The 119,294-nt window shown below is 44.2% G+C and overlaps 3 protein-coding genes and 1 long non-coding RNA gene across 7 annotated transcripts; 1 reads left to right on the top strand and 3 right to left on the bottom strand.

The window, feature by feature from the left end:
* Positions 1 to 8,258: 8,258 nt before the first annotated feature.
* On the bottom strand, positions 8,259 to 16,094 carry C2H6orf62 (chromosome 2 C6orf62 homolog). The gene is made up of 5 exons (XM_065667856.1): positions 13,843 to 16,094; positions 11,725 to 11,901; positions 11,017 to 11,139; positions 10,057 to 10,191; positions 8,259 to 9,551 (listed from the first exon to the last, which is right to left on the bottom strand). The coding sequence occupies exons 1-5, from the start codon at positions 13,969 to 13,971 to the stop codon at positions 9,426 to 9,428; spliced, it is 690 nt and encodes a 229-aa protein (XP_065523928.1). The 5' UTR covers positions 13,972 to 16,094; the 3' UTR covers positions 8,259 to 9,425.
* A 3,287-nt stretch (positions 16,095 to 19,381) lies between these two features.
* LOC136008496 (uncharacterized) lies at positions 19,382 to 36,275 on the bottom strand. The gene is made up of 3 exons (XR_010610104.1): positions 36,153 to 36,275; positions 35,733 to 35,867; positions 19,382 to 19,843 (listed from the first exon to the last, which is right to left on the bottom strand). It is a non-coding gene; the product is annotated as an uncharacterized LOC136008496 (long non-coding RNA).
* Positions 36,276 to 36,375: 100 nt separating this feature from the next.
* Positions 36,376 to 42,454, top strand: GMNN (geminin DNA replication inhibitor). 4 transcript variants are annotated; one of them, XM_065667855.1, is made up of 7 exons: positions 36,376 to 36,455; positions 36,992 to 37,046; positions 38,831 to 38,929; positions 39,305 to 39,434; positions 40,099 to 40,181; positions 40,256 to 40,366; positions 41,963 to 42,454. In XM_065667855.1, exons 2-7 carry the CDS (start codon positions 36,999 to 37,001, stop codon positions 42,164 to 42,166), a joined length of 675 nt encoding a protein of 224 aa, XP_065523927.1. In that variant the 5' UTR covers positions 36,376 to 36,455; positions 36,992 to 36,998; the 3' UTR covers positions 42,167 to 42,454. The 4 variants fall into 4 exon arrangements, with proteins under 4 accessions (XP_065523927.1, XP_065523925.1, XP_065523924.1 ...); XM_065667853.1 differs by lacking the exon at positions 36,376 to 36,455 and adding an exon at positions 36,470 to 36,490; XM_065667852.1 differs by lacking the exon at positions 36,376 to 36,455 and adding an exon at positions 36,703 to 36,801.
* A 6,046-nt stretch (positions 42,455 to 48,500) lies between these two features.
* Positions 48,501 to 113,620, bottom strand: RIPOR2 (RHO family interacting cell polarization regulator 2). The gene is given in 23 exon segments (XM_065667851.1): positions 48,501 to 50,093; positions 51,530 to 51,620; positions 51,855 to 51,938; positions 53,421 to 53,623; positions 54,626 to 54,683; positions 54,685 to 54,785; positions 55,799 to 55,960; positions 56,886 to 57,021; positions 58,645 to 58,813; positions 60,602 to 60,786; positions 63,393 to 64,082; positions 66,131 to 66,260; positions 67,263 to 67,411; positions 68,110 to 68,235; positions 69,487 to 69,530; positions 73,493 to 73,556; positions 74,464 to 74,613; positions 77,282 to 77,335; positions 78,368 to 78,391; positions 78,660 to 78,738; positions 79,430 to 79,585; positions 80,829 to 80,955; positions 113,401 to 113,620. Coding segments are annotated over 23 exon segments (3,144 nt in total). The 5' UTR covers positions 113,462 to 113,620; the 3' UTR covers positions 48,501 to 49,992.
* Positions 113,621 to 119,294: the final 5,674 nt, after the last annotated feature.

Here is a 119,294-nt window from a genome sequence, read left to right as displayed (position 1 = left end):
AGAATGATAGGCTTCACTCTATTAAATTGTCTCTCACTTTACAGCTTCCTCTGCCTGGAGCTCTATTATGAGTCTTAAACATCTCCAGCTCCTCTACAATTACTAGGATAAGCAGACAGAGAAGATCTGTCATAGCATGTGGACACACCAAGTGGTTTAGCCATTGCTGTTCTAGTTGTTTTCCTGTTAACATGTTCTGCCATCTCCAGTCATCTTTTTCTCATTCTTGAATTTACTGACCTCCTTCTTCCATAGGTTACCCATGTAGCAGAGTGCAAGGAAATGGAAGTGAGGATTAAAACTGCTCCCCCAGCTACTACAAACCGCACTGGGACACAAGAGGGATTTTGTCTAATATCTGAAACAAAAGGCAGAGGGTGAGAACAGTGGAGGTGACAAATTAAATATGTTCCAAAAGATTGAACGCTCTCAGCTCCGTGTGCTGGGGCTGCTCTGTCCTTGTGTGACTGTCCCACTGCAACTTCACACGACTTCCCTCAATCAAAGCTGGCTGCCTTGGGAGCCTACCATAGTTAAGTGGTCCCATTCTATCACTGAGCATTCATCATATCTACATAATTACAATTGAAAAGTGTTCAGGCAAATTAAGAGCAGCAAACCTCAACAGGGAAACAACAGTATCCTCCTGTTCCCTTTCAAGCCTGGCAAGGATTGTTGCAGGCTGAGAGGAAACAGAGAACAGCCCCTTCCTGAAGTAACAAGTGAATTCTCTTTTCCCTTGTAACAGACTATTCATCACAGTGTTTTAGTGCTGCGTAATTAATAAGAGGGACATCATTATTATTCAGGCCGGTTATTTTAAAATGGTTCATTGAACCGATTATTTTAAGACAACCTTGTCTGTTACTCCTCCACCAGCAGCAGCATGTTGACCTAATTTATTTCCCAACGTAACTTAAGCTTGGAGATGATCTTAGAAGGAATTGTTGCCACTGAGCTTGCATAGCTTTGGGAAACTGTCAATCATCAAGCTTAATGTTTGGAATTATTCTTTACTGATTTCACCCTAACCTACATGTTGAAAAATCTGTATCTTACCTTAGCTGAGTCTCGAAGTAAGGGAAGAAAATACTGTTCTAAGGACAAATGGTACATAGCTCCACCTGGCATCAGAACAAATAATCTCCTGTGGAGCTGACCTGGTTCTATCACTGCAGATTGAGGCATAATTCCCTTACAAGCAAGCAAATAAAGTGGCTTGATGAGACAATCTTGTGCGTCTTACACCAGGTTATATATCCAATAACTGACAGACATCTGTAAGCTCCATATCTTACAGCTGCAAATGACACAGTCCCTTCTATATTGTGCTCTGTTTTTTTCTCCTAGTATTTTTATTTTTTTAACATACTGTCCTGGATTCACCAGTAGCCGTTTTTCTCCTTAGTAGCTGGTGCAGCGCTGTGTTCTGACTTTCAGCCTGGGAACAGAGCTGATAACATCAATGGTTTTAGTTGTTGCTCAGTAATGTTTACTGTGACCAAGGACTTTGTGAGCCTCATGCTCTGCCAGGGAGGAGGGGAGGCCGGGAGGAAGCAGAGACAGGACACCTGACCCAAACTAGCCAAAGGGATATTCCATACCACAGCACGTCATGCCCAGGGAGGTAACTGGGAGTTACCCGGAAGAGCACGGGCTCTCTTCTGGGGGGTCGGACTTGTTCGGCGGTGGTATCGTATTCTCTTCCCTTGTTATTTCCCTTATCATTATTGTCATTAGTGGTAGCAGCAGTGGTTTGTGTTATACCTTAGTTACTGGGCTGTTCTTATCTCAACCTGTGGGAGTTACATTCTCTCGATTCTCCTCCCCAGCCCTCCGGGAGCAGGGGGGGTGGGATTAGGGGAAGGAAAGAAAGAGGGAGAAGGGGGTGGGGGGGGATTGAGTGAGCAAGCTGTGTAGCTGGCTTTAAACCACGACAGTTCTTTTTGGCGCCCAATGTGGGATAACGTTGAGATAACGACAGATCTGACCGGAGTGTGTCTAATCGTATTTGTGATAAGCATCTGTTGTTTTAGATTAATAGTCAGTCGTCACAATGCTGATTTATTGGCTCTCAAAGTTGTTCTTCTTGATCTCACAGTCTCAGTATATCGTACCTTACTTAGAGCCGGTATTTGCTGTGGTAGTGTTTTTCAAGTGTGGGGCTTGGGCTGAGATTCTTGTCTCATTGTACTTTATGGTAATGACTTGTAATACAATAGAATCATTGATCATGAAACTGATCTGGCTTATGTTCCCAGTGTGGTCACCACCTTTATACTTTGGGAGGTATATAATAAAAGTGCTTAGCAATTACACATCTTTTTTCTCCTTCTCGGGTGGTCAACCTGTGAAGGAGATATTCTTTTACCCTCCCAGCCCCCCTCCCAGACCATTTACAGCATCATTTGAGAGTTTTGAATGGCCTTTTAATACTGTTGAGACCTGTTTGCTGATTGTGATGGGGATCACCATGCTGGCACGCATACAGAGTGTGTTTTGCCCACGACTGTTTCGTCTGATTTCAAGAGTTAAGCAGAGTCAGGTTTGGGCCTTGTCTGGGGTTAAACAACGATATAGGAGGACCAAGAGATTTTCCCCGAGGCTGGACAGCCATGAGTGGCAGGTTGTGTGGGATAGTATGGGCAAGTATCTAGGTCAGTGGGCTCCTCCAGTACTTCGGAATTTCACCACCGAACAAGTGCAAAATCCAGAAGAATTGGTAAAACACTTAAATGAGGTGTGTGGTCAGTCTGGCCGTACCAGAGACGGACAAATCATGGCAACATGCTGGGGCTTGGCCTATGCTTACAGGGCCTTGTTCAACACTGTCCTGGGCCTTGAGAAACAGATTTTGTGGCGACACGGCACCCCAGAGAGAATCGAGTCAGACAATGGGACTCATTTCCAGAATAACCTTATAGACACTTGGGCCAAAGAGCATGGCATTGAGTGGGTATATCACATCCCCTACCGTGCACCAGCCTCTGGGAAAACCGAACTGTACAATGGGCTGTTAAAAACCACACTGAGAGCAATGGGTGGGGGAACTTTCAAGCATTGGGATACACGCTTACCAAAGGCCACCTGGTTGGTTAACACCAGAGGATCGGCCAATAGAGCTGGCCCAGCCCAGTCAGAACTTTTACATATTGTAGAGGGGGACAAAGTTCCTGTGGTGCACATGAAGAATTTGCTGGGGAAGACAGTCTGGGTTATTCCTGCTTCAGGTAAAGGCAAACCAACTCGTGGGATTGCCTTTGCTCAGGGGCCCGGATATACTTGGTGGGTAATGTGGGAAGATGGGGAAGTCCGATGTATACCTCAACCGGATTTGATTTTAGGGGAAAACAGCCAATGAGCTTAATTGTATGCTGTCGAATGCTGTGTAATACTTTTATAGCCCATCAACTAGATGTCTTCAGGTCACCAGCGACCGGGCCTGACTTTCCTCCAACCATCATCCCAACAGAGAATAAATTCTGATAAAACCAGATGAGTTCTGCAGTGAAGGAACAATCAGCATCAGCAGGCAACGATCCAACACTGCACACAGCCTTTTCTGCCCTGAAAGACTGTTACAAGGGATGGAACCTGACATCATGGACCGAATGGTCTCGACAGCATTAAAGGGATTGGTCCATGCACTAAGAAATTATTTCTTTCTCTCTGTGTGTGTATGTGGATGTATATATATGTAAGAGAGATGGTATATTGAAAATGTGGGATCTGAGCATGACGTGAATGATATGGAATAAGGGGTGGATACTGTCCTGGGTTCAGCAGTAGCAGTCATTTTTCTCCTTAGTAGCTGGTGCAGCACTATGTTTTGACTTTCAGCCTGGGAACAGCGCTGATAACACCGATGGTTTTAGTTGTTGCTCAGTAATGTTTACTGTGACCAAGGACTTTGTGAGCCTCATGCTCTGCCAGGGAGGGTGGGAGTCTGGGAGGAAGCAGAGACAGGACACCTGACCCAAGCTAGCCAAAGAGGTATTCCATACCACAGCACGTCATGCCCAGGGTGGTAACTGGGAGTTACCCAGAAGGGCACAGGTTCTCTTCTGGGGGTTCAGGCTCGTTCGGCAGGTGGTATTGTATTCTCTTCCCTTGTTATTTCCCTTATCATCATTGTTATTGGTGGTAGCAGTAGTGATTTGTGTTATACTTTAGTTACTGGGCAAAGTAAGAGGGCGGAAGGCGGGTGGGGGGAGTGAGTGAGTGAATGAACTGTGTGGCTGGGTTTAAACCACAACACATACCAAACACCTGCACTGTACTCCTTGATGCCTAGAGTTCTGTCTTTATGGAGGCCCACACTTTTCACATAGGGTGATCTGGTGGCACAGTTTGGGTCTCTGTGAAAGTAACTGTAGCTTCTCCCTTCATGCAACATACGGGTCAGCCAGGCGTTCCATGCTGATTTCACTATTGCACAAGTGCATTCAGACAAACACCCAGATACTTGCACCAGAGTACAACTGTGCAATACAGAGCCCTTGAGACAATGAGGAATTGGGACAGAGTTGTTCCCACTGGAATTTAAAACCAAGAGTCCAGATACAGGACAAACACACATCACAGATTAAGGTGCTGTGAGGAGGGATTTAGTCACTAAGAATTCCAGCTCTCAGGAAGAAGCAACTAGGGAGAACCAGGCTGTTAAGTAACTGTTCTGAATAGCAGTTTAATTCTGTTCAGCTTCATTGACTGGCTCTGAGCCACTTCCAGGGCATACGGAAGAATTTCCAACTGTATTTTATCACCAACGCTTTTAGAACTCTCTATCTGCAGAATCCATTTGAACAGCAGAGAGACTCCCAAAACCACTCCCTTACCTCAGTGGCCATGGGAATGAAGAAAAACATTACTTTGATTCCTATTTTGTTACTCAAGCACTCAGGGACAAGGTGATGACAGTTACTACTTTGTGATTCTGTAAAACGTGCACTGAATGACTGCTGTTGCCAGATCCCCTGGTTTCAAGCTGTCTCAGTTGTGGGACACTGCAGCATATGCAGTTCTCACTTAAACCAGAGTGAGTAAATTACCTGCAAGCTCTAATCAAACAAGACACATTGGCTATCCTCCAGAAAACAAACCAACCAACTAACTTTTGTTCACCACACCAGTGCCTCGGGGCTGTGCCATTGTAGTGGCATCCAATCTTTGATTTGTTTTGCTTGGAAGCGGTAGCTGCTTGGGTAGATTTCCAGAGTGCAGAAAAGCAGCTAGTAGAGTGGGTGCTCTAGCATGAAGTAATTGTGCTCAAATTAAGAGACCTTTCCATATGTAAATCTTTTCCAAGCAGAAGTAGGTCATAGATATCTTCAGCCCTAAAAAGCATTTCAGTCAGCCATGCAGAAGAGGAATTATGCTCACCACTTCGCTTGCCTCAGCTAACATGTAGAGCTGGTGCACCCTTCCACCACATCCATATTGTCTCACAGCGTCATGATGAACGGCAGTGCATCCGTCAGGAAGCAGCACCTACTGCTATAGATGGAACTGCCATTTCTTTCTCAGCATTCCTGACAATAAGAATGAAAGCCAAATCCTAGACAGAAGTATCCTTTCTGTGTGCTAGCAATACTAAGGGGCAAGTAGTAACACTGGCTTTATGGTTAGGGAAAGAGTGGCTTACATGTAGAGATTATCCAAATGAAAAATTCCACTAATGGACTTCCAGAATAAACACCACTCAGGCTAGTACCATTCTTCAAACACCCATGCTAAACTGTTCCCCTTTTGTAAGATGGTATTAAAACCCTTTATCTCACTGCTTCATTTCAGAAAGCTGTTCCAGAATCTGTAAGCTTATGCAGCTTCCAAATTTGCTGCTGCAGTAAGTGCAAAACTAAAAAGGGAGAAGCTTTTCAAGGCTAATAAAAGAAAATGGCAGTTAAATGAACTCACAGCATGTATCTGCTTAATGCATGTAAATGTAGTCTAGTAATTCTTGGCTCTAACAGCTACCGTGCTAGCGGCAGGAATCTTAATGTAGTCTCTAATGAAGCCTGTAACAGCGCATTAGAGCAATCTCACACTTAAGGAGCAAAAAAAACCCTTAAGTGACCATTCTCAGCCCCTAGAGATCCAGATGTAACAGGACATGGTGTTCATTAACTGTGAGTAACTGAACGACTTTGCATGTGAGGAGCACCAGAAAACACCATGTTCTCCCAGCAGCAAAACAGACACAGGCAGGGACAGATGCCTGCAGAGCTCTCAAGCCAGGAGTATGCACAAGTGACAAGAATCTATGGCACTTATAGGAGGTTTGAAAGTAATTTTAAAGCTAATATATTATGCCTTAACACATAAACAGAGATGCGGTCACTCACAAGGACCAGAGCACCTACCTGTAGTGAAGACTGATCCATATTTACAAACAACAAAAAAAGCAGAGGATCAAGTATGTCTTTCATAGGTACGTTTTTAGAAGTCTGGAAAATTGAAACTGACAAAAGTACCATCTTTCCACCAGCTTTGTTTCCAATAGGCTTAACATTCTGATATGAAAAAAGAAACTAATAATCAACTTGTAGCAAGGGATCAGTACCTTCATCTAAAGCTTTCAGTGCTCAAAGGTCAGTAGAAGTTTTGAGTAACTGATTTCTTTTTGCAAGAGAAACACTGATATCCCCGATGTGTTTCTAGTGCCTGATCTATCAACAAAGCAATTTTAGTGTAACAAAATAGCTTTTGAGAAGCTATTTGTGCTGTGAGACATATGACAAAGGGCATAAACTGCAAACTAGCTACAGACCTATTATACTTGGGCAATGCTTGTACAAGCAGTTCTATCCATCCTGCTGTATTTTTGATGCCACTTGTGCAGCTTAAGAGGTCTGACAAAGGGAAACTATACAGCCATGTACAGACTATGACATTTAAGAAGTTTCTCCTCATTATCTGGAAAGCACCTGACACAAGCTTCCCATCAACCGACACTTTTTTCAATGCAAGGTTTAATGGACCTCTGCCTACTTCATTTTGCTGCACCCAAGCTTATCCCATTGGCACTTGCCAAGTTGACATGACAAACCCTTAAGCAGTAGCCTGGCAAAACTCCCATATTCGGGTGAGATAGAGCATATTTCAATTCTTGCTATTAGCATATCCAAAGGAGCCACAACAGAACATAGTAACCAAAATTGTCTTATAAAAGAGCTCTTTTTCTTTACCAATGGCTCCACCGAACCAACTAATCTGGTTTAGAGTCACAAACTGCTTTGTGAACATTAGTTTCATGAGATAAAACCTAGGCTCTGGAGAAAGCCTACCAAAAAGCCACTAAGCTGATACCAAGAGGGCCTGAAACCAAAAGCTAGGTATTGTGAACTGCTCCCATTCACTTCTGAAGGGCATTTTGCTGAGTATCTGAATAGAAGAATATTCTGAGATTGAACTAGAAGCTCCAGTAAGAAAGAGTGGAACAATTTCAGGCTTAATCTTTTCCTTCAGAAGTCATCCTGCTTACGCACAGAAAAAGATACCTTTCAGAGATGCCAAATCTTACCATTGCCAACACATAAAAAGCATTTGTGTGCAGCCATTCAGGCCAACACCTCAAGGCTGCTAAGAGAAACCAGAATGAAGAAAATTCCTAATGCAAGAACTATTGAAATTTCCTTTGCTAACCAAGATGACTACAGCCATATTCTCACTGCTGTGAGATGATGTCCAAAATGACACATTAAGAAACAGAGGGATTGTACTTGGAAAGCAAAATCCAAACTCACGAAACCTGCACATACAGGACCTTACAAAACCCATCTTGAGTTTCATGTGAACACTTGGTATTATGCCTTACAGGCCGTTCAAAGAAGGGAAACTGTAAGTACTATTATAGCAGGTATGTTGATTACTAAATATTCCAGAAAGTCTCCACATTCTGTGAAGCAGCATTTTCAAGATATTTCTTTGTGACTTAAGGCATTTAAAGTGAAGTTGCAGCTTTCAGGTGGTGTTTTTTCTAGCATGCTCCAGTTTAACCTGGAGGACTTTATGACTAAAGAACTAGAAATATCCACAATAACATGGCAGTGATATGTTTGACATAGTACACTAGTGATAGGTTTCACAGCTACTTTTCAAAGCAAACATTTCACTCACATATGCAGGAACACCTCTGCCACTAATCTTTGCTAATACCATTTTGAAGTCTGTATATCTTCAGTGTTCATAGTGGGTGATACTGTCAAAATGCAAGACTACTAAAATTCAGTTCATCGGATTTGCATAAATACAACCAGTCATCTTTCATCTAATTTATTTAAGTTCCAATTTTTTTCCAATTCCAAATAAAAGCTAAATACAAGTTTTAAACAGGTAAGCACTAGTTTTATCCAAAGGGAGCAGGCTTATGCAGTTTTACTCCAGTAAAGTACTCAACCCTTAAGCAGAGCCTTCTTTGTCATCATAACTATACAGTAGTCTTCCTTTTATCATTGCACAATCTTAAAATGTTCTGTCAGAACCAACTTTTGACACTCCAAACACTATTTTACATTGTTTTATAACATCTATTCGAAAAGAAAAAAAAGAAAAAAACCCAAAACAAAAACCTCAATGGGTTTTCCATAAGAAATGTTTTAGAAACCAGTATTTCCTGCACAGTTCACCTGCACGTTTACAAGTCTCAACTCTCAAGAAAAAATAATCCTCTACCAACATTGTTTCTGCAGCTATTATTTATTTTTAGCTGCTTTAGCAACTTCAGACTCCAGGTCTGCCTCATCCATACAAATGCACTCAACTTGAAAGAATACTTCATACAGTTATACAGCAACTTGGGGAAAGAGATCCAAAACAAAAGTGCCAGTAAACTTAAGACATGGCGCAGCAAAATAAAAGAGGCAAGAAATGCCTACACATTAAATGAGATGCCTTTTTTTTAAAGGACAGATTTCTTTCCCACATTTACTTCCTATTGTAATAGCCACTTTTCTGTTCATTAAAATGATTGATAGTGCTCTTTGATACAATCATTAACAGCAAAGCTGTAAGGCTTTTATACCCGTTACATTCACTTCTCACCCTCCGAATACTGATGGTTAACATTACAGATGTTAGGGGGCATGACCAGCACAAATGGGAACACCACCACAAATGATCACCTTGTGCTTTCAGATACATTTGTTTCAGTGTACAGTCCCTTCACATTTTAGCAAGATGCTGATGCAGTGCAGAAGGTGCAGAGCATCCTCTCTTTCACAAGGTCCATGCAGAAAACATCTAAAAAAAATTGTAAAGTTCTGAGATACAAATGATAAAAATAATCCAGGATGATCAAGGTTCACAATGCATAGTGTTCTGAACATGAGTCCATTTTCTTCTGAATTCTGAAAGAATAAAGTGGTGAGGAAAGTGAAAATCCACTGTTGCATTCTGTGATCTTCCCCATTTTGCTGGCCAGAACCTCACTCTGGCATGTAAGGACGGAGGTGATCCTCTATGGTACCAACTGTCCAGTGAGTGAGCTGCTCCTGTGGCAGGTACAGGCAGATGCTGCATAACTTGAAGATTGTAGCTTTGTTTTTTGGAGTCTAAAGACAAAGAAAAAAAGAAAAACTATTAAACACAAAAGTTAACTCAAGATTAATAGGCAGATGCCCAGCAAACCCAATCCTTAGCTTGCCTCTGGTTGTAGAAGAACAATACAGACATTTAGAAGCCACTGTTTCATTTATATGAACAGCCTGAACTCACTATTAGGCTGACATCTAATACCTAAAGTATTTTCACTATTCTGTTAATTCTTCACTTGAATCATTTCTATAGTATCACCCAAGTTAAGCCAATTTTTATTTTTTCCAAACCACTGTTAAACCTATTTTAGGCCTTAATTTTTAATACAAACCCCTTAAATTAATTGTGTGAACACATCTGTGGCTCACAGCTCGTTTTTGTAGGTATTAAGCCTATTTATAGCACAAGTTTTCTCTGAGACTGTTGAAATTCAAGCATGAATACATAAGCAACTTTTCTACCTCAGTTATTTTGCAGCAAGATCACTGATGTTCCCCAGAAGAAAAAGCATTTTATGATTACCTGCAAGTGCTGTCTGTCAATGAAGAGAAACACTGACTGGTTAGGGTTGTTGACAACAATTCCAGTCTTGTCCTTTCGGCTCAGAACATGCAGAAACTGTTTTTCATAGTCACCATGATGAAATTCAAACTTGGCCTGCATTGTGTGAATGAGGGAAATAAAATATTTAAGAAACTAAAGCTCACATTTTACTAACTGATTTCCTCCCATCTGGAGCTTTACAACCACTTTTGTTTCTTTCCTTCTCTCGTCTATGAAAAGCAGAAATTGGGGACCACAGAGACGACAGCACACTTGACTCTTGGCACAATTTAAAGAATTCCCAAGTTTCATTCTGTCAACGCTGACATCAGTCATTGCAATGATGTACTAACAATTCAAAGGTACAACTTCAACTGCTTGTTGTGGCAGAACATCCTGGTGCATCAATGATACAGCACATTGCTTCAAACTACTACTGCAGAACTGGCACAGAAAATACATGTAACACTGTTCAAAAATCTGAATGCAAACAGCTATATTTAGCTACTAAAAAAAAAATTATTCTAAAACGTTTGAAATTTATTTCAAGGTAAAAATCATACTGCAAGAATTCCATCCATCTCAGACTCTCTTTAATAAAATACAGCAACTTACCATACTCTGAAAACCTTAATGGCACCATCATATTTAGACAAAGATTCAAGTGTACTAAAAGCCACATACTAGCATGATTCATGCACCTGCAAACACCATTTGCAAAGGTCCTTCACTCACATAAACTTTGGAAGTGCTAAAAAAACAGTGCATAAAGACAGGAAACAGAATTTGGCATTCAAAACACTGACTGCTTTATAAACAGAGAGCACACTTTAGCACCTACAGAAGACACTTAACTTGCCAACGAATTGGTCAAGAAGAGAGTACTTATTCTCCCCTCCAAGTGCAAGATGCTGAATGAAGTTAAACAAAAATAATTACCTGAACAGGCCTAAAGGGTTCATCAGATCCCTTCCACCGAGAAAACAGGAGACAGACTATCTTCTCAATATCATTACGAGGCCAAAGAATGAAGTCCATCTCCTGGGTACAGCCAATCACATCCTGTAAGTAGCAGAGTTTTGTACTTAGACTCCCTCCTTTAGTAAAAAATACAGATCAGCAACTTACCTACACAAGCACACAACTGAAAGGTGGTATTTATTACCATATTTGTGTAATGCTCCAGCTGTAATGCTCCAGCCCAACTAAAAGTCTTCCTTACCTTCCACTGAATTTTACTATCAGTATCCAGTTAACATAAATTCCCCCTTAAGGAACTTTTAAGAAAACATTACCAAAGACTATCTTCCAATATTTGTAATGAAAAACCATTTAGCTCTGCAGCAAGACCCGTTGCAAGAATTAACACTACACCCACAGAACAAGGATGGCAAGAAGATACAATTTCCTAGGCATAGCTGAATGAGATACATGAAGGGTAAAGCTTGAGCAGTATGTATTTAAACAGACTTTAAGAATGCATATGCTGTTACCCTTCAAAACAGACCCCATAAACACAAGCCCATGAAATCCTCATGCAGCAAAAGAGAATAAAAAAAATAAAAAAAAGGCAGGATTAGCCTTAAGAGCCACAAAGAGCAGCACAATATTGAAAACTAACTCAGCAAGTGTAAAGAGGAACTTTACCCTGCGCATAGACTGGTAGCGGGGTGCATGAAGCTGTACTACATCCTTCTGCAGAAGCTCTAAGGAACTTTCCAAAGAATAGCTGGAATCCCGCACACCTTTCAGGATATTTTCTTCATAATTATTGGTCATGACTGGTATTACTTCAGACACTTCAAAAAGCGCTGACTTTTTCTTCTGAAAAAAGCACAGGTTACATGAAGATTATAATCCTTTCTATGCAACTATAGGTAACAGTTTGTCAGGATTTGTGATTTTCTGTTAGCATTCACATCTGAAGTGCACATCATGTCAATGAGGACTTTGACACAAACACTAAAACGTACATGCAAAATCTTAGAAATTAAACAGAATCAGTGCAACAACTTTTATAAAAAAATTAACATGGTTTTTGTAGTCTCCAAAGATGCAGATTTATGTGACAATCTTGCATACAGTAAAGCTGTATCTAAACATGAACAGAACTGCCCTTTTCTCATGTAAATACGTTACTTCAGACTGACCAAGACTCCTCTGCAAATCAAGCCACACTTTTTTCCCCCTTTGCAATACTTTAAAGCTGGCCTTTTATGAAAAGAAGTCTTTCAAAGCCACATCTGGTAACTGCGTGATCAAGGTCCAATCTGAAGTTAGCTGTAAGTCATAACCTTAGGAGGACTATTTTGATTTGCTAATTAACTTTTATAGTCACTACAAATATCTCAGTCTCTGTCAAGCAAAGCCAAAACATTATGAGGGAATTTGGAAGAACAGTTTCTGCTGCATTCAGAATTGCTTAAAGTCATATATCTGCTTCTAACAGATATACAGTATCTGTTAACAGCTTACAGCTCATGAGAAGCCTTGACCTATTTAGGAACTACATGACAGGCAAAGTATATTTTACCAAATAACCCCTAAAGCCCCTGGCCAGAACATACATAACTGGGCAACTATGTGACAACCAAGCTAGGCTGAGCTAAACTACTTTAAGCAAACTGGCACTGATGGACATCTTCAGTTCACTATAAGCAAATTCTGTAGGATTTAAAACAGGCATCTGCAACTAATCTCTACAAAGCAACCAGAAAGTACTATTAATTCTCCAGCTGAAGCCATTACAGTCATATCACCTAAGAAAACCTAATTGTTACTACTGCTTAAACATTCACATTTCTATTTGTGTGACTATACCAGGAAATTACATCCCACTACATCCATCTGTTTGCAGTAGAACTGAAGAACAAAAGCAAACTGAAGAATTCAGTAAACTTTTCAATTAAAGTTCAGAGAACAATCATCACTAAAAAGCACACAGCTATTAAAGCAAATGCAAAAACGATACATTTGAGGGGATTAAACAGTTTCAGTGCTCATCTACATGCACTCTGCGCATTATGAACTCTGCTACCATTTGCTTCTATCTTCACTTCCTCATCATTTGTTCAGCACATTCTCTTACTACAAGCACCTACTTTTCTTCACCATCTGTGGACAGAAACTCCCCTAAAACTGTGGGTCTATAGTTAGCTTTAGAAATATCACCAGGCTCCCCACTCTGGCCCACACACACAGCATTCAGCTGCAGCAAAAGCAGCCAAGCAAGGACTTCCTCTTTTGCTTCCTCTCTCCGTTTCAAAATGGTAGCAGCAGCTTCACATATGCCTGCACATTTGGGCCATTTCAATATTGCATTTCCCAGCCCTTCCCTTCAACTGCCAGGTCTTCCTTTCTGCTTTAACCAGATAAATACAGTTACTTTAGCAATTGAACTAAGCAGATCACCCTTTTCAACTCAACTGTTCACAGCCAGCAATTACACAATTCAGACTCCAATTAGGCTCAATACATTACAATATTAACCTTGAAAAAGCTTTACCCAATTCAGAAGTTATCAAGTAATCATTTAACAGGGCACTGGCACCTCTACATTACAAACCCACAAATATGTGAAAAGCCAAAATGACAAACATAAGATAAATAAATATGGTGATTAAAAAAGAAATGATGAAAATAAAATGAACTCTATTAAGGATAAACCATAAGACGCAATCGGACAGCAAGACTTTACACAGCATAGTTAATATCCATCACAACAGACAAGACAGCATGAAAGACAAAAGATTAAAACTAAGTTACCTTGTCTTTGAACACAAAGGCAATGTACATCTTGAAGTCAAACTGGTCAGCTAAAGATTCTTTTTTCTTTCTAAGCTGAGCACGAAGTCTGTTCAGAGCTTGTTTCTTCCGGGAGTTTGGGTCCCCCATTTTGTAACACAGGTGGTACTAAAGCCTTTGGAAACTGTCGCTAAACTATGGGCACCTTTTCGTAAGACTCAAGTACAACAGAAACAAGTCGTTTGATTCCTGCTAATATGACTAAACAGATAAAACACTAATGTAACCCAAAACCGCACCTCAGGCACTATTTTACGAAAATGGCCTTTCGGAGGGGTCAAGGAACAAAGTAAGCAGTTGTCCAGCCATGGCTGGAAAAGGGATTTTACAATAAACCAAGAAGAAAACCCCCTAAAAATTTTGAAGACAAAGAATTTTACCAGTTTAGCTGCAGGAATAAGTGGGCAAGAAAAAAAAAAAGAACCAACAAACAAATGTTATCACAATTTATGTGTACAATAAAAAGCAACTGGCACAAACCCAATCCATGGGGAGGGGGGTACTTTTGTACTTTTGCTCTGCTTACAAAAGAAAAAAAAAGTGAAGCTGAAATTACAAATTGCGTTTTACCCCAGCCAGATCCATGACTCTGATTATTATTATTCTCAGCCTTCCACTACTGCTATGTTGCCCGCCTTTTTTTTCCCCCTTCAGAATTATTACACTTGGTGGAGAGCAGAGCAAAGGGTGCAAAGGACGAGTGCACATCCTAGGAGGTACATTTCTCTGCCAACAACAAAATCAACTACAGACGACACAGTGATGGCTTGCAGGGGGGCAAAGAGAAAAAACAGCGGACTCATTTCTAACTTCATCCTGCTCATCATCAGGCACATCACTGACCTGCGGCTACTGATGCCAAAGAGAAGAGGGATCATGATGGCCAAAGATGAGGGGCGGGCAGGGGTTTAAGGAACAGTATTATCTCACCTAGAGACTAAAACTCAAATTAGTGCCCCAAACCCAGGCTCCTAACCAGTGGGAGAACCCTATATCCCCCCAGCACCTCACACACTTCCTGGGCTGCTGACCCCGCGCGGATCCTTCTCTCTCAGCTGCTGCTGCGCTCAACAGCAAGCACGGTTAGCCGAGGCTGTGCATGGCCAACACTTCTCGCTTCTCCTTAGGCCTCTCCTTACGCAGAGTGGCAGAGGCTGCAGCAAGCAGGCCGGTGGCCTGTGCCCAGGGCGGCGGGACACCCCGCAGGAGGACGGTGTCTCTCCTCTCACTTCATGGTCACGACTTGGGAAACATGGGAGAGTTTTGCCCCTGCTTTTCTCGCAACACAGGTTTTTGGTGTCAAATTTTTGAGAGGTTTAAAAAATAAAAACCTGCAACTCTAGGTTGCAATTTTAAACCTCTAAGACACCCTCCCCCCAAAAAGTAGAACCCCAGTTATCAAGTTATTTTCCTCCTCTCTCCAGACATTTTTCCCCCACCCCTGGTGTTTGATTAGTCGGGGTTAATAAGTTTTTAGGTTAGGAAATTCGTCGGACCAAGTTAAGAAAAGGGAGGAAAAAGTATTTCCCCCCTCCTCCTCTCGTGAGGAAAGGAAAAAAGGAAAACAAAACCAAAAAAGCAACCCCTCCCAAAACTTCTCCCCCCCCCACTTAGGCAAGAGACTGAGAGACTCAGACAAGAGACCGAGCCCGTGGCCCGCTCGCTACCCGCAGCCGGCGGGCGCAGGAGGAGCAGTGGAGGCGGCGGCGCTGCTAGCAGCACGGAGAGGAGCCATGTCAAGATAAAGCCACGAAGCCGTGGAGCCCCCCCATGCCTGCTGCAGTAGACACGGTGACCGGGCCGCCCGCTCTGCCGCTGCGCAACCCCAATCTGGTCCCCATAGTCTAGCTCGGAGCCCCGGTGCCGGGGAGTAGGAAAATGGTGGCGGAAAGAGGAAAAGGAGGAGAAAGAGAAGGCGGCGGCGGCAACAGCAGCTGAAAGAGGAGGAGACGGCGACGGGTCCCTGCGCTAGTGGCTCCTACGGAGGGCGGCGGGCGTAGAGATCCCGGAGCGACGGATGGGGACGGCGGAAGACGGATGAAAGAGTTAAGGCGAGCTTCTCTTCTCCCAGGCGGCCCCAGGACGTCCTCGAAGGCGGCCGGCAGGAGCGAGTGTCAGCGCCGCGGTGTGCGCCGGTAGCTCGGCACGGGAGCGAGCGCGGAGCTGAACTGCGCTGCGCGGCGGCACCGACCACTCAAAATGGCAGCGCCTGAGTCACACAGGCACCGCCCTGCCCGCACAGCGCAGGCGCGTTCTTCCGGCGCGTACCAAGAGCTCCAGTCCCCGGGGTTGGGAGACCACACGATGGACTCCCGTGCTTCGGGCAGTAAGGCTCAGCGGTAGCCTAGCTAGCCACGGGCACGCCTTTAGGGCCAAGCAGAGAGCACATCCAGTGGCAGAGGATCCCCGAGCCATCTTCACAGTACGAGTTCGGGTCGCACCTCCGTGCTCCTTCCCCCCCGCCACTGTCACGCCGCGTGTCATCGCCCTCGTGCCCCACGTGACGCCGGGCGGACAAGGGCTGGGATGGAGTTGCACAACAGCAGGTCTGTGAGGCAAGGGGTGGGGGTAGTAGCGTTATCACCGCGGCGAGCGCCCGCTCCGCGAATCTAGTCGTTCTGTCCTCTGCCGGTGCTCAGCGGGGAGGGAATGCTTAAGCGTATTTCCACCTTAAACGTTGTGATTTGTATTGGTAAACACAGCTTTTAAGTCTGGTAGCAGCACGGTTCAGTTCTTTTCAGCCCATCGTAAGTGTGTGAAGTAAACTAAAGAATGTAAATCAGCGTTTACTAAAAGTTTACATGGCGATGGCCTGGCTCCAGTACTGACCTCGCATGTTCTTAAGGTCCTTTCCAACCCTAACTATTCTATGATTCTGTATGTAATATGCTTACAACAGGCTGTGTTCCTCTGTGGTGGTGGTTGCAGTGCTTCCAAGGAGGTGGGCTAATTGTTGTAAAGCAATACTCTTATTCCAGAGACCCAAACCTAATCCTCGGAGGAAAGTAAAAAGAGAAAAGTGCAAAAAGTAAGCAGGTTTATCTCTGTACTATGAGGAAAGGCTTGTTCCACCCTCCCTGCAATGGGAGTGCAGTGAGGACAAACCTCACTTTTACCCGGGGTCTTTCCCAGGGTGAGAAGGAAGAATTACTATCTTCAGCACTGGGCACAGGCGTTTGGTGCCCACCCCTTCTTGTATCCCCGCTGGGAAAGTCTCACCACCCAAAATAACCCAGACTCCATAGGTTTCAGTCTTTTTCCCCTCCCTTTTACTTGCCCTGCTACTTTCCCTTGTTCTCTCCTGAGAACTATTTCCCTCTAGTATTCCTTTCCTTTACACACTTTCCCTTGGACACCTTTCTGTTGGATTTTCCTTCTGCCTTCCTTGCGAGCAGCTGCCATGTTGTAGCCCTTAGGCCTTGTTGTCCTCACACAGCATGAGTCAGGCCCTCTGATGCAAACACTCCATCTCGCCTTCCCCTTCACAGGCGTTACCCAGGAGCTCCTCTCTTGTTTGAACAGGAACAGAGCAGAAAGGGAGTAATTTTTACCCACTTACAGGCTGTTGTTCACTCCTAGTGGCAGTGCCTGTTGGAAATGACCCTTTGTTTGGAGGTAAAAAACAAAACCTCTACACAGGAATACTCTACTGGTGGGACTATTTAAAAATACCATCCTTTTTAAACTATATTATCAGTCTGGCCTTAATGAGAGCTGTGCTTAGATACCCTTTTTTTTCCAGTCATAGCGCTTTTGTTTGCCGTGCTGCCCCACACGGCATTTTGTGCTGCAGTCTTGTGCCTGCTGCTATTTTAAGCCGTGACTCACACTTGGCCTGTGACCCTCTTTGTGCTGGCACCGCCGATGCAAGGACGGGCGGGTGCAGCAGCACTGCAGGACACAGGGATTACCCGGCACAGAAGACCCTCTGAGAGAACTGGCGCCTTTCCTGCCTGCAGAGGAGAAGGGAAGGAGTTTTCTTCCAGCCCAGTAACTCCAGCTGCCCTCTCGAGTGAAGGGATGTGGCTGCAGCTACTGCTCTTTGTCACAAGGCATTGGGCAGCTGCCCAGCCCCGGGTTGAGGAATACAGCCAAAAATATCTGTCAGATGTAGTGCTGGCACTACAGTTTTTCTTCTGGAGGACTTTCTAGAAGAGCTATGAAGACTAGACGTACTTAGAGGAAATATATATATATACACACAGATACATGCAGAGGAAACAGGAGATCGAGTACATAGTATTACCTGTTAAGCAGCTGCCAGCTGTCTCCTGCAAACCCTGGCTGCTCGAATCTTTCCACAACATTTCAGGAGAAGGGGAATTGAAATCACTCCGGGTTCCTTGTGTATAGATTGCTGCTTCTCCTTATATAGGAGAACCAAACACAGAGAAGACTTTTTTTTCCTTTCACTCATGGGCTAGTAAAGATATCCTGACAGTGGTTACACGAATGAGTACATCAACCAACCGAAGTATGTTTATTATACATATATGTGCAGAAATGTCTGCACTATTAAAGCCATGAGTAGTAGCTGAGTCCCTACATTTATAGTTTGCTGCTTTTCCTCCATCATGCACAATGATGAAGCTCATACAGTAGGAAAATACCAGCATCTTGGTTAAAATACGTATTTTTAAGAAACATCACTGAATGGAGAGTTAAGAATTATCAAATATTTATATACAACTGACACATAATTCTCTTGAGCCAATAATTGTATAGCATTGTTATGCTTCTTACTGGTTATGCAATGTTGTACCATTTGTAAGAGAGGCTTTGTGACTGAAAGCTGGTGTGTGTCTCTGCAGCAGAGAAGGTAGACACTGTTCAGCTGTCATCCTGAAAAAACAGGATCAGGCACCATGGGCAGTAAATCGTGTGGAGGTAGGAGAGACCTGGCCACAAAATTACATTCCCTGGCAGAGAAGGTGTCTGAGTAATGTAGTTTTGAGAAGTGCTGTGAATTTGGAATATCTGGTTGCTTGTATATTTTTATATTTTCTGCTCTGAAAAACGTCACTTTTCACCATTTTATTGTTTCCATGCTGTTTTCAGTGAAACCAGGCACTGTTGTTTTCTTCACATTGCAGTTGCATAATAACTTGTGGAGTTTTCTCCTGTAAGTTTAAAAAGGATTGGTAACTTTATAGAAAGACCTTGTTGTCTTTTTTCCCCCAAATTATGTGATTTCACAGTCTAATTCCTGTTTTCATAATTAAATGTTTACTCATAAGCACATGGGCAGAATTGTATGCTAATGCCTCTGTTCTTAATTTCCAGCTCAATAATTAATTAAAAGCTAACAATTTCTAGTTAATAATTAGTTTGTAACAGATTGTACCAAATTGATGTATATGTTATAGATATAGTTAGGAAGAGATGAGCAGGATTCTGTTATCTTTCTGGTTATGCTTTCCATACATACTGTACTGGCTGTGTATGTTAGAAGTAGTATCAGCCCTGAAGCTACTTGCTTTGAAAACAGAACTACGATTAATTCGGTGCCAAATTTTAATGCATGAGACAAAAGTAAATTAGTATTCTTTATAAATTCAAACACCACAAATTAGATGGCAATTAAAACTCTTTGATAGACTTTGGAATATAGGATGATTCACTGTTTTCTGCCTTTAGAGAAAACATTTGTTTCTAAGATGTAACAGGAGTGCTGTAGTGCACAGAAGTGGCAATGTTTAGTGCATAAAACATTCCTTATATCATGCTGTGGATGACTGTATATCTGCTGCACAGCTACTGATACATAATTAAGCTTCATTCATCACTTCCTTATGCCCTGCCTTCTAGTCGTAGGGCTGTGGTCACAAAAGCGGCCGTATGTTGTTGGGCACGTGAGGTATTGATTCTAAACTTCTATCTACTGTCGTTGGGTTTATTTCATCTAAATTAGTATAATCATTCCTTTGGACAGAGTTTCATGCAGCCTTCCGTCCTGGTTAACCTACGGAAAAGAAGACAAATCATGAACTTGTCAGTAACACACGGAACACTCCTCTATACGATGTAATACCCCAGAAACAACGCTGAGGGACTGGAAGCGTTAGGCACTGTGATGCCACGCTGCCACCTGCTGTCACCCAGCAAATTGCGGGGAGCCCTTTTATCCCTCAAGTAAATAGCCATTTAATTGGGCAGAAAGGCCAAAAAAACAACAGCAAGAGATCCGAGAGCCACAATTGCTATTATTGATTCAGCGATCTCGGGGCTTCCTTTCCTGCAGCCCTCTGCAGGGCTTGCACCCAGAGGAGGACTGAGACACACATAAATGTCACCATTCTATGATTTATGTGCTTTAGAGGCACAACGCTGCAGTGACTCCCTTGGCTCTTTCCACAGTAGTTTTCTGCATCTAAAATAGTTCCAGTAGTAGTTTATGTTAAATACAAGAAAAAATTTATGATATTTACTTAATAGTGTCATTTATGAAACACAAAATTACAATGTAGTTTACCTGCACTTAATGTAGCAGGTAGAAATAGAGTCCTTAAGCACCCTAGAACTGAATAATTATCTGTGGGTTACAGAGCCTTGACAAAAGGCCTTGACAAAAAGTACAATGTGACTGTCAAGTAGAAACACCATTTTGCCAGTACTTGATTCAGATAGCCAGGTCTCCCTGTGTAATGCTGAGGAAGTTTGCACACACCGGAAGCTAAGTAAGACTGGACCCCAGAGGTAGTAGAGACCATGTAGTACCTTCCCACCTATTACCATGTTCCCACATTCCTGGAGTCATAGAAGCAGCTAGGTTGGAAAAGACCTTGAAGATCATCAAGTCCAGTCTTTACCCCAGGACTGCCAAGTCCACCACTAAGCCATGTTGCTAAATACATGAAGAACTCCCAAGCAGCTTTTTTTCAGCTGCCATTTGCTATAAAGACTGATGACATTTATTAGTAGCAATGGAGTACAAAAGCTCTAAAAATTACACATACCGCCATGAATAATCTAACAAATTGGCTAGGGTGTATGGGAAACCTCACTGTGTTTACTTAGGCTCATCTGAAGTGCAAATAGTTCTAAGTATTCATGACAGTGGGTTTTTTTTATGAAACAAACAAGCTAAAATGCATTATATTGCACTCAGTCTGAATAAATATATATTTTCCTAGCATTGGGTTGACAGAATTTTGCATTTAAAATGGCATAACCCCTACTTAAAGTTAACCTTCAGTCATAAAACAGGAATTATTACAATAAAGTATCTGAGTTTGTAGTTATCAAGGAAATTGTATTGGCTGTGATTTTCAAAGTGGAAATTAAGTGTGTGCAGTTCTGGTGTCCTCAACATAAAAAGGAGAGGGAACTGCTGGAACAAGTCCAAAGGAGGGCCCCGAGGATGATCAGGGGCTGGAGCAGCTCCCATATGAAGACAGGCTGAGGAAGTTGGGGCTGTTCAGCTTGGAGAAGAGAAGGCTGCGTGGAGACCTCACAGCAGCCTTCCAGTATCTGAAGGGGGCTTATAAGGATGCTTATAAGGGACTTTAGTGATAGGACAAGGGGTAATGGGTTAAAACTTAAACAGGGGAAGTTTAGATTGGATATAAGGAGGAAGTTCTTTACTGTAAGGGTGGTGAGGCACTGGAATGGGTTGCCCAGGGAAGTTGTGAATGCGCCATCCCTGGCAGTGTTTGAGGGCAGGTTGCAGAGCCTTGGGTGACATTTTTGAGAGCGAGGCGTCCCTGCCCACAGTAAGGGGTTGGAACTTGATGATCTTAAGGTCCTTTCCAACCCTAACTATTCTATGATTCCTTTTTGTGAGATTTTTGTATAATAATACTAGTTTCCCCCCCCCCCCCAAACAAAACAAAACAATAGGAGGTTCTTTAGACAACTCTAGAAGTTACTTTCTAAAGGATATTGTGGGCAATGAAAGTTTAATGGGTCAGTGGGAAACTGAACAAATTTATGCAAGAGAGATTAGCTTTATTTCCTTATCCTTGTTCACAGATTTCCTAATTCATCCTTATTTATATTCTGCCCTTCTTTCTTTCATCAGACCATCACATTGCCCTTAAGACATGCTCCTAAGTACTATACAGTTTCTTCACAAACAGAATGACAGAGTGGCATGCTAAATAGATGATCCCAGTTCCTAATAGCTCCATCAAGTTACTTGGAAAAAGTGTTTGGTAGCTGCTCTAAACTAGCTACAAGACCTTCACTGCGAGGAATGTGTCCTTAACTGTGCAACCATTTACTCACAAGTCAGCAGAAGATTCTATTATCATAAATAAAAGATAAAACCGCAAATATTTGCAAGAACATAATCATAAAGTGGCTTCTAACAACCTTAACAACATACCTTATGCATAATTAATGGCGACTTGTAGCCTATATCATATGCAAAATTATTGTTTATCAGTTGCTGTGGCTTACCCATGTTAATTTTCTCCCTTTTGCAAATTGTACTGTATTTAGATAGGAGTGATGACAATGAAATGGATACATGGTTCAATTTGGTTTGGTACAATATCTTTATAAAATACAGTGATTTGGGGGAGTGTCAAAGCAGTCAGACAGACTTTGCATCTGTTTTCAAGCTACAAGATTTTGAATATGGAACCAATAGACCTTCTATGCAACCTTTCAATAGCTAAGATGAGCACCAGGCAGTGCTTGTATGTTTCATTTCCTACAGCTTTACTCAGTCCAGGTGACTCCAGCCTTGTTACCTAAAGTTTGGTGCAAAAGAAATACTCTCTAAGACTCGTTTTGGAGTTTTAGAAAGCAGGTATTCTTTATTCAGTGCTGGGAACACATGGGATTGCTCCACCTAGCGTGTCCACTGAGCATACAAAATTCATTCCTTTCATTGTACAAAATATGCATATACAACACATTTCTTGGAAAGAGGCAGTCTCTCCCAAGAACTAATTAAAATATTTACATTCACATTCTGCATGTACCATTAATTAAGTCTGGGGTCCTTTGAGGGGCTCTGGTGGCCTTTTAGGGTATGTACACTGTGTCCTTCAGTTAAACTCTGATGATGAGCATGTGCTGTTCAGACATGTTGCATAACTCGTCAAGGTAGTTGCTTGCAGACTACCAGTCTGAATTGGTTACAGTTCCTTCTGTGGAAACCAGGTTCTTCTGATCTTTCCTGTTTTGTCCTTCAGAATGTTGACTTGTCATTGTTTATTGCAGATGTTTCGAAACAAGACCTTGCCTCCAGGTTGATTATTTATAGAAGCTACATTCTCAGAATCAAGTATTTTACACATAATTCAAGGGAGCCAGTCTGCCCTTTTCTCATGAGATTTTTGATGGATCGTCATCAGAGACCCTCATACTAAACCTTTGTACCTAATTTTAAAACATATTTAATTATAACGACTACAACATTGTATCACCATACAGGCAAGGATACAAATTAGGATAATCAAGATTATTCCAATAAAAAAAATTTTTAACCAGGACAAGTTTGGCAGGCAAGAGGTAAGTTTATCCCGTATTTCTTGGAATCCCCAAGAAGTGTAATCTGTGGTAACGTTATGTAAAATTTTCGTGCGATCCCAGATCTCTTCAAAATCCATAGTAATTCTGCCACTTTGATCAATATACATGCAACAGCTGTATTTATGATTGTACAGTCACTGCCTTGTGAAGCCATTAACAAATTAAGGGCCATCCTGTGTTGGATCACTACTTTTGACAGGCTATATACTTCAATCTGCAAAGCCTATATGGTACAAATGTGTTGGAGTCGCGGAAGACAAGCCTCATGCTCTCATGGTCAGCAAGTCTCATTTATTTAGCAAGATACAACCATTTTTATAGCCTGCAGTGTCAGATACATTTTCTGTTAAGATACAGCAAAATCATTGGTTAGTCCGTGCTGACGCAGGGGTCTCTAGGCAACCGTGACCACTTCTTGTTTCAACATGTTTCGACATGTCCCAGCTTGCTCAAGCATTACCCTTGCGCTATCTCAGCAAGATGTACATCCTGTTCCTTAAGCAACTCAGGGTGAACATTAATCACAAGATTACCGTGCTCTTGAGGCCTATACTTCCACCAGCTGCACGGTATCATGCCCTCTGTTACTTAGCCATTCCGTTGTTAAGCTCTCTACACAAATGGTTTTATTTTCAATGTTTTCTATTACTGTTGAAATGTTTACTATGGTTTTCTATAATTCACTTACCCCAGGCTATGGGAAGAACCATCTCATAAAACCATGAAACCCATAGGGTCTGTCAGCTGTAGCACTATGAGCCCCTTTTTTACTCAATCATATGGTGTATGCAAATCCCAAGAAATTCCCAATATTTTACTTATTTGTTGAACTTCTGCTATAAAATGCGAGCCCCTATCTGACGACATTCCCAAAGTAATTTCAAATAATGGAATAATTTCTTTTAATAGCATTTTAGCATTTCTCTCACTCTTTTAGTGTGCATGCGAAGGCTTCTGGCCAGCCAATAAATGTGTCTATTAGAAGAAGCAGATATTTCCATCCCCCTTTTCTTGGCAGTTCAGTAAAATCTATTTTCCAAAACTCTCTGGGTAAATTATCTTATTTATTGGTCCCTAATAACATTTATTGGTCCCTAATAACATTTTATTCTGAGTGTTAGGATTATTTTTACTACAAATTTCATCTCTCTCTGTAACAGATCTCACAACTTCTATTGTATTTCAGCTAATAACAGTTTTCCGTAGGTGTTTCAATCAATTTTTAAATTCCCAATGTACTCTAACGTGTTCCTCTTTCATGATTTTTCTCATCAGAAAGTAAGGTATTACTATTTGTCCATTAGGGGTCACCACCTATCCCTTTTCCTGGTTTTGTGCTAGTGAAGTGTCAATTAGTTTTTTGTTTTGCAGGTCATGTTTAGAGTTTTCAGTTAAAATAAGTCTAATACATGGCAAAAGCAAAACTGCTAATAATATTACAACCACTACCATAACAATTTTCTCTATTAGGGTAATAAGCCAGGGAGATAGTCCGAAAGATGCTAACCAATTCGTAAAAGGATCACTTGTTTCTTGTAACTTTCGCATATTGTCTCTCAATTGTGCTAATTGTTTGTGAATGGAGTTAGAATGGTCCGAAAGATTCATGCAGCACATACCTTCAAACTCATCACACCCATGACCTTGTGCGAGGAGTAAAAAATCTATGGCGGCTCGATTTTGGAGAACTGCATGCCGGACTCCTTCTAAGTCCATGGCTAGATTTGACAAGATATTTGTTGTGATGTTTATTTGTTTTCCTGTCCAACAAGCTAATTTTCTTAATTGAGTGAGAGCTTGAGCGGATGCTACACCAGGAGCAAAAATGCTGGCTAAAATAACTTCGGGAGGATCCCAGAGCGTAACAGTATCAGAGCACTCTGAGTCTAATTGTGTGGTTGTTCTTTTACGGCGTGTATGGGTATTGTTGGCCTTAAGAACTGTCATGATATCGGGTGCAAACATTGTTAAATGGCCTATATAGCAGGGTCCTCCTACCGGGCTTCTAGGGATTCCCTGCCATGCCCTATCACCACAGATCAAAAAATATCCATTAGGTAAATAGCCTGTACGGGACGTTATAACAGTTTTGTGTGTGGTGTCTTGGCAATAAGCAGTCTCATTATAGGGCCTATATGAGGAAACATTTACTGGGTTATCTTGAGACCTATGAGAGTCAAACTGAAAACAGTATTGTGCAGGTGCAGAGCCGAGCAGGTTAAACTCTTGGATTTCAGAAACATTTTTAGCACAAGTTTTGGTAACACAACTAACAAAGGAGCTACTGAGGTTAAAGGTAAGATTGGCTGGAACTCCTACTAAACAGGTTCTAAAGGGATCAGAAGCTTTAGCAAGAGCAAGGCATAAACTACTCTGGTTAACTTTTTCAGCCCAAGTGACCCACATGTTTTTTCGTTCTTCTATTTTGTTTAGAGTGTCCCAAGTTCCTGTGTTGAGGCCGAAAACGGCGACAAGTACGATCCCAATCTTCAGGTTTAACTTGCCACAGAAGCGGAATACCCACATCTTTGCCGCACTTAATCTCTAGAGACACTGTGGCTAGTGCAGTTTGAATCTGGGAGAGAATCTCCTGAACCCTATATTTCAAGTATCGTTATTCCAGATCTTCCCGGTTCTCAACTAATGGATACGTTAATGGGGGATTTGCGGGAGGAGTTATACCTGCTTCCGCCAACAGTGCTCTATAAGGATTGTTATTACGATGGGGATTCCAGGTACAGTTTACGCAAGCACCATGTGCCTGTGATTGGCTTTGGGACACCCAAACTTTTTGATGACAACCTCCACACTTAATTTTGATCCAAGCCTTATGATGATCTTGTAAACACGCTAAACAATAAAGAGTAGGAGACAGAATCCGATCAAATATTCTAAAAAGCTCCCGAAACAAATGGAGTTCTGCCTCTTCTTGAGTCGAATAGGATAAGCGAATTCCAAAACGGCTTTCAAGTGGTTCCAGCAACGGGCGTAGGATCAGCTGCAGACGATGACGACGACGGAGTTCTGGGCTGTTCATTCGTTTGAGCAGCTCGAGTCCAGCGAGCAGGGATCCACTTGGGTCCTGTTGGGGCAGAAACACAAACATAGCCCCTCCCCCAATAAAGTACTTGTGCTGGAGGCTGCCATAAACCTGTTGTTGGATCTTTATATCGTACATAAATAGGCGGTATAGGGGTTGGTTCCTTTTGAAAATGCTTAATAACTGGGGGTAATTTTTCTTCCCCAAAGATACAGAGATGATTTAACACAAATAAAGCTCGTAATAGCTTTTCCGAGGGGGTTGTAAGATCTGAATATTTAGTAACATATGTCTTGAGAGTGTTGTTTGCCCCTTCTATCACTGCTTGGCCAGTTGGGTTATGGGGGATACCCTTAATATGTTTAATTCCCCAAAATAGCATATATTTTCGTATGCGTTCACTGATATATGCTGGGCCATTGTCTGTTTTAATTTCTTTAGGAACTCCCATTATAGCTATACAGCTATTCAAATGTTTTTCTACTTGTGCTGCCTTTTCGCCTGTTTGAGCAGTTGCCCAAATGTAATGACTATACGTATCAATAGTGACATGAACATATTTTAGCTTTCCAAAATGGGGTATATGAGTAACATCCATTTGCCATATTTGATTTGAATCTAATCCTTTGGGGTTAACTCCCATACTTAAGCCTACTCCCCCTTGAGGATAGCTACAGACAGAACACGTTTTAATGATAGCACGAGCCTCCTGTATGGGGATATCAAATTCTTTGGCTAATCCTTTAGCATTTTGATGAAAAATATTATGACTTTCCCTGGCAGCAATACTGCAGGGGATAATTGCTGGTTGTTGTATAGCTACCAGCTTATCGGCCCTCATATTTCCTTCCCCTAATCCCGTTTCCCACTTGTGACTTCTGATATGAAATACTGCATAGGGACAAGTTCTTGCGCGTATCACTCGTTTAAGGGACAAAAAGAGTTCTCCGAGTCTAGGATTAGTAACATCCTTAATGGCAGCGTCTTCGATACGAGAGGCAACCGTCACCACGTATAGGGAATCAGAGATCACATTAAGGGGCTGTTGAAATGTGTGAAGGGCCCAAATGACAGCCAAGAGTTCAAGAGTTTGAAGATTGTCCTCAGGTGTGGCTTCGAGAATATGATGACACCAAGTATTTCCTTGCTTCCATATAGCTGCTGCCCTTCGGGATCTTTTTCCTGCGTCAGTAAAAACTGTAACGGCTTCCGGAATGGGTAACTCGCTTCTGAGGGGTTTGACAATCCATTGCCAGTGACCAAGCCATGTTAAAGTGTTGGGTTTAATTTTGGACGTAAGTACTTTACAAGGGGCATTCAATAAGGCAAGAGCTAGGTCATTATCATTTAGGAGAAACCAATCTAAATCAGAACGGTCCATGGGTAAATAAATAGTTTCGGGCTCTTTTCCACTGATTTCAATAGTCCGTAGTCGGCCTTTATGTATCAGGGCAGCTAGTCGTTCCAATTTCTTAGTAATTGATTTTCGCTGTTGTAGTTGTGGGGTTAACCATTCAATAACTAAAGTTTCCTGAGTCTTATCCCCCGATTTTAGCTGAACAATCGCTGCTAGGAGATGATCTTCCGAGTTCCATACAGCTAGATCTAATGGGAGGACAGGATCACGACGAGAGACAAAACCAGTTATAACACAATGCATAATTTCTTGAAAGGCTTGTAACTGTACTGTGGACAGTGTGACGGGTGTAGCCGGGTCAGTGCCTTTGAGTAGTGGACATAAAACGTCGAGGAGGTCATTAGGGATACCTGTCACTGGTTTGAGCCATTGTAGATCACCCATCAGTTTCTGAGCTTCATGAAGATTGGTTGGAATGTTAGTGGCCAATAATTTTTGTGGACGTATGACTCTATCAGTAATAATCCATCCTAAATATTTCCAAGGAGCGGTAAGCTGGAGTTTCTCTTCAGATACTTTCAAGCCTTGGCGGTGTAATAAAGTTGTAATCATTTGGAGTTGCTCAAGAGAAAAGGGGCGTTCCTGAGCAAAAAGTAAATCGTCCATATAATGATAAATGATGACTTTAGGTAGGTTTCTCCGTATTGGTTGTAAAGCAGTGTCCACAAATAATTGGCAAAGGGTAGGGGAGTTTCGCATGCCTTGTGGGAGAACCTTCCACTCAAACCGTTTATCAGGTTCTCCTCTGTTTTGAGCTGGTAGAGTAAATGCAAAGCGTTTTGTGTCCTGAGGATGTAAGGGAATAGTAAAAAAGCAGTCCTTTAAGTCAATAACTAAAAGAGACCAGTCTTGTGGTATCATGGCTGGGTTCAGGAGACCCGGTTGTAAAGCTCCCATGGGTTCCATTTGAGAATTGATTGCGCGTAGGTCATGTAATAAACGATAGGATCCAGATTTTTTCCTTATCACAAAAATGGGGGTATTCCATGGGCTAACAGATGGCGTCAAGTGGCCGAGTTGTAACTGTTCCGCCACTAATTGGTGTGCCTGTAAGAGGCTTTCCCCCTTCAATGGCCATTGCTTAACGACCACGGGTGTATTAGTGGTCCATGTGAGGGGTATGGGGAAAGCCCAATCAATGGCCGTTATGCTAAAGGGGAGTCCGTGAGTTTGAATCCCAATTGTGCTAACACATCACGGCCCAAAATGCAGTCAACTTCATCAGGGAGTAGAGTAAGAGAGAAGGGGGCAGAGGCCTGTTTCCCTTCCAAAAGAACGGTTAGTACTGGTGTTTGCCGTGCAAGCCGAACCCCTCCTATCCCCGTTATTGCATTATTAACTGAAATTGTAGGCCACGACTCAGGGTATAATTTAGAGTCTATAATGCAGGAATCAGCACCTGTATCAAGGAGAGCTTTTGTCAGGGACAGGATATGGCCTTGCCATAGAATTTTACAACAACGTCTTGGTCTTTCAAAAAGATTAAGGCTTAACATAGTAATTTTTCCTGTAGATCCTAATTGCCCTTGTCGTTGAGGTAAATCGCGTGGTGGAACTTGTATGGCAGGGAAGAGGGGAATAAATTGAGCGATCTTCTCTCCTTTCGGAACAGTCAATGGAGGGAAATTGGTGCGAGCAAGAATAAAAATTTCTCCAGTGGAATCAGGATCTATCACACCGGGGTCAATGTGGAGGCCGTGTAAGGTGGCTGAAGAACGGCCCAATATTATACCTCCTACCGGCTGATTATTAATCAAAATGGGACTTTGAATGCCTGTAGGGACGGCGTGGGTATCTGTGTTATAAAAGGTAACATCTACAGCTGTTGCCAGGTCATATCCGAGGCTACCGCTTGTTGCAGGGACGAGGTTGTTGTAGGTTGGGCGGCTATTTGTGTCTTGGCGCGGCTCATCCTCGCGCTGGCTGGGAAGTTTCCCTGGTTTTGTCGTCTACGGCAGGCATTGGTATTATGAGTGGATGACTGACACGGTCCGCACCAAACACCAGGGGCCTGACAGTCGCGACGAATGTGGCCTAATTTGCCGCATCGAAAACACTTCATTCGGGTGGCTGGGGCTGCTGGACGAGTCTGCGCAACTGCCGCCTGAAGAGGTGCAAGGGCTGCCAAAACTTGGCTTTGAACTTTAGATTGGGTGTTAAGGCCTTCACCAATTTTGTTAAGGGCTTCCACTACAAAAATCTGACTGCTCGAGGGGAGAGTATTTGCTTTATCTAAGAGGTCTTGAATTACCCAGTTGCCAGGAGCAGTAGCGATAAGGGAGCGTGTGACTTGATTACCATTTTGTATAATACACTGTTTTAGGAGGGCATCCTGCATGTGCTCCGCAACACCAGCTTTAGAAAGGGCTTGCATCAATTTGTCAACAAATGACCCAAGGGGTTCCTCTCGGCCTTGTTTAATGTTCATATACATAGGGGGCCCCCCCGGCTCCCGGATTTTGTCCACTGCCCTTTTTGCCACCCGCATAACTTCTCTTAGTTTTTCTGCTCCTATACCAGCCTGGGCATCTGTGCGAGTATAATCACCGTTTCCTAGTAATTCATTCATTGTAATTCCAAAAAGGGGATCTCCTTGGCCACGAGGTAATGCTACTGAAGCAGCAGCTTCTTCCCCCCATCTCGCATCAAATGTAAGTTTTTGGTGAGGGGTATAAATTAAACGAGCGATACCCTTGATGTCTACAGGCAGGAGAATCATTGAATTAAATAAGTAATCAAGCATCTGCTTGGCCGGTTCACTGGTAACCCCAAATTGAGCAACTGTGGCTCGAAGTTGTGCCAATAACTTCCAATCAATTTGAGTGATATCTGCCCTATAACCGCCGCCTGGTCATGGGTGAAAAATAACAGGAAAGGCCATAGAAGTAGCAACATGGTCTTGTGCCGCGTCGGCAAGGACCCTATCTCCGTTTTCGACTCCGTGGCGTGCCAGAGCAGCCCAAACTTCCCGTCTCTGACTTGCCATAGCCTCCGCGAGGTCCGAAAGGGCTCCGGGGAACGGCTCCGTGGCATTAGGAGACGAAGGAAGGGAGTTTTGAGGAGACTCAGATGGTCCGTTTTCCAGAATAGGGGCAGACGGGGGAGATGGAAGAGGGGGAGGAGGGGGGGGGGTATCTCGACTGTCGAAATGGTTGGCGGATTAGGGGCAGAAGGATCATAGTGACGATTTTGATCTTGTGCCAAACGGGCACTTTCGGCCGCACGTTTCTCTGCCTGTACCATCAAGAGTTCGTTATGTATCAAGCGCCACAATTTGCATAATTTTTTAGCAGTTTTATCATCATCTAATGTAAGATCCCATAATCTATCGCCGTAGCGACGCCATTCCGACAATTGGTGAATAGAGTGGGGATCACTAAAAATACCGAGAGACCGAGCATGAGAAAGAAGAGCAGGGAGGTCCTTATCAAAATCTAAGCCTTTTACCCCCCGACGACGGAGGAAGGCAGTGAAAAGATCATACGCTGCTTGCCTGTCCATATTTACCGGATCCGTTGCACCCTCCAGGCGTCGGCAACGCGTAGCAGCAGAGCCCGCCGATGCAGCACTCTGGGCCAAAGCAGGAGACGAGCAGTCCACCGATGTAGCACTCCCGTTCTGCAGAAGCCGTCTTTATGGCGAGACCTGCACCCAACGCAACTCCTCCAGGCAGAAAGAAGGGTCCCTGTTCGGGCGCCAGTTGTTGGAGTCGCGGAAGACAAGCCTCATGCTCTCATGGTCAGCAAGTCTCATTTATTTAGCAAGATACAACCATTTTTATAGCCTGCAGTGTCAGATACATTTTCTGTTAAGATACAGCAAAATCATTGGTTAGTCCAATGGTCTAGACGCAGGGGTCTCTAGGCAACCGTGACCACTTCTTGTTTCAACATGTTTCGACATGTCCCAGCTTGCTCAAGCATTACCCTTGCGCTATCTCAGCAAGATGTACAACCTGTTCCTTAAGCAACTCAGGGTGAACATTAATCACAAGATTACCGTGCCCTTGAGGCCTATACTTCCACCAGCTGCACGGTATCATGCCCTCTGTTACTTAGCCATTCCGTTGTTAAGCTCTCTACACAAATGGTTTTATTTTCAATGTTTTCTATTACTGTTGAAATGTTTACTATGGTTTTCTATAATTCACTTACCCCAGGCTATGGGAAGAACCATCTCATAAAACCATGAAACCCATAGGGTCTGTCAGCTGTAGCACTATGAGCCCCTTTTTTACTCAATCATATGGTGTATGCAAATCCCAAGAAATTCCCAATATTTTACTTATTTGTTGAACTTTGTACTGTAGGTTACCCTGCTCTTGCAGGGGGGTTGGACTAGATGATCTTTTTAGGTCCCTTCCAACCCTTGGGATTCTGTGATTCTGTGATTCTGTGATTCTGCTATAAAATGCGAGCCCCTATCTGACGACATTCCCAAAGTAATTTCAAATAATGGAATAATTTCTTTTAATAGCATTTTAGCATTTCTCTCACTCTTTTAGTGTGCATGCGAAGGCTTCTGGCCAGCCAATAAATATGTCTATTAGAAGAAGCAGATATTTCCATCCCCCTTTTCTTGGCAGTTCAGTAAAATCTATTTTCCAAAACTCTCTGGGTAAATTATCTTATTTATTGGTCCCTAATAACATTTATTGGTCCCTAATAACATTTTATTCTGAGTGTTAGGATTATTTTTACTACAAATTTCATCTCTCTCTGTAACAGATCTCACAACTTCTATTGTATTTCAGCTAATAACAGTTTTCCGTAGGTGTTTCAATCAATTTTTAAATTCCCAATGTACTCTAACGTGTTCCTCTTTCATGATTTTTCTCATCAGAAAGTAAGGTATTACTATTTGTCCATTAGGGGTCACCACCTATCCCTTTTCCTGGTTTTGTGCTAGTGAAGTGTCAATTAGTTTTTTGTTTTGCAGGTCATGTTTAGAGTTTTCAGTTAAAATAAGTCTCTTTTCTGGCATTAGAGCTAACACTTCACCTTCCATTTCAATGCTTTTTTCTACAGCCACTTTTGTCGCTAAATCTGCTTATCTGTTTCCCTGTATTTGAATGGTTTTTCACAATTGATGGGCTTTACAGTGCATAATTCCTTTTCTTCTAGGAAGTCTGACACTGTCTAAATAATGTGGTCAGCATCTTTGACCTCAGTCCCTTGTGCTGAAAGTAATCCTCTTTCTTTCCATATGGCTCCATGGGCATGAACTACTCCAAAGGTCCAAATACAGACACCTTTTCCTTTGCTCAATTCCAAGGTATGGGTGACAGCTATCAGTTCTGCCTTTTGTGCTGATGTTTTCAGGAGAAGGGCCTTCACCTGTTCCATCCTTAGCAGCGATCACTGCATAGCCCAACATATGCTTCCCTTCTCACATAAAAATACTACCATCTGTATACAGAATCACAGAATGGTTTGGGTTGGAAAGGAGCTTAAGGTTATCAAGTTCCAACCCCCCTGCCATGGGCAGGGACTCCTCACACCAGATCATGTCACCCAAGGCTTTGTCCAACCTGGCCTTGAACACTTGTCAGCATTTACCACTTCTCTGGGCAACCCATTCCAGTGCCTCACCACCCTCACAGTAAAGAACTTCTTCTTTGTATCTAACCTACACTTCCCCTGTTTAAGTTTTAACCCATTACCCCTTGTCCTATCACTACAAGCCCTGATGAAGAGTCCCTTTCCAGCATCCTTGTAGGCCCCCTTCAGATACTGGAAGGCTGCTATGAGGTCTCCACACAGCCTTCTCTTCTCCAGGCTGAAAAGCCCCAAGTTTCTCAGCCTGTCTTCCTGTGGGAGGTGCTGCAGGCCTCTTACCATCCTTGTGGCCTTCCTCTGGACTTGATCCAACAGCTCCATGTCCTTATGTTATATAGTTCGTAGTCCAGTTTTCCTAATGGAACATCCTTCAAGTCCAGATGACTGGAGCAGGACAACTGGAGCAGGCTTCTTCAGTGGTCTGTAGACAGTCATGCTCAGATAACCCTTCTGTCAGCTGGGCTGACAGAAACATGGCAGGATTGACAATGGCAGTTGTTTTGAGCACATCATCCTGTTCCAACAATACTGTTTGGTATTTCAAGATGCTGCAAGGGGACAATCAATGCGCTCTTTTCTGCTCCAATACTTTAAGAACTGTATGGGGAACATATACTATAATTTTCTGTTCCAAAGTGAGCTTACAAGCCTTGTGTATTAACAGTACTGTTGCTACAACAGACTTTAAACATCCTGGCCATCCTTGGCTTACAGTGTCCAGTTGTTTGGAAAAATACGTCACAGCTCATCTTGAATTTCCCAGAAGCTGTGATAAAGCTCCCAGTGCTACTCCCTGCCTTTCATAAGTGAACAATTCAACAGCTTTAGTGGGATCAGGGAGCCCCAGAGGAGGAGCTTTCGTCAGTACTTGTTTTAATCTTCTAAAGACAGCCCTGCCTTTTTCTGTCCCTTCCAGATGGGCATCTTACAGTCGTTCTTTAGCACCTCATGTAACGGTTTAACTAAAAGCCCGTAATTTGCAATCCACAGGCGACACCATCCGACCATTCCTAGAAATGCTTGCAATTCACAGGCACTCTGTGGCGCCCGCAGGCGACAGATGGCCTCCTTTCGTTCTGTGCTTAGCTGTCTTTTGCCTTTAATAATCTCAAGGCCCAAGTAGGTTACAGTTTCTTGCACAATTTGTGCTTTTCCCTTCGATATCCTATATCTGCTGAGTCCCAGAAAATTTAACAGGCTGATAGTCAATACGGTACACTGTTCTTGAGGTTCTGCTGCTATTAGAATATCATCTACATACTGCAGCACCATCCAGTCTGTATTTTCTTATCTCAGTAATTCCAACTCCTTAGCTAGTTGGTTTCCAAATATTATATGGCTATTCTTGAACCCCTGTGGAAGGACTGTCCATGTGTATTGAGTTTTCCTCCCAGCCTCAGGGTTTTCCTGTACAAAAGCGAATAGCTCCTGACTCTCTGAATCAAGAGGTGTGCAGAAAAAGACAGCCTTCAAATCTAAAGCTGTAAACCAACCTTGCTCCCCTATAAGGGCAGTTAATAAAGTGTACAGGTTGGCTATTACAGGATGAGTATCTTGGACGATCTTATTTATTGCCCTTAAGTCTTGAACCAACCTAAGGTTCTTTCCATCTGCCTTTTTCAGTGGTACTATATTTAGATTTACATTCTTTTAACAAATTGTATCTAAGAAATCTCTGAATGATTGGAATTAACCCTATTCTAGATTATAATTTTAAAGCATACTGTTTCAACCTTATCTATATTGATCCTGGTTTAAGCTCAACTCTTACTAGTTTGGCACGTCTCAATCTCACAGGTATTTCTCCAGCCTCCACAATTGGGAGTACCGCTTCTTCTATTTCCTAAGAGATCAGTGGGAGATTTCGCAAAGTGAAAAACATATCACAATTCATCATCCCACTTTCCCTCTCTTTTCAAAACCAACATTGACTGTAACAACATATCATAATCCAATGTTCCATTCTTTGGCCATTTCTCTCCACTCATTCGTACAGCAGCCACTATGGATAGCAATATTTAATTAGACCTTGTCTCCTTGCAGTCCCTCCTTGGGGTCCTCCAATCTTTTCCCAGCGTTTCAGGAGACATCCCAAGGGAGGTTTCTTTAAGAATTCCCCCATCCTCGAAGGCTTATTACCCATTATATCACACTTACAATGCACAAGTACAAACAACAAATTTAACACGTAAGTCAATATTCAAATCGATCCAAAAGAGCTCTTTGGTGGTACTCTAGCCCACAGTTACCAAACCTAGTGCACAAGAAACCCAAAATACCCAACTGCTGTGTAGGATAAATCCTCACGGCTTAGGTGGATGGGAATTTCCATAAACAATACTTTTGTACTCACCAGGGGTCTTACTTCAAGCTCTCAGGAATCAGGGTTCTTCCCAAGGAAGTCCTCGGTACCAGCTGGACGTTCTACAGTCTCAGGGTCCGTAGGGGTCTAGAAGCACTTGTCCCAGCTGGGTCGCCGAAATATTACCTAAAATTCGGCGCAAAAGTACTCTGTAAGACTCGTTTTGGAGTTTGACACGGTACATGGAGCAATCCCCCGTTACCCCAGCGCTAAATCAGAACGCCTGTTTTCTAAAACCTCAATACGAGTCTTAGAGAGTATTTCTTTCTCGTCGAGTATGAGGTAACACCTATGCGCAGACTGCACCAGACAGCTCTGTGCCGCTCCCCAAGGCACTGGCGGGGCCAGGATGTGCGGTTCACAGCTGAAGTGTCTCATGCCCCAGTACTCTACTCCGAGCGTCCCTCTCACCTTCCTAAAGGTGAGGCTCTCTCCTCGGACCGCCTCCATCCATGCTCCTGCTTATCCCACCCGCCTCAGGACCCCTCCAACCGCCCGCTTGCCGCCCCCCTTCCTCCCGCCAGTGGCTCGCGGGGCGTGGCTCCGCCGGCTGGATGGCAGAGCGCGGCCCACGATTGGCTCGGAGAGCGGCGTCTGATCACGTGGCTGTGCCCCCCCCTCTCCGCGCTGCTTAAAGCGGCACGCCGAGAAGGAGCGGGTGGCTGGCTGTGTGCGCTCTGAGCCGCAGCCGTGCGGGAGCGGCTGGCGGTGGCGGTGAGCCGGGCCGAGGCGTTGGCTGGGGGCACGCGGTGAGTTGAGGAGCTGCGGGCCGCCCTCCGTCCCCGTGGGGCTTTTGGGAGCGAGGTGGGCGCAGGCTTTCATGGCGGTGTTTGGGTCTTGGCGGGCTCCGGCCTCGCTTCCCCATTGGCCGCGGCGGCGGGCTGGGAGGGGCGCTGCACGCTTGGTTGGCGGGACGGCGGGGGGCGTCCCTCCGCCATCTTGGGCGTGCGGCTGTGGCGCTCCCCGTCCTCCCCTACCTGCAGGAAGGGGCAGCGGGACTGTGGTTGGTAGGGATGTCTGTGGTGGGCTGCTGCGGTAAAGACGGTGCCACCGACGCGGGGTGCGTCCTCGGGCTTTGCGTTTCCAGTGCCTGTTTCGGGAAGGGACCCCGGGAGCCGCGAGGTTCATGACTGAATGTTTAATGCTGCCATAAAAGTTGATGAGCAGAAGCAGTAGTGGCCTGTAGCTAGTGTCTCCGAGCTTCCGTTGCGGCTGAGCGTTAATAATTCGTACTACTTTTTTTTTTCCAGTGATTCTATGAATTCCAAAATGAAACAGAACGCAGAAAAAACGGGACCTTTGCAGGTACAGGCTTTAAAGTCTTGAAGCTCGAATGTGGGGCAGATAGGGGATGGAAAATTAAAAGGTTATCAAGAGTATCTCAAACACGGGATTTTCTTTGTTCTGAGGTTTATGCTCAGTTCTGTAGGAAATGGTCCCTCTGGCACGTGTTTCATATCCACTGAAGGAATAGAAGGGCATCTGTTGCAATGTGCTTCCACCTGGCTTATGACCTGTTGGCTTGGGTATCCTCATGGATATGTGGCTTGAGAACACTGGCCTGCTTGGGCATACAAGGTTAAGGCTGCTTTTTCCTTACTGCTCAGCAAGTCCTTTTCACTTAAACGCTGAAGCATGCTGTCTTTCCATGTGGCTTTGGTTTTTAGGTACAGGCTACCCGCCCTAATTTGGATACTGAATCAGTCTAGCTGCTAAGGGGTTGTAGAGTGGGTTCTGCAGGCTGCCCTTAAATAGGGCTGAAGAGTTAAATCGGTTTTGGCTTGAGCATGCTTTAACTGAGTATTCATGCAGGCAGTTATGTTTTTGAAGTCACCCTCATGAATCATAGTTGCTGTGGAATTGGTGGAAGTGCTTAAATAATACAGGTTTTTTTTAAGAGGTGACTAATAAGAAGTTACTAAAGTTTATACCTATTCTACTCTTCTTACAGTGTTCCTTTGTTAAACCTTTTAATGTAGGCCCTAATTGGAATAGTGCAAATACAAATAGAGACTAATAGTCTTCTGTAATGAGGAGTAGAGTTATTGTAATGAAAATCTCTGGTATTTATGAAAATTGCCAATTGTAAAGTCTGACTTATACACATGGTAATCTTGTCCTGTAGTGACTCTAGGGTATAAGTTTCTCAGTGTGGCTTTTTGTGCTTTCAGTGTGTTAACTCAGGTATTAGTTAATAATTTCTTGGCAGAGTATCCTTAACTTTAACCTTCAATAGCAGAAAGCAGTGTCTGACACGGTGTGCCTCCAGTTCCCACAGCAGTTAGTGTTTGGCCTGTAGTTTAACAGTAGGGTGATTGGTGGCAGAAACTACTGTGGGAAATGCAAGCTCTTGTCATTTCAAGTACAGTGTGAATCGGGAACTTTCTCACGCTGGTATGGCATTGTACTCTGGCTATTCTTGCTTGGTTGTCTGCCATTGTTTGCTATCTCATGGTGGCTGTGTAACCAACCCAATCAGAAAGCTTTAATGCAGGAAAGAGGTATTTATGCGCAACAGAAAAGATGATAAACATACTGTTTATACAAAACAATAGCCTGTCTGGATCGAAGCAAGGAAGCTTTAGATCCCTTTTAATGGGTAATCGAAGCAACCCATATATTTGAATGAACACCACTTGAGGGTGTGTTCACAGGTAACCAAAGCAGGTACTGCCTGTGACTTAGCCACATAAACTTGCAGTTGCAGTAATTTTTGTGCGTGTCCCCTGAAGTCATAAGATTGCTGTTGTCAAATACAACTTTGAGAGCTTCAGCTAAAGTTTGTATGTCTCTGCATTGTAACTGGCCTTGAAATCCAGTTGGAATATTTCTGCTGGAAGACCTTTTCAGGTTCCTTTGTGAAGGGGGTTTCCCAGAGGCAAGGACTGAGCATAGCTTCATGTGATTAAGATCATCTCTGCTGCAGATAACTAGCTTTCCTTTACACAAGCCTTTACATAGGCTAGGGTATCATCTTTTTGTTTTGAAAATATGAATCGTGTTATCTTAATAGAAACATGACAAATTCAGAAGCTTCATTCTGTGGAGAGAGAAGTGGCAAATGTCTGAAGCTTTATTTTTCTTTCTAGAAGTACCTCACAGACACCACAAGCAGTGCTGCCCCAAGACGGACTCTTAAAATGATCCAGCCTTCAGCAACAGGTTGCCTGGTTGGCAGACGTAATGAGGTATGAAATAAAGATAACTTGTAGATGTGTAATTATTTTTACTTGTAGTGAAATGCTTTTGAGCTCTTAACTGAAAACCAATATATTTGAAAAACATAATCTGCTAATAAGTATGACACAACTTAAGCTTACTATTGTTTTAATAATTAACAATATTAACAACTAGCAATTTCTAAGTACTTCAGAAAAATGCTTGCTATTTTTCTTAAACCTATGGGTATCAAGGAAGATGTCTGTAAATTAGAACTATAATGTGAAGAAAGCAGGGCTTGCGAAGACTTGTTTTCAGTCATAGTGAGCAGATTTACAGGTCTGTTTTCTTCAAAAAAAGCTAAAACACTGCTCTGAAGTTAAACCTGCCTGTGTTCTATGTAGAAGAAGTCTTCAGGCAAAAGAAAATGCAAGTTAACCTCAAAGGCTTGTAAAGCTGAGGTGGCTGTGGTAAAGGAGCAAGAAAGTGAAAATAATAATGATGCTGTTGAAGCCATAGATCTCATGATAAAAGGTATGTGGTAATTCCTGAGATGTTCTCTTGCACATGTTAAGCTTCTATTGTAATAGAACTTGAAATGCTGTTCCTTTTGTCAGTTGGATACAGACTTTGGTGGGTTTTTGGTGATGCCTAACAGGAATTAATGATACTTATTCTCTGTACAGTGGTAAATACAGTGTAGATAGCCAGTGCTTAAGAACAAGTTTGTTGCCAGTAGCTGAGAAGTGATGTTTTCAATAGTGTTAAGAAGTCCCGTAGCTTATTTGGCTCAGCTATGAGCTTTCAAGTGACTCAGTTGAGGTGAGAGCCTGTTCTGACATAGTGTGCTGTGTGTGCAGTTTCTCAGAACTATTACACAGTGGTTCTCAGAACCATATAGACTGTGACTTGGTAGTAAGACTTGTGTCTTCTATAAAGTACAAAGATACCAAGTACATGTTAGAAGACTGACATATGCAAATATGACCATCTGTATAGCCATTAAAATATTGTAAGCTCTCTTTTCTGTAAGCTTATGTTTCTAGTTGTAAACTTGCAACTAATTTCTGGAAAAGCAGTACATGGAATGAGCTCTTACTATCACAGTTTATAGAATCCTTGTATACAAATTAGATATCTCAAAGTGATTCCAAGAATTCTGTCTTAGCACAGGCTCACTGCAGTTTTCTTTCTTCAGAAAGTCCTTCACCTCAGTATTGGAAGGAACTGGCTGAAGAAAGGAGAAAGGCTCTGTATGAAGTACTTCAAGAAAATGAAAAGGTAGCTAGTGAAAGATAACCAACTTCCTTACTAGTGGCTAGTGTTTGTTTTAACATTTTGTTATTTGAACTCAGTTGCACAAAGAAATTGAGCAGAAAGATGGTGAAATTGCCCGCCTGAAAGAAGAAAATGAAGAGCTGATGTCCCTTGCTGAACATGTACATTTTATGACCAGCATGATTGAGGTAATTACAGGACTTTTCAGTTGTAGAATGCAAATGAGAAACCAGCAAAGATACTTTCAGTGAATCACGGCTTCTTTTTTGTGTGCTTCCAGAACACTCCTTTTTAAATTACTTACCTGTTTCCTGTAGGATTGCTCTAATCCAGAGGCATAGAGTCTCTGTTAGGGGATGATTTTTTTTTTTTCCACCTTGGAACCCACAGCGGTAACACAAAAGTACTGAGAGGGATGTTTCCAGAAGGGAAGATTCAACCTATTGTTGTAGCACAGGCTTTGCATGTTAGAGATGGTGACAAGGGAAAGAAGGGTTCTTTTTCACTTTGAGATGACTTAAATTCAAATGCTTAATAGACTTGGTGAGGCTGCTGGCTAAACCAAGTGTTTGTGCTGGTTGTGCCCTTTGGGGAGCTAAATTTGGAAGCAGGACACATGAAGAGGACCAGCAAGAGGGAGAAGGAAGCAGCACCTCTGCTTTTTATGTCAAGGTTTCACTGAGGAATTGCCACTTTTGTGAAAAGGTCTAATGAAGTCTGTAGTGTTCATAAACTTGTAAATTTCAGAATAGCTTCCTCTGAGTAGTCCTTGGGGATATGTAGTTGTGTCACTGATTCCATGACTCCTCTTCCAGGAGTAGATTATAATAGCCTCTGAAGCTGTCATAAATATATAGCTATGGAACCTTGATACTACAATTACCAGCTAGGTGGTTTTTGTAGGGATTGAGCTCTCAACTGGAGTATGTAGCTGGATGCCTGGCAAATGCTTTTCCTGATTAGACTGGAGAGGTGGGAATAAAATGAAAAATTATTGCAAGCAACTTGAAGTAAACAAGTTAGTTTTTAGTTTGGTTATTTAGCTCAGTCTTGAGAGACTCCACTAATTTGTTACACTTTAATTACTTTTTTTTTTTGGTGTTCAGGGAGTGCTGCTTGTTATGATTAACCCACAGGCAGAAGTTAAATGACTTAAGGAATTAAAGAACTAATATACTTGGAAACTTCTCTACAGGTCCTCAATGGTTCACGCTAACTTCTGAGGCTTTAATGAGGCTTAAGTGATACATAAAACAACCAGAAGTCTTAAGAGCAGCCTCTTAAAGTCCTATTTTTCTTCCTTAGATCACCTTAGATAAGGAAATCTTAATTTGATCAGTAAGTGCTAGAAACTGCTGGGTCTTGTAATTCATCTAGACTTAATGTAGCTTCTTATCTCTGCTTAAAAATTGAGCCCCATCTGCTATATAGTAACTTCTCTAAAATTAAACCTGTATAGTACTATTTTCAGTCATATTTAACTTGGGAAGCTGTTTCCCATATTTTAGGTTGCCAAACATAAAACCTGTCCTACTGTGAAGAACCTAAGGAAGACCTAACAGTCAGCAAAGCAGCAGATGTGGTCTGTGAGTTAGAGGTAGCAATTTAAGTTAAACTAGAGTGTCTTAAGATTTTTGTGACTGAGGAATGTTTTAATTACACAGCAGTCTCCAAATGAAGATAATTAGCTTGCTTAATTTAATATGCACATTCTTATTTCACTGGCTGTTAAGTAGAAAGCATTAAATTCACTGTCTCCTGGTTTGTTTGGTTTTTTTTCCTAGAGGCTAACTGGGCAAGCACCTGATGGTCTTGAGGCACTGGAGAGTCTGGCTCTAAAGCAGTCCAAACAAGAAAATGAAGAGTTTAATTGTGCAGATGGTGCAGACAGTGCTTCTGAGGAAGGACCATCACAAGTATCATGTGGCGTACGGGGGAGTATATCAGATCTTGCTTCAAAGGAAACAAATAATTTGCAACAGGAATGACAACCTTTAAATAGGCTTATATATGTGGCTTTTAATTGCAGACTTCCTCTTGAAAGGATATACTAAAACTTCTCAGGTATAGAAACTCTTGTGGAAGCATTACAGATGTTGGTTTTAACTGGAATTCTGTGCAGTGAGAGTGCCTGGATACTGTACCCAAAACTTAACCACAGGCTGTGCTTAGTTGCTTGTATAAAATGCAAATACTGTGTATTTCAAATTGTGTAAATATCAGTTGGCCTGACATGATACATGAGAGTTGATAAATAAATCTTTGCATTATTAAAACTGCCTCTTATTTGAATGGGAAATTGCTAGTTCTAGATTCAAATCAGTTGTGACTGCTGTAGGTAGAAGCTTTCAAGTTTTTTAGTGAGTACCTGGGCAGTTTTAACTCTGACTTCCAGAATTCTGGAGAATAGAATAGTTTTGGTAGATAAAGAAAGGAAAATAAAACCTGTGTGCTGTTGGTGAGGCTTCAAAAAGTCAAGAATGGGTAATAAAGAGTCTAGATCTATGCTTTTTGGGTTTTTAAATGATTGCCTCTATCTTTCAAGAGAGCCTTTTCCAAGTTCTGTGGGTCAGAGATTAAGTAGAAAGTGTGAAGAAAAGGTGGTGTGTTCTTGCTCCTAATAGCAGCTGTACAGAAAAATTGCATGCAGACAAAGCAACTGCCTGCACTTGAGAGCTATTCTGAATGGAGACTCTATCTGTTTTCAAAGTACTGCTCTCTTATTTACCAAGAGATAAAGCACCTTTTTACCAAGATAGTAGTGTTCTGAAGGGTTTACAAGAACATAAAGCACACTTTGGAACTTTGAGCATCTTATCTGGCATTCGTATGAGGTGAAAAATGCTTGCAGTTGAAAGCACTGAGGTAGAAAGAGTAAGTTAAATGCAGTTTTCCAGTCCTGAGTGAACTCAGCAGTTCTGTAACAAGGTCTTAAATGGCTTTCAGAGGTGGCTGCCATTGCAATATCTAGTGTGAAGATCTTAAAGTTGAGTGGCTTTCAGGAGACAGGTGTATTTGGAGAGATTCTTGTTTATAAGTCCATCAGGCTTCGTGAAAATGGGTGCTTCAGGGTATGCGTGAAAAAATCGGTGGAGTTACTGGATGAGCACCTTTAGATTCCTTCCATATCTTACTCTCTCCCTGCCTCTGTCAGTAAGTTAATAGATTTTTCACAATTTATTTCAGTTGTTTGGCATTCCCCAAATGTCACATTATAGGAAGCAATACTTCTGTCTTCCATTTCACCTTGAATCTGGTAGCCACAACATGAGGCATCATGTTTTCCTGGGAACTTTGTAAACAAAGGATTACATCCTACAGTTTGTGCTCTAGAGCATGCTTGTATGTAATCCTTTCCATTACAGTGCAGAAATGGTGACAAAGCAGTGTCCTGTAACTTGTACTGGTGCTGTGTTTAAGAGAAAACAGCTGTATGCTGGATAACTGCTTTGTACAGTAACCTTTGTTTTCTGTTCAAAAGAAATAGATAATGGTGTCAAGTGACAAACATCTATCTCTGTTTCTTAAGCAATCTTAATGTCAGCAGTTCTTCAACCATAGTAAATAAGGATGCATGAAACCTTAGTTATAACTTTATGCAGTGCAATTCAGTTTGAGGTATTCATAGTTAACAGACATTTTTCAGAGGGCTTTATTTTTAAACATCAGGAATATTTTGCGTTTGCAGAGACTGCAGGAGTTAGGAAAGCACTATTGCATAATAGCTGACCAGTGTAACTGAGAGAGCAAGAGCAATGGTCTTCCACCATTGCACCACCTGCTCTGTGAACTGCTGTGTAATATGAGTGCTGCTGTTAGAACCAGGATTTGCATGCATTATCTGCATCTGGCTTTTCCTTATTTCCATCAAGATGGGCATGAAAAATGCTTATTAGGCTTAAATCTTGTGCTTTTTCTTGATTTTTATTTTTTATTTTCTTTAAATAAAAGACTCCCCTAAGTGCCTGCATCCCTACTTCTCTTGAAATGGGGTCTGTGCAAAATGAATCATGCAAGTTTTCCTTGTAGCCTGATGGGTATATTGCAGCAGTTGGACCACCTGAACTGAAGAACTTTTTACATCAGAAAGCCATGTGCCATGTAGTAATGCATAAACCTGCACCTAAAGTCTTCAAACCAAGGCTGTTATGGTTTTATTAATTTGAACTCATTAGAGATAATAGTTTGCTGTATCAGGTCCTGAAAAAAGATGGTGCAGGACAAGACTCGGTGTGAAAGCCCAAGTGGGGCATAGAAATAAAACCCATGCACATCCTCAGTCTCCATCATTGATGTTTTAGACCTTTGATTGAACAATTTCCCTAGGCCTGTTATGTCAGAAGTACAGTGTTGCCAGAAGGTTTAAAACAATGCATTAATCATTGCTTAAACATGTTCAAAAAGGAGCAAGTTTCATTTATTCTGAAATTTCCAAGTGTTTTTGGAACATGCATGCAGTAGAATGCTGCTACATAGCCTAGGAACTTTGTATGCGGATGTGAAAGGCTTGTCAAATGTGTAGTAATTGTACAGAAATCTATGTAATTAGTTCTTTTACAACCATCTGACCTTTTATCTTTGTTTAATTATGTAGGGAAATTCATTTACCACTGAAACATAGCTATATAACAGCTGAAAATCAGTATCACTGAAGACAAAGGCATTTCATATCTAGCTAAATTACAGAGATCATTCTGTTGAGTAGAATAAAATTACCATTTCTGGAACCTAACTGCATAATGTGATTCTTTCTGAGAAGTCATAAATGCTTTTGTGCACCAGCTTGACCAGCATGCTGACTCCAGTGCAGGGACTATGGCCACAGTCTTTTTTTTTCCCCTGAAGTATCCTATGGCTGCTGAGAAGTGGGATGCTCCTGCTGCATTGCAGCACTTCTCCCATAAAATGTGTGCCCCAACAGAAAGATTTTAGACATATAAGTCTGAAGTGAGAGATGGGCCATTTGCAGGTGTCAGCTGTTTGAAGAGGGAGCTGCTGTTCAGGGACAAGCAAACTGAGGTGGATGTTTGTGAGAGGAAGAGCTTTTAATTGGTTTAGCAAAAAAATACCAATTTTGGTGTACACGTCCATTGTACTTAATGCATGGAGAAGTGAATTGGACTGTAATAACTACTTGACTGAACAACTGAAACTGGTGGTTGGCATTGTGTTGCTTACGTGAGGGCCCACAGTGTTGTCATGTGTTGCATAAGTAGTGACACTGGTCATCGGTTTTTTGCAAGGAAGCAGGATGCATATTCATATACTCTTCCTTGAGGGCTGTCTGAGGTTATTTTATTTTCAGAACTGGTTTTGAGATTCTGAGCAGGTGGTTTGTAAACCTGCCAAGGCTGTGTGTTTCCCATGCTGTGTTGTTCTTGAGACTGAATTGCATTGTTACGCTTTTCTTCAGCAGAAAATGTTCACTGTGTATTGTTAATTCCTCTTTCCAGTCTTGTGGCAACACAGAGTAGTTCAGGAAGTGCTAATGGTGTTCTGGGAAACTTTACTTTGCTACTGCTCTCTAAATCTGACACCTGAAATGAAATGTGATTGGCTGTGTTCAAGGTTAAACCTTTGGGTATGACCATACCTCTGTCATACCCTTAGGGACACTGCAGCCATTTGGAGAGGGTGCTATGCATCCTATTATTGGGATAATTCCATTGCAAAACATGAGTCCGTACTTAAGATATGTAGTCTGGCAATTGTATTGACTCCTGATTTTGAATGTTTAAAGTTAACAATAACTTGGATATAGCAGACTGCAGTATAGGATAAAGCTGTAGTGGATGCTTTTTATGAAGGTATACTGGAGACAGGAGTCTTAGTAGTAGTATGAAGCTCTGGGCAGCCCAACTTACACTGTGGCTGTAGCTAGAGTAATATAGAGGTACTATGGGCTTATATCTACCACACAGAATACAGAGAGACAATAACAGCATGGCAGGGGTAGTGAAAACCACCATAGCTATGAAAAGCATGAAGTGAAAATAAGCCACCCACAAAAGCACCAGTCAAACCCCTTTTCCCCGTGTGCTTTTCCTGATTAGCTCCCTGTTTCCTCTGTCTGCACTGCTACCGAGTTACTTCAATACAGGAACTTCTTCCTAAAGTATATGTCTGGGGCAGCCCAGACCTTTAAATTTGTTCTAGTCAACCTGCTGCAGCCCTGAGAAATAGGATTTGTCATAGAATTGTAGAATGGTTTGGGTTGGAAGGGACCTTAAAGATCATCCGGTTCTAAGCCTCCTGCTATGGGCAGGGACACCTTCCACTAGACCAGGTTGCTCAATGTCCCCTCCAGCCTGGCCTTGAATGGTGCCAGGGAGGGGGCTTTAAACAACCTGATGTAGTGGAAGGTGTAACTTACAATTACTGCCTGCTGGTTCATTCTTTGCTCATTAGTAAGCATCCTTCTTGCTACATTCACCTCTACAGGTCTGTTTTCCTGTTCTACAAAGGAGAGGTTTTGCATTAGTGTGGTAGTAAGGGTCAGGACTGTCAGCTCTGCAAGCATAAAAGCATGTCATTTTTGAGACAAATATAGTGCTTGTTCCTTTTTATTTGCCTTCTGGTTTTGGAACTTCCAAAGTTTGTTCACTTTTTCAAGGGTTTGTTACCCTGGGGTCATGGGGGTCTTGTTTGGTTTTGTTCTTGAGAGTGTGATTTTTATATGTTGTCACAGATCATGTTAAAGCATGATTCTTTGTTAGCTTTCTAACACGGTATTAACACTCAAAGTGAAATTTAGCCTCTCTACATCTGTGTCCCAGGTTCAAGCTTGTCAGTCCCAGCACAACAGGAACTGAATTTGGTCTAACCACTCCCACTTAAACTCCTGTGGATTTCCTCATTGACTTTATTGACAGGAGGATTTGCTCCTGCCTGATTCATATGAGCTGTGTACATGTTTTTTAATGGTTATAATGGTGTAGCAAATCAGCTTTAGGTTAATGGACTTCTCAAAAGGTGGATTTAAACAACAGTGAGGGAAAGCAGCTATACATTCCATTTGGCATGGTACCTGTATGTATGAGCAGCCTTGTGCTCTCTGCAGCTTTGGCTCTGCTCAATAGGCAGTTCTGCATTCGCTAGGTCTGTGCCATGGGGCTGAATGTCTGCAAGAGGAAAAGGAGTGTCGTCTGCCTGAGAAGAGTCTGTCTTCACAGAAGGAAGAAGTAGCCAGCGAAAGTCTGGTAACAGCCCTGGAGCCTCTTCAGCATATTTTCCACTAGTCATTGTGAAGCCTTTCTTGATTATCTTGAAGGATACACAAAGCTGGTTTGCTCCAAACTTAAACTAGGACTAGCTAGAAGTGTAGGGTGCTAGTGCTTACTTGAAAGTGAACTCTGCTCCTTTTGAAGTGACAGTTCAGGACGTAGCACCTACAACCAATGGCTTTGTGGCTTTTGTGTTAACAAAACCATGATTTGTGCTGTGATAGCAAACTACAAGCAAGCCTTTGACTGACAGTATATATTACAAGTACGAGATTTTGGCAGACATAGGAATATAAGAATATTCTCATCTTCTTTTTAGATACTGTATACCTCTTGCTGATCTTCTGGGGTGGAAGCAAGGGCCTGCACACATGCATTGAAGCAACCAGAGAAGGAACACTGAGAGGGCACAGTCCTCCCCTTGTCTTCCAAAATAGCATTTTAGTTTAAAACTGGCTTTTTTAAGAAGTGCTTTGGTTCACCTCACAGAGGTACAACTAAGAGCAGTTGTTTGCACTATACTTTCATCTCTTCTCTACTTTTTCTACTTTTGTGGCTTGTGTGTTTGTTTCAATTACTAAAACAATTTGCCACATACCCCTATCTTGTCCAGCAAAAAGAAGGAAACGCAGGTGTTGTGCATATTAAGACACAACTAGTGCTCTGCCTTTTCACCCCTGCAGAAGTTGCAGTCCTCTGCCCTTGCATGCTACATGTAGTTCACTTGTTCTCATGTTTCTGTAAGACTTTAATGTTCTTCTAAGTCTTAAAAGTTGATCTGGTATAGAACACAAATTATTTCTATGCTGTTTTGCTTGTTCTGATGTTTCTGTAAGACTTTTATGTTCTTCTGAGTCTTAAAGTTGATCTGGTATGGAACACAGATCATTTCTATACTGTAAGAAATCAGCAGGTGACTTCATACAATTTAGCTAAACTGAGATTGTCGTAAAGTTTTGACCTAACAGTTCTCCCCAAATCCAGCTGCAAGTAGTGAACGTAAGAGCTACCTATGATACTGGGACCTGACTTGCAGGATGGGCCTCACAGGAGAGGGGCTGCTGACAGAAAGAGGGACTATACATATGGACTGATGTGCTTAGTAATTAAAAAATAATCTTTATTATAACTTAAATGTGATAGGAAATATGGTGAGTACAAATGCCACAAAACTAAAAGAAAAAAAAAAGAATAAAAAAAAAGAAGCAGAAGTCAGTACAAAAGGACACCTTGGAAGAATTCAGCTGATGGGAGAGGTGTGGTATAAAAACCATAACATGGCTATTTCGCCTGCTGCAAAAAGAGTCTTATCTTCCTCAGTAAACAAGCATTTTGAACTGTACAAAATGTACTTTTTTAATTAAAGGAAGAATATATATTTATAAATATACAGATATGTACACTGTTGTAACATTCACAGTAAAAAAAAAAGCCAAACAAAAGGGCCCTGGCCTGCCAAGTGTTTGGTGCACAAGGCTTCCTTTTGATGTGAACTGTTTGCAATCTTTTCTATGTAGCCTATGCAAATTTGGATACTTCAACTGACATCTAAATAGCATTTCATGCATAATGAACACAGTACAGGAACACTCTTCTGTTAAATTCTATTCACCTCCTCTGTTAACTTAAGGCTCACAATCAACAGTTTGAAGTACTCGCTGTCTTTCATCCTTGCAGTGGGGAGGGGGGGGAACGCATTCACTTCACCCTCTGTTTATTACTGCCTTCTAGGTCCACTTGTTCTAGTTCTTTGTATTGAAATGACTATAAAAAGCTATGATCCACTAATTAGAGTGTATGGAATCCAAGCCTGCTTGCAGCTTACAGGAGCAAATGGCTTTGGGGACTCACTCAATTAGCTGTATTCACTCCTTCCTGGAATAAATAAATGCACTTTACCTTTTCATTTAGTTTTCAGAAACCTACGTGATTGATCCCCCTCACAAATCTCTGCATTAATAATGGCTTGTTGCTGGAGGGCAAGAGAAAGGAAATAAAAGACCAGTGAAGGCATTTAGAATGAGTCACCAAAGTGACACCTCCCAGGGTTTACATCATGCTGTTTCTGGAGGCAAAACTTGAAGAAACTTGCTCTGTATTTCATTAATGAGAAGGCCAAGTGGTGTTCCTTGCTGCTGAAGTGTTGGTGGGAACACCAAGAGAAGGCTTCTTTGCTGTCCTGCTCAGGGGGCCTCTGACTTGTCCTTCTTAGATATAGTATCGCACATCTCAAGCTTTCACGACGAACTTCAAGGAAGTAAATGCAATACTCAATAAAACAGATGAAGATGCCAAATTCTAAAAACTCACAGAAGTTTGTTGAGGCTGAATAACTGCAATTACATCATACGTTACTGATCAGTCAGGATAGCTCCTCAGCATCCATCCAGCTGTTCCATCATGAGCTGCAAAGAGGAGCCGATAGGAACCCTTAAGCTGGATTTTAAATGTTGCCTTTCCTTAAGAGGTCTGTAAATTGCTACATTTGAGGGCTTTCTAGAATTCTTCAAAGTCTTCCTTCTGCTCCCCACACTGAAGTGCAGCCTCATCCTACTTTAATGCCTGTCACGTGTAGGCAAGTGCTTTTCCACCTAAAAAGCTGTGGCAGTTTCAGTTCCACGGCGGCTTCCAACTCTAACAAATTCCCGGGGAAATTTGTCCAGCTGTTCATATGCCAGTCTCCCATCTTCACCTGGATGCAAAACGTTAACGCATAATAATGTATTATGTCATTGCCCGACAACATTTAAAATACTGGATTCTCTGCTGTTAGGAAGTACTGTTCAGCCACTAACTTCTTCCCCTTAAAATTCCTCTTGTTGAAGGCAACTTCAGAAATTAAATGGAAAAGTTAAGCATGCTCTGAATATTCAAATTATTTTATTTTCTCATGTGATATCCTGGTTTTATCTACAGCAAAGCAGAGGCAGATGTGACTTGTATAATTAGATGACAGTATCTGTACCCTTGGCTTACTACACGACCTGTGGTACTTGTCAGGATCTCAGTTGCAGCTGTGATATATTTGAGGGAGATGATGTTTATCTACTTCTGCTTTGGACAATATAAATCTTACCCAATTCTCACTTCCTAACACTTTAAATGAGTGAGTCTAGCCACTTCTTCACTTATACCACTGAAAACCAAGATGCAGTCTATTTGCTAAATTTAACTATTTGTGTCTCTCAAACCCTTTTCTCTTAGGCACTGTCATCTCTGTGGATCTCAAGATAGGATTGAGCCTAGTGTGCTGAATTGGCCATTAGGAAACAAAATGCTCTCTCTGTGTTGTCTAGAGATCTCCCAGAGATTTCAGAAGTGTCCCTGCACTAGTTGTTTTATAAAGTGAGCACTGACACGTCCAACAGCAGAGTGAATTCCTGCTGAACTGGTGAATGAAAGAGAGTATACTTGAAGAGTCTGCATAACTAAAATCACAGATGGGCACACACATGGAGTAGAAATTCATGCCTGATATAAAGGCCATTAAAATACAACTTTTCTCTACTGCCCTGAAACTGTACTGGTTTGAGTATGGATTCCTGAAACTGTGCAGCCATGCTTGCAGTCACACACTGCTATGCAGCTAGATTACAGTTTAACGAACAGCGTATCTCTTGTCTCAAGGACAAATGAGGGTCAATGCAAGGTGCCTTAGTTATGGTGTGAAGGACTTGCAGGCTAGGGTCTGCCCAAATAAGCATATTAATGAACACTTGGCAGTGCTGATGGCATTTGAGAGTGTGACTGTAGCACTACAAGGGTGATTGACAGGAGGGGATCTCCAAGAGGAGGGGGTTATGAGATGCAGCAGGCAGCCTGCTCATCTTGCATCCTCAATGCTGCTTGGTTTTCAAATTCATTATGAATTATTTCTGTTTGTCAACTTCTCCTTTGCTGTTTTTAATTTTCTGCTTCATCCTCCAGGCTCACACAATTTGATCTCTCTTTCTGGCTCATTTTCATGGTTTTCAAAATGAATGGTATTTAAGAATATATTTTAGCCTGTTCGAGTCTCTAGGTAAAGCTTTGTTTCAATTTATAGTCTTATGCTTGCATAACTTAGGTATCTTACATACTGCTTTGTCAAAAAAGAAAATGAATACTGCTCTAAAACAGGCAACTCACCAAGAGCAAGCAGGGTTTCGGCCGCCACTTTTCTGATCTCTTCATTGTCAGACTGACAGAGTGTGACCAGCATTTTAATACTCTCAGTAGCCTGGGAAGTGCAAAAGATAAACTTTGTCATCATCACAGAGCCCGGCTGTTTTTGCTATGAAGCTTCTAAACCATTGCCAAACAGTACAGTATCTGTAAAAGGAAGCAGTGCAGCAATGCAAAACAAAAACACTATTGCTGCTGCTGTTGCAATTCCTATTTTGCTGTTTGTACCTCTCAGATATCCTTTCTTTAAAGTAAAGCCAAGAACCACAATGAATTCATTGTCTCTTACCTTGAGGAACCTTAGAGCCAAGCAAGCTGCTTTCTGCAGCTGGAGGTTGGGCTGGGTTAGTGCTTCACAGTAATAAATCAAGGCCTGAAAAAAGATAAAGAGTAGTGTTGAAAATGTCAGTGTCTGTATGGAGCAGAAGGAGTGTGGAGGCATTGCTGCCCTGCTAAAGGGAGAGGGATTGCTAAAGTGAGCACATGGGATGCAGAAGCACAGCCCCTGCTACAGGTAATACGGTGGGATAATTCCCTACAGCAGATAGGGAATTATCTGCAGGCCAGGACACTAGTTATTGCTTAGTAATCTCAGGCCAGCTTTCTGTGAGGAACAGTTCATGTTAAAGCAAGAAGCACAGTCTGGCATCCTTGAGAGCCTTTCCATATAAATTGCCAAAGAGCTTTAAATGGGCCTTGGTGTCTAAATAGCTCAAGAGCTGACCCTTGAGATGGTCTCTCTAATGCAGAGATAGTAATGAACAGCCTGGGATGGACCCTAGGGGGACTGCAGGTATCTATTATAAGGTTAGCATGAGCTGCTAGACCACTTTACTGTGTGGCCCTAGAAATTAGTAGCTACTGCTCAGCAAACAAGCCAGTGTGAGCAGCAAATCTCAGCAGCAGTTGGCTGCACAATGAATTCAACTGCAACATAAGGCTGCATAATGCCCTCACACAAGGCACCTTGTGGTTCTTCCTGCAGACAGTGAACCAGGTATCACCTACACATGCCTGTTCCAGGAGGAAGTTCTATTTCACCTGAGATGCTCCCTCCATGGTGCTGGGGTTGGATGGAATCAGATACCAAGAGGCTGCAAAACTGGAAGATGAAGTGGGAGGGCAAGCAAAGAGGGGATTGGATCTACAGAGAAGAGCAGCAAAGAGTGAGCTCATTTTTCTCCTCTCTCTGCCTTCTTTCCACCACTTTTCCTCTTCCAACTGCCTCTTATTTCGCTCTCTCTCCTGACAGGGAACAAGAAGGATAGCTGGGAAAGGTCTGCCATGAAAGGGTAGAAGCCAATCCCTGATTTCTCATTCTTCTTCTCCCTTCTGTTTCATTTTTGGGTTTAATCTGGCCCTGCTTGTTGCCGTATATCTGTGACAGATCTAAAAGCTGAGCTGTGTCTGCCCAAGGTAGTCCCTCCCTCCCAGAAATGGTGGGAGGTCCCATAGATGCCTCTTTTGGAAAAAAATACAGAAATCCCAGACCTAATTCTTTCCATGTTGGTGATGCTGAGGACTATTGCCTTGAAGCCTTGGGCTGAAGCCAAGTCTGAGACAGGCCAGCAGAAATGCTGAAGTATGGAAGACAGCTGGAGAGCACAGCAGTCGGTAAGTACCTGCAGTTTTGGTTAGTACCTGTTTAGTGTAATGACAGGTAGAAGCAGACTGGTGTAATGACAGAAACAGACCTGCATATTTGCAGAAAAACTAGATGGGAAGTCCCCCTGGGTAAGTTTAAATCAAGCTTGGAGCAATTATTTTATATGTGTAGACATTTGAGACACATAGGCAGAAAAAGCGTCATGATGATACAGGTCTCCTATGCAATAGGTGATTTTCTGCCACTTACCTTCTCCCTGAAGTGCCTGTTTTCTGCAGTAGCTGTCAGAAGTGATGCCACAGTCTCACTAACTTCATTTTTATTTTCATTGAGGAGTAAAGCCAAAGCTCTCAAAACTTCTTGCTGTGGTGGAAGGTTATTGGAGTTTATTTTGGCCACGTTTTGCTGCAGTTTTCCATCTTTCACTGACTGCAGCACCTGAACCACAGAGGCTAGAAGTGCAGGAGAAAGGTCCTTGTTATTTATGTTATCCTTTCAATATCCCAGATTTCCCTGCCAGCAATCCTCAATTTATACTACGCAGACGAAGTACACAAAAAAATCCCCCTCTGAGTAATTGCAGTATTGCAGTGTCTGCATGGGGAGGGAATTGTTTGGGCTGTAAATTGTGCTGGTTTCTCACGTGTTTTTCCAAAGGAGATGAATAGATGGGCTAGGTGGGACACTGCAGTGTTTAATTCCTGCTCTGAGCTAAGGGCCTACCTGTCAAATCTTCACTTTCTGCTGGAAGATGCAAATCCTCTCCATAACAAGTGAAACCCACATCCTTGTCAGGGTAGTGACTTCCAGAGCATCTTTATGAGAGCTTTTCCTAGGCAGATTGATGTCCGCCACCCAGAGCCATGTCTAATTGTCCAGAGGAGGGCTGAAATACCTTTTCACTTCCAGGTTTTTGAGTAAAACTCCCCAGTAAGCCCAAAGAATAATGAAAAAACTAGGCAAGGTTCCTCCAATTCCCTCTCAGAGAAGAAAACTTGGCACGCCAGGGACTGCAGTGTAGAACACTCTAGATGCTCTGTGAAGCATCTGCTTCTCTTTAACTCTCAATGGGAGAGCCTGTCAAACACTGAAGTGCTGTGATACCTTGGCTCCTGAGAATCACTCAGGTCTCTTCATTACGGATAGTGAAAAACTGGAATGTCATCCAGTCATCCAGGCAGGCACAGAAAACCTCCCAGCCATTTCCTAAAAACTAACTTTCAGTATAGTTTTTCCCATTTGAATATGGAAATAGAAATGACTGTCGATGTATCTGCATCAGCTCCTTGCTTTCAGTGGGTTCAGGTGCATTTGGACTTACTATCCAAGGCACTTCTTTGCCTCCTTTGCCCCCTTCTTTTGTAAAATTAGCCTCTGGGCTGAATTGTTTTGAGCTGAACTCAGAAAGACACCAATGGACTCCCCTGTTAGCCACCAGAATTTATATATCCTACCTTCTTTTGCGAGCTGCAGCAAATAGCTTCCAAGGTCATTAACACTGTGGCTGGCAAAAATAGTTGTAATACTGAAAGACAGTAATGATCTCAGAGGACATGCTGGAGTAGAGGACAGGCTCCGTCCGATCCAGGATCTGAGACACCAGGATCCTGAAGACTGCAGGCAGTCATGGACAAAGGGAGGTATCAGTGAGGAAAAACAGCTGCTGGCAAAATGCTGCAGTCTACTTTAAAGCCACAAAGAAGGAACCGTATTTGCAAAGCCAGATACTTCCCAATGTTTCTAACCTCAGCTGTTGTTAGGTTACAAGCTAGACAGACCATCTCCCTGCCTAGCTTTTATCACCAGAGGATATCTTTGTAAGGATGAACCTCTGCCAGTTTACTAATGGCTGATGCCACTTCCTGTCCAATCAATACAGTGTTCTTTCTGCCCAAATGATATCCTGAATCACTAAACACGTATCCACATGCACTGCCAATTACCACTCTGCGATGCCACTGTACTTCACTGAGATGCTCAGGGAGACAGGATTTGGCTTTTGGCTTTGCTTGTTTTTATGTTCCTGCGTGAGCATGTGGCATGAAGAAAACTAGTCTGAGCACTGGCTGTGAGAACTGTAGCATGGAGCAGGAAGGAAAAAACACTGCTCTGGGTAGGCATCTGCAGTGCAGGTGCTCACTCCTGAGCAAGTCACCCCACTTCCCTGTTCTGTCCCACAGACAGCTAGTCTGTATAGCTGGAGTTTGAGATGTGGAACCTGTTTTCAGATAAGCTCCCTTGAATGTGTATGAATTTCATCCCCAGTGCACTGTAATGGGGCATGGACATTATACAGACACATAAAATTACATGTGAGGATTTGTACTTCACCCTGTACTTTGGAATAGACTTACTTTCCAATTAGCTCATAAACATCATTAGCTCATAAATGTCACTGTATTTCCTTTTCTGCTAACCTCACCTTATTCTCCTATTCTGATCTCACTGTCTGGGGCCAAAACTGTTTCAAGAGTTGTAGCATTAGACTCAAAATAAGATCTTGAAGCTGTGACGAAACAGACCTCCCAGGGTTTGGAAAACAAAGCAATGAAAGTCAAATAAAGCCTAGTACACAGCTGTTCTCCATTTTGATAACTGACACTTTTTTTTCCTACAGTAGTTGGTACCTGTTTCTGCAAGTCCTGGACACTCCTCATTCACAGTGGTGGCAAAATTGATATCCAGCTGCTTCATCATCTTGTCTGCAGATGTGTGATACACTCCTGAAGGGCCAGTACACTTCATCCAGAAAGCCAGCAATGATAGCTTCTTGTGGAACTCTGGAATTGCTGGAGGAGAAGACAATATGTACAATGAAACAAAGCAATGCTAGAAGCATCAACTTCCAGAAGAGAAAAGATGGTAAGAGGAAAGGAAACCTCACCTACTGATAGACAGTTACTGTTTGGTGTGTCGCCTTGTGCCATTACCTTTATAGTGTTATTATGTGCTCACCCCAAGTTTGTGACATGTTTTTTCTATTTCCCATAGCAGGATGTGAGAAAACTTGCTCCTGATCCAGTTCTGGGCATTCACATCTCTTCCTTTTAAATACCACAAAATACTAGGGAAATACCACAAATGGTCTGCACAAGATTGGTCCCTTCCTAGCACTGCTTTGTGGCCTTGGGTAAGTCACTCAATCTTGCCTCAGTTTTCTGATAAACAAAGTAAATACACCATGTTGTTTTTACGTATCATGTCAGAGTGCTCATGAGGATAACTGTGTGCTTGTCAAATTCTTCCAAGGTATTAAAATAGATGCATCAACTAAGTAATTCTCCATAAAGGTGACAAAATAAAATTGATAAAACGTTCAAGAAGTTGTATTATGCCTCTAACAGTTATAAGGCAGATCCTGCCTTTCCTTGGGAAAGAGGAAAGAGAGGTGGAGGAAGAATTTGGCTCTTCAGACGTGGCAGCATCCCCACTCCATCACAGGGGTGGTGGACCTCTGTCCATCTTCTGCACAACAAGCAGGATAAGAAGTCCTTTCTCTTCTCAGTTGCTTGGTTTTGGATACCAGAGCTGAAGACAGAATACGGTTCCTGACCTTCTGTGGTGACTGCTACATCTGCTGGTAAGTCATGAGCTGGCCCTTACTACAATGGCATCTCCTCCAGTGATAATGAGCTCCGCACAGCGCTCATTTCAGCAGGCATGCATGCCCAAACAAACCATTTTCAGAAGGACACCCCCTAAATTGTCTCTTACCATCAGTAAGGGAGGTGATGTTTCCCAAGTTCTCACTGCTGATCTCCGCGATATTCTCCATCACGAGGATCTGCCTGGACAGCTTATCCAGGAGGTCTCTTGCCACAAAAGGTGTTTTACTGGAGAACACAATTTGCTGGTGGAGACAAATGGGGAGAGAGGAAAAGGAGTCAACCTCAGAAGAAAAAACCCCTCTGAAACACCTGGCAACTGAAGTGCAATAGCAAGTTCACTGCCCTGGAACCATGGCATCTCCTTAACTTTGAAAGTTATTTTTCTCTGGGATACTGTATGGTCATGACTGGTATGCATTGCTACTTATATCTTGTATAACATCTACATCCAGATCCAGACACTTGATTATCCAGGCAGCCATTTGCATATGTAATTTCTGATTTACACACTCTGCAAAGCTAAAGGAATCTATCATCATAAACCTTAAAGCCAGAACAGAATATTAGTCTGACTTTCACATAATATAGGCTGTGGACTTTCAGGACATACCTGCCTGGGGGCACACCAATGGTCGCTCTTCTCCACTCCATTTCAGCTCTGATGAACTACTCAGGTTCCTTTATTAACTTGGTGCTTTCTCCCCGCTGCTGACATCTGCATGTCACTCTTCAGCTGGCCACATAAATGTTGTTCATACCCAATCTGCTCCATGTGTGGACAATAGCTGGAGCTCACCTCCCCTAGCTGAATATGTACTGTGTACTCTTGTATTTAAACCAAAACCCTCCCTTTTTCTCATACTTGTGAGTCAGCAGTGTCCAGCTCAGCACTGAAGGTAATGCAATTTGGCTTGCTCTCTATTGCTTCAGTGGGCCTTTGGGAAAATAAAGCTAATCATATCTGTGATGGAAGAGCCAAGTAATCACAAAGAGGAAGTTGCAGTGTGTTTCGACTCCCAGGGAAACCCTGAAGCCCTTGCTTGCTGGAGTGGCTTGCTGGAGGTTTAAAATCACATTTCCCGTGCTCAGGTTCCGAAAAAAGAACAGCTCTAAAACACTGTGCTAGTTAGCTGTGAGCATGAACAGACAATTCTGATGTCTGCCACGTGTCACGGGGCTGTCATGTGCTGCCTTCACTGCGTCTGTTGCAGACAGTCCACCTCACTTGCACAAATTCATTTCTGCTCTTAAACATGGATGCCTTGTCTCAGTAGGGCCACAGGCTTCTGGTTTACCACTGAAGACATGGGCTGCCTTAACCAGGGGCCTATTTCATTAGGACCTCCTGGTGAAGCCAGTGGACATCTGTAACCCAGAGCAGGGGCTGCCCTGCCAGGATGGAAATCATAGAAGCATAGAATGGTTTGGGTTGGAAGAGACCTTAAACATCATCTAGTTCTAACCCCCCTGCCATGGGCAGGCACACCTTCCTCTAGACCAAGTTGTTCAATGCCCCATCCAACCTGACCTTGAGCACTGCCAGGGATGGGGCAGCCACAGTTTCTCTGGGTGACCTGTGCCAGTGCCTCACCACCCTCACAGGGAAGAATTTAATCTCAATTTCCCCTCTTTCAGTTTAAATCCATTCCCCTTGTCCTATCACTACATGCCGCTGTAAAAAGACCCGCTCCAGCTGGCTGGGGGTGGAGGGTGTCACCGTCCTACCCCACACAGCTGCTGTCCCAGCGCTGTGCTCACACTGCCTCCCAGGAGCAGCACAGACCCTGCTCGTACCCCACACTACAGGCACACCCCGGTGCCCGCAGGAAAACCCTACATTTCCGCAGAGGAGCTGTTGCTGGTACCTGGATGAGCTGCGTGCAGTACTGCAGGTGCTTAACTATGGTGACATCCAGGCTGTCGTTCCCCGTGGTCAGCGGCAGGGGGCTGCCGGCCACGCTGGTGCCCACGCCCGTGTCCTCGGTGAGAGCTTCGCTCAGGTGTCCTCTGGCTTCCGGGTGCTCCGTCCTGTAACTGGGGGGGACGAAGGGAGGAGGGGTCAGTGCTGGGCCAGCCACGGCCGTGGCACACACACACAGACACGCTCACTCAGGGGGAGAAGCAAGCAGCAATGCTGGAAGCAGCCACATCATACCGCGAAGGAGCAGCGCTGCCTGGCCGGGCGCCGGGGGGCCGTACCCACCAAGGGGAAGGCTCTCCGGGCCCTGACTGGTTTGCCCTGAGCGATGCAATGCCCTCAACAGCAGCCCTTTTTAACCTGCAGGCACTGTCGCCTGGTGGTGACAGCTTCCTCTCATCTGCTGATGAATCGCCTCCCCAGTCAAGATGGATTAAGCACCGTTCGTGCCATCCCAGGCACCGAGGTGCTAAGAACAGCTCTGTGCTTTCCTTGTCCTCCTGCTACCAAACCTAATGCTCGTTGCAGAAGGAAAGGAAATCCAGTGCTGGAGTCAGAGACATGATGTTTTCATATGCTGTTTCAGGCCCAATTTGTACAGCTTGCTTTGCTAATTGTTTCTGTAAGAGCGTAAAGCTGGTCTCACTGTGTTTTAAATCCTTATATCCAACATTGTCTTGTACGAATGTGTTTAAACACAAAGCCTGAGGTCAATCCCCGGATGGCAAGTGTATTTGGCTGCAAGTTCAGAAGTTTCAGCACTTGCAATCTTTACACTGAGTCACACACTTACACATCTAAAAATGGAAGCAGGAATCTACACTGTCTGGGGATGTGCCAGAGGGGAAAAAAAGAAAATGTAACTTCTACTCGCCATTAAAAGATTTGAGTTGCTTTCCGAGTTAGCTTATAACTGACTGACATTTTTGCTGCCTAAGTTAAATTTATGCTAAAGCGCCTGGTTAAAGCCAGATCCTTAAAGCAACCCAGGCTGAATGAGCTCAGTGCCCTTTTAGTAAGCAACACCATTTTCCAAGTCTTGTCTTCCCACCAAGTCATATTCTGGAGGAAAGATACTCAGTGTGGTGGTGGGAACTGCACGGTGGCTGCTTGTTTGCACTCAAAATCCTTTTAAACAGGCCACAATAAGCTGCAAGAAGCATAGCTCCCTGGTTGGGAAGCAAGGGGTGCCAGGGAGCCATGTTCCTTTCTTTTTTTCCAGCTCTAGCACTGCTTATATGCCTGCTGGGCATTGTGTCAGCTGCAAGGATGCAAACATGCTTTTAGGATCTAATGACTGAAACACAGCATCTTAAAGTCACACGACAATGACAGACCACGGCACAAACACCACAGCTATTTCTTTTTCTTTTTTTCTTCTCAGAAAGACCAGAAGTGATGAAAGAAGGGCAGGTAACACGCAGGGCCATGAACAGAGTACCAGTCATCACTCTTACATTCCAAAGGAAACCTACACCATGCTGCTTAAATCTGGCCCTGTGTTATTGTTACTGACAAGCTTAATCCACTGCAAAGACTCATTCGGCTAGAGAGAAAAGACAAAGGGAGGGGGGGAAAAACCACAGAGGAATTAGTAATTGCATCCAAGGAAAGCCAGGTCCAAACCTATGTCAAGGAAGAGGCTCTGCCAGTACTGATGTCAGCTTAATTTAATTTAACCTTCTTTGGAGGACAGATTGCATGTATTTCAATGGGGAAAAAAATGATCCTGGAAGCTAAAGATTTTGTATGCAGCAGCCACGGGGAACCCTCTGACCCTATGAACTCATCAAGGATTACTCAAGTCTTCCTTGAATAACGTGTGCACCGGGATCCCCTGTTAGCGACAAAGAGCTAGGGTGTCAGTTTGGCGTAAGCACAGCTGGCAGTTACTACAAACTTACCTATTCTTCTCAATCTCAGTATCTGAAAATACCGAGTCTGCACCTCCTCCACCATTACAAACCTCCACACCACCACCATCCTCATCATCAAAGTCAGAGGTGTTCAGGAAATCAAAGCTCTCTAAAGCACTTTCAACTGTTAGACTTAAACTGGAGGACCTGCTTCGGCTTACTGCTGGCTTGCACTGCAAAGGCAGAACGAACCAATGAAAACCCCAGATATTAGCTACTACTGAAAGAAAAGAAAAAAAAAAAAAAGAATAAAGCTTAAAACTTTCAAATTCTTCATTTTATTTTTTTAAACTTCATTTTATTGGGTGTTTCATTTCAAACCTTCATATTCATAGCACATACAATCAAAGCCTGAGAACTGGAAAACCCCTTCCATTCCTCCTCCCCTCCCCATCCTACCCACTTTCCTCCCCAAAGCAAAACCCTCCAAGGCAAAATTTCATGTGTTTTATAGAAATGAGAAGTACAGCTTGAATCCAAGTGACTCAGCTTTCAGTGTTCTGAGAGGAGAGACAGCAATTAACGCAGTGGAAGTTGAGAGGGGAGGGCATATTCTGTAATTACTGTTCTCCAGCTGCAGAAGCCAATTTCTAGATATCCAATGGCACTATGGGATTTATTCCAGGTGTACCTCCAACAGACCTCAATCAGGAGTAAACGTAGTCCCGTATCTGCAGATTTATTCATGGGATGAGAGGACTATTATGGCCTTCAAAGCCACTTGGCTTATCAAGGAAAAGCCAATTCAGGCATCAGAATTGACAGAGAAAGCCAGTATTGTAACTCGGAAGTTAACAGTGGTAGAGAGTGGAGAGTCATCCTATCTCACTACAGGGAAGAAACGTGACAGAAACTGTGCTGTTGCTGTAGGAAGTATCAGACACTCTGGTCCCACGTGGTGACACATCCAGACGTGCCTACAGAGTTGATTCCAGGATCACCTTGCAGGAGTAGATGTAGCTTCAAGGGTCACCTTGCAGGAGCAGATGTAGCTTGAAGGATCACCTCCATTGGTTTGTGCAGTGACTTCAACACCTTTAGCACCATGTGGTTATTTGATCAGGAACAGCCAGGAGCCACCAGTGCTGTTACACAAGGCACATCTTCTAGTCAGGAGCCAGGACTCTGTCTCAGCTTGTAGAAAGAAATGCATTGGCCTCTGAGCTGCTGCTGACTCAGCTCCAGCTGCTCTAGAGCTGAGGGGGTTTGGAGTTCTGTTTCCAGTTCATTTGCACACAGTATTAATTTTATAGCAGTTGTATATTAGCACTTGACTCTACAGTCAGGAGCCGGTCAAACACACTTCCCAACACCTCCGTGACACAGGTGGGTGCTGTATCCTGATTCCTCTGCCAGCACTGATGGTTTTAGCTGCCATTTCTTTCATGGCTTCTTCGGGCAAAAGCAAACGGCAGCATGTGGGTTTCTTTTCTTTGCCCATCTAATATAGCCAAGAGGGATTTCTTCAGCCACAGCTGGATTCCAGCTCAGCCTTTTTGCATGGGGAGCCCAGCATGGCTGCTGGCGATGCTGAGTGTCAGTCTGCAAGGTGATCAATAGGTGACACCCACACATAAGCAGATCTGGAAGAGGCGTTCATCTCAAGAGTGCAGGAATCCTGCCTGTGTACATGTGTCCTCTCCCCCCATCCCATCCTTTGTAACTTCTGATAAAAGGAGTGTAAATAAGCAGTCTCCATTGTCCAGCTGCTGTTTGAATACTTGAACTCTTTGTACAAGCTGCAGAGCAGCCAAGACATTAAAAAGTAACAGTAATGGTAGCTTTGCCTGCTTGAACCTCCTTGGGAAACAGTGCAAAACCCAGGGGCTACAGGCTGTTAAAAAAACACTTAACCTGGGGAAGTACCATGCAGCTGCAAACACCAATGGAAACAAGGATGTTAACAAAGCTTTTGTGTAAAGATGATTCTGAAGGATAAATACTTCCCTCCTTCCTCCTCTGCCATGTTTTTAAGTGATGAGACTTAAGTGATTAGCAGCCCGACTTGCATATGAATATGAAGCATTTGAAATGATTATTTCCCATATAATACTCTTTGCACAGTAATGGCTCAAGAGTTATTTGTGGGAGAGATACCAGTCACAGTGATCAGTAGTTAAGGTATTAACAACACACATGCTAAACACTTTTCTTTTTGTCAACAGTTTCTGTACATCCTGATGTAATGACAGGATGTCTCTCATTTTAAAAATGGATGGGGGAAAGAGGAAAAGGCGTGAAAGAAGCCTAGGTGATGTGGGGATGGCAACCTTCAGCAGGACTTGTGCATCTGAATCCATTTGGCAATTTGGAAGATTCGGATTCTATGGCTGCAAGGCCCGATCCTCAGCTGGTGTAGTTTTACACAACTCCACAGAGTACACCCACTGAGGATGCGACCCATAGATTTAAAAGGCAGAAGGCTGGCTATAATCTGATCTTCAGTATGGCACAAGCAACGGATTCAAACGTGGTTTCTCCAGAGAAGGGTTTGATTTAATTACCCGTCTGCCACTGCACCTTTTTCTTTTTCCCCCAGGTTTTGAGCATGTTAAAAGGTCCATTGCTGGAGAATACGAGGCTACAGTAAGCACATCATTGAGCACAGAAGTTTAAAAATTGAACACTGTGAAAGGATGCTCCAAGCAGGAGCAAATCTACTGCTACTGAGGAGTTTTACTGGCCTCCAAAAGCCCTACTTTGATGTTTGCGAGGCAGGGGAGGAGATTCTACCCACTCAGATTTTCTTTAGGGTAGTATTTTCTGAAAATGTACTCACTTTTAGGATGTCATCTAGATGCATCACCTCCTGGTCCAGGTCCTGAAACTCTTTATACTGCTCTTTATGTGGCTCAAGAGCTAAGAGAAGCCCTTGCAAGGCTTCTTCAATGCTTCCATCCAGATAAGACTTGTATCCTTCTGATTCCCCACTAATCGACCCCTCGCACAGCAGCCTCTCTGGGGTCACGGGTGCCTCAGCTGATGTAAGCCTTTTTACCAGCTGCTTTGTGATGTTGCCCTCATAGGTATCCAGCTCCACAGGCTTGAGCTCTGAACCTTCATCCGTGTCCTGCAGGAGAGACACTGGGACACTTGTTTCTAGGAAGACATGATCGCTCCCAGCATCAGAGGTCTTTCGGCAAACTTCAGGAGCTGCCTCTGTGGTGCTCTTGTTCTCAGTCGCTGCGCCCTCTCCCTGGGACGGCAGGTCCTTCGGCTCAGTGACAGAGTCTCTGCGGGAGTCACTGCTGCTACAGTCCAGGCTTGAGTTCTTGGAGGAGTCGAGACCTTGGTGCTGGGTGGGGGTCGCAGTGATGTCGGGGCTGGAGCTGACGTGAGCAGAAGAGGGCTCTGCTGAGTTGGCAGGGGGCACACGGTCTTCATAAGGCAGGTCGCCGAAAGTGAAAGAAAGAGGCCGTTTCTCGGTGGTCGCTGTTCCATTCTCAAAGACTTCATCTGGCAAATTCGACTGAAAAGGTAATAGAGAAGGAGAGAAAATGTTTTTCATTAAGAACTGGAAAGAGGAAAAAATACAGTGTGTGCCTGGGAAATAAAAACGTAAGGAATAGGAATAAAGAGGCATTCGAGACTTGAAAGATGGGAAAGATACTTCAAATCCAACTTCTGCTTTCATCTGGCACTGCTCCTGATTTCAGCAGGAAAACTGCTGGGACGCTTGGGCTCAGCATCTCCCTGGTAAGCAGAGAGCTTTAGAAAGCAAGTCCCAGAACAGAGACCTGAACTCTGCTTGTCCTACCAGATTCCCTCAGGCAGCATTTCCAGTGAGCTGCTCCAGTTCCTGCAACATGTCTCTTTTTAATGGAGTTGTACTTAAGCCACCCTGTCTGCATTTTCCTATCCATTACAGATTTCTGTTGTATTTATTTTCTGACTTCTAAAGTAGCGATCCCCAAAATTCAATGCTGTTTGCTCCCAAAGTTTCTCTAGTATCATGGCATTTAAATGGTGACATTACTGTGCTATTGCTTTTCTGTTGAAATTTTGTTCTGCGTGTGGATATCCCTCCTAATTGTTGAGCATGAGTTATATAGAAGTCCCATTCGACAGGAGTTTCAGCCAGAATGAAACAGAAGAATTGTGTGGTGATGTATTGACCAGGCCACTGATCATTCAGGAGGCAAAACCAGCATATACAGATCCAAAAGTGATCACAGCATGTCATGTCTCTGACAGACCTATGGAGAAAAATCACTGTAGGGGTCACAACCTGCCTATCTGACCTGCAGATCTTGCTCTGTTTTGTGGCCAACTCACAGAAATGCACAGCACAGATGAAAGGCAACTACTATTTTGCTGACGATTTGTTGGAAAGAACCATAGACCAGAAAGAACCAACCATGTTGGTAAGGTGCATAAGGCTAAAAGTGCCAAAAACTTGCATTATTTTTTTTTTTTCCCCAGCACTATTAAGTCTTTTTTTCCCCCTAAATATAATTATACTCGAAGGTTTATTTCTTCTTTTCCTCAATATGGGTATGCTTTTAGCATCTGAAAGTCATGTTACTACGCAAATATCTGGCATCAATCAGTGCAGCGGGAGATTTTTGGAGAATACCATTAGCCTGTATTCCTGCCCTGCTCTCTGCCCACAGATAGTTGGCTTCTGATCATTATCCCTGTAGAAACCAAGAGGAATTTTGATTCAATGGGAGCAGCATGGGCTCACAGTCATGTTCTCCCCTCTAATCAGTCAGCAAAATGAGTGAGTTGCAATAGAGAGTGACACATGAAGCATGCGGGGGAATGGAGATGCCACATGGGGACTGACAAAATCCTTCACCAAACATAAACGAGGACTCACATATAGCTCTAGCTTTGGGCTTAGCCTGAGCGATGGCAGGTCACTAAAAGAGCGACTGCGACGAAGCTTGTCAAAGAAAGTGTCTTGCAGAGCATCTAAGATTGTCAACTTTGGCCTGTCTTGCAGGGGATGCAGCCATTTCTTCAACAGTTAAAGCAAAGAGGGTGTGAGGAAGGGCAAGTTAAATGAATGCTTTATAGCAGTGCACTAGATTACAGGCATGGGTTTCAGCACTTGTAAAATTCGTATCTGTACAGATGGTCTATTCAGTTCATACGCAGTCCTGATTAAGCATTCAGGATTTGATTCACACAAAAATGTGGGAGCACCCTATGAATATCTTAGGTACGGGAACAAATTTTATCATGGGATACATTAGAAATACTAGTGCTATGATGGCTGTTTAACTACTGTTACCAAATGAAGACATGTTTTAAAAAGCTGATTCAGGTTTTCTAGCAGTCAGGCAAGAATAGGTATGCAATAATTTCCCACATAGTTTGAAAGATGCCAAGATCACAGCCACCTTTTAGGATTAGCAGCTAGGAATGCACTTTCATTGTAAGTATTTGCAAGGGTAACCTGCTGCAACCAGGGGAAAAAAAGCTTCGATGTGTAAAGCAATGATGTATTTTCAGTACTTGAACTGCTCTAGGGCTTCTCAGTACATAAACATGAAGCTAAACAGAGCTTACAAAGAATGAGTGGTCCTTGAAGGTTGGTGTTTCAGGAGTGCCTTGGCTGTACATGGACATTCTCCTCTGGAGAGCAGATGCCTTGCTCACATTTCCTGCAGATGGGGTCAAGTCTTCAACATCAAAGGGGCTATGGACACACAAGCAGAGAAAAACAAAAGGTTGTTAGGTTGAGAGAGAAGGAAGTTCAGGTCCACAGAAAGGATGGTGAAAAGGTGGTTTATCAGCACATCAAAACCCAGAGGTAGCAAGTTCTTTTAACAGAAATGTGTAGAAGAAAATGTTGTTAATCAAACAGCAGGTTCCCAAGTGTGGTTTTCTGTTCTGGTAAGTGTTCTACTCTCAGATATCACTTATGTAGCATAGTTATTCTTCTCACATGAAAAGTATTCTTGGATTTGAGTTGCCAAGTGTCACACATACTAATGAGAAAGGTGCTCTACTATTAATAGAGCTGTTGCATTATAAAGGAAACCAGCAGCTGTTATTGCTGACTTCATGTTTATTGTATTAGAAGAAACAGCATACATGACTAAAAGTTAAATACATCAGTGCTTCTTCATTTACCTATTCATTAAAATGCAGCAAGAATTGGGTTTGAATCCTAACACTGTGCTGACCGATGCAGACACATATGGCAATGCTAGGAGATTTCCTACTACCCTCATGGTGAATGAAGCCCTTAAAAGCCAGCTTTTAAAGATGGGCAACATCTGATCTTGGCTAGGCTAGCATAAATCCAGGACAACTCTACTGAACTTTACACTAATATTAAAAAAATGAATGCACATATGAGCACTCAGTTCTGTCCCTCTTTAGAGCTTAGGGAAGAATGTTACACTTAGGCAATTCTATGATCTCTCATCACTATATGTTTCACATGACTTTTAATGTCAGTACTTACCAAACCTAATTTAACAGCTGAAACCAGGCACAAAACCCTTTTGCCACAGGTAACATAACAAATCTATAGGTGGCCATGAACTATTTCTCATGTCCCAAACTTGGGTCACAATTCCTTCCCCATCTGTCTCAGTAGTAAGCAAAATAAAGAGAAGAGACCACATGGATGGACTTTCTCCCTTCAGTTGAATTTTTACAGTTGCTTGACCAACCAACCAGTTGTACTTACTACCAGGTGATTTCAAGGTTCAGCTTTATTGTGCCAAGGTCATTAATGTCTACTGCAACCACCTGAGGCCGAGCTGCGAACAGGTCTTTTGTCTCACAGGTAACACTTCCCACAAGGATGTGAGTTGCAAGTCCCTTAACTTCTGTGACCTGTAAGAGACCAGAAAAAGACATAGAATCACAGAATGGTTTGGGTTGGAAGGGATCTTTAAAGCTCCTCCGGTTCCAACCCCCCTGCCACAGGCAGGGACACCTTCCACTACACCAGGTTGCTCAAAGCTCTCTCCAACCTGGCCTTGAACACTGCCAGGGATGGGGCAGCCACAGCTTCTCTGGGCAACCTGTGCCAGGGCCTCACCACCCTCACAGTGGATGGAGCAGATGGTGAAAAGACCTATGTATTTCTCCAGATCAACAGATGCTGCTTTCTTATCTGAGCAGTATTAACAAACTCATCAGGACTGGGATTTTTTGGTTGTTTTTCTTTTTTTTTTTGTTATTGTTGTTGATTTTCTTGAATGCTGTTAATAAACAGGTTTCCAATGCTCCCTTGCTTTGATGTAACTGATCTGAGTTGCTGGAGAGTGATGTGAGGCAAGGGTCATGTTAGTGTGGCTATGGGGAGAGTTAGGATAACCTGTCCACAAGACTCCCAAACTGGTAAGTCCTGTAGAATCTAGGATGGACAATACTACAGTACATCACTCTAGTAGGTATGTTGGAAATACTAATGATAGCTCATTTCTGAAGAGTTTAATGATCTGTTTCTGTGGGTTTGCTGATAGTGCGTGAGAAGGCAGCTTCATGACTCCTGCCTTGCTTGCAGGCAAAGGAGTCAGCATGTGTACCTTAATGGAAATCAGTCCAACAATGAGAGGGAGGAAAACCATTTCTTCTCCATCCCAGCTCTGCTTGCCATTCACTTCTATTTTGCCCTTCAGTTTCCATCGCTGGCGACCGTAACGCATGAAAATCTGAAAAAGAGAAATCCTGTGATTTTCTTGAGAAATCTGCTCTCGTGATGCACAAAAATCAGAAGCAGAATTGGGGAAAAAGGTCAGTAAAACATTGGAAGAGGCAATGGTTTGGTGCTGCTCTTCTGCTTCCCATCAAGCCAAAAGGAAAAGCTCTATTCTGCAAGATCTCTGCCTCCCAGCTCTCCTAAACACTTTTGGTAATGTACCTCTTGCCCCAGCTTCTACTTTTGTGTACCTAGATGACAACCAGCTGCAGGAGTTTTAACTCTATTTACAGGAAAGCAGCAATGAGGGGGGCAGGATGAAAGCCCCCGTAATATTTCCTAACATCTACAGCTTGCTGGATCTGCTGCCCTCCCAGGCATAAGAGAGGGTATATGAGCTCATGGGTATCCCCCATCAGTTTCCAGCTGTGAGACTTTGGCTGCCTGGTGATGCATATAACAATGCAGTAGGACAATCTGAAGTGATAAGAGCAGCAAGCCCATTTTGGGCTGCGGGGTTGGCTGGGAGAGACCTGTACCAACTAATTGTTCCCACAGGGGAAGCACACGCTTGCAGGCATGAAAGCATCAGGAGATATTTCTCACAGGGAATGAAAGTGGGAACAAATGAATCAATGATCAAGACATCTGGGAAGTACAGGTTGGGGAGATCCATTACCAAGCCACTGTGATTTATTGCAGGGTTAGCTCTGTTCTGGATAGAGCTGGAGGCTTTTACTTAATATTAATTAACCCGCTGATAATATTCTCCACTGGAATGTTGCACTGACCAGAGATCCTGACACAGCCTCATAGCAGGTAATATCTGGGTCTCAAGAAATGGTTATTCTGTGTCTTTCTGCTGCTCTGCTTTATGACGAAGTAAGGTCTTAGCATTCACTAAGGATGTGTTCAGTTTGCCCTACATGCATAGGATGTGACATATGCATTTTCCAGAGGAATTAGAAAAGTTTATCACAAATAAGATTTTTAAAAGTTAAAAAGCATAAAGAAAACTTGTAGTCCTTCTAATACACATTATTCAGTGCTCTGACTATAATTTTCAGGTCTTCTGACAGATGCCTTGGCAAAGGCAGACATAAGGAGAACTATAAGGTTTTCCAGAGCATATACTGGAAAAATAATTGCTGTTTCTTGGGGTGCTGATGTGAAAAGGTCTTACTCATTTTGATGTGAAAAGCAGCAGAAATCTGCCTTCTGATTCTTTTACTATTAAATAAACCGTAAACCAATGCAAACATACCTCGTATTGATCTCCTGGGCAGAGCCGAGCGAAGCCAGCCAGACCTGAGAAGGAAAGACATGAGGGGCTATGGGAGGGCCTGGGCCCAGTGGTGTCCAGCAATGGGTTGCAGTGGGGTGCCCAAGGCCACTGCTGCTGTGCTTGGACAGGAAAGGGTGGCAGCACCCTACAGCCCACTCAGCCACTCGCTGGAAGGTGTCTATAACCCCCCTCGTCCTTCCGCCTCCCTTCCCCCCAATCTTAATTTTCTTTCTATTCTTTTTTGGTACATAATTAATTGGGTTGGGGCTTCTTGCATAAGAAAGACTTGCACTTCCCATCTGGTTTTCCTGAAGAGCTCCAAGTTTCCTTTTATGTAATAATTAAAGAAAAAGCAGCACCCTGACATCATCTGGCTTCAGAAGCTCAGCTTAACACCCTTACTGTTGCACGGTGCAGGTGAGCTGTGGAATACCATGCATTGCTTGCTTCCTAGCACTAATCAGATGGAGCTATACATTTTAACACAGATTCCCTTTTAGTACATCTCAATAGAGAGACAGTAAATGAGACAGGCTCCTTCTGCTTGGCATTTCCTTAACATTATCACTCCCATACTAGCTGAGTATCTTTCAATAGTAAACACATCACAAAAAGTGACTGACATCTGTAGAATGAGATTTATCCCATCCTTCCCCAGAGGGGAGTAGTGCAGCAAAGCACTGGTGTTTACTTGATCTTTTTAGTGTTTTTTCTTTAAAGGAGGACATGATGATGCTATTTTTGTACTGGCACTGTGCATATGAAGTGAAAGTTTCCTGAGGGACCATGCTGAAATCCCAGGGAAGGTACTGTCCCTCTCCTAGCCTTGCGACCTTCTCTTCTACGGATGGAACTGGTGGTTTTCCATTCAGAAGGATCCTCCCCTTCCTCACAGGTCTCCTCAGCAGGTAGCTGCTGCACTTGTTTTGCTATAGAAATTTACCAGCTTTGCCTGGGTAAGCCTAAAACTATGCCTCTAGTGGTGCTGCAATGCCCGAAGAAACCATCTTGAGGAGACATACAAAGCCTGTGGCAGAGAAAGGAATGAAACCAAAATTGCTGGGGTCTTCAGGCTGTGTTTGTCTTGGAATGCTATGACTGAACATATATGGGTGTGTTAACATCAAAGCAAGTATGATGAGCCCTAGTACTGGCTTTATTTGCTGGGCCGAATTAGTCCCGATCCCTGAATACAGTCATGGCCTGTCCCTGTGACCTGCTTGATACTCCTCTTCCATTTCTTTGACCAGAAAAGAGTTTTCTTCAGTCATCTTACTGTGTAGCCCTTACAGAGGGGCCCTTGCACAGCACTCATATTACCAATTCCTTCCTAGTTTATTTGCTGTTTATAAATAATTCAAGCTTACTAGCACTTCACTGCTGCTTCTTTCTCCCCAGGCACGCTTTTATAAGTGAATTTGATCTCTGCTGGGATACATCACTGACAGTATCTGAGGAAAAGAAAAGGTCTTTTCTTTGCTCAGTGGATGGGGTTGGAGGGTGGGGAAGCACAGCTTAAAATTCCACATGGATGTTGTCTGGAGTCAAGGTCTGTGAGTCTAACCAGGCTGGTCAAGTCTCTTCAGCCTGATGAACAGGGGGCTAAGAGCTTACTTGATTACAGGGGATATAGTACTTTCCTAGGAAACTTTTTTGGTAACTGGCTGGCTTTTGGGGACTAAACACATGGCAGGAGCCAATGGCTACTATACAAGCAACATGCTTGTAATATAAATGGAATGGGTGATTGCTCCTGGGGTGTCAGCATAGGAAACAGGGTCCTTACATGGCTGTGGTAAGGTGGCAGGGCCACCTGGAGCTCACGCAGCCTGTGCAGCCCTGCCCATGTGCAGGATGCTGGACATGTGGACACATGGACTGTGGTTGTGGTGCTGGGCTCCATGCTGCAGAGCCCCTGGTGCATCAGGCCAGTGTATTGCCTTCCCTGTGTGAGATAGCTGGGTATTTCACCTCCTGCTATCTTGGTACTTCCAAGAGGTACAGGGGCACTTCCCTACACATCATAACAGGACACACTGATTCCATACAGGAACTTCTAAATTTCCACTCTTTAATTTCAGCACCTGATTAATCCCTGAGGAGTAATCTAAGCCTGCTGAGAAGTTTATTATCTTTATTTTGAAAAATAATCAGGCTTTTGGGGGGCTTTTTTTGAATACCAGTTGTAAAAACACAGTGTGGGTCCCCTGCTTCCTGACAGCGCTGTGTAGTTTGGCTTGCTTTCAGTGTAAGTGACAGAGGGCACAACGTAAAAATAACTTTCACTGGAATGGCTAGGAACAGATAAGCTTTGGGGAGAGGAATGCTTTGATTTTAAATTAGATCCTAAAGTTAGCTGGCTATACTGCAGTATAACTTAAGGGAGGAGCTTGCTCTGTGATCTGCAGGCTTTTGTGCTAGAGCTGTTGTCAGCTTTAGCAGTGACTGGATTGTCCTATTGTATTCCTGTTCCTAGGGAAGACTATCTAAATAGAAATCTTAGATGTCCTAATTAGTGAATACTTAACGATACAGCATTTCTCTTAGCTATTTTCTAATTTGGGCTTCTTTATGTTATGAGAACTGTGCTCAGAGGTAGCTGTTGTTCAAGGTTTGTGCTCAGCTCTCGCACATGAGTGCAGCACCTGACTTCTCGAGAGCTCATGAGCTTTGCTGGAGGATTTGGATGTAGAAAGTAGAAGGGGACAAACCTTTTTCAGCACAGACGTTTGTGGCACCATGACATCTTCTGCAACATGTCCTGCCATCAGGAACTGTGCATTGCACTGCATTTACAGCAAGTAAAAGAACACTTCGAGGGACCTGGTGTGATGCAGTGCCCTTTCTACACTATGTGACCTCGTGTTTCCTTCTGCATGTTCATGCTATGATTCTGCTGTGAGTTTTCGTATAGCAATATCTGACTTGGTCTCCGTGTGTTCATCTTGTGACTTTACATCTACGCATCTTTGACTGCCTTTCCAGTACTGAAGAGTGGGGGCTTTAAAACCTGAGGTTTGGTGCTGTGGGATGGAGCTAGGAGAACTCTAACAGCTGCTGCACTTGTTTCTCTCATATGAGAGCACAGACTAACTATTTTAACTTAATCTAAGCTAGATCGTGTCAGTGTAACCACAAGAAACAACTAGCTCAACTGTGACAAGGCAGGCAGAATCAGAGCGCTGTATGAGATTTGTAGGCTTTAAAAAATGCACCAGCCGATTTTTTAAATGGCAAGATTTCAAGTGAAGAATTAAGAATGCATGAGTATTTCGATGCTGACTTTGTTTTGTAGAACTATTTTCAGGCCAGTGATTGAAGATCCAAAAAAAGATATCCTCCTACAATCTCTTCTTTAAGAGTCTTAAAGGGATAACAGGATTAGCAATACCCAGTGATTCACTGATGCTTCAAGTAAAACTGATTCCATTGTATGCAAACCTGTCAAGTCCCCTGTCATAAAGACAAGGAGGAAAATGAAAAGGTGGGTGCCACCACATAGTTATCTAGGTGTTTAAAAGGTAAACTACCCCAGCTCTTTGCTTTTTTATGTTTGTTCCAAAATAGTAGTAATCAGGATCAGCAAATGTAAAGGACTTAGAAACATCTGATGTCAAATTAAGGAAGTTTTGAACTTCAGCTCCATGGGCATTCACACCATTTCCCCAGGCAAAGGGGATAGCAGCCTTCGAAACTGAATTGCTTGGCTATCGGGGGAGTGTCTGAAGGAAGTAATTAGCCTTGAAAACAACAAGCAGCATCTCAGAGTGTCTCTCTGTTAGCTTTGATGGTCCTGGTTCTGTGATCCTTTCCAGTGTGCAGAGGTGTAAGCTGGGGATTTGAGGGCTCACAAATGCCTGTGGTGGGGGGAAAACCACACCTGTCATAAATACACATCACAGCAGTGTGTCTCGAGGCCCTCACTAGCATGCCCAGTGACTGCTACTATTTTGGAGAATGGAGGGAAAGGTGAAAAGGCAATTACCTTTCATCTTGATGCAAAACTCCCCCAATAGGTTCTCCAGCTCTGCTTCTATGGTACACATGTTCTGTGTGGGAAAAGAGAACAGTGAGGTCAGACAAACCCTCTTTCTGCCTTTTTTTCATTTTCCTTTTTTTTAAGGTCTATTTGGAAGGGAAGATTCTGTTATGCAAATGAAAGCTGTGTTGCAGTAAAATCAGTCCGCTGAGCCATCCTTGCTCTTCAGCTACGCCTGACCCTAAAAATGGCAGCTGAGCTGTGCCTGCTCCCACCAAAGCTGAATGTAACCCCAAGCTCTTCTGCTGTTGCACTGTAATCCTCCCGTTGGCATAGGGCAGTTGTGGCCCTTGAAGCATGACCTGGTCACTCTCCCATTCCCCTCCAGCCAGGACATGTGCCAGCAGCAACTCCATGCCAAAGTGGCTCCCAGCATGATTTAACATGAACTACATTAAGAAAAAAAGACTCTGTGAGGCATTATCGGACCCAATCCTGTTCTTCCATCAGATTTAGGAATGCTGTTACAGCTTGTATCCTGGGATGTTTGCAATGCTATTAGACCCTCGTTCATCTACTGCCTGGTTTAATAAAATAGATCACAGTAAGTAAAATAGGCTGGGTTGCAGCATATATCTGTATACATGTGGGTTCCAGCCAACTTGCTATCCCCCAATTGGCAGTGGTTGGAGTATAAGCAGGTTCAGGGCAGTTTTATGCCTTTTTCTTGTGCAGCAGTTCCTGGGTATAACCCTGCTCTCATAGAGCATAAACATTATTATTTCAAGGAACTCTCTGGGCCCATGTACCCTCTCTAAGTCACCAGGTATCGAGCTGAAGACAAATAAGTAATAATTCTTTGCTGAGTTTGCTTTTAATCCTTTTATCTGGATGAAACTCTCCCTGAAACCAGTGGCAAAGTTCCCATGGCCTTCAAACAGCGTGAGAGCAAAAAGAGCAAACTGATGAGGCTGTACCTCTGTGTACTCCTTGTAACTCCTGTTGATTTCAGTTAAACTCTCCCGAGCTGCTTTGCTGGCAGGAGACATTGCAAAGGCCTGCTTCATTTTGCTGGCACCATCACAGAGACGTCTTTGGATACAATAGGCTTCATAAAGCTCATCCACCTAGTGGGAACAAGGAAAGTGTATTGGAAAAAAACCCCAGAACCCCATCAAAATAAAACCAGCAGTGAAGTCATTTGCGTTGTAAGGAAACTCAGCCAAGCTGTTAGATCCAATGGAGGGGCTGAGCAAATGAAACTGTGATTCTGTTACAGTCTGTGAAAAAGAAACACAAGATAAAAATCACTTCCAATGTAAAAATCTCATTACAGTAAATGCTGCCAGCAATTCACCTGCTTGCCCTGCTTGCCTTTAACCATAGCTACTCCCTTTCCCCCATACGTGGGGCTATGTGCAATCGTAACGGTAGAGCAGGCGTGCAGCAAGCCTCTCAAGTATATTGGTGTGGGAAAACTCAAAGGCAACCGCAATGCTCACACTGCCAAATGGGATTGGATGCATTAAATAGCACATTTAACAGGGCCAGCAATGTCTTCTGTATTGCTAAGGTCAGCTGTGGATCAAGGCCGTCACAATATTTGACCAATAGGTAGTGCTGGAAGGTGGGAGTGATTTTTGGAATTCTCACTGCCCATCCTCCAGAAACTGGGAGTCATAGAATCAGCACAATTAAGGGGCTTAGAAACAGCTGATGTCAAATTAATAAAGTATTTTGAACTTCAGCCCCTCAGGCTGATAATTTCCTTGTCATCTTCAACTCCTTTGGCATGACTTGGGCACCCAACATTTCGCAAGCACTCTGGAAGGTTTGCAAAACCTAGTCACGTGCTGCTCACCTGGATCTAGCTTCAGAGTGCAATGGATTTACACGTCTCAAGCTTTGGTTTCCCTTTTCCCTCTAATCCCTGCTCTAAACGTATATATTTATTCCATCTGAGAGGTTCAGGAGGAGCCCACAGTGGTATAACTGCTGAATGTGTATGTTTCCCAGCAGAATTTCTCTCTATGAAAGCATCCGGTACCTTGATTTGTTAGTGCATGACTTGTTGTTGCTGCATTAGAGATAAGGCTGATGCAACAATCCAGGGATGTTCCAAATCCCATATTCCAAGCCTTGTTTAACCTCTAACAAAATGTGCTGTTGCTTATTTGTTTGGAACGGGACTGGTCTTCCTGACAGCTTCAAAGCCTTAGGTTGTCTTTTCCAAGGCTAGCTTGGATACCTGGTGTCTGAAGCCTCTGACTTGAGGGATCACTAACCAAAACAGGGACTGCTTTTTAAAGAGTTCAGCAAAGGGTAATGGGGGCACAGGTAACATTTTGCCATTTCAAAATTGCAAAATAAGCCTCTTGGAGTCACTGCTATGTCTTTTGCAAGTCAGCAAGCTAAAGACAGACACTATAAATAGCTGTCACTTGGTATTTACTTCTGCCATCAGGGTGAAGCGTTTGCCTAGGACTGATGTTGTGCCCTGCCATTGTGTACATGGCTAGGGCATGCTCATCTGCCCCCTAAATACATAGGGTCTGCTGCTGTGCTTCCCATTTTCCTCATTGTGGTTTCTCTATGGAATAGGGCAGAATGCATTGCTCTGACTCTGATTTGGTGCTGCTGAAAAAGACCTTCTCTATTGGACAGAGCCTTGGGCAACATGGTTTAGTGTGAGGTGTCCCTGCCCATGGCAGGGTGGTTGGAACTGGATGATTTTAAGGTCTTTTCCAACCCAAACCATTCTATGATTACAAAGAAAGATGTTTATTTACCTGCCCAAGCTTTAACACAGCACAGCTCAGTTCCTTTTGTCTCTGTTGCTGTGGGTTACAGAAAGTGAACTAATGTACTCGGCAAGCTTGAGCAAACTGACCAGCATTATCTCTTGTGTTTGGTGCTTTTCAGTCCTATAATAAGCCCAGAAGCCATTAAATCCAAGCAGGCTGGAGTGGGAAGGACTTGGAAGGAAATGTTCTTTAAGCACTAATTTTGCCATTCATGTTGCCAGCAAGAGAGAAGGTGGTTTGGGGAACAAAATTTCAGTCTATTGCCTTATGATTTATATTTTTTTTCTCAGCTCCAAGAGCAAGAGAAAACTCAAATTGAAAGGTATGGATGGGTTGTTATAATTGGAGCACTTCAAGCTGCGTGAATGCTTTTCAAATGACTCTCTAAAGACATTTCATCCATCAAAAATAATTCATTCTTTTGTCAGGCTCAGAAAAGCAACTAATCGCTAGCAGATATGTTTATAAGTAGAAGAATACACGCCATGGATTTTGCCGGGCTGTAAAATATATTAGTCACAAGTACCTCTACTGAATACTCTCACCAATGTGATCAAGTGGATGTGGGCCCCAAACCATGCAGCAAAAGCATTAGCAGTGAAATGCAGGAATAAGTCCAATCTAGCTGCTGCGTACAGTAGAGACAATTGCTGAATTAAATTACTTTCAGATGCAACTCTCTTTCTACCTATAGTTTAACAATAAGCATGCACTGCGATAGATTTTTGCAGCCTGTGTCAAACCCTATGTTCTCTCTGTACTAACAGTGGGTGGGAGTGTTTCAGGGCACGGCTGGACCTCAGGGACTACAAACCATGTGGAAGTCTTTCTTTGGCTCTGACCACCAGCCCATCACAGTAAAAACACTGAATCTGGGAGAGGCTTTGTCAAGTGAGCCTCCCTGGAGCAGAGGGGTAGCAGGAGGCCAAAGGTTTGTTTTCCTAATAACACAGGAGCAATGCAGAAGAAAGGTGATAGGAGTGCTCATTACCTTGCTAATGTGGAACTCCAGCCTTCTCATATATCTTTCGACTGCTTTGATTTGCTGGAGGAGAGGAAGAGGTAGAGGGTGAGGCACATGAAATAAATCAGTAAGACACCACCACACTTTCTCTGCTAGTCCCCATGGATCTGAGAGACGACTCCTCAAAACACAGAGGGTTTCAGTGCCCATGAATCCGGAATCAGCTGGCCCACCTTACTACCATTAATCTGCTGCTGACAGCAGAATTCACTGACATGCGTACCTAATATATTTTCAAGCAAAAAAGGCGTTTTCTTTGATGGGATTCCTCTAGTTTTTAAAATTTTTAAACAAGAGAAAACAAACAAGTGCAGAGAGCCTTTTTGACCCAAAATACTGTACTTTCAAGTACTTTGAAAACCTGTACTAAAATTGATCGGATTTTGCATTTCAAAATCCATTCTCTTTCTTAGCAAACACTTTCTGACAGCCAAACCAAGCCTGGCATTTTGACTGAAAAAAAAGCCAGACTTGTTCAGGAAACAGTTTTGAAAGTTTCCCTTTTGTTTCACCCAGATATTCCTGCAGGGAGAAATATGTTCAGCTTTTCCTAACCCAGAACTGGCAGGAGCAGGGATGAGCCAGGGCTTGACCCGGCTCCCGCAGAACCCCCTGGGGTGGCCCTGCCAGCCTCCCAGCCGCCTGGATCTGGCAGGGCCATGTTGCAGAAGGTGACAGCTTTAATGGCTGGCAGTTGTCAGCAATAGGAGGTCTCATTCCTCTGTCCCGCTCCTCCCCTTGGCAGGGGTTTCCTTCCTTTCCTGTGCCTGTCCCAGAGCCTGTTTAACACCATGGACCCTGTGACAGGGCTGAAAAGGTAAGTTTGATGCTGGGTTAGCAAGCACAGCTGGTTGCCAGAGGTTCTGGATAATATCCTTGGGAAGAGGAGGGGAGTTGGACTTCTTCCTTTTCAAGAGCGAATTGTCAAATAACTTCTCCCTCAGCAGTGCTGGCCTGACCAGTAGAGCTGGCTGAGGTTTCCCATGCCAGCTACCTATATACTGTAAGGGTACTAACCTCCTTGTAAAACCGGTGTCAAAGGGAGTAACATACCTTATCTAAATCGTACAGGACTCCCTGCAACAGAAAGCACAAAACTGTGATTAATTTTGCAGCATAACAGCACTATGAGAAACCTGATGAACTATGAGAAATTTGATGAACCATGAGAAAGTAACGTTTGCCAGTCAACAGAAATCAGAAACTGGTCACAAATAAGACCAGGGCTGGAAGGGAAGAGGAGCATCAGCGCCATTTCTCTGTATCCCACTCCCACCCCCCGGCTGCCCCAGCACCTCGAGGAGGTTCACTGTGCAGCCACACGATGAAAAAGCATGACACGTACCAGGCGTGAGTTTCTTTTCATGTCTTTTAACTGAGTAGTCAACTTATCCAGCTCTGTCTGGTGAACTTCCAGATACTCACTGTAAACACAAGCCAGGGAAGGGACGCATGAGCTCTGCATGTTCAACAGTGAGCTGGCTGAAGATCATCCTAAAAGAAAATCTCTCCAACAAATGTCTTTCTTTACTGGATATGTTTTCAGACAAGAACTCATCCACGTCAACCCGTCCTAAATGCAGCTCCCTGCTGCCTTTTGGGGAATAAATAGGAGCTGAGTATTTAGGTGTGTATTAGCTGTATATTAGCTGTGTATAGCACTTACTTAGCTTGGTGTTCTCCTCTCACTAAACAGCTAGTTTCAAGTTTGCTAATCTGCTGCTTACTTTGTGGGCTGGTGCCTTCCAGTTACTGCCCTTGTATCTGGCTGATAAAAGCCCTGTTATCGTCTGGGATGTTATCTCAAAGGAGATAGGATTCCAAGAAATCCTGTTTTTGATAGGATTCTAAGAAATTCAGAGTAAAGAAAAAATGATCTAATTTTGAAAACCCCAACCTTTGGGAGCTTTCCTAGCAATTTCAGTGGAAATGGGATTCTGCCCCCTGTATTCCCATTTTCCATGCAAGTATTTCAGATCCTAAGCGTTACAATCCAGGCTCCAATAGGTGTATGCTCCTCTCCTACAGCTAAGGATCCCTGTTCCTGTGATACGTTTCTCTAGGCTATAGAATGCCACAGAAAGTGTCAATCGGAAGCAGGATAAAGGCTCTTACTCCAGGCCACTCTTCAGGGCTCGGTAGACCTCTTCCATCCTTTTAGGCTGGGGTTCTTTGGGCGTGGTGCTGTTCTTATGGCCCAAATTATGCATTTTCTTCACCTTTGCTTGGGGCTTCTTGAGTGCAGAGGAATTTTCAATAAAGGAGTTACACCTGCAAAACGAACATCAAAGAGGAGGAAATCCCTATAAGTCACAACCGTCCCAAGGGAGGTGTAGCTTGGAGAAATCTGCTGATATTATCTCTGCTAGCAGAAAGGAATCTGGTGCTGTGCCTGCCAGTTGAAGGACTGTGTTTGTTTACAGGTTAAGAGGTCTGAGCAGCCCCGGACATGCGCTGTAGGCTTTTGATGTGCTGGTTGCCTTGCCGAGATACTAATGCAGGTCTGGAAATGCCACGCTGAGTGTGAGGCTCATCAGACGTTTCTCTGTCTTGTACCATGCCTGTCCTGCCTCACATGGCTCAGCCACAGCCATAAAAGAGCTGAGCTACAGCCAGGCACTAAAACCAAAGGGGAGCCCAGATAATCTGAGCCATAAAATGTGGGGGCTCCTAAGGAAGATTTGGCTCAGTTAAGAGTGCCTCTGGAGGACGGCATCACGCCTCTGGTCTTGAGCGTGGCCCATATTTAGCTCTGTATGAAGAGGGAAGATAGTTGTGCTACCTATAAGTGAATCTCCTGGGGACAGGTCAGCATCTAACAACCACTGCTAGCTTGACCTGACAATAGCAGGCAGCCCTTTGCCTGCTGTTCCTCAGCTGCCAACTGGTGGTCCAGCACTAGGAGACAGTGATTTCCACAAGATAAAATTAATTGTAAAGTAGCCTCTGGGGGCACTGGGGACTGGACAACATGCTAAGTGCCTGATTCGAAGCCCTGAATCCTGTGTAGCTGAAGGGCAGTGCAAGAAAAGGCTCTAAAGCTAACCTCTGCCCTGTTTCTAGCAGGACATGAAGGCAGGCAGCCCTGCAAGGGAAACAGAGGTCTTTTGAATTCATAGCAGCACTGCAATGGAAAAACTGTCTTTTAGGTAGGAACAGTCTTAAACTGGGGGCGGTGGGAAGTGTGTCGTGTTCCTGCACATCTCATGTTGAAAAGATCACTGCATAAGTTAGTAAATTAAAATGATTCTCTGAAATGCTCTTGCAGCTCTGAGGCATGTGAGGAAGCCCTGCATTAATGGGGGAGAGGCAAACAGGCACTTGGGTAGTTAAGGTGGATGGTAACAGCTTAATTATGCAAACAATACATAGAAAGATTTTTGCCTAGAAGATTTCCTCTCACAAGTCAGGGAGAAGGCAGTCCTCTCTCACCTCTTTTCCACCTTCACCCCTAAACCCCAGCGCTCCCTTAGGACCCAACTTGGAAATTCCCCTTAGAAAGCATAGCACTTGCCTGGAGCGTCTCTCCTGAAGCCCGCTGAAGCCAGCGAAAGACTGGCTTCTAATAATCCCATTAGGACCTCCTGGAGAGAATGAATGTGATCCTATTGACATGATTTCAGGGAGCCTGGATGATATTCCTGAAAAACAACAGAAAGCAGGTCAGTGATGGTGGAGGGTAAGAGGCAGGCAGTGAGGCTGGGGCTGCGTGGTGTCTATTAGTTATGGTAAGGGGTAACCAAACCCCAGGAGGAGCCGTGAGCCAGGGCACGAATTTGTTTGCGTTGCCAAATTGTCCTGACCCAAAAATAAAAAGCTCCTATTTTAACTTCTGACTTACGGCCCAGGAGCTACTGAAAATGTGCCGGAGACACCAAGAGGGTCTGAATGTGGGACTAGGAACCAGGTGCTTCAGCCTCATAGTCCCAGTGCCATCCCTGATATCTGCCATGCTTTTCCCTCAGTTCTGGTGTCCCCATCTACTACATCAGGGTGTCCTGGAGATTACTCTGTGAGGGTGCAGAGCTCTTAGGGCACACTCACCATCACTGCAAAGCGATATTGCATATATTAAAATCTTTAAAAGAGGGTTCATTCAGCATGAATCGAGTCCTGCAGCTCCCCTTTGATCCTTGCTCCTTTTCCCCACGGCTGTTCCCACATGGCTGCTGAGAAGGAAGATGCAGCGAGTATATGCACAGCTGCGGCATTCCATGATGAGAAAGGGATGCTCTCCAGTACAAGAGGTGAGTAAACAAGTTCCAGGTACCATATTCTCTGCATATCACATGTTTGGGAGGGGGCTTCAGCATGCTGGGAGGAAGCCCCTGCTCTGTGTGCTCATTTTCAATGCCCAGCTCAGCATCTGCACCAAACTAAGGTGATTTCAACCAGCAGAGAAATAGCAAACAAGTGGCATGGTTCATAACAGCTCCCTCAACTTGTTGCTGCTACAAGGGTAAAGGGGGGATGCTTCTCTCTTCCTCTACTATGAGGGTGCTGAGGCCCTGGCACAGGTTGCCCAGAGAAGTTGTGGCTGCCCCATCCCTGGCAGTGTTCAAGGCCAGGTTGGACAGGGCTTGGAGCAACCTGGTCCAGTGGAAGGTGTCCCTGCCCACAGCAGGGGGGATTGGAGCTAGGTGATCTTTAAGGTGCCTTCCAAGCCAAACCATTCTATGGTTCTATGACTCCAGTGCTGGACTCAGATGGTCCCAGTTCATTTCTCTCCAACAGCTGGGTCAAGGGGTGAGTTTGGTGCCAAGGCAGGATGGCGCGGCAGGGGCTGGAGCCGCCTGCAGGCAACAGAGATGATGCCTTGTGAAACCATGACCAGCAGGCTGAGGAGGTGAGAGTCTAAATCATCCTCTCATCCTCACAGATGAGGAATGCACACAGGCGCCCAAAAAAACACCCACCTGTGAAGGTGACAGATTTATGATGTAAACCTTCACAATCAAGCCTATTTATTAAAGATAAGCACCAAAGCTACATGGCTCCTGCACAGCAAACACTCACTAGGGAAAGCAAACACGGGGAAACACTGTGCACCATCCAGTTACATTTAATTAGTAAACAACTAAGCTGGGCAAATACTCTTTGAGGTGGCGGTAGGTGCCATGGTGAGGTACTGCTTCTCTGTGGAGAGGACTGCATTGCCTGAAGTGCTGCTTTATCAGTATTTCTGCAAGAGCTCTGCTAGGAGTACTTCTTTCAGTCCCAGCATTGCCAGTGCTAGTGGTAATGTGAAGCTTTCTCTATTGCACAGCCCAAACAGTGTACATCGTTCTGTTTTGGAAGCAAGGGCTGCAGTGGGCATGTGAGTGGGCATACCACCTGGGCTGCAATTGCAATTAAGGCCAGTTCTGTTTGCAGGCTCAGGAGAAACTACAGTGAGGATGCACTTTAGCTAACTTGCACAGGGGTGAACATGCTCCAGCCACAGCTGGAGATACTTGATTCTTCAGTCAGTGAGAGCCCAAATTTGGCCCTACACTCACCCCTAGCTCCTTTAGGCTCTCAGCACACCTCTGCAGAGCTGAGCTCTGCTTAGGCTTGCAGCTACCCAGCTCCTGGATGAAGCTACTTTGCAGCTCCCAGGGTCACACCTCACATCCCAGTAGATGGCACAGCATCCACCCATGCCAGTCTGACAGCTCAAACCCAACCGAGAACCAGGTCCTGCGAGACAAAGCAGAAACCGCCCCATCACAGTACTCTGGGAGTCTGTCTAGCAAGTTCCCCTTGGTTTTGCAAATAACCCGAAGACGGTTAAGCTGCGTGCCGAATGCTCCCATTTGCATACAAGGATTTGCATTAAAAGTGGGTCCAGAGAGCCAAGGAGCAGAAAATCCCTTGCAAGTGTTCAGTGCTTGCATCGTTTGATAGGATGATTAACACACATCCTGACAGCAGCTGGAGACCTATGAGGGCAGAAGCTAAACAACACTGACAGTCAGGGGAGATTTAAATGCATAAACATCAGCCATTCCTCAAAAAATAAGAGGAATAAAACCAGCTTGAGGTTGGGTGCTAATCATGATCACATTTGCTATAAAAATATAATTACTTTAGATACAAAACTCAAAATGCTAACATCTTCCACACAATTAATATGTTCTGTATTAATGTGAATTAAAGATGAACGGGTTTCCCGCTGAACAAAATCTTTGTGTCCAAATGTGACCATGTGCAGGCAGACTGGAAGTGTTCTGGTTTTCCTTTGGGTAAACTTAAAAAAATTAATAATTCTAGAAAAGGAATTTACTTGTTTTCTTTATTTTGCTCAAGCACTCAGATGGCTTTGCAGTGCTTTAGTAGCTAAGACTTTCCCAGAGATACCAGAAGGAAGTGTGGAATAAGTGCAATTGAAATGCAAATTGTAGACCTGCCTGGAGCTGCTTTTGCATTGCTTTTGCATAAAATGGTCAGTACTCAGAGCGCAGATAGGCTTGTACTCTCTATATATTATATATAGTCTTAGTGATTAATGTATGTTTGATTTCTGTACCGAAGAAAACTGTGATAAAAGGAGGTAACAGAGTTGGAACTGATGAAATCTCCCAGTTACTTTTCAGTTTGTCAGATTAGAGGTTGACCCTACTGTACAAACACAATCTGTTCTTGAGATTTAAATTTACATTGTTGACATCTCAAATACTTCCAACTGACCTTACGAAATAACACTGACTCCACCAGCAGCAGCCTCTTAGCCCAGACTCACACAGACACCAGCTGCATATGGGCACCACGTCACTGGATTATTTATGATACCTACGTCTAGCAAAGACACTTTGAGTAATGAGTATTTGTCACATTGTTGTAATAATATACCTTGCCTCTTAAACCATTTCCAGGCCTTTGTGCTATCAACTAAATAGACCTACCTCTGCATTTAATAATACAGTTTCATTCTGATTCTGCACATAGATATAGTCACTAGTATAATTTCAGTAAGGCTCAGCCCACAAGGACTTAGCCAGATCTTTTACTGACCTGACTAGTATCCCTACAGATGAACAGTACTAAGGGGATTTTGGCACTACTCCAATGTAGCGATCAAGTTTCTAAGTCTACATTTAGTAGTTATATGACATAATGCTCCTCTCTTCTAGATACAGCACAAACTTTCCTCTCAATATAAAGCATATTGCACATCTAAAATGACATTAAATGCCTTTGAGATTTGAGAGATCCACCTCAGCAGTGGACGCACTGACCACGCTTACATTTTTAAATCTATCTAGCTAATGAACCACTGATGTTTCATTTTAAAAAGTCACCAGTCTGCTTACTGCTAATGCAGAAACATAATTAATATAATTAGTACTGCCCCTGCTAAGTGCATGGCAGTTGAATGATGAGCCCATCAGTGAGTCAAGGGATAAGGTGAAATCCTATCAGTACTCTTTCCCTGCCCTATTCTCTGACAGCTTGCAGCAGGGAATGGCAGATAATTGATGATGTCTCTGTCCCCAGGGAAGTAAAAGTCCCCTTTCCCAGCTCCCCTTTCAGGCTGGAAATGGGAAAACAGCTGAGCCTGAGCTAATGAGAGGGGAAGGGACCATCAAGGCCATCACATCTATAGGGCTGCCCTCTCTTCATCACCTTCAGCATGAACCCCCACCTCCCATAATGCAGAAGTATTTGACAAATAGCATGGACATCAATCCAAGCTAAAAGAGGGGAAATTCAGTCAGAAACATATGTGCTAAATCTAGACCAACTTATGCATGGACCGTTTCGGTTTGCTTTTTCCCCATGGTATTTTTTATTCACCACATTTTGAGAAGTTGGTTTTGGCACACATGTGCTAGCAACCACGTAAAGTTGCAATGAATATCCCAGTGGTAATGATGTCTTTGATTCCTCCTGTTCACTCCTTGTAGAAGCTATGGTTACAGCTCTGGGTCTAGGGTTTGCTGTAGGCTGTTAGGGAGCTGTCTGCAGCTGAGGCTCCATGGAATAGAGGCTTCAAGGACACTTCAGGATTATTCATAATCCTTGACTAAATAGGAATGAGGGGTAGGACTCAATGAATGAAAGGATCCTTGATAATCCTTTGTTCCTGTATTATTTTTTTGCATGACACGTGTTTCAAGGTCCACTTGGGATCTAAGCAGCTGCAATCCCTACAGTGAGATGGTTTGTATGTTGTTCCTTCTGCTGATCTGTGTTCTGCAGGGTGCCCAATAAAAACTGGTGGTAATGATTTAGGTTAAGGTAAGCTAAGGGGATTCTCTAAACTGATGTGAGTGGATGGTTACAGAAGTCAACTGATTCTATTTTGCATGCTAGGAACATTTCTTATCTGCAAACCTGGGGTATGTCTGACAAATGTCTGGTGTCTTCTTGAGTAATGAAAGAAAAGATGTTCCTCTTTTATCTACGTCGAGGTGTATGTTCTGCTGATCAGACTGGCTGGCCAAAGATAAAAACTTTTAATTGCAGTAAGATCACATTCAGGAGTGTGCATCTCCAAAAGAATAAATCCAGTAAGGGAAGAAACTGGTTATACCCTAGAAGTCATGTCCAGCCAGGAAGCTCCTTCTGCTTTGCACTCGTAAACCCAAAAAACCAAGTTCAATTCTGAACTTACTCAGGCTCAGTTCAATGCTGAGCTTATTCAGTACAACTTTAGCTGGTGTCACTTGCTTTTGTACCTTGAAGTCTAGTAATTTTTAATATTTAGTTTCCAGCTTCTTCCTTCTTACTTCACTGAATCACCCTGGCAATATGAGGCCAGCATGGCCAGTAGCCCAAATAACCACCTGGAATTTATGGTTTCCATGTTTCTTAGACTCCTAGAAGGCACAGAGGTATGTACCTTGGATGAGAATGTTGACATTCTTGTGGACGGCTTTTTAATACAAAAAATTGACAATAATATATGGGCAAGAGCACTCAGGAGCATTATAAAATCTTTCACGAGAAACTTAATTCTCACACCAGAGCTTTTACACTTTTAGTCATTAGTGCAGAGGCTCATAATTCCTGAATATGTCAGGAACATTCCTGTGGGATGCGATCTCCTGGAAGCGCCTGTAGAAGGGTGTCTTCTGCTGGTCATTGGATTACATGAGTTATGACTTTCACTGCACATTTTATGCTCCCAGTGACCGGGCTGCTCCTTCCTTGTGCAGAGCAGCATTAGCCAGAGCTGTACAGGCATGTGAGCTCCATCTGAAGAACTATTCTTGGTTGCCAGAACAAAATCATTTGCATTTTTTCCATCAAAGTCCAAGGCTATGAGATTCCTAAATAGCAGCATATGGCTATACTGACAAGCACACTTCCCAAGCCTACATCAGCCGGGGAAAGGCCAGCAGATCTGTGAGCTTCAAATGTTAATTTTAGCATACAGAACAAGAGCCATGTGGACTTACCAGCATGGCTGCAGAGAGCAGCACTGCACAGAGAAGGAGCTATAACTGACACAGGTCCCTCTCCTTCAAAAGGGAGTTGTGGGAGCACCTGGGTCATGCTTGGGTAGGCACCAAAGGTGTTGGTAGCCACATATCCCTGTGTCAGTACAAGGAAGAAAACTTCTGCTCCACCTCTTAGAGCAACAAGAATCTTAGTTTAGCCCACCACAGCTTGTCCTGCCCCTGGTGGCAGCCTGAGGTGGGTCTTTTCCCCAGCCACGGACATCCAAGCCTCACCACCACCTATCCAGCGGGATCCCTCCAAAGGCTTTGTGCTCACTTTTCCCTGTTGCTTTATATGCATCAGTAACAGCTACGATGATTCTTTCTTTCATTAGTCTCATTTCAACACCTTCAGTTTGGGTGGAATCAGTTGTTACAATGCACAAAGAAGTGTTTATGCAACTCATGCATTTTTTATAGCTCTACTTAAGTCCATAGCTGGGAGCTTCAGTTTGCCATGCAGAAATCCCTGCGAATAAGCACAAGGCACCGTTACCTACTTCTAAGAAACAAATATGTTAGATTTGGGTATTTTGTTGCCAAATTTTACCTTTTGTTTCAAATAATGTTCTTCCCAAGACTCGATACTGATAGCAAGACTTGTACTTCATGGTCTCACTTCCATAAGAACATTTTTTTATGTTGAATGTAAGGACATTTTCAACTCAAATGCTGCAGTATTTGCTAGCTCATCACTAGACACCCCAAGCAGAAACACAAGTTGTCTACCAACTGGAATAGCTCATGCTGTTTGTTCTGCTCCTTCTACCGAAATTGGGTGTACATAAAACAAAAAGCAATAATAATAGCAAGAGAAAAGCTAACAGTGAAGGTCAGTAGCAAAACGGTAAAGAGTATATGGCTCTAAATGTATAGGACCTGATACCTGATACTCCTGCTGCAATATAGCTCCATAAATTCAGCAAGCATCAGTCACCTTTCACACCAGCCTAGCTGCTAAATGCTAAATTAACGTGGGGACTTTTATCTTCCATTTTTTCTGTAAAACATGCCTTTAGCTTTAACTCTCCTCACCTCACGAGCACAGAAATAATGTCTGGTGGTGGCTAAGGTGGAAGCAGCACCCCTTCTGTCTTATACCACAATTAGCTTTCTTCCTGCCTTTTTTGTAGCTACTCTTTCACCAGAGGTCCTGGTACATGACCCACTTTCCCTTCTGGGGAGCCGCAAACTGCCCTTTCCTTTGCTTAACCTCCCCTCAGAGAAACACTCACAACATTGCTCCTTACCCTTCATACAGCACATGCCAAAAACATAAGGAGAGGGAAATGCGAATTAGTTATTCCACTGTAATAAACCCAAGAAAAATAAATACGATCCTAAATGGCTCCTGTGCAGGACAGATGGGTTCATGGTCACTGACCTCCTTTTGCTCAGTTCCAGCATTTGTTTCTCTCTGGCAGCTGGAGTGAGTGTGTGCATGAGCCCACATGGTGCCCTCCCTAATGCCATTCCCTTACAGCACTAGGAACACGGAGCAATCATATTCAGCTGGCATTAGTGTAGATAAGCAAATTTGGTCTGTAACAGTGTGTATGAATGTGGCTGGGGGATCAGAATCCAGCTGTCTAATCAGATTTGACGTTCGTTCATTTCAAACCCACCCCGCTATGCAGAATTATCTTTGATTAGAAGTCAGCTCCAATTCTACTCATCATTGATTATTCGTTATGTCAATCAAGGGTTTAATTAAAAACAAAGCCCCCCTGCCATTCAAGTGCCAGCATGTAACCTAAAGAAAATGTATTTCTGAAAATCAACTGCAAATTATCTTCTTGGGCTCTGAACACACCTTTCCCTAACACCAAGTCAGGGTGAGTGACCTGCGCATGTAATGAATCACGCTGTCATTTCAGCAGTGCTACCCAGCAGTAAAGGTGGAAGGCTTTGTGCTGTTCTGTTCTCTATCCCTATATTAGGAGATCAACTACAAGGAGTGATCTTGTGTTAAGCACTAAGACTAGCATGATGCCAAGCAGGCTGTGGGAGCTACTCTGTCCAGCAGCAGCCTGGGTACTTCTCTACCTCTTTGGGCACAAGCCACTGAACACTGCCTGGCTGATCACACATGTTGGGTGGAATTTCAGCTTCTCAATTCAGATCACATAAAGCAATCAACCTATACTGCACTTCTGAAAGCATTAGCAGTAGGGAAGGCCTAGGAAGCCATGAGTGGTGCTGGTGGTCTCCCTTGGCCTTTACTGACCAACAGTAACAGTTGGATGAGCCCATGAGCAAGATCTGAGAACAAGTAGGGTAAGTCATCCCTGATATCAATAGATGAAACTCTGGTGGGAGTCTTTTGTCAAAATCCATGATGACTCTGAGCAGTGACCTAAATTTTTGTGTCAAGTACAAGCAGCAGAGTGGCTTCACTTTCTCGGTCTGTGTAAGCAATGAGCATAAAAACCTTCTCACTGGCAGGAGAGAAAAGCAATGACCCAGCAGTGTTTAATATAAAATCATCCTTAAGAGTGCTGCTTTCCTTTATTACTTGGCACCAGTATTTCTGCTGTTTACAACTCATTTAATGCAGATGGCAGCAGCAGGGGCAAGGACAGCAAGCAGAGCATACAACCTCTTTGCGTCTGCAGGCACCAAATAGACATGTAGGATGATTTTGGTAATCAGTGGGCTGCTCTAGAGATTATTTGTTTTGCTTCAGCCAAGACAGACAAATTGTAGCTGTACTCAGTACCCATTCCAGGTACGCTCTAATATAAGCATGAGCCAGCTAAATTAAACAAATAAGACAGGCTTTTCATCCTTGAAAGGAAAGTAAAACATCATTGTTGTTAAAGCCTTTCAGTTGCTAATGAGATACAAACACTTTGCTACTCCTCTTTAAATACATGGGATTAGGGTGACTTAAACCAGCCTGGATGTTTATTGATCATTCTGTTTCAAGGGTCCTCTTAATGGCATGCTGCTCACTAAAATATTAAGATACAAAACTACATGTTTAAGGGCAGAGGATCTTTAAAGCTGAGCATTCTCATCCCAGATAGGAGCATTGCAGCAACAGATTTGTTTAATCTTTTTGACACCTCACAAGAGCACTGCCATAAAAGTCCTGTGTTACTTCATTTGTATTTGGCTATAGCATGCGTCTGAAGCTCTCCTCTAGTACATCATGTAGCTGAACACTGTCCATGCACAACTAAGAGAGGCTGTGTGCCCAGATGTTACTCCGTTGTCTTTTGGCTTCAGTTCATTTAAATTCAATACTTGAATCTTGTGCTAGAGAAGACCTTCCATATATGATTTCTATAAGTTTTATTTAAAGTTATGGCAGAGGTTATTATTCTTCTGGCTAGAGTATTTTAATCTTTAAAAACTCTCGAAGGTATAACAGACAACAGTGCATATCTAATATCACTAAACAGCCTGAACTTCCCCCAAACCACTACCTTCTTTAGCTAGGATCATTAAAGGAGCTGTAAAATGCAGCTGAAATACATTTGATGCAGGATAAAGGGATAAGGGAAATCTGTGCTAGGAAGAGTCCCTCTTGGAAAACCTTGTGTTAATGATGCTTGTACTGGAGATCTGACAACCAACAGGGCAGCTAAGCAAAACCAGGAAGGTGCTTGCTACATGCAAGAGACCTGATTGTAGCCTTCCAGTTCTTACAGGGGGCTTATAAGAAAGTTGGGGTCAGACTTTTTAGCAGGGCCTGTTGTGATAGGACAAAGAGTAATGGTTTTAAACTAAAAGAGGGCAGACTGAGACTAGACATAATGAAGATTTTTTTTCATTATAAGGGTAGTGAAACATTGGCACAGGTTGCCCAGAGAGGTTGTAGATGCCCCATCCCTCAAACCATTCAAGATCAGGTTGGATCAGGCTCTGAGCAACCTGGTCTAGTCAAAGATGTCCCTGCTTATTGCAAGAGGATTGGACTAGATGACCTTTAAAGGTCCCTTCCAACTCAAACTCTGCTATGATTCTAAGTCTCTTATCATAGGAAAGCTGTTCCCTCTTGAATCTGCAAGGGTTTTCTGCTCCCTGGGGCAAAGGAGGTTACGCTGCTTGAGTAATTGCTGGCACAGATGGGGTTTGGGCCAGTTTGCGCTCTCCCACACAACTACTGGGCATGGTTTGGGAACTGGCATGGGCCAAGGACCATTTCCAAAGCAGCCTTCATGTATTTTCCTCTTTTGAAGAACAGGGGAGTTTAATGCCATGGATACAGGCTGGTCTGTGCCTGTTGCCATTAGTGCCTGAGACCAGTCCTAAATGCCTATATTTTACTGTCACAGGCACAGTCAAAGCAAACCTGATGAAACAAATACGTGGCAAGTAGACCTAGTCAGGTTAAATTGGTAAATTTAATCTGTATTGAACATTAAATACAAAAATCTTGAGTTTAAAAGTCATACTGTCCAGCCATGCTATAGGTTTAGTTACCATTTGAGTCCTCTAGCCACGGAGACATTACAGATAAACAGAGCATGGAATGAACAGATCTGACAGCGTTTATTGTTGCTGAACTACAAGGCAATTATCTTGTATAACTTTGCAGTGCTCAGATTAAAGCAGCAGTCATCTCAGCACAGCCCTGCTTTTCCACAGTCTGCCATTTAAAGGAAAAACCCACTGGGGCTATTGCAGGCTAATGGCAAGCTTATAAGCATGACCCCTTATCTTGTTCTCCCTCTCACTCCTTCCTCCTTTCCCTCTCTGTTGAGATTTCTGCATTTTCCAATTCACATCAAAGTGTTGGTCTGTCACTGAGGGTATAGGAAAAGGAGGATATAATGGGTTTATAGGATGATGGAAAACTAGTTTGTCCTTTTGCCAATGGAATCAATTGTCTTCCTCACCTCACGGCTGCATGACATTCCCACAAGAAAACAAAAGTGGCTGCAGAAATTATGCATACAGCATTTGGGTTATGTTCACATGGGAGCTGTTACACTGGATCCACTGGTCTCTTCTTCTGTACCAGCAAGGAGAATTATTTTCTTTTTAAGGGCAGGGCCAGAAAAGAATGGGGAAAAATGCAGCTGCTTCCTGGATAACTTCCAGGTGAAAAGCTATCTAATCATCAGGGATCTTTAGCTTTCATTGTAGGGCATGGAAATCAAATATACTGCAAGTGCTTCCAGTTCAGCACTTGCATGCATGGAAGCAAGGCTTTGTGGTCCAGCTACCATCTGGGGAGATGATGGCAACATCTCCCTCTGATTTCAAAGAAAGCAAAACCTTAGTGTATACAGGCAGGATTTTAAGCTGATTATTTTCCAGCCTCAGCTGAAGCCTTAGCACTTTTAATATGGCTTTGGTTTGGTTTTGTGTAGCACAGATGACTTAGAGAGCATTTCCAGCTCTTGGCTTTATTAATCTAAGTATCTAAGAAACTGAGCACTCGTCCCTATTTACTTTAGCGGACATCTATTCTCATGCATAAGGTCTTGTGTATATCTAAGTAGATGTGGCCTGCAACTGTTACACTGTATTCAGAAAAAAGCCTCATGGTTCAAAGAGCACCCCACAGCCAATTGCTTCCTGTCCCACAATCATCTCTGCGCAAACCTCCAAGTCCTTCTTTGAGCTAACAAGATGGTATATTGCGAATGTACCAAACAAGACAAGGAAAGGGCAGTCAGTCATGCAGGACTTGACACTTTATACACTTAATTGAGCATTGGCATTTTTTATAACAGCATCTTCGTCCACGGACATGCCTGTATGGTTGGAAAATGCACAGGAACAGCTGTTACTACCATAATCCAGCAACACTTGCAGGGATGAGCAGAGAAAAGTGTGTCTTCATAGCCAGGAAGACTCCCTCGCCAAAGACTACTTGCAGGGATGTTATTGCACATAGCCGAAACATATGTCCCTACCACAATTAAAGTTTTAAACCCAAACATTTTTAAATTAAATACCAACAGAGGATGTCAGGTTGCTTAATTATGGAAAAGGCCCTTTCGCTCATGTTATACAATTAGAAAACACCCATCAGACTTCAACTACAGAGCGACATTGAATGCCCTACCTGCCTGCCTGAGACAGTACCACAGACAAGTGACACTATCGCAGCCCCAAGCACAAGCCCCGCTCCCCAAGACATCTTCAAAGGGTATGTTCAGTACAAACACTATTTTTTCCTCTGATTTGCCTCAGTCTGCAGCAGATGCAAGATAAAATCAACAAGGAAGAAAGATGCCTCACTGAGGACAAGTCAAGCTGTTTTGGCTGCTCAGATAGTGAGATAGTAATTTGGGGAATGAGAAAGGAAGCTGTGGTGCTCAACCTTGCCCTGTCTGTTGAAACATGAACTCCTGCAGCTATCTGCAGGTGTTTATTTGCCTATCTCCAACAGATTTCACTGTAAATGAGTTCCTTCCTTTGGTCAGCTCAGATAGAAGTGTTTAAATAGTCAGCCTAGCCTAGTCCTTTGTAGAGGTGAAGGCACAAGCTAAAACCAGAACCTTGGTGATTACTAGATAGATCTTCTCAGCTGCAACTGCTTTTTGGAGTTGATGGACGGCCTCAAGTTTTTTCTGTTGGTGATGTTTTCGGGACAAAGTAAAGTCTGACAAATATCTGAGTGTTTTTGAATAATAACAAATAAAAGGTTTCATGCAGAAGGGATTATTTGAAACAGATCTGGTGTCACTGAAGGGTTACCAGCAGGCTGCCTGACCTGGGAAGCTCTAGCTGCTGCAGTTAATCGGGCTGTTTGAGGGCCAGGGGAGAGGCCAGGCTGTGAGCAGTGGGACAGCAGTAATGAGGTGGCTGGCTCTGGCAGCCAAGGTCAGCTTACTGCAGGCATCAGAGACCAGAGAGCTTCTGATGCTCTAAAAGGGCTGGATGATAAAATGTATTATTGTGACTACTTCTTGTGTTGCACTGAGTCCAGGGAACTGTCAGCTTCAATTTGTTCCTCCCATTGAAGAGAAGGAAGATGCTTGCATACTTCTGTGCTAATATGCCATTTCTTTTGTGCTGGCTGGGGAGTAGAAAATACAGGATACACTTCTAACATAAAAACACAGCAGAAAAAGATAACTTTAGGAAAGAAAATCCAGTTCTTGTATCATGCTTAGAGGACTCGCTTCTTATTGAGGCCACTGTGTGCAGAGCCTGGATGCAAAGACCAAAGCAAGGTCTGTGTTTGTGGCTGCCAAAAAGCAACTCAGGTGTACAAGGTGTACACCAGCATGTACTGCAACTCACTTTTTGATCACGGCTGGATACAGCCAATTCCTGGACCCTTGCTGCTGCTCCCTAATTAACCTGGACATGGTCAGGGAGGGGTAGATCCTGTTTCTTCTCAGCAGCACCAGCCCCAGCAGCAGAGATACTTCAAAGCTGGAGTTACAAAGCCAAAACTTGGGGGGGGGCTGAATCCAAACTGCCTGGATACAGATCTGTAGTGACAGGAGAAGGGGTAATGGTTTTAAACTAAAACCTGGGTAGATTTAGACTAGATATAAGGAAGAAATTTGTTATGACGAGGGTGGTGAAACACCGGAACAGGTGGCCCAAAGAGGTGGTAGATGACCCATCCCTGGAAGTGTTCAAGGTCAAGTTGAACAGGGCTCTGAGCAACCTGATCTAGTAGAAGACGTCCCTGCTGACTGCAGAGTGTTCGGATTGGATAACCTTTAAAGGGCACAGAATCATAGAATGGTTTGGGTTGGAAGGAACCTTAAAGATCATCCGGTTCCAACTCCCCTGCCATGGGCAGGGACGCTTTCCACTAGACCAGGTTGCCCAAGGCTCTGTCCAGTTTGGCTTTGAATACTGCCAGGGATGGGGCATCCGAAACTTCTCTGGGCAACATCTGCCAGTGCCTCACCACCCTCATCGTGAAAAATGCTTCCTAATGTCTAATCCAAATCTCTCCTCTTTCAGTTTAAAGCCATTTCCCCTTGCCTTATCACTACACACCCTTGTAAAAAGTCCCTCTCCAGCTTTCTTGTAGGCCTCATTTAGGTATTAGAAGACAGGTCTCCTCAGAGCCTTTTCTTCTCCAGGCTGAACAAGCCCAGCTCTCTCAGCCTGTCTCCATAGGAGAGGTGTTCCAGCCTTCTGATCATCTTTGTGGCTCTCCTCTGGACTTGCTCCAACAGATCCACATCCCTCTTGTTTTGGGAGCCCCAGAGCTGAATGCAGAACTACAGGTGGTGTGTCATGAGACTAGAGGGGCAGAATCACCTCCCTCAACCTGCTGCTCACACTTCTTTTTGACGCAGCCCAGCATACAGTTTGGCTTTCTGGGCTGCAAGTGCACATAGCTGGCAGGTCCCTTCCATCCCAAACCATGCTATGATTCTATGAAATGTGAGATAAAACTGCTGCCCACATGCAGCAGAACAACATCTCAAGCCATGCTTGCCTGCAGGAAGATGCTCAACCAGGTTTTGGCATGGCAGCTGTCTCTAGGTTGCTAAATGGGGGAAAACTGTCTTCCGGAGAGGATTACCTAGTACCTGCTGCTTTCCTTCTCCTTAAAATACCTGCCTGGAGCAGGAGAAAGATCACCAGCTTTGCGGGTCAGGATGGGACAGAATGGGACAGGACAGGACAGGAGTGAGCCAGCCCTAGCCCAGCCACTCAGCTCACACGGGCACAGATAAGCAAGGGCAAAAGCAGCATTTGCATGGAGGAGCAAAAATAAAGGTGCTGAGCAGCAGTGGCCAGGAAAATACAGTTTCTGCTTTGATTTGGGGTATGCAGGGAAGGACAGTCATGAGGTTCAAAGTGAGCTGGCTGCCTAGCCTGAACTGAGCCATTCCTGACATTAGGCAGAGATACATAATATGATCTGGTTTATTGCACACAGGGTTGGCTCCTGCTGCCGCTCTCCTTCCAGCCCTCTCGCAGGGAGCTGGCTAAGCCCATCCAGCCGTTCCTCCTCCAGCCACCCGGCTCCTCTGCACAGAGTGCCCTCCTGTCTTGCTCTGGAAAAACTGAATTATCTGAAGGGCAGCAAGGGAAACAAAGATGCTGGCAACTTCACTACAGGAAACCGAATTCTCGTTTACACTGTTGTGCATCCAAACTGGAGCCACCACACTTTGTGAAGTCCCTCAGAGCAAAACTGCTTTCCTCAAAAGACTTTGATTTTCTAACTTCACAGTGGGTCCAGTGCTTCCTCTCTTCTCAAAGGGCAAGCACATCTTGGAGCCAGTGGGGAAAAGTAATGCATGCCCTTGCTGATTAGTTTTGAAAATCTCTTACTGAGAAACGTGTTGAAGAACTTCCCTGCCAGAAGAGCAGCAAGCACTGGAAGCTGAGTGAACAGAACACAGACCTCCAAGCTCCGGCTAAGTGCAAAAATGACAGATTTCTTCCCATTTTGTTAATAGAGTCATCCAGGAACCACATAGCTTGAAAGTGATGTGGCAGGACCCTATCCAATGCTAATTCATGTCCTGGTCCTCTCTAAGAAGCCCGTGCCAGTAGCATGCATTCAGGCATCGCTCTCCTCACTTCTCTCCCTGGCTGCTTTCAGCTGATGCTCTGTGCTAGCTCAATGGCCACAGACACAACCTGCCCATCTCCCTGCTGCTTGCAGCTTAGCTTGAGTGATGAAAACTGCCCCAGTAAGTGGGTTATCTGTGAGCAGCTTGTCACTGCCACATGTATAGCATGAGGAGAAAAAAAAAACCCAAGTCAGACCAGCCATCCCTTTTTTGGAAAAAGCCAATGCAGCCTTTAGTTCTCACTCCCACTTCTTCCCAGTGGGGAAGCAAGGCAGCTCTCCCCAGAGCCAGACCTTTCCCAGCAGAGTGCTTTGTGTGGAATTTACCTTTCTGCTTGCTCGGGTTTAAAAATATCAAAGAGCAAAATGTAACCCTGCATGGCGTGTGAATGCGCTGCTGAGAGCTGTGAAGTCGTGCTTTGTACCGCTTGTACCCCGAGTGTTTGCTCTGTGATACTGGTGAATAAAGTGGTCATGTGCCTTGAGACCACAGGGAAGTACAGCCACCTTCTCACTTACGGATGCTCCTTCACCCTAAACCACACACTTCTCCCTTTATACATTCACAAGTGTTTAAGGAATATTCATTCCGCTATAGAAAAACCTCTAAGGTATAACTGGATTGTCGTTCTAGAGAGAAGCAGAGATACAGAAAAGCTAACTGCTCTGATCCCAGGGCAGGATCCTGAAAAGAAATGAAACCTGTTCCTTCTTACAAATTAAAACAAACAAACAAACAAACAACCCCCCTAAACCCACATCTTGTCAGCGAAGTGCTGCTTGAATGTCAGGCATTAAAACCAGCACCAGGTTACGGATGCCAGGATTTTAAAAGGCCACATTGCACAAGTGCTCCCCTGCACTTGCAGCCAGCGCAGACACCATCTTAACTGACTCTCCTAGTGATTTAGTTACTGGCTGAGCAAAGGCTGAATTTACAGAAGATATATTCTGCTGCCTTTACACTCCCACTGTTTAATATATAGCCACCCACACTTACTTAAGCGTGGAGCACTTTGTCACATTTGCCCATTATGGTTATAAAGTCATGCTCCTAACCTGGCTCAGCGGATGCCTTCCTCGAGTCTGGCCGCAGTAAATCACATTATATCTCTTCCTAGTGTGTGAAAATCTCAGAGACAGCTGGGCAGCAAGTGCAGACACCTTCTAGGAAAGACACGTTTCTCTTGCATCCTTCCTTAAGCCCCCTGTTTGGGTATGCTTTTGCTTTTGTTTATTCAGAAGGAGAGGGATGCTTGTGAAACCTAATTAGCCACGGGAGAACATGAAGATAATGTTTCTGTTTGGGAGTGTGTTCCCTGCCCCGGGCTCCAGTTGCGTGACAGCAGCTCAAACATGGTAATTAAGAAGAGCGTGGCTGAATGCACGGCCAGATTAATGAATGCAGAAATTACACATGAAAATACATTCAGCTCTTCTCAGGGAGATGTATGAAAGGGTGCGAAGGCAGAATGGCCACACGCACGCAAACGCACACACACAGCTTCCAGAAGCTTTTTGAAAGTTTGAATGAGAGACAGCAAAATGCTCAGTTAACACAGCCATAGAAAGACCAGCCCAGATTAGGCTGACCTTTTGTAACCAGGGCATTCAAAGGTAAACTGAAGTGCAGTGCCAGTGTGTAGCACGTTTGCCTCAGTTCTCGGGAACGAGCTGGAGACTGAAAGGATGACTTAAGAGGGTCTAAGCTTTCCTCCAACCAGTAATACCATAAAAGCTCGCTGGAAATAGAAGACCTAATAGACTGAGAGGTTTTTTATGGAAACCAGGCTAAGCACTTCCACGCGCGCTGGGAAAACATTAAACCCGTTCCCCCGCACAGCTTTTCACATCCCTCAGCGAACACCCACCCGCAGCCGAGATTTTCCTCACATTCCCACCCCAGACGCACACACAAGACGCCGCGCAGAACCCCCTTTTCCAGCCACAAATACCTGTCGCCACCTGAGCCCCGCGACCGGCGGGGGATGGCACCGTCAGGAGCCGCTCCAGGACAGACTCTCCGTCCCCGCAGCCCTCGGGCTCAGCTCGGCCAAGTCCTGCGTGGGCAGCAGGAGCCCCCTTCCTCCCATCACGGGTTTCTTCCCCGCTCCGACCCCCCGAGCCCGTGCTGGTACCTGTCGGTGCCGGCGAGGCTGCCCGCGCCGGCCGCCGCTCACAGCCCGTCCCGGAGCGCCGCTCTCCCGCCGCAGCCCAGCGCTCCGCGGGCAGCGCGCCGCCCCATCCCCGGCGGCAGCGCCCGCAGCCGCAGAGCTAACTATAGCCCCGAGGGATTAAAACAGAACCATTGAAAATTTTAAAACTGAAGAAAAAAAGGAAAAAAAGGAAAAAAGAGGAGGAGGAGGAGGGCGGACAGCCCGTCTGCGAGCCCGGCGCACCGCCGCTCTGGCAGCGGGCGCAGCCGCTGCCGCTTTTCCTTGCGGAGCTGCGGGAGGGAGGAGGAGAAGGAGGAGGATGGGGACAAGGCGGAGGAGGAGGCGGAGGCGCTGCTGCGCGGCCGCGGCCCGCCCCCCCGCGGGCGGTGCGGAGCACAGCGGCGCTGATCCCCCGCGGGTGGTGTGGGCCCCCACGGTCTCCCCCCTTCTCGTCCCGGCTGGCAAGCGGCGGAGCTGGCGGCTCTGCACCTTTGTTGGGAGCGTGAGCGCGGCTCTTCCATCTTGTCATTCGACGCTTGCTGCCTCTCAGGCGGTTTGCCCCAAAGATGGAACATCCGCAAAAGCCCTCTGATGCCTGCATATACCACTCTGATCCCTCCGCAGAGAATGGTGGGGGAACAGGCTGCCGCAGCTCCGCTTTCCCGAGGCCATTGGGCTGCCGGCTGTAGCCTCAGTTGCCTTCAGTAGTGTGTGCGAAAGCAGACTCTAAATGGGGATATTGGGAGGGCTAAAGACAGCAACTAAAGGTGACTGTAAATGATAGAACGTTGCAGTTAATGGAGCTTACATTTCTTCCTTTGAGCATCTTTCTTTGAGTATCTTCCCTCTGTTACCCCCGAAAGGAAAAAAAGGTAGGAATGCAGCATTTCCCCAGAGCTTCTGGGGTGTTTTCTTCAAGTCCAGTCTTCCTTCCAAAATGTATAGTCCCATTTACTATAAAAGAGGGGAATCCCTGGTAGGTCTGTGCGGTTGGTAAATAGACACAATTTAGATGGTGGCTCAAGGAGGCAATATTGATACCATCTCTATATGCCCATATCTCTATCTTTGCCCATTTGGGTCAGGATAGGTAGACTCACTCTTTCTAAAGGGATATGTTTTTCATGGAGCACGTAGACCTGCCACCCAGAGGGTGACACAGTATGAGGAAGTTTAGGAAACTACAACAGTGAAAAAGAGTTGGGCTTTCACAGGGCATTAGACACAGAAAAACCCCAAACCCTCAATGAATAAAAATCCAAGCTGCCAATTCCACCTGACCTGTCATCTGGAGTAATTTTCAGCAGCAGTAACGAACCTGTGTTATTTATATTGCATGCTGAAAATAAACAGCACACAGTACCCTTAAGCAGTAGAAATGAGAGAAAACAACTCCAGATTCAATATAAGCAGAAAAGGATGCTGCTCTTCACACTGGCGTGCAGAACTCTGGGGCCTACAGGCTATTCCCAAAGGATTCTGAGTTCAGATGGGCTTTACAGCAATCCCAGCGGTGCATTTCCAGAGGCACACACTTCTCAATCTCTGCCACCACAATGCTGCTACTGTAGCTCCAAGATGAGATGTTTAGGGTGACCTTTCTATGTCTCTGATGGGATGGACTACCCCCCATTTCATGGGTTTCACACAGGATGTGAACTGTGAGGCCAAGGCAGAGAAGTTGCTTTCTGGACAAAGCAGCTGTGAGCCTCAGGCTGTGGAATGCCAGGAGAAGAGGAGAGGGAATATTTGTGGCGATGCTGAAAGCTATAAATGTCTCATCATGCATACCTAATACGCTTTTGAGTCCATTTCAGCCTTTTAGGGGGTGGCAGATCTCACTGTGGAAGCCTGGTTAATTTACTAAATGTTTTCAGTGTCATATACTAATAGCAGCATCCTGCTCCAACCTTGAGCCTCCTACAGTAGTTCTTGGCAATTACTTTATGGTATAACCCATGTCACAAATTCCCTCTGGCCCTTTTGGTATCTTGCAGAAGAGGTTTTGAACTTAAGGTTGCAGATGCAAATACCTCATTCATTTGCAGCCTCCTCTTTCAAGGAAATATTCTCTATCCTATGCAAATACATGTGCTAGGGATGTATGAGCTTATTTCTCTTGGTTTCTCATTGTAGTTTTGCATAGCAAACACAGAAAGCTAGTTTCCTTCTCTTTGTCATCCCAAACCCTGCACACATTCCCTCTTCCCTGCTTCCAGTGCTGCAGCTTGCCGAAACTGCTGGGAGACTTGAGTAGGCTTGCAGATGCTCTAGATAAAATCTTTGTCCCACTTAGTCCTTCCGGAGACATGTATTCATCCTGACGCACATGCTTTTGAAAGGCTCAGGGTCAGTCATTCCACGTGTGTCTTGTTTTGCTAATTCGGTGGAAAATGCCAGAGAGCTCTGCCTCCCTCCATAATTAGGCAGGAACCGGAGCTGCTGTTGTATTGTGGCTGTGATCATGCTACTACTCCTATGAATTATTCACTGTATTACAGTGTAATCTGCTGTTATGTTAAAAATAGGTCAGCATGAATGTCCCCAGTGAAATTTCTAAGTGACAACAGCTGATTTGAGCTTTGTCTCCAGAAAACAGTGACCTTTCCAAACCAGCAATTGCAATTATGCTGCATTTCCACCTCCCTGCCAGCTCCCGTGCACCTCCACAAACGCTGATTCTCAGCAATGGTAACCCCACATTATACTTGAGACAACTAAGCCAGAGTTCCTGAATTACCTGCTGAGCTTTGCCAGGGCACTTTGTTTGCTATTAGCCTTTGCTCCCAGGCCAAATAGTAAATCAGGATTATCAGAGAAGAGATTATAGTCTGAGAATACCTAAATGGCCTGCTCCTCCCAGGCACCCGGAAGGCTCCTTGCAAGGGCTGAGCAGGATTTTCTGGCTGATATGCATCAGTTACACGTTGCTCCGGGGGGTGGATATAATGAGAAGTACTTCACTTTTCCCATCACCCTACAGGCTCCAACCCACTAAATCCATCAACTCAGCAGAGCCGGGGAAGCTCCTGGCTTGCATGTCCATTGCAGACATATCTAGAGAAACCTGGAAAGAGGGAGCAGTAGTCTGGACACGGGTCTGAGGGAAGCCCTTTTGCTGCATAAGACAGTCTGTGGGAGGATTCTGCGAACACCCCTGAGAAAATGTGGGATGTTGGTGCAATTTCCCCCCTGATAGTGGGGATGTATGCCTGTTATGCAGATACAGACTTAGCCTAGTCCTGGATTCTTTCACCTGCAAGCAAGGATTGGTCTCAGTACGCAGCAGACCATGTGGATAGCAATTCAGACAGAGGTCTCCCGTTAGCATGTTTGGATCAGCAAAAGGAGGTGGGGGGATAGGTGGGCAGACAATGGCTTTGAGCTTTGGATATCTGAGATAGGTCAGGCCTGCCTTAGCTTTTAAGGAAGGCAATTTGTATAGGAGCTTTTTCTGTTGTAGCGTTTCTTTGCTGTGTTTCTGTGTAACTCTCTAGCTCATAAAGGGGTGCCTGGAAATACACGGCATCTTCGTATCTCTGATGAATGCCCCACAAGACGTCTCCAGCAGGTATCACACTGTGTGAACACAGGTAGCAAACCTGAGCACTCCTATCTGGGGACCATGATCCAAAAAAGGAGGTGAGTGATCACATTTGAGTGTGGGAAGCACAGCAGGTGCCAGAACCATCATTTGGAAAGGCTCTTAAGGGAAAGGTAAAAGACAAGATCCTGACCTCTGCTGCGAGCAACCTGGGCAAGACGTGAGCTTTAACTTTCTAAGCATACACAAGTTCACCATTACTATTCCCAGCTAAACACATTAAAGTGTTGCCACAACTTTCCTGCTACACCTTGCCCGGGCTGCCCTTTGGGTTGACTCCCTTCTCTGTCCGCTGAGCCTGCCCCGTACATTCGGCTTGTGCTCATCATCATCCTGTAACACTTCTTACTCTCCTTCTAAAAGAGTTTGATGTCCACTTGTTTTTCACTGCTGACATCCTCTAACCACTGTGTAACCATTTCCCCCCTTTTACTTCCCATCACTGTGCTGTTGCTCCACCCTCAAGTTCCTCGTTTCTCTTGATGTTGCTTTTGCAAAGCTTTCCACTTGCAGCTTTTGGGGCATTTTGTGGGAAAAGTTACTTGAGCTGATCTTCTGCAGTGATTCAGGAGCAGCTTCAGTCTTTTGGGACTTCTGGCCAGATGCTCAGCACAGCTGGATCTTTGAGAAGAACTGAAGTATAATGCAGTGGTTTTACTCTGTGGCATGGTGGTCAGGACACACTTGATATACGAAGGAAAAGCTATGTGTGCAGAGGGAGGCTAGGGGCATAAAGGGGAATTGCCTTTAGCCTTTCATGTACTGCAAAAGATAACACTTTCCATAGGTAATCCTTCCTTTACCTCTTCTTTGGTCTACCTTGCTGCATTTGTGCTGATCTGAGATAGCTGCCTTCAGAGCAAGAACACTTCTCACTGATGGCCTGTGCTCTGGCAGCATTTGAAGATAACAGCTTAACTTTGGGAGGCATTTGCACACGCATACAGCCTACCTGCCCTCGTGTATAACTTGGGGGAGCAGGAGGAAGGAGCCACTGATTGCATTCCACGCTCCCCCCCCCACAACTGTCCGCATTTCAAAATCAGCCTCAATGCCTTTTTCAGGCAGGTTTTGGGTGGCAGTGTTCGTGGAGGGCTGGAGGGAGCAGCGCATTCCAGTTTCTCAGACTGCTTAGCAACCAAGGCCGCTGAGCCGCTCTTAAGTGCACGCCAAGTGTGTGGATGGCATGTCTAGTACTGCAGCTTTAGCCTTATTTTCCCCTCTCTCTTGTTTTTGAAAAGCATTCCTTGTTTTCTAATTAAGGCGCACAAAAAAATGCTGGAAACTTATTTTTGCTTTCCAGGACAGCTGGAAGTCAGCTACGCAATGCAATGATCAAAGCTATGGTAGTGATCAGAGATCTAAAGCGACAGGTATGATGCTGTCAGCCTGCTTTTTGGGAGCACGGCTGTCAGACAGCCTCTTCCATGCTGTTGGCAATGGGCTGGCTTCAAGTTCTGCTGCTGGACAGACTCGAAACCCTCTTTACCACCTTGTCCAGAGGAGTGCAGAGAGTGAAATGCAGTGCTTCCCAAAGGTCCGCAGCATGGGAGATACCTGCTTGAGGCTGCCTTTCCCAGTACCACCAGCATGTATAGAATCAAGAAAGCTCTGTTAGACTGTTTCCAGGAAAGGATCCGGCTTTGTAGACAGAAAGTTGATCTGATCCCAGCTTCCTTGTTGGGATTGTCTTGAATCTTTACGTAATCTCTTGGCTCTTTCCTGTTTCTTGGCTCTCAAGTGCCCAAACCTGGCTCCCTGCCACAGATTTCTTCTTCCATCACAGCAGCGGGCTGAACTCCCCACTGTGTTTGGGAGTCTCGTCGGGTTTGATGCCATCTCTACCCATGTTACCAGACCTGTTGCTGAAACTTGCTAGCTACATCAGGACTGTAGTTAAAATGTAGACTCAGCCCGTGTTTGCTTCCTTTGCAGCCTCACCTGCAGTTGTAAATCCGGGACAAGGTCTGAAGCACAGAGGAGAAGAAAGCCTTTCTTGCACATGCTCAAGCGCTCTCTGGTTAGCAGTCTCAGGCATGGCTGGGCCAGCCCCATACTCATCCACCCCAGGCTATGAAGTGGGCAATTGACCTGGAAGGACCAGGGATCATGAAGGACAGGTATTACACGGGGCCAAACACTGCAGGACATGTTAGCAACCACCAAAGGCATCCTAGGTCCATGACTGAAAGAGCAGGCTGGGGGCACCCAGGGCTTCGGCCTGCCTTGCTGTGCCCTCCAGCAGCAGCGTAGAGACAGCCTTTGCCTTCCTCCTGCTCAGTGTGTCCCACAGGTCATGGCAAGAATGCCAGGAGCTGCAGGGATGAAGAACATGATCTGGGGAAAATGGTGGTCAGGTAGGAGAAGGAGCAAAGGCTGGGGTGGAGGGAACAGAGCAAATCATGCCAGACAAGTTTCAAAATCAAGTGCCACGTATGAACCCTGCAGTGCTGCACACCTCTACTCCTGCATGTTCCCAGTGTAGTGGTTTCATAATAGAAACCCAGGAAGAGTCCTCTGGGGAAAAGGCTCCAAGCAATTTCCACCCTCAGTTACACTAGTATAAAACCAAAGCTGCTCTGAAATCATTTCTGGATGGACAGCAGTATGGGAGATCCAGCTGGGTCCTCAGCGTGGCCAGCGACCTCGGCTGACCACGCTCCTCTTTCCTTCTCCTGGGCAACAGTTCTGCACAGCGCACTGCAGCTTTGAGAAATGATTTTCATTCCCTTCCAGCCTCCAAGATACCACCACAGCCCTCTTTTCCTCATCGCCGCATAGTTCTGTGGCTTAAATATAGCAAATATAAAACAAGTGCAGCGCACACGAAATGCCATTCGGGGGAGCGCAATGAACACGCTGCCTCTGTAACGTAATGAGCCCCAAGTGCATCTGCCAAATATTTGGACAGAGATTCCAAAGGAGAGGGAGTGGATCTACAGCATGGAGAAGCTCGTGATCAAACCCTCAGGCCGGTATCCCTATACATCTCTTGGGGGCATATTGGTTGCTTGTTGGTCCAGCTTGCCTTAACATGGAAGTATTTAACCACTCGCAGCAGTTGTTTCCTCTAGGAAAGATGCAAAGCAGCTTTTCTGTACCATGTCACTAGGGATGTGAGCGGAATTGAATTAAAAAATGACAAATAATATGTAATTTAAAGCAAAGAAATAGTGTTTCCGTAGGGGTGTGGTCTGGCTTTGTGGCTAAGGTTAAATGACGCTGGTTAAACTCTGCCAGCTTTTCAACATCTGACCCTGGGTACTATTTTCAGAGCAGTGATTTTTAAAGTGATTAATGACAACAGCTTGGCACTAATCAGTGGCTGGTGTTGCTAATTAAGCTAACCCTTCCTTGGCTCACAACAGGCATCAGGAATAGAATGGGCAGGAAGCTCCCCAGAGCGACTGAAGAGGCAGAGCAGATCAGGACCTCCCGAGCTGCCTGCTTTTCCATGGGAAAATCAAAACAAAGCTATAGCCATCCAACTCCAGAGCTGAGCTCAGCAGTGCTGGAGGGTTCTGCTCCTCCTCTGGCTTCGTTTTGCTTTGACAATATTTTTCTAGGGACCTTTTTCAACATTCCCACCCCTCTCAATAGGAAAAGTGACTCACTTGTTAAATTATGCTGGTACTGCTAGTGTGGCACCCCTTGCATGTGTTTGTAGGAGGATCTCAGAGATGCTATCTAGCCTCAAATCTATCTGCATCTGTAAAATTTCTCTTTTCCCTGAGGCACTCAAGAGAAGGACATCTGTTAGTTCAGTGTGAAGGCTGAGTATTATGGCCCAGTCCTTCAGTCCTGATGTTACCCAAGCTCCCCAAATAATTCAGTTCATAAATCAGACTGATTATCCAGATGGCACCCTAGAACTCAGGGAGTCCCTAGAGGAAGCAGGCTGTTCTCAGTCTGCTCTTTACATCACCACCATTAGGAAGCTCCAGTGACCCCTGGTCTGCTGGTGACATTTGAGACAGAAAAATGACTTATCTACTCAGTGCTTCCTCTGTTAGCTTCATGGCATTACCTGGGCCCTGTCCTATCTTTTTCTTCTTCCTTCTTGAGTGAGAAAATGCAGTGAGTGGGAGTCCAAAACTTACAGGGAGCTCCCAGTTGGCAAACTGCACTTCTACACAGGCATAACCACCCTGCTAAAATGAACATGGTGCCCGTGAGTTACATCCATGTTCACAGCAGAGCTTTTTCACTGCCCTGAGCTATCACAAAGTGAGAAAGATGTGGATGAAGCTCCCTTTCTGCCATAGAGCCTGAATGCTGGCCAGCATCGTTAGCCTCTGGCATCTTAATCACAAACTTCAGAGAGCTGTAGGGCAAAGATGGAAGACTTCATCTCCAAGAGCATTCTGCATGAGTCCTTGAAAACTTAGTGCCTATGGTAATGGCAATATATTCATAAAGCCATGCCCTCAGAGAGGGTGTCCCTCTCTTTTCTGCTGCAGGTGGCTCTGACACACCTTCAGGGAAGCTCCTGGATGGCTGCAGGGCCACTGCCATTCCAGGACAATAGGCACACTCCTCAGGGGAGCCCAGAGGGTTTTTCACTCCAGTATTGCATGGCATGAAGAGAGGATCACTTGCACAAAAGCTTGTTGCTGTGGGTGACTTCCCCTCAGGCTGGGCACATGGTGGGCAGGAAGGCAGGTCTGGCCTGGGGAGCAGCCTGGCGTGATGAAAGGGGAGGTGTTGCAAGCCCTTGTCTGAGTTTTTGAGCAGTTTTGGGTTTTGCTTCCCAGGGTGGTCATTTCACCTGGGATTATGGACTTGAGTATTTGACATTTGTTCAGTCAGGGGCTGGGTTGCAGTGGGACTTTCTCCAGAATCTCTCTTTATTTTCTCTCTGGCTATGTGCCTCTCACTGTACCTTCCCTTCTTTCCACCTCGCTTTTTGTCTTTCTATCTTTTTACCAACTGTTTGAACCCAAGGCATCACTTCCAAGCTCTAGGTGCCTGAAATTTCCGATTCCCAGACTCTGCAGTTAAACCAGAGGAAGCCAGTGTCAGCTTCCATGAGTTATGCAGCGCTAAGCCTATTGTGCTCAGCATTTCCATAGTGGTTTTGCTTCACCTGTTGTCCAGTTGCCAAAGACACAGCAATATCGGTGGCTCCTCACAGCATAAATGCTTTCTTGCGCCCTCCCCACCCAATCTTTTTTTGGGGTGTGCAAATGCACACACATGTACCTACCCCGCTTAGCTCAATGTCTCTGGGTTGCGCTAGGAATTTCAGCAGCGTGGAAGGATTGCTTAAGTGGCTGCCACAGTGGGACCCCTCTTCAAACCATCTCCCTGCTCTTAGATGTCAGATCAAGCCAAAAATTCCATGGGGGCTGACAGCACGCCTCATCCCCACAAGTGATGCTGAGATGTAGGAGAAATCCTACCATGCAGAAATCATCCCACCATCAACCTCTGTGACAAATCAAGTGCTTGACTACTCTCCGCTCTGTCTCTAACACATGTTGTCTGACCATTTTCACTCTTTGCCTTTTAACTCTGCACTTCCTGCCCCGGTTGTTTTGTGACTGTCACACCCTTGGTACACCAACCACAAGGCTTCGGTTTTAGCATCCAGGCAGGCGGAAGCTCATTTCAGAGGCAGCTGAGCTGTGCCTCGAATTGTTAAAGGGGTGAAGCTGTTTACGGCACCAGTTCATGTTAGCCAAGACACATCTATTTTGTGACTTTAATGATGGGGCTGGGCGACAAAAAGCTTGTTTCACAGAGCTTTGTAAAGACACCATCTAAAAACAGGAGGGGGGAAATGGGTGAAAAGGAAGGCAATTTTGCTGTAGGTTTTGGTGGGACACTTGTTTTGCAAGCTTAGAAGGTGGCATGAGCACACCTAAGCAGTGGTTTCTCTCTGGCTTGTACATACCTTCCTCTTTTCTCTGAGGGCTGGTTAAATGCCACTTGTTTATTTGACCTGGTTTTCTCCTTCTCTATTGTTATTATGAGTGATTTAGAAATATTCTGACAAATACGAACCAAACAAGTTACCTTCAAGAGATGGTGAAGGAAACAACTGAAAGATCAAAGATCTTTAATTACAAAATAAGGAGACAACAAAGCCGAAAGTGTCTCTCCTTTCAGTCCTTTTCAGTTCTGGGCCTCACGGACCTAATCATTTCTTCTTCAGCTACAGAGCACGATGACCTGTTAAAAATAGCCCTCCAGCTGCCCAGGACAGCTGGAAGTGCCAGAAGGCCAGAGCACTGCGGGTGGGTTGATGCACCCAGGGTGGGGATGGGCATCTCGCACTGACTCCTCTGACCACAGAAAGCCCTCTCACCCATCTGCATAACTCTGTATCTGCCCATGGGCCACAACCAAAAAGAAGCAGCTGCGAGAAGCAGGTGAGCAAAGCATTTAGTGTAAACAGGAATAAATGCTCCCCAAGAGAGCTCCGTTTTCTCCATGCCATCCTCTTCCTACACATTAAGTAGGTCTGCCCATATTTTGGAGAAAGGTGTTTCAATCTGAGTTTATAGGCCAAATATCTCTTACTACGATCTATTTGTCTGGTTAAAGCAGACACCATTGCCTTGGTGATGCAGTGATGGGACTTCTCTTCCCCTGGGTTGCAGTGACTATGGCACACGTGTTCTCCATTTCCGGGAGCATGAGATAAGCTGAAAGGACAAGTGGGGCTGGTGGGACCTGTAAGCATTTCCAGGACAACGATCTGTAGTCTCCCAGCAGTCAGGGAGGAGACGCTCCCATGCTTAATACATTACAAATGTGCTCACCTTTACTACAGCCTTCTCAGATGCTAGGTACTTATATGCTGGAAAAAATGGACACGTCAAACTCTGAGCTGGAAACACAGGAAAAATGGTATCTCTGTATATCTCTGAGATAGACATTCAGTGGAATAGCATACTGATATATACTCATGGATATCCTTAGAAGACATGATTTGTTTAAAGTTGTATCAGTTTGACATGCTTTGTGGGGAGACGACATACCTGGCCTGGCCCTCACCAGAGCAGGGCTCGCCATGGTGGGTGAATGGCTTGCTAGCTACAGCATGGAAAGAAGTTTGGCCCAGTGGGTCATGGACAAGCTATGACATTGATCTCCCTGCATGACTTTCAGACAAGTCACTGCATCTATATGTATGAGGAAAGCATTGTCTTGTATTGCTTTAGGGGAAGAGAAAGGTTGCTTAACCTGAATTGTTGCTGAATAAAAAAGCATGTCTCAACTTTAAGTTAACATCCAAGACTCTATCCTCATTTTTCTCTAACATCAGCAGTGATGTTACAATACACCAGGCGGTACACATAACCATGAACAGCAGCTACCTTTCATTTCAGCTAAGCCTCAAAGCTTATCCCAAACCCCAGAGCTAAAACTCTTTCTCTCTTAAAAAGGGCAGGTAGGCTTTACAAGGATGTAAAGGCATCTGGTACATTTCTGAAGCACACTTTTAAAGTTTGATGCAGCTACTATTCTGCCGTGAGCCTAGATGGGTGGCAGACCGGAGTGTGGCTCTGTGCTATTGCAGCACATCAGTCCTGGGCAAGGAGAAGACCCTGGGACTCCGTGCAGTGCACCATCTCAGGTGGAGCTCTGGTCAACTGAACTGGAGCACGCACCTGTTATTGGACATTATGAAAAAGACAGCTTTGCTTTTATCCCCCATGTTTCGGAAACACGGATGGGATTTTGTGTTGCCTCTGGCCTAAGAGGCAGGCGACGGCTATCATGGGTCCAGCCAGTGGGCACATAGAGGAGGGGGGAAGGGGAGATGTGAGGAGAGGTCAGTGTGGAACAGCTCTATGAAACAATCTGCAATAAATCACAGTCTAACTTCTATTTCTCCTGTGCGTTCTCGGTTTGGATATGCTGATCACTGCTAAAGAAATGCCTGGACCCATATGCTATCTGTGCTTGCTGAGTGCTTGCAAACTCTGTGCACGCATATGTCTGAGTTGATTCGGCAGCTCCTGCTGTGCCAAAGCCCTGGACCCAGTCAGAGGCTGTGCTGGGGTAGAGGCATCATGCCTCCGTGTGAGCATTCAGCTCTCCTCCCAGGAGAGACCAGGGTCTGCCAAGAGAGCTGACTCATGCCCAGATCTCCCTCCCTCCCTGGGCATGGGAGCTGCAGGAGCCTTCCTGGCTCCACAGCTTAGATAGACCCAAAGAAAACCCATGCCTGTTTGGATACAGTGATGAGGGGAAGCCTTGTGCTAGTGGAAGCAATTTCTGTAACTTCCAAATCTCAGGCACTTAGAGTCACTGAAAACTAAGCATTTTCCCCAAAGCAGCTGTTTTGACTTAACAAAGGTGTAAAACTAATTGATGTCACTTGCCTTGAATTAACATATTGAGTAAGGCCATAAAAGAAACAAAACATATCACTGCCTGTACTGTCAAGAGGCTGAAATGGTTCCTTCTCAAAACATTTGCATACTACAGCTGTGCTCTGTGAAACCATGAAGATGATGCAGAGAAGAGGGAGCTGCACTTCACCGAACCTAAGCACAGTCATTTTGCAAATTCTCTGCAGATCCTTTGAAGGCGGGTAGCATAATGTAAGTGCAAGGTTGATATTAGAAAACAAGAACATTGGTATTTTCTTTGAGGATGAACATTTTCAAGCTTTGAAAACCTACTGCAAGAAGCAGCCTGATTTTTCATCAAGATATGTGTAGGATATGTTGCCACACCAAGCTCCATGACTTGGGATTTCAATAAGGTAAATAGGTACAATAAAGAAAACCAATGTATTGGAGCATAAGCAGATAAAAATGGTGGAATTATCAATGACGACGCAATGGTCCTGGCCTTGTTACAGAGTAGGTGATGTAGGAGTCATATAAGCAAAATACCCCATCCCTAGCAATGTTCAAGGCCAGGCTGGATGGGGCTTTGAGCAATCTGGTCTAGTGGCAGGTGTCCCTGCCCACTGTATTGATAGTGTACTTTGACTTCTATAAGTAGTAAGACTGGATAGTGCATGAGATCTTATCCAAGAAGCATAAAATGGAGTAGATCAATTTGGGACATGCTGAAGGGCTTCAAAACAAGTCTGAATGACAGATGTAACCCAGCTGAGGAATCATCAGGGATGCCAATTTCTAGTGAGGACCTGCACAGATTGATTTTGTCCCTGTGGGATTTAACCATTTTTATGTCAGTGACCTGAAAGGCAACTTTAAACTGAATATTAAGATGGCACAATGGCAAAGGGTAAGAGCGGTATGAATACAGTCTGTGGACAGTTATATGAGCCATTTATATGTACAAGCAATAGTGAGTTCCTTGCTCTCCTGGACAAGAGGGCAACAAACTCCAAAATACCTAGAACAAATCAGCACTTGAAGAAAAAGATAATGGCTACCTTTAACTGTGAGAGTAGCTAAGCATGGAGACATTAAAAAGGTGGATGGAAGATCTATCACCACCGCTTTCCAAACCAAGCCAGATGTGGAGAACAAAACCCCCCAGCCCATGCCCTGTGAGCTGTGGTCTGTGCTGAGCTGGAGTTCAGCACCTGACAAATGCCTTCATCCGGCCTGGAAATCTCACACTCAGTTTTGGCTGGCTCTTAGGTCTCTGCAGCGGGAGCAGGGTGACTGAAACAGGCTCTGCTCCTCCCTGCTCGGATCCCACCCAGCTTGGGGAAGAGCACTGGGTTGTCCAGGGTCAACAGCGCTCCAGAAATAGCAGCCAAGAGTGAATGTTTTCCTGCTAACCCACTCAAGAGAGAGGAGAGGGGCTGAAGGGGAAGGCTAGCACTGTGCCTGTGTTGTCTGGGCTTTCCAGCTGGCAGGTTTGGGAGCCAACAGACCCTCTGGCCAAGAGAGCAGCTGGGGTAGATGCATTCCCAGTTACACACAGATGACTTGAAGAGGCTGTCACCAACTCCTAGGCTTGTGGGATAACCCAGGTGGGAAGGAAGCTCAGGAGGTGATGTAGTCCAACCTTCTGCTCCAAGCAGGGTCATGGGGAGGTTTTTAAAATGTTCCTGCTTTGATAAGCCAGCCTCCTCTAGCTGTTGCTGGATCAGGCCTGCCAGAAACAACTTAGTTGAGAGGCTGGAAAGGATTTCTTAAGTACTGTATCTTTCCCTTCAGATAACACAATATAGATGTCGAATAACCTGCACACACTCCTCTCCCTCCCTCCTACATTTCTGATTAAGAACATAGGCTAGAGGTTTCAGAAACAGCAACACAGCCTAAATCCCACTGGCTCTTCAGAGCACTTGAAAATGTCCATATTGAGTCAGAGCACACGGCTGGTGATCCTGGGAAGCAGCATCCACCTGCATAAGAGCAGGATGCAGGGAATGCAACAGGGTACTTTCATTGCCAGTTGATTTGCCCAGCGGCATTTCCCCACGTCTTCCCTGAACTATTAGGAGTTTTTCCTGAATGCAAATGATCTGATGTCTCCTTTCTTCAAATCCATTGCCCTTCTGAGCCCAGTCTGAGACACAGCGTGAGGAGTGGGGGCATATAGACGTGAGAAATGTATTTGAGTACAGACAGTACATCATTGAAACTGCTTTCTTTTCTGTGTTGATGCCTTTCACTGGGACACAGATAACTTGATTTGGCACTATTCACTGCTAAGTTTTCCATACCAACCGCAGCTGAGCTTTGTTTAAATGAGGTTTGCTGAAGCTGTGCTGAAAGTGAGTTTAAAGGTTCACAGTCTTTGGAGCAGATCCAGGCAGCTCTTTGTGCCTTCAACTCCCTTGGAAACTGCAGAGGGTTGGGGGCCGGGAGAAGATTTGCATGAGCAAGTTCTTCCCCCAGCCTCTGCTCAAGTGCAAAGGGCAGCAGCTAGCAGCAGCAGAAATTAGATACCGTGGGCCAGATTCTTCCTCCCCCTCAGGGTCCTCTTATGTGTGTCTCTGCTGTTTTGACCTGAGATCACTCAGTACACATGTAACCGGTGACTTCGGATCCAAGCAGTGAGGAATCAAGCTACAGCGAATCAGGTTTAGGGGTAACAAACTATGGCACCAGCTTTGTGCCCTGTGTTGTGGCGGTCAGAGAAGAGGAGGCTAATTTTGCTCTGGTAATTTAAGCAGAAAGTCACCTTTAGCCCCTGTAAAGAGCTCCTACTACTTTAGTGACAGCTGCACCTGTGGTGAATGCCCAATGCACTACTTTACATAGTGCAGCCACTGTAGAAAACACATTTGGTGTTCCCCCCGCTTTCTTCATCAGCAGTAACCCCCTTGCTAAGGAAGCAAGCTGCTGAACCAGTGCGAAAGTTATTTTTATTGTAGCTAGTGTGCTTTTGTTCTCCATTCTCTTTGGAGAACAAGAAAGTCTGGTCACCCTGTGACCTTGGAGCACATAGACAACTTCAGATTTACCCAAGAAATACCACCCAGGCTAGAAACCGGTCTCTAGTCTGAGCAGGAGAAGGATTAGTTTAATAAAAGATGACTTTACCTTCCTCAAAAGCATCGTCTTCTTCTCCAGGTGCAGCAAGATCTTCTTGGGTGTGCTGCATCGTGGCAAGGACGCAGCTCAGCGAGCAGCCAGAGCCAAGTGCTTGAACTGGTTCCTATGCTACAGCTTGACTGTTTCCTTTCACCAGTTTCCTAAACATTTTGGTGGTAACAGCTTCCGCATCCGCACTTACGAAAATAGCCTCATTCATACAAGTAATGCTTCTCGTTTTTACGATGGGTTTTGAGGTGGGGTGTCCTTACTGCTGAGAAGCCGATACTGAGAGCAGAGGCAGGCAGGATGGGCACAAAATGCACCCTGCCCTGCGGCAGCAAATGTCACAGCAGGAGCTCTGTCAGCCTGGGGTGTAGGGGTTTTGCATATGAATACAAATCCTTTTTGGTGGCAGAGGTAGAGGGGGGAACAACTTGGTCCTGCGGAGCAGCTCACTTTCACCCCAGGGACAGTTTGACCCAAGTAACCCCCTGAGGCTCTCTCAGTCCCCTGTGTCCATGGGCTTTTTTTCATTCAGCATGGCAGCAGTGACAGTGCATTCTCACCCACACTGAGGTGACCTGTGGCAATGGACACATGAACAAGCTGGAAAGCCCTAGGTGACACGAGTTGTCCCATGGGCAGATGCACTAGCAGGGATGTGATTCTTGCAGTTAGGCTTTCCTGAGTCACCATCTTCAGTGTGTTACCAAATTAAAGGACCTTGCTGATGATCAGGTGAACAACAGAAGAACACCAAATTAGAACTTGCTGTCTGTCAGTAATATTATTTGAGTATTGTTGTCACTACTGATTCTGTATCACACTGGTCCATTCAGTCTCTGTGTTTCCTGAACTCTATCAGGCAAGTTGAATCCTTCCTGCCAGGTCTCCTAGTTTATGAGAGGGCCTTGCCTACAGACTGATGTACTCTAAACTTGCACAAAAATATGTTTGGGCTTCAGGGAGTGTATGAGCCTCACATAGACCTGCTGAGTTCATCGGAGCACTTGGGGGTATTCGTGTATATGTGTGTGCACACACAGGTGTGGGGCCTAACACCGCCAGTCCCTCATATCTCTGTTATCAGAAGTTAGGGTGTAATGACAGTAAACCTGTACCAAGTTTTGATTAATCAGTCTAGTAATTGCATGTGTCACCACACCCTTGAAAATGAGATTCCCAGCACAGCAGAGGTGTTCGCTACAGCTTCCCGTACATGACTCACAAGCAGATATAATGAGCTCATCCCCAATCATTACGGTTTGTTTTTTAAAGCTCAATCAGTGGGTTTCTGCAGGGCTGGAAATGGAGACAGCTGGGTTCCTAGGCAGTGCACAACTTGAACTAGTCCAGATGGAGAAGACAAGGCAGAAGATGGGACAGGTCCATTTGGAGCACCTGACCTAACCCCAGCCCAGGATTTAGAGCTAAAACTTCCCTGCAAGAGCTGCTCCGGGCAATGGGCAGCTGTGGCCATATCATTTCATTAAAACAGCAGGAGATGGGTGAGAGAAATCTTGAGCCCCGGTAAAGTCAATGGCTGAACTGCCCCAGGGTGCTGTGGAGCATGTCAGCCCCTGAGGATTGGTGTGGGCCAGAAGAGGCTTCACAGTTCCTGCTGGGGAAGTTTTTTGGGCTTGATTTGAGTAAGTTGTAAGATGAGCAATGCTACAGATACAGACCTGAATGACTCAAAACAGACAAACAGCCTAGCAGGAAGAAACCTGGAAAGAATATGCTGCAACAGCAATGCTAACTTCACTGTGTTGTCTTGCAATTTGAGCTCATTTGTAAATTGGGCATGGGCAGTTTTAGCCATTTACTGCTCCTTCAGAAACACGACGGAGTGGGCTATGTTGTCCTGGTTATTGTGGCAGCTCCCTTTTGTGCCACATTTCCCTAGGACTTAAAGTTATTTCCCTACCCGCTGTTTTCAGTCAGCCTCTCCGGATGCCTGTTACCTTGACAGCCCTTTTTTCTTTTATTTTCAGGAATTAAAAGGCATCAAAAGCTGTCCTCTCTCCCGAAAACAACTGTCACTAGAATGAACACACCAGTCAGGCTGGTGATGAATGGTAATGACTCAGCCTCCACTGCAGATGCACAAAGAAAAGTCTATTCGTTCCCATTTGCCATGTTGTCCCTTGACGGCAGCCTCACCTACACTGCTTTCAGCGTGAGATGTTCCAAACCTGTCCCCCAAGGGAACGGGCTGCACTTTAGGATAAGTTAGGATAAGTTAACTTTAGGATAAGTTAACATAGAGAAAAGCAGCCCATCTCAAGTGGATGCCCTGGCCCTCCTTCTTCCTGCTCCATCTTTGCATTTGTGGAAGCATGTTTGCTGTGCCAGTTTGCATGCCCCTGTCTTTGCCATTTCCTGGTCTCAGCCATTCAGCCTAACAATGTAGCTTCCTCTCTGCTTTATTTTGTAGCATCTCAGCTTTTTTATTCCGCTCTGTACCCACAAGAAGTACTTTGTCTTGTTCTTGTTGAGCTGTTCCAGAACACAGTAACTTTTCTTTTCACCTGTTGGCTAGTGAAGCCCTACTTCACACCAGAAAAGTCCCGAGTCAATTTTGCAGTCAAGGCAAAGCTCTCACGTGTGTGTTTTTCATGTAACCACATCGGATGTTGCTCTCAGAAAAAGCCACCACCCATCCTCTAAAAACCTGTCAACAAAAAGTGGGTAGACCAGGGAAGTGTCAAAAACAAGGGCGGATCAAGCAAAAGACAGCTCCTTTAAATCACCCCAGCTTTACTCTTCTTACCCCGCAACTTAGTCTATTAGAATTCCTGACCCAGGAGAAAAATCAAATATTCTGATGTTTTATCTTCAGATACAGGACTAACAGCAAAGACATCCTTAATGAAAAAGAAATGTGAAAACTGGTGCCATTTAGCAGTCTGGATGGGGTTGTTTTAATTCATCCCTAACTTAAATTACCAACACCTTCACATGCAGCAGGAGGGATGAGTTGGCCCTTGTCTGCCCTGCTGTATTGGTACAGAAGGGAGGTGTCTTAAACAGCTTCTGCCTTATTCATGTCTCCTGCTCCAGCACAAGGAGGATTCCCAGGACACGGAAAGTTGTTTGTCAGAGGATTAGTCAATGCTCTGCTTTGTTCTGGGGTTACTTTGAGGGTGAAGATTGCATATGGGGGAATAACCTACATGGAAAACAAAGAGGGAAAAAAGAGATAAAGGAAGGGCAGGTGACCCCAAGGTGGAGACAGTATGAAGAGGGATATAGGAAAAGGTGGTTGACATCAGTTAGTGGTCAGTTTGGGAAAAGGGAATGTTCATATGGATTTTAAGCACTTCTGAAAGTTTTGCTCTGGATATTGCAGCAGTTTCAGTTCTCCCGGTAAACATCCTCCTCAGAAACCTGACGGATGGTGCTGCAATAACTTGTTTAGTTGTTAACTCATTTGCAAGTTACAGGGACTCCAGGGCCTTAGATTATATTTAGACAGTCTGTGTCAGTCACTGACTGAGCTTAGTACAAAATTTTCATTGCCAACTCTTGAAACTTTTTGCAGTTTTTTCCCTAAAAACTAAAAATAAATAAATAAATAAATAAATAAATAAATAAATATAAAAATTAAAAAAAAATATATATTCAATTCCAGAGAAAACTTGGGAGAAATTCTCCCTCTTTCTGTCTGGGAGAAGAGTCAGCAGGCCAGGCCAGTAGAAGACATGACTCACTCAACACAGCTTCGCAGACCTTAGGAGCTCTGTGTACAAGTCTTCATGGGCCTATAAAACAGACACCACGTATGTGTGCTGATGAAAGGGCAGGCTCCAGGAACCACTCACCCAGCAGAGAGGACAGTGGGTCCTGAGGACCCCCATATTGAATTAGATGGCGGATATATGAGCTGGCCTCAGGGAAAGCTGCACTCTTGTGCCAGGAGGCTGAAGAACCGCAGGCTGCTTCTCCTAGTCCAGCTGGTGTCAAGGTCCATCTTGGACACCTTGGTCTGGGAGCCTGGAGGGAGGTCCAAGCACAGCCTTGTACTCACTACCCCAGCAGACACGCACATCAGTGAGCAGGAAACACAACCTGTGTTATTGCTGCCTACTGTCTCCCTTCGTGTTCCCTGCCCTGTTGCGAGCAGTGAACTCTTCATATAACCTGGAAGTGAGCTGTATGTGTCCCCATTCAGGTGCACCACTGTATCTAGCACATCCCACTAGGCTCATCAAAGGTGACTTTGGCTTTCTTCTTCTTCTTCTGAGAGCCATTTTGCATTCCAGTATCATTTGGCCTATAAAAGTAAATAACCACTTTCTCATAGCAAATTGCTAGTTTAGTAAAAGGGAGGAAGCAAACCACCCTCATGAAACCCCTACAGAATGAAGAATATAATCTTGAAAATTGTATTTAGTAAGTAGTTCCCAGTGATTCATTATCAAAAGAGAAAAAAATGGTCAAGTGTGATTTTGCAGGAATGGATCTGGTATTATTCAACATATCCTTTAATATCCTAGATGATAGAATAGATATGATGGCTCTCATTACAAGTACAGATACTGGACTGACAGGGAGCGCGCATACACTGGAGGACAGAATGAAAATTCAAGCTAATATTGAAAAACTAGAGAAGTGGTCTGGAAAAAACTAAATCCAAGAAAGCGAGCTGTGAAACGCTATGCTCGAGCAAGAATAATCAACCTCATAAATGCAGGCTGAGGAATGGCTGCTTAACTGTGACATTTTAGAAAGAAGGCTGGAGGCAGCCAAAGGGGGCTCAGCAATAACACCTGAAAATAGCAGGCACCTTGCCATCAGGTGTGATCAAAAGCAGAGGCACAAAGTAATTCAGTCACTGTGGTTGGGCTTAGCAAGGCCTCTGCAGAGGCAGGACACGGCTTTCAGGCATCTCAGTTCAAGGAGGATAGAGGTTGTTCGCTGACAGTGCTGAGGGGATGGACCAGAGTGCTCAGAGAGCTAGAGCTAGAAAACAGGAAATGGAGGAAAAGATAGGGGGAACCAGAACAGCTTCATTTGAGGGAGACAAAATGAATAAGGGAAATAAGAACAGCCCTCAAGCCCTCTTCTCCACCTCTGTGGTGCATGAGTAATCATAGACTTAGACTGCAGAATGGAAGAATCAAATTAGGAAGCAAATTAGATAGCAAACTAGCAGAAACTAGGAAGAAGCAAGCTAGGAAAAAATCTTTCCAACAGTCAAGGCAGTGAAGCAGCAAAAGCAAGTGCTTGGGTGAGTCAGTGCTGAGTGAATCAGAGTGCTGCTTTAACTTATAAAGCACCCATAAAGCTTTTGAAGAGCAGAGTACTCAAGTAGCTATTGGGAATAATGTAAGAATAGTTGATCCTGCCTTAGGGAAAGGCGGTGGGAGTAGGGGATCTGTTGAGGTTAGGCTCAATGTTATTTTGCTAGAGCAGCTATTGAGTAATGCTGGATTTCTACTTGTTAGGTTTATTTCTTGGTGACACTTAGCTGAGTGCTAAGTTGTCACACTGCTTGAGGGGTCCAGCACATTCCAGTGGCTCTTGGCTGGGATGGGAATATCTTTGCTGTTTCAGCCGATTTATGTATGCCTACTGTCTCTCTCCTCCTGTATAAATCTTCGTGTCTGGTTAGTTTTGCCTTCATTCTTTCTTCCTAATTATTTTCACACCTATTCTTCTGTGACCAGAGAGGTCATCGTCATCAACAAGGAAGAGATGATGGATTTTTCACCCTTTGATGACTAAACCCCGTGGGTTTCTCTCAGAAGTATTTCAGATTGTTTCCATAAATTGTTAAAAAGAAGTAGTCTGCAGACCGTAACATGCAAACTAGCTGATGCTATCCCCAGCACAACCAACATATATGCTCAATCCTGCTAAACATCAGAACCTTATGTTACACATCAATTGTATAA

Source organism: Lathamus discolor, chromosome 2, assembly GCF_037157495.1.
Source record: "Lathamus discolor isolate bLatDis1 chromosome 2, bLatDis1.hap1, whole genome shotgun sequence".
NCBI lineage: Eukaryota > Metazoa > Chordata > Aves > Psittaciformes > Psittacidae > Lathamus > Lathamus discolor.
Note: the sequence above shows the minus strand (reverse complement) of the source record. Positions and strands in the feature narration are given on the sequence as shown.

Coding starts and splice junctions, on each gene's coding strand:
- GMNN (XM_065667852.1), top strand. CDS start 36,755: ATGTCTGTGGTGGGCTGCTGCGGTAAAGACGGTGCCACCGACGCGGG. Junction 37,047..38,830: donor AAAAAACGGGACCTTTGCAG/GTACAGGCTTTA, acceptor TTTTCTTTCTAG/AAGTACCTCACAGACACCAC. Junction 39,435..40,098: donor CATAGATCTCATGATAAAAG/GTATGTGGTAAT, acceptor TTCTTTCTTCAG/AAAGTCCTTCACCTCAGTAT.
- C2H6orf62 (XM_065667856.1), bottom strand. CDS start 13,971: ATGGGGGACCCAAACTCCCGGAAGAAACAAGCTCTGAACAGACTTCGT. Junction 11,902..13,842: donor CCTTTGTGTTCAAAGACAAG/GTAACTTAGTTT, acceptor TGCTTTTTTCAG/AAGAAAAAGTCAGCGCTTTT. Junction 9,552..10,056: donor TTGACAGACAGCACTTGCAG/GTAATCATAAAA, acceptor CTTTGTCTTTAG/ACTCCAAAAAACAAAGCTAC.